We start from the raw sequence: 144,179 nt of genomic DNA on the forward strand, positions 1-144,179 counted from the left end.
TCTGACTTCTTATACCTAACTCCAGGATTATGTCTGTACCTGACTTCTGATATCTGGCGTCCTACACATAACTCTAGGACCATGTCTGCCTATATCTGGCGTCCTACACCTAACTCTAGGACCATGTCTGCCTATATCTGGCGTCCTATACCTAACTCTATGACCATGTCTGCCTATAGCTGGCGTCCTACACCTAATTCTATGACTATGTCTGCCTACATCTGGCGTCCTACACCTAATTCTATGACCATGTCTGCCTATATCTGGCGTCCTACACCTAATTCTATGACTATGTCTGCCTATATCTGGCGTCCTACACCTAATTCTATAACCATGTCTGCCTATAGCTGGCGTCCTACACCTACTTCTATGACTATGTCTGCCTATATCTGGCGTCCTACACCTAATTCTATGACCATGTCTGCCTATATCTGGCGTCCTACATCTAATTCTATGACTATGTCTGCCTACATCTGGCGTCCTACACCTAACTCTATGACCATGTCTGCCTTAATCTGGCGTCCTACACCTAACTCTAGGAATATGTCTGCCTATATCTGGCGTCCTACACCTAACTCTCGGACCATGTCTGCCTATATCTGGCGTCTTACACCTAACTCTCGGACCATGTCTGCCTATATCTGGCGTCTTACACCTAACTCTCGGACCATATCTGCCTATATCTGGCGTCCTATACCTAACTCTATGACCATGTCTGCCTATATCTGGCGTCCTATACCTAACTCTAGGACCATGTCTGCCTATATCTGGCGTCCTATACCTAACTCTAGGACCATGTCTACCTATATCTAGCGTCCTATACCTAACTCTAGGACCATGTCTGCCTATATCTGGCGTCCTATACCTAACTCTATGACCATGTCTGCCTATATCTGGCGTCCTACACCTAACTCTATGACCATGTCTGCCTATATCTGGCTTCCTATACCTAACTCTAGGACCATGTCTGCCTATATCTGTCGTCCTATACCTAACTCTATGACCATGTCTGCCTATAGCTGGCGTCCTACACCTAATTCTATGACTATGTCTGCCTATATCTGGCGTCCTACACCTAATTCTATGACTATGTCTGCCTATACCTGGCGTCCTACATCTAATTCTATGACCATGTCTGCCTTTATCTGGCGTCCTACACCTAATTCTATGACTATGTCTGCCTACATCTGGCGTCCTACACCTAACTCTATGACCATGTCTGCCTATAGCTGGCGTCCTACACCTAATTCTAGGACCATGTCTGCCTATATCTGGCGTCCTATACCTAACTCTATGACCATGTCTGCCTATATCTGGCGTCCTACACCTAACTCTAGGACCATATCTGCCTATATCTGGCGTCCTACACCTAACTCTAGGACCATGTCTGCCTATACCTGGCGTCCTACACATAACTCTAGGACCATGTCTGCCTATATCTGGCGTCCTACACCTAACTCTAGGAATATGTCTGCCTATATCTGGCGTCCTACACCTAACTCTAGGACCATGTCTGCCTATATCTGGCGTCTTACACCTAACTCTCGGACCATGTCTGCCTATATCTGGCGTCTTACACCTAACTCTCGGACCATATCTGCCTATATCTGGCGTCCTATACACAACTCTATGACCATGTCTGCCTATATCTGGCGTCCTATACCTAACTCTAGGACCATGTCTGCCTATATCTGGCGTCCTATACCTAACTCTAGGACCATGTCTACCTATATCTAGCGTCCTATACCTAACTCTAGGACCATGTCTGCCTATATCTGGCGTCCTATACCTAACTCTATGACCATGTCTGCCTATATCTGGCGTCCTACACCTAACTCTATGACCATGTCTGCCTATATCTGGCGTCCTATACCTAACTCTAGGACCATGTCTGCCTATATCTGGCGTCCTATACCTAACTCTATGACCATGTCTGCCTATAGCTGGCGTCCTACACCTAATTCTATGACTATGTCTGCCTATATCTGGCGTCCTACACCTAATTCTATGACCATGTCTGCCTATATCTGGCGTCCTATACCTAACTCTAGGACCATGTCTGCCTATATCTGGCGTCCTACACCTAACTCTATGACCATGTCTGCCTATATCTGGCGTCCTACACCTAACTCTAGGACCATGTCTGCTTATATCTGGCGTCCTACACATAACTCTAAGACCATGTCTGCCTATATCTGGCGTCCTACACCTAACCCTAGGACGTCTGCCTATATCTGGCGTCCTACACCTAACTCTAGGACCATGTCTGCCTATATCTGGCGTCCTATACCTAACTCTAGGACCATGTCTGCCTATATCTGGCGTCCTACACCTAACTCTCGGACCATGTCTGCCTATATCTGGCGTCCTACACCTAACTCTAGGACCATGTCTGCCTATATCTGGCGTCCTACACCTAACTCTAGGACCATGTCTGCCTATATCTGGCGTCCTACACCTAACTCTAGGACGTCTGCCTATATCTGGCTTCCTATACCTAACCCTAGGACCATGTCTGCCTATAGCTGGCGTCCTACACCTATTTCTATGATTATGTCTGCCTACATCTGGCGTCCTACACCTAATTCTATGACCATGTCTGCTTATATCTGGCGTCCTATACCTAACTCTATGACCAAGTCTGCCTATATCTGGCGTCCTACACCTAACTCTAGGACCATGTCTGCTTATATCTGGCGTCCTACACATAACTCTAGGACCATGTCTGCCTATATCTGGCGTCCTACACCTAACCCTAGGACGTCTGCCTATATCTGGCGTCCTACACCTAACTCTAGGACCATGTCTGCCTATATCTGGCGTCCTATACCTAACTCTAGGACCATGTCTGCCTATATCTGGCGTCCTATACCTAACTCTAGGACCATGTCTGCCTATATCTGGCGTCCTACACATAACTCTAGGATAATGTCTGCCTATATCTGGCGTCCTACACCTAACTCTAGGACCATGTCTGCCTATATCTGGCGTCCTATACCTAACTCTATGACCATGACTGCCTATATCTGGCGTCCTACACATAACTCTAGGACCATGTCTGCCTATATCTGGCGTCCTACACTTAACTCTAGGACCATGTCTGCCTATATCTGGCGTCCTACACCTAACTCTCGGACCATGTCTGCCTATATCTGGCGTCCTACACCTAACTCTCGGACCATGTCTGCCTATATCTGGCGTCCTACACCTAACTCTAGGACCATGTCTGCCTATATCTGGCGTCCTATACCTAACCCTAGGACCATGTCTGCCTATAGCTGGCGTCCTACACCTATTTCTATGACTATGTCTGCCTACATCTGGCGTCCTACACCTAATTCTATGACCATGTCTGCTTATATCTGGCGTCCTATACCTAACTCTATGACCAAGTCTGCCTATATCTGGCGTCCTACACCTAACTCTAGGACCATGTCTGCCTATATCTGGCGTCCTACACCTAACTCTAGGACCATGTCTGCCTATACCTGGCGTCCTACACATAACTCTAGGACCATGTCTGCCTATATCTGGCGTCCGACACATAACTCTAGGAATATGTCTGCCTATATCTGGCGTCCTACACATAACTCTCGGACGTCTGCCTTAATCTGGCGTCCTACACCTAACTCTAGGACCATATCTGCCTATATCTGGCGTCCTATACCTAACTATCGGACCATGTCTGCCTATATCTGGCGTCCTATACCTGACTCTAGGACCAAGTCTGCCTATATCTGGCGTCCTATACCTAACTCTAGGACCATGTCTGCCTATATCTAGCGTCCTATACCTAACTCTAGGACCATGTCTGCCTATATCTGGCGTCCTATACCTAACTCTATGACCATGTCTGCCTATATCTGGCGTCCTATACCTAACTCTAGGACCATGTCTGCCTATATCTGGCGTCCTATACCTAACTCTATGACCATGTCTGCCTATAGCTGGCGTCCTACACCTAATTCTATGACTATGTCTGCCTACATCTGGCGTCCTACACCTAATTCTATGACCATGTCTGCCGATATCTGGCGTCCTATACCTAACTCTAGGATAATGTCTGCCTATATCTGGCGTCCTACACCTAACTCTAGGACCATGTCTGCCTATATCTGGCGTCCTATACCTAACTCTATGACCATGACTGCCTATATCTGGCGTCCTACACATAACTCTAGGACCATGTCTGCCTATATCTGGCGTCCTACACTTAACTCTAGGACCATGTCTGCCTATATCTGGCGTCCTACACCTAACTCTCGGACCATGTCTGCCTATATCTGGCGTCCTACACCTAACTCTCGGACCATGTCTGCCTATATCTGGCGTCCTACACCTAACTCTAGGACCATGTCTGCCTATATCTGGCGTCCTATACCTAACCCTAGGACCATGTCTGCCTATAGCTGGCATCCTACACCTATTTCTATGACTATGTCTGCCTACATCTGGCGTCCTACACCTAATTCTATGACCATGTCTGCTTATATCTGGCGTCCTATACCTAACTCTATGACCAAGTCTGCCTATATCTGGCGTCCTACACCTAACTCTAGGACCATGTCTGCCTATATCTGGCGTCCTACACCTAACTCTCGGACCATGTCTGCCTATACCTGGCGTCCTACACATAACTCTAGGACCATGTCTGCCTATATCTGGCGTCCGACACATAACTCTAGGAATATGTCTGCCTATATCTGGCGTCCTACACATAACTCTCGGACGTCTGCCTTAATCTGGCGTCCTACACCTAACTCTAGGACCATATCTGCCTATATCTGGCGTCCTATACCTAACTATCGGACCATATCTGCCTATATCTGGCGTCCTATACCTAACTCTAGGACCATGTCTGCCTATATCTAGCGTCCTATACCTAACTCTAGGACCATGTCTGCCTATATCTGGCGTCCTACACCTAACTCTCGGACCATGTCTGCCTATATCTGGCGTCCTACACCTAACTCTCGGACCATGTCTGCCTATATCTGGCGTCCTACACCTAACTCTCGGACCATGTCTGCCTATATCTGGCGTCCTACACCTAACTCTCGGACCATGTCTGCCTATAATTGGCGTCCTACACCTAACTCTAGGACCATGTCTGCCTATATCTGGCGTCCTACACCTAACTCTAGGACGTCTGCCTATATCTGGCGTCCTATACCTAACTCTAGGACCATGTCTGCCTATATCTGGCGTCCTATACCTAACTCTATGACCATTTCTGCCTATATCTGGCGTCCTACACCTAACTCTAGGATAATGTCTGCCTATATCTGGCGTCCTACACATAACTCTAGGACCATGTCTGCCTATATCTGGCGTCCTACACCTAACTCTAGGACCATGTCTGCCTATATCTGGCGTCCTTTCCCTAACTCTATGACCATGTCTGCCTATATCTGGCGTCCTACACCTAACTCTAGGACCATGTCTGCCTATATCTGGCGTCCTATACCTAACTCTAGGACCATGTCTGCCTATATCTGGCGTCCTACACCTAACTCTAGGACCATGTCTGCCTATATCTGGCGTCCTATACCTAACTCTATGACCATGTCTGCCTATATCTGGCGTCCTACACCTAACTCTAGGACCATGTCTGCCTATATCTGGCGTCCTACACCTAACTCTAGGACCATGTCTGCCTATATCTGGCGTCCTACACCTAACTCTAGGACGTCTGCCTATATCTGGCGTCCTACACCTAACTCTAGGACCATGTCTGCCTATATCTGGCGTCCTATACCCACTAACTCTGTGACTATGTATGTCTGTCCCTTGTGTCTTATACCAGAATGTATGTCAGTTGTATAACGTCATAGAATATCCTGCATGCCATGAAGTCTGTCAGTTCTTAACGTCAAAATATCATGCATGCCACGTTGTATATAATTTATTTTAGTCATGTAATGTCAAGCATGCCACGACTTCTTACTCTAATTGGCGTCAATACTAACACATTACTTCAAAGAAAGGATTTCAGCACATTAAAAACGAGAAATAGACGTGGGTAATTTTCCAAGGATATTCACCCAGAAGTAAGTACAGCCACTTACAGTCCAACACCCAAATACTGAGGCAGTATCTAGACGTAAAGATCCTGTTATTGTACCTTTACAGTTCACTGGGTCCTTGAAACTTGGGAATCTAAGCTCCTTCTCGAGGAGTTACTTCAGGAGCAACGGGGTGAGATCGGTGTTCTTATGGGTTAACCCGGACCGTCTTATGTAACACCAACGGAGCTATTGTTTGCATTGGAGTTAGAGGCAAATTACCATGAACGTGATGGCGGTACTGACTACTGCCTGTGTTTGATAATGAAACGAAAACAGCTCCCTTACATTGACTGAACTCGGTACTGGAACATCAGCCTAGAAGGATACAACACACATTCCCGCGATACTGATTGTACTCGAGGCTGGAACACCAGCTTAGAACATTGCTCCACTCACTTTCCCGATACTGACTGTACTATATACTGGAACACCAGACTAGAAAGATACAACACACATTCCTGCGATACTGATTGTACTATATACTGGAACACCAGTCTAGAAAGGTACTACACACATTCACCCGATACTGACTGTGCTATATACTGGAACATCAGCCTAGAAAGATACAACACACATTCCTGCGATACTGATTGTACTATATACTGGAACACCAGTCTAGAAAGGTACTACACACATTCACCCGATACTGACTGTGCTATATACTGGAACATCAGCCTAGAAGGATACAACACACATTCCCGCGATACTGATTGTACTCGAGGCTGGAACACCAGCTTAGAACATTGCTCCACTCACTTTCCCGATACTGACTGTACTATATACTGGAACATCAGCCTAGAAAGATACAACACACATTCCTGCGATACTGACTGTACTATATACTGGAACATCAGCCTAGAAAGGTACTACACACATTCCTGCGAAACTGATTGTACTATATACTGGAACATCAGCCTAGAAAGGTACTACACACATTCTCCCGATATTGACTGTACTATATACTGGAACACTAGACTAGAAAGGTACTACACACATTCTCCCGATACTGACTTTAGTAGGCACTGGAACAGTAGACTAGAAAGGTACTACACACATTCTCCCGATACTGACTTACTATATACTGGATGGAACACCAGTCTAGAAAGGTACTACACATATTCCCCCGATATTGACTTTAGTAGGCACTGGAACACTAGACTAGAAAGGTACTACACATTCTCCCGATGTTGACTTTAGTAGGCACTGGAACACTAGACTAGAAAGGCACTACACACATTCTCCCGATACTGACTTTAGTAGACACTGGAACACTAGACTAGAAAGGTACTACACACATTCTCCCGATATTGACTTTAGTAGGCACTGGAACACTAGACTAGAAAGGCACTACACACATGCCCCCGATACTGACTGTAGTAGGCACTGGAACACTAGACTAGAAAGGTACTACACACATTCTCTCGATACTGACTGTAGTAGACACTGGAACACTAGACTAGAAAGGTACTACACACATTCCCCCGATACTGACTGTACCTTATACTGGAACACCAGTCTAGAACAGTGCTGCACACATTCGTCCGATATTGACATTCTGTATAAAACTGACAGAATGAAGTAAATAATGGGACGCCAATCGACAAAAGTGGTATACAAATTCTCCTTCAACTCCTGATCCCCTGTGTTAGGCGTGATATGTGTGATGTCATGTGTTATATGTGAATAATGTAATACCTTGCTTACTTGATCTCATGTGTTAGATGTTATCTGATGATCACCTAATGATGACAGATAATGAAGTGAGGGGAAATGGGGTTTAACGTCGCGTCCAAGATTATTGCACTTATATAGCGCGTGTTTGGCTGCACATACTAGTCGGGCCTGATGCCGATTTATAGTGCTAGCACACTGAGATACCATTTCGCAGTTTAACATGAATACCCCACTCAGACACAGTATCCTGACTCCGAGCCGACCGGTACTTGTTTTAGCCCCTTAAATGCCGAGCGCCAGACAGGGTAAGTACCATATTTTGACTTCTTTTGGTATGACGCGGCGGGGATGGAACCCCGGACCTTGCGCTCTTCGGGCGGACGCTCTACCACTAGACCACGGAGGCGGTCGACAGAGAAGGAACAACTAAAGTGTAATATTACTCAAATAAGGGTGTAAATCACAAATTGACGCCGATGTTAGATCCTTACGTCGAGCAATGGGTTATTTAAGCATCTTGCTCTTACCCAACGACCAGCGGATCCTTACAGATAAGGGACGCAACTCTGCATTGGTATAGTGTAATCACACAACTGCTGTAGCTATTTAGGCATGCTTGTACAATTCAAATGTGCTCTGGGTGTAACGTAACATAATGAATCAAGTATAGTTCGCGTCTTGTCGTTCTTAGGTTATGATCCGGGCTTTTAGGTATTATTTTGAGCGCGTCACATTCTTGCTTCATGCGAGATATGTGCGGGGCAGGGATTACAGGTATCTGGACACATGCCGAGATGAGGGTTCGATGCTGGCGCGGGGCAGATGGTGTCATGGCCGTGCCCAAGAGTGTGCCGTGTGCACACCGGCGCTCTCGGGAGATCACGTCACATCTCGGGAGATCACGTCACATCACATGTGGACACACAACATTGTATTCACACCGACTTGAGCTATGCGCATTTTTTTAACAACAGTAAATGGCACAAAGCTGCGAAATGATCATTTAATAATTACCACAAACATTGCAAGCTTCCCGAGTATGTTGGTTGTCATTGTTGACTGTAAACGGTAACTGTAGTCGGTGTAAGCCGACGATGAAAGTAGGTTGTGTCACCAGTACACAGAAACCAGCGGCTGGGCTGAGCTGTGTCCGTTCAAGGAAATTCTTTTGATATTAGTCAACAACCGAGAACGAAAACTTCATGTACCACATACTTGCATACAGCCTTAAAGCCTACACATACTTGCACAGTCACATCTATTCATACTTCACAGGAAAATCGAACCGATCAAAAAACCTAATATACCAAACAAAAACTAAATTAAGAATGATTTATATGTGCCACCTGAATGTGTTTTGCCTTGTTTGATTATCAAAGATGACGTCAATGTGCTCAACGTTTGGCTTAAATAACTCGAAATTCGACAAGCCCACATGCCGAGTATATTGACAATCAAGGATAAGTTTAGAACAGAGGCGTTAAACATGTACCATTGGCCTCTGATTTATGTAAACTAACTAACTAGGTCAAGAAGCATCTCCAGGTATTTTATCCCTGTAATGAGAACTGTCATCTTACATATGTTCACCTTAGAAAAATATACTTCCTCTGAGCAAAAATCGTGTACAATATCTTATTCAGTGGGTAAATGGTACACACACATTCTCCCGATAATGGCTGCGGTAGACACTGGAACACCAGACTGGAAAGGTACTACTGGTAAAAGAATTTTTTTTTTAAATAAACCTTATTAAAAATGATTCATCGGGGATATGACACATAAAATTCCTTGGAACGCTTCACGCCACAAAAGACCAACCAACCTATTGCACCAAAACATAGAAAAATGCAACTGAATATTTCCCTACTGATTATATCTAGATCTAAGAATAAACAGTTATATCAACAATCCGCCTTCCAAACGGCGGCGAAATATAAAAATAAAACACAAATTCCAAATGAGGCTTAATTTACAGTGTCGTGGGTGCCGCCTCCCGCTGTTTATTCTTTGGGTGTACTGTCGACTGTGCATTTTGGTGCCTTCAACACTCATAATGAATTATGTAACGGGACCCCAGTCGCCGTGTCTGTGACGTAACGAGTCGACAGCAACAACGTGAGAGAGACATGAACTGTATGCCGCGGCCCTCCTCGAGTGGTAACCCCTTCCTCTCATATTGTTTCCGAACGACTAGCATGACCCACCAACAACAACTTGCGCTACCCTCCCTATCAAAGGTAGACTGACCTTTAGTTTTCTGGTCGGGTTTTACGAGTGAAAGCAAACCTAACTTGGATGTAATCTTTTGTAAATGTCTCTCGGCCTCTTTTTTGTACATGAAAAAGGTCATGGCTATGTCTGTCATGTAAGTTTGACCACAAATGACTGCTAGGCGTTTAGCTTCGTTGAATGAAGTCTAAATATACTCTACTCTTTCCATAGCCTCGAGCAATGCTGATAGCAGAGAACATTGTGGGATTCCAACTATATCATGAGCATGTGCTTTTGAATTACTATCATCTAGTGATGATACCAGGTGTTCGCACAATAATAAGCTTATCCTGCCCCACCAGTGGCATCCGTCAAAAACACGTGCAAAGGCAAGTCAATTGTTCACCTGCAAAAAACGCATATGGGTCGTGTGAACATCTCATGAACATTTGTCGTTCTTACATCTAGTGTCACAGTGAATGTTAGCACATTTGCATCACACTAGAATGTGTATCCGAGTGTGTGTAAGCACATTTGCATCACACAACAATTTGTATCCTAGTGTGTGTAAGCACATTTGCATCACACAACAATTTGTATCCTAGTGTGTGTAAGCACATTTGCACCACACAACAATTTGTATCCTAGTGTGTGTAAGCACATTTTCACCACACAACAATTTGTATCCTAGTGTGTGTAAGCACATTTTCACCACACAACAATTTGTATCCTAGTGTGTGTAAGCACATTTGCACCACACAACAATATGTATCCAAGTGTGTGAGAACAGTTGCACCACAGGATAATATGTATCCGACTGCATGTAAGCACAACAATTTGCACTTTGTGTTATAGTGAATTTATCAATTCACTTGGTGTCAGTGTGTCCTTTGACCCTCGTAAAGTAGAGACAGGTTACCATTACACCAGGATATCATCACGACAATCGTAATCGTAAGTTAAAGTGTGAGAAGACGTGGTTTATCAATGGACCTGGTGCTACAACGGGATTGACAGTAGACGGGGTTATCAATGGACCTGGCATAACAACGAGATTGACAGCAGACGGGATTTATCAATGGACCTGGTGCTACAACGGGAATGACAGAAGACGGGGTTATCAATGGACCTGGTATAACAAAGAGATTGACTGTAGACACGGTTATCAAAGGAACTTGTGCTACACCGGGATTGACAGAAGACGGGGTTATCAATGGACCTGGTATAACAACGAGATTGACTGTAGACACGGTTATCAAAGGAACATGTGCTACACCGGGAATGACAGAAGACGGGGTTATCAATGGACCTGGTATAACAACGAGATTGACTGTAGACACGGTTTATCAAAGGACCTGGTGCTACAACGGGAATGACAGCAGTCTGGGTTCATCAGTGGAGGTATTGCTACAACGGGAATGACAGAAGACGGGGTTATCAATGGACCTGGTATAACAACGAGATTGACTGTAGAAACGGTTTATCAAAGGACCTGGTGCTACAACAGGAATGACAGAAGACGGTGTTATCAATGGACCTGGTATAACAACGAGATTGACTGTAGACACGGTTTATCAAAGGAACTTGTGCTACACCGGGAATGACAGAAGACGGGGTTATCAATGGACCTGGTATAACAACGAGATTGACAGTAGACACGGTTTATCAAAGGACTTGGTGCTTCAACGAGAATGACAGAAGACGGGGTTATCAGTGGACCTGGTATAACAACGAGATTGACTGTAGACACGGTTATCAAAGGAACGTGTGCTACACCGGGAATGACAGAAGACGGGGTTATCAATGGACCTGGAAAAACAACGAGATTGACAGTAGACACGGTTTATCAAAGGACCTGGTGCTACAACGGGAAAGACAGAAGACGGGGTTATCAATGGACCTGGTATAACAACGAGATTGACTGTAGACACGGTTTATCAAAGGACCTGGTGCTACAACGGGAATGACAGAAGACGGGGTTATCAATGGACCTGGTAAAACAACGAGATTGACTGTAGACACGGTTTATCAAAGGAACTTGTGCTACACCGGGAATGACAGAAGACTGGGTTATCAATGGACCTGGTATAACAACGAGATTGACAGTAGACAGGGTTTATCAAAGGACTTGGTGTTTCAACGAGAATGGCAGAAGTCGGGTTTATCAATGGACCTGGTGCTACAACGAGAATGACAGCAGTCTGGGTTCATCAGTGGAAGTAGTGCTACAACGGGAATGACAGAAGACGGGGTTATCAATGGACCTGGTATAACAACGAGATTGACTGTAGACACGGCTTATCAAAGGAACTTGTGCTACAACGGGAATGGCAGAAGACGGGGTTATCAATGGACCTGGTATAACAACGAGATTGACAGTAGACACGGCTTATCAAAGGAACTTGTGCTACAACGGGAATGACAGAAGACGGGGTTATCAGTGGAACTGGTATAACAACGAGATTGACTGTAGACACGGTTTATCAAAGGTCCTGGTGCTACAACGGGAATGACAGAAGACGGGGCTATCAAAGGACCTGGTGCTACAACGGGAATGACAGAAGACGGGGTTATCAATGGACCTGGTATAACAACGAGATTGACAGTAGACACGGCTTATCAAAGGAACTTGTGCTACAACGGGAATGACAGAAGACGGGGTTATCAGTGGACCTGGTATAACAACGAGATTGACTGTAGACACGGTTTATCAAAGGTCCTGGTGCTACAACGGGAATGACAGTAGACGGGGTTATCAAAGGACTTGGTGCTTCAACGAGAATGACAGAAGACGGGATTTATCAATGGATTAGGTGCTGCAACGAGAATGACAGAAGACGGGTTTATCAGTGGAAGTGGTGCTGCAACGGGAATGACAGCAGTCAATCAACGAGATTGACAGTAGACACGGTTTATCAAAGGACCTGGTGCTACAACGGGAATGACAGAAGACGGGGTTATCAATGGACCTGGTATAACAACGAGATTGACTGTAGACACGGTTTATCAAAGGAACTTGTGCTACAACAGGAATGACAGTAGACATGATTTATCAATGCACATGACACTCCAAGAGGAATGACAGTAGACGTGTTTATCAAAGTGCCTGGTGCTATACCGGCGATTTTTGTCCACAGTGCTTAGACTTCAAAGGTGATGACAGCAGTCATTGTTCATTAAAACTGTACACAATATGTTACAGCGGTGATGACGATATCTCGTGCTCATTTGACTACGAGGTGAGTGAGTGAGTGAGTTAACCACTTTGGTGAAGCCCACGAGCACGGGCATGGTTCTGACAAACCTAGAAAAATAATCGGGGCGAACCAGGATTCGAACCTACAATCATAGATTTCTGGCATAGCCAAGAGATGCAACTGCACATGGAATTGAGGCGCCTCAGACGACTGGGCCTTCCGTGCCCCAGGTGCCTAAATGGTGATGACAGTAGACAGTAGATTATAGATCTGATCACGAATCATACTATACAGCATTGTTGCGTATTGGCTACCAGCCTAGGTCCTGAAGTCATCACATTTCAACATCACATGGGGTTTGGGGGTCGTCGATGTCAAAGCGTAATTATGTGTATGTCGTTGTCTGCATTGGTAAGTAGCTTTGGAGTCTCCAGCTTAATTTAAATTCTTAATTAATACTTCCTAGAAAAACAGAGGATTAGCTCTTAAGCAGGTAGTATTTGTGAACGGCCCTTCTTCCACCAGTAATGCCCGCAACGCATGTTTAAGAATACAATTTGTGTAGACATGGTCATGACAACCAATGCATAATGACTTTGTAATTACGTTTTACAAATTCACATAAACATGCCTCACAACCTAGCTCTTCTCTATGTTTTTCTTTATTCGTATGAGTGAGTGAGGGGGTTAAGCCACTTGTGACAAAATTTCACTTATATCACGTTACGTCTGTTTAATGCGGGACTAAAGCTCGATGTGATGAGTGAGTGAGTGAGGTGGGTTTTAACGCCGCTTTTAACAGTATTCCAGTTATATCACGGCGTGTCAGCTGAGTGTGGGAGGAAAGCCCGAAGTGATGCAGGTCTCAGACGTTTACCACTTCGGTGAAACCCACGAGCACGGGTATGGTGCTTACAAACCTAGAAACATAATTTGGGCGAACCGGGAATCGAACCCACAAGGGACGCAACTCTGCACAGCGAATCGCGGCGCCTTAGACGACTGGGCCACCCGTGCACCCCTCGATGTGATGAAGGTCACAGGTTTACCACTTTGTGAAACCCACGCTCACGGATATGGTGTGACAAACCATACATTATTATCAGGGCGACTCTGGGATTCGAACCAATGATCGTTGGTAAGGTTTTGTTAAACGCTTAAGGGACGCAACTGTACGTGCTGAATTACGATTGGAACACACGTTGTCACTCATTATCCAACATAAGAATGATTCCACACAACACAACGCCAAACGAATCTCACGTTTAATATGTTCTACAAAGTTGTTGACGTAATGCAGACAGTTGTCGAAGTCATGCATATATAATTAATGACGCGATTTGTAATGACGTCAGAGTTTATTTTTGACACTGTAACCTACTTGACAATGTTTTCAGAGTATAACATGAGAGTCGAAGTCTTCTATACAGCTTATCTTGTAGTGAATGGATGAATGAATGAATGAATGAATAAATGAATGAATGAATGAATGATTTCCCCCAGAATTTACATCCGAAGATTAACAAAATCTCTGATACTCCCAGAGCAAATGGATTGTGCTAGTATTTACATTAATAGGTGCAATATTAACACACCAGACATGAATATATATTCATTATAAACTATGTACAGTGAGAACTATTGCGATACCATTTGGGTTTAATCTAATGCGGTTTTTTTCAAATTTAAGATACATTCACAGAGTATTAATAATATGCTTTCCAAAGTACGCTGGTTCATAATTCCAGATTGTATTTTAACTGAGCCCCAGAATAGTGCAAGCATTTCATTCTCTTCCAGTTCTTTGAACACAACTTCCAATATTCAATTTGTCAATGAGGGTGGAGAAGAATTGATTTCGATCATTTATAAAATAATTACAGTGTAGAAGTACATGTCGTTCATAATCAAAGGTATGTCTGCCCCATTTAGGACAAGCCAGAGAAGAACAAGTCTTGATTATCCCCCGAAACAGATTCCAGTTGGCGTAAAAAGCAAAATTATGTGAATGGATCACGGACACGAAGCGATGACGCAGGTGTTAGCAAAAACCTTGTGATACCAACACGGATGTAAATAAATAATTTATGTCCATGTTTGTAATACACCACTGTACAACATATATTCTTATCACAGTTAAAATACGCTTTTTATAATTGTTATGTACAAATAGCCAACAGAATCCAACCACTTAAACATAATTAACCAAAATGCACATATGCTCAGTTGTGAAGGTTGATTGGAAAGTACTTTTATTTTTTAACATTTTCAATTCAGCGACAAAGGTTGTTAAATGTTAAAAGTGCATTTCACTTGAAACGGTGGCCCATTTGCGGTTTTCTTGGTTCAAAGAAACGCTCGTTATCAGATCAACAGCTGATAACAGTTTCGATATGAGAAGTCAGTCAATTTACGTGTTTAAGTGTACGTTTGAAGTTGGATTGTCGCGCAATGCCTGACGCAGTTCCGCATATATGTGGTTATGATCTTATGATCTTTATGATCAGGACTGTGGTTTAAATCAAAGCATATTTTACTTCATGGTAAACCACACGTATCTGGAGATTTGCAAACATTGCTAGCACAGGACGTGACCATGGGCTTGATGATCGAAAAACTGACCACAGTTCCTTGAATGCCTTTGATAGAGAAGAAAAAACGTCTTTCTGGATACTGTGATGCGATGTGAGTTCGATACAATCATTCTAGCAATGTTATCAAGCTTGGTGTATCGATTTCACTCAACCATGTGGTTCCCGTGCCACGAAAGACACAAGCCCGGCAGAACATGTAACAATGTGAAAGAATCGAAAGAGACACTCCAGAAATGAATGACATTGTACATATCATTCAATATATAGATATGACTACTTACACCTTCAGCGTTGAATGTGTGTTGAATGTTCAGTGTTGAATGTTGGAGTATCCTGCCTCTATCCGAGCGTTGCCGAGGACGTATGTGTGTATGTGTGTGAGGACGCCGGCGCGGCGATTGTCTGAGATGACGCCGATTGGGCGAGTGTGGTCACAGACGACGTGTTCCAATGTGAGCCAGCTGCCCAATCCCCTTGCTACATGTACTAAGCGAGCCTGCCCTTGTCGGCGATGTCCTGGCGGCGATCACGATGTGGGAGGTAGACCAAGATGTATAGCACTGCCACCAGAGGAGGCGCTGGGACTCTGGACAGGGACACAAGTCAGTCACAAGTCAAGTATTCTGGGCTTTAAAGTCAATACTAGACTAATGTTTGCTTGAAATGCCGATTTCGCGGATTTTGTCAGAAATGTGGGGTTAAGTGTGGAGTGGGATGCTGAGTGTTGGCGAGCCGCTGTTTAGACAGGGGGGTTTGTTTTAGGTCATGACACACGGACGCCGAGAGAGTTATGTCTGTGAGATGTTTTGGCTTGCATTGACAACAGCTGTTGACAAACAAGAAAAGACGGTTTTTATGTCATGTGAAATGTTGTGAATCCGTCTGAGCTGAGGGGATAGTTGGAGGATAACGAAAGCCGTGTGTGCAGACCGATGTTTTAACAAGACGGTAACATGGCCACTGTTGTACAGACCAGGCCATGTGTACTGTCGTGACAAGAAAACCTCTTGGGGTACCTTGCAAAGTTATACAGGCCATATGACTCTACAGAATGGCCACTGCCGTAAAGCGCTTGTATGACCAGACCCTCTGTACACCCTGGTATCCGAACAACAAAACCTAATGTGACAACACCTGGTCATGTGTCTCGTGTCCTAAAAACAGAAACCCATGTGATCACTCTGGCTAGTGCCGTACAGTGCCTGTATAACCAGGCCGTGTTGACAGACTCGTGTCCTAACAACACAAACCCATGTGATCACTCTGGCTACTGCCGTACAGTGTCTGTATAACCAGGCCGTGTGTACAGACTCGTGTCCTAACAACAAAAACCCATGTGATCACTCTGGCTACTGCCGTACAGTGTCGATATAACCAGGCTGTGTGTACAGACTCGTGTCCTAACAACACAAACCCATGTGATCACTCTGGCTACTGCCGTACAGCGTCTGTATAATCAGGGCGTTTGTACAGACTCGCGTCCTTACAACACAAACCCATGTGATCACTCTGACTACTGTCGTACAGTGTCGATATAACCAGACCGTGTGTTCAGACTCGTGTCCTAACAATATAACCCCATGTGATCACTCTGGCTACTGCCGTACAGCGTCTGTATAACCAGGCCGTGTGTACAGACTCGTGTCCTAACAACATTACCCCGTGTGATCACTCTGGCTACTGCCGTACAGTGTCTGTATAACCAGGCCGTGTGTACAGACTCGTGTCCTAACAATATAACCCCATGTGATCACTCTGGCTACTGCCGTACAGTGTCTGTATAACCAGGCCGTGTGTACAGACTCGTGTCCTAACAACAAATACCCATGTGATCACTCTGGCTACCTCCGTACAGTGTCTGTATAACCAGATCGTGTGTACAGACTCGTGTCCTCACAACATAACCCATGTGATCACTCTGGCTACTGCCGTACAGTGTCTGTATAACCAGGCCGTCTGTACAGACTTGTGTCCTAACAACAGAAACCCATGTGATCACTCTGGCTACCTCCCTACAGTGCCTGTATAACCAGGCCGTATGTACAGACTCGTGTCCTAACAACACAAACCCATGTGATCACTCTGGCTACTGCCGTACAGCGTCTGTATAATCAGGCCGTGTGTACAGACTCGCGTCCTTACAACACAAACCCATGTGATCACTCTGACTACTGCCGTACAGTGTCGATATAACCAGGCCGTGTGTACAGACTCGTGTCCTAACAACATTACCCCGTGTGATCACTCTGGCTACTGCCGTACAGTGTCTGTATAACCAGGCCGTGTGTACAGACTCGTGTCCTAACAATATAACCCCATGTGATCACTCTGGCTACTGCCGTACAGTGTCTGTATAACCAGGCCGTGTGTACAGACTCGTGTCCTAACAACAAATACCCATGTGATCACTCTGGCTACCTCCGTACAGTGTCTGTATAACCAGATCGTGTGTACAGACTCGTGTCCTCACAACATAACCCATGTGATCACTCTGGCTACTGCCGTACAGTGTCTGTATAACCAGGCCGTCTGTACAGACTTGTGTCCTAACAACAGAAACCCATGTGATCACTCTGGCTACCTCCGTACAGTGCCTGTATAACCAGGCCGTATGTACAGACTCGTGTCCTAACAACACAAACCCATGTGATCACTCTGGCTACTGCCGTACAGCGTCTGTATAATCAGGCCGTGTGTACAGACTCGCGTCCTTACAACACAAACCCATGTGATCACTCTGACTACTGCCGTACAGTGTCTGTATAACCAGGTAATGTGTCTCGTGTCCTAACAACACAAACTCATGTGATCACTCTGACTACTGCCGTACAGTGTCGATATAACCAGGCCGTGTGTACAGACTCGTGTCCTAACAACATTACCCCGTGTTATCACTCTGGCTACTGCCGTACAGTGTCTGTATAACCAGGCCGTGTGTACAGACTCGTGTCCTAACAACATTACCCCGTGTGATCACTCTGGCTACTGCCGTACAGTGTCGATATAACCAGGCCGTGTGTACAGACTCGTGTCCTAACAACATTACCCCGTGTTATCACTCTGGCTACTGCCGTACAGTGTCGATATAACCAGGCCGTGTGTACAGACTTGTGTCCTAACAACACAAACCCATGTGATCACTCTGGCTACCTCCGTACAGTGTCTGTATAACCAGGCTGTGTGTACAGACTCGTGTCCTAACAACACAAACCCATGTGATCACTCTGACTACTGCCGTACAGTGTCTGTATTACCAGGCCGTGTGTACAAGACTCGTGTCCTAACAACACAAACCCATGTGATCACTCTTGCTACTGCCGTACAGCGTCTGTATAACCAGACCGTGTGTACAGACTCGTGTCCTAACAACACAAGCCCATGTGATTACTCTGGCTACTGCCGTACAGTGCCTTTATAACCAGGCCATGTGTACAGACTCGTGTCCTAACAACACAAACTCCCACGTGATCACTCTGGCTACTGCCGTACAGTGTCTGTATAACCAGACCGTGTGTACAGACTCGTGTCCCAACAACACAAACCCATGTGATCACTCTGGCTAGTGCCGTACAGTGTCTGTATAACCAGGCCGTGTGTACAGACTCGTGTCCTAACAACACAAACCCATGTGATCACTCTGGCTACTGCCGTACAGTGTCTGTATAACCAGGCCGTGTGTACAGACTTGTGTCCTAGCAACACAAACCCATGTGATCACTCTGGCTACTGCCGTACAGCGTCTGTATAACCAGGCCGTGTGTACAGACGTGTGTCCTAGCAACACAAACCCATGTGATCACTCTGACTACTGCCGTACAGTGTCTGTGTAACCAGGCCGCGTGTACAGACTCGTGTCCTAATAACAAAAACCCACGTGATCACTCTGGCTACTGCCGTACAGTGTCTGTATAACCAGGCCGTGTGTACAGACTCGTGTCCTAACAACACAAGCCCATGTGATCACTCTGGCTACTGCCGTACAGTGCCTTTATAACCAGGCCATGTGTACAGACTTGTGTCCTAACAACACAAACTCCCACGTGATCACTCTGGCTACTGCCGTACAGTGTCTGTATAACCAGACCGTGTGTACAGACTCGTGTCCTAACAACACAAACCCATGTGATCACTCTGGCTACTGCCGTACAGTGTCTGTATAACCAGGCCGTGTGTACAGACTCGTGTCCTAACAACACAAACCCATGTGATCACTCTGGCTACTGCCGTACAGTGTCTGTATAACCAGGCCGTGTGTACAGACTTGTGTCCTAGCAACACAAACCCATGTGATCACTCTGGCTACTGCCGTACAGCGTCTGTATAACCAGGCCGTGTGTACAGACGTGTGTCCTAGCAACACAAACCCATGTGATCACTCTGACTACTGCCGTACAGTGTCTGTGTAACCAGGCCGCGTGTACAGACTCGTGTCCTAATAACAAAAACCCCCGTGATCACTCTGGCTACTGCCGTACAGTGTCTGTATAACCAGGCCGTGTGTACAGACTCGTGTTCTAACAACATAACCCATGTGATCACTCTGGCTACTGCCGTACAGTGTCTGTATAACCAGGCCGTGTGTACAGACTCGTGTCCTAACAACATAACCCATGTGATCACTCTGGCTACTGCCGTACAGTGCCTGTATAACCAGGCCGTGTGTACAGACTCGTGTCCTAACAACAAAAACCCATGTGCTCACTCTGGCTACTGCCGTACAGTCCCTGAATATCTAGGTTGTGCGAGCAAACTAATGCCCTGAGACAACCAAGCATTTGCCCTGACGTAAAGTAGTTAAGTAACAACACCCAGTACAGATTAAAGTCTTAAAAAACGAGGAGTGCCTGTGAAAAAGGCCGTGTGTTGCGACGAATGTCCATGCAAGGCAATTACATGTTTTGTTTGTTTGTTTGTTCTTGTTTAACGCCGCACTCAGCTATATGACGGCGGTCTGTTGATGAGATCCACGCAATTGGGATACGATGACAAGCATCAACCAAGTCAGCGAGCCTGACCACCCAATCCCGTTAGTCGCCTCTTACGATAAGCATAGTCGCCTTTCAGAGCAAGCATGGGTTGCTGAAGAGCTATTCTACCCCGGATCTTCACGGGTCCAATAACATGTGACCATATGTTACATGTACAGTCTGTGTAACCACAGCTTTCGTACAGTCGATCACGCACGCACGCACACACACACATGATGACTACCACACAGTGCCTACATAACCACATCATTTGTACAGCTGAAGTCTCCAAGGGTCAACCGCACATGGCTCATTGTCGTTAGCGTTAGACCAGGCCTGGTCTGGAAAGTTATGGTCGAAGAAGACGAATTGTTATTTAATTCATGTTTAAAAAATATACAAAATACATACAAAAACAAAATCAGAGCAGCCACAAAATATTTTCCAATAAAATACAACCATTCCTCAGAAACAAATCGTCCTGAATTAAATACCCGATTGACACTTAACAAAATGTTAACAACAAATAATTTCTCTACAAATAAGAAATCATTTCTTCTATTACATCTAGATCCCTCCGTTCTCCTTTGTATACCTAAGACTAAACTGACAAGATCTGGCCAGAGGGTATCTGCCTTCAATGCCCCAGTTCTACTGAACTATCTCCCATTACATGAGGACCCGTGAAGATTCCGTGGTAGAAAAGGTCTTCAGCAACCCATGCTTGCCGTAAAAGGTGACTATGCTTGTCGTAAAAGGCGACTAACGGGATCGGGTGGTCAGGCTCGCTGACTTGGTTGATGCATGTCATCGATCCCAATTGCGTGGATCGATGCTCATGACATTATTCCCTGGATTGTCTGGTCCAGACTCGATTATTTACAGACCGCCGTCATATAGCTGGAATATTGCGGAGTGCGGCGTTAAACAACAAACAAACCAACCAACCAACCAACCAACCCATTACATGAGAAAGAAGCAGAACCTCTTACAATTTTTCCAGTCCCACCTCAAGACTTTCCTCTTCAAACTCTTTTATCAAATCTAAATTCACCACCAGCCTCATCTATTTGTCTTGTCTCTATGGCCTTGCATCAGTCGAGTTTTCCCCTATTTTATGTGGCGATGTGGGCACTCGCCTCGTGTATGGAGTTAAAAGCATAACAAATGAACTTGTTATTATTGTCTTCAACAGTCAGTGTCACCACATCCCCAAACCCACCAGTATACGCCTGGTAAAATGAAGGCCTGAACGTGTGGTCGGAGATGCAGCGAGTGTGAGATGACTTGCGGTGTGGAGGGAGGGGGCTGCGTACATGTATGCTGTATATAGTTTATCTGCACTCGTGCTGCATATCCCTGTGAAGGCAGTCGGTGTGTCCTAGTCACTCGTGGTCTCCATTGTACTACCCGGAAAAACAGACAAGGAACACCCTACCGACACGGCGGACCAGACAGAATTACAGGCGCGCCATCTGAAGCAAGGGAAATACGTCGGGCGTATCTGATGACATTCTTTGTTCAGGTTTTATAACATGTTATAATCCGACAGCGTTCACAGCCGAGCTATCCTGGTGTCTGGAAGATGACGAAGATCTGTAAATACCAGTGACACTGAAGGTATCACAGAGCGATGGTAGCGCTAAAATGATTGTAACTTACATACTGTAACATAGGCTTACGATAGCCGGAGCGCTAACATCTCTTTGTAGAATGGGACCCTGTATTGGTTACGTTTCTGGCTACAGTGTGACTCCGAGAATCCAAGTTAGTAATCCAAGATCAAGACTTAATAATATGTTCAATCTTGTAACGAACGGTTGGTTGGTTGGTTGTTTAACGCCGCACTCGGCAATATTCCAGCATTATGACGGCGGTCTGTAAATAATCGAGCCTGGACCAGACAATCAAGTGATTGATATCATGAACATCGATCCACGCAATTGGGAGCCTGACCACCCGACCCGTTAGTCGCCCTTTACGACAAGCATAGTCGCCTTTTACGGCAAGCTTAGTCTCCTTTTACGGCAAGCATGGGCTGCTGAAGACCTATTCTACCCCGGATCTAGTCGACGAATGGTACAAACATATCGGAAAACTTATTCAATTCTGAGGTTCCGACCCTGTTGAAGTACACGAGGGGTGTAAGGGGATCCGAATAATGTAAACATTCCTGTATTAGTGAGTCAGTGAGTTAAAGCTTTACGTCACATCGGCAATATTTCAGCCATATCGTGACGAGAAATTTCATTTATTAATACATATGTTTCAACTAAATGAAAACCTGTCATCGATGGACAGTATCCTGTATTAGAGGACGGTGGGGTAGCCTAGTGGTCAAGGCGTTCGCTCGTCACGCCGAAGACCCGGTTCGATTCCCCACATGGCTACAATGTGTGAAGCCCATTTCTGGTGTCCCCGCCGTGATATTGCAGGAATATTGCTATAAGCGGCGTAAAACTATACTATTTCACTCCAGTCAGGAAACAGGTGGTTCAAACGTGTCGAAACGATCTTTCAAACTTTGAATAACCTTTGAATAATGCAGGCATTTATGTAGCGGGTTATTGAACCGGTGTTAGATGGGTACAAGCGAATATGTGTGTTGTGCCATCACATGTGTTGAGTCCACGTTACGTTCGAGATATACATATACCCGTGAAGATGCATTTAATTGTATCCCAATTGCGTACATCGATGCTCATGATGTCAATCACTAGATTGTCTGGTCCAGACTGGATTACTTACATACCGCTGACACACAGATACACACAGAGAGAGACACAAACACATACACATACACACGCACGCACACACGCACACGCGCGCACGCACACATACACACACTGTCAGTATACCTAGAGGTTCAATCGTGTCCAGATAACGTAGTCTATTGTATGGTCTCTGCTTTGGTGTAACGGAGGTCTCTGTCTGTAGATGAAAATAGTCCTTGAGGAACCAGAAGATTGAATCCCACTCAAAGTTATGAGCTATCTTATTTGTTATTTAAAATAATCTGAATGAGGATATATCAAGTGATTCTCTCTTAAATTCAGTGAAACCATACGTTTTCGGAAGCCCGTCTACAGTCACTCGGCGGGCAGTTTCTGTCATCGCTATCAAAAGGGGCTACCTTTATTCATTAATAGAAAGACCTTGACCTGTCCAGCTGCTCATCACCATATTTTGATGTGGTAGAATATATTGAAAGTTTATTCATGATGTTTTTTGCTGGCAGCAAATTAAGCCGTTCGTAAATTAGAGTGACCTCCTCTAGTTGTTTACAATACAAGCTCCGTCCCAGAGCTTGACAACCTCGTTACCCTTTCGGTATGGAGAGCTTCACTGTAAGGAGCTCGTTACAGATCATTCACTTCCGGGACTGCCTTATTCGATATTTTTCAGGGGGTAAGAGTTTGGAAAAGGATGGCTGTACCTATATAAGAGCGAGAGGAGTGTGATTCTAGGCCGTCTAAGACCTGTCTTGCGACTTATGTACTTGCCCAGTGACGACGGGATAACTATATGAAAATGACAACCTTTCTGCATACTTCCAACACTGTTTCTTGAATTAAAAATAGGTGCAAAATCCCTCATTCAGATATTCAATAGTGGCAAATTCTGAGCATCCGTTCGTGCACTGACTTTTTTTATTTTAAACCTAATCCTTTGTGTGTTGAATATAATTTATTTGTTACCCATTGACCATGTGTGGTTGGTTATGTACTGATTTCACAATTTAGACTTTTACAGTACGTACCAATTCAACTTGAGTGAGAGGTTTAACGTCGCTTTGAAAAATATGTCAATTATATCTCGAGTCGATCCGTGTGAAGAATTTGAGAGATCTAGTTTTGCTGTAATTATGATATTGTCCAGATAGCTGCCGACTGCTGAAGAATTACTGATCATTACTCAACGACCAATAATTATATAATAATTATATTTTAATAACTTAAATTTAATAGTAATTATTGCAAATAGGGTTTGCTGAAGAGGTAAATCATCAAAGAAGAATGGAAGATGTCAGTGTTCCTGGAAGGTCTAATTAAGAGAGCTAGTGAGTTCCACACAGTAAGAGAAGCGACTGACAAAGATCTTTCATCTAAATGTGCTCTGGTGTATGGAACACTTAAATAGATCGGCAGATTACAAACTGGAGTGACGTACGGGGGTAAATAGCGTTTATGAATAAAGAATTCGAGTGTCCTCAGGTTTGATCCTCGTGAAGTGGTGTCATATGAAAATTAATGACCTTCTTTATTAAAGGTTTTCCTTCCCAAAGGGAGTGGAAAAAATGCGGGGTGGCATTTTGATTACTTGAAGCGCACATCTGTATTAATTTACAGCTACTACCCAAGTAGGTAGAGGACATCTTGATAATATCCCGACACTGGTCAACGTTTAATGTTGGAGATCTTTGTTATTATCAACCCAATGATATTCATGTTTCATATTTGAAGAGGGGGTTTATGAAACTTCATAAATATCCTACACAGGTTATGAAACGCGAACATCATTGGATTGGTAAAATAAAATGCTTCGTAGCGAAGAAAAGAAATATTCGACACATTCAACATTAAAGACAGCGGTCTGATTGTAGGGCGTCTGCCCGCAGAGCGGAAGGTTGGTAGTTCGATTCCCGGCCGCGTCATACCAAAAGACGTTAAAAGATTATTCGTGTTGTTACCCTGCATGGCTTTTTTCATTAAGAGGCTAAAACAAGGACTGATCTGCTCGGAGTCAGTATACTGCGTGTCTGAGAGGGATATTCATGTTAAACTGCGACATGGTATCTCAGTGGGAAACACTATAAACCTCGGCTAGTACAAGCACTCGTACACTCACTCGTGCATGCACGTTGCTATATAAGTAGACTACAATAATCTTGAACGCGACGTTAAACCCCATTTCACCTCACCTTAAAGATGTAAACTGTGAAGTGTGGGCGTCAACAGATAAATTGATATTTTGTCTTGGCAGGATTTGGGGCAGTTCATAAAATACAAATGCCGTACAATTTTCCAAATATGGATGCACATTGTGTCGAAGGAGACACATGACTTGATACATGGCCATACTCCATGGTATTATTGAGCATTGTATATCGTACCAAATGCTCTTATTCAACATTTCAAAACACAAAATCCATCCAAAGCAAGGTCACGGGTCCCGAAAGGTCCAGTTGACGATGTACCTCTAAATGCCACGGCTCGTCCACTCGGGGGCACTGTTGGAGAGAGTCACGCACGCGAGGTCACTTTCTCAGTGTTCACGTTCGGGGTCAGCTGTCGTAAAGAAGCGGTGATGTCCACGCCCGTTTCTGGTAAATGTCGTTAAACAAAAATATGAACAAACACTAACGTTGTCAAACAACCTTTGTTCCGAGGGATCGGCATGTGAGATTTTAGTCGGACCTGCGACCTGTGAGGAAAGAAAACCCGCAGGAATCCTTCCCGCTGCCCATCCCACACTCAAGCCACTTGTAGGTCCCTACACACGCCACTTCACCTCCTCACCCCATATCTACATCCACACACACTGCCTTACTCTCTCACCCACCTCATCACCCTCACCATCCATCGGAACTCTGTAAAAAAATTAATTAATTCCAAAACATACCGAGTTCTGAACTGTCCTCTCTTTTACTTTATACTTCGAGACAAATCTTTAGTGGAACTATAAACTAAAAACCAAATAAAAACTTTAACACGGGGAATATTGGATAAAATACACACAAAAAAACAATATAAGATCATGAGGGAATCCAACTGTCTATTAATGTTATTGTAAGGTTATTAGTAATAAGATATATGACACAGTGTTTGAAACTACACCAGTCATTTAAGGCACCGCTAATGTTGTACAACGTTGCGTTTCCCGTGTAAGACACGCAAGATACATATGATCGTGGGTTCGAATACTAGATTCGCGTTCATTATGTTTCTAGGTTTATCAGCACCACATAATCTTGATCGTGGATTTCACCAAAGAGGTGAAAGTCTAAAACCTGCATAAATTCGAGTTTACCTTCCAAATGAAGCAATCAAGCCTGGTTACAACTTAAAGACTGTTCAGCGTAGCTCCTGAACTCCAGTTCTGTAGAGGGGGCACGGGTGGCCCAGTCGGCTATGTCCCCGCGATTCGCTGTGCAGATTTGAGTCCCTTGGGCACGCCAGAAACCTATGATTGTTGGTTCGAATCCCGGTTCGCCCCGATTAGGTTTCTAGGTTTGTCAGCACCTTACCCGTGCTCATGGGTTTCACCGAAGTGGTAAACGTCTGAGACCTGCATCACTTCGGGCTCTCCTCCCACATTAAGCTGACACGCCGTGATATAACTGGAATACTGTTAAAAGCGGCGTTAAACCCAACTCACTCACTCACCCTCTTTGCGACAAGAGGAATAAATGAAGAGAATTTATGGATGTCAACTTCTTTATTATGAGGAACACAACGTTTCGGAGCATGAGTGAGTGAGTGAGTGAGTGAGTGAGTGAGTGAGTTGGGGTTAACGCCGCTTTTAACAGTATTCCAGTTATATCGCGGCGTGTCAGCTTAATGTGGGAGGAAAGCCCGAAGTGATGCAGGTCTCAGACGTTTACCACTTCGGTGAAACCCACGAGCACGGGTATGGTGCTGACAAACCTAGAAACATAATCGGGGCGAACCGTGATTCGAAGCCACAATCATAGGTTTCTGGCGTGCCCAAGGACGCAACTCTGCACAGCGAATCGCGGCGCCTTAGACGACTGGGCCACCCGTGCCCCCTTTTCGGAGCATGAAACAGAGAACATAAATTTATATGTGCCTGTAAGGACAAGAAACGTTATACAGGTACATATATATTTTCTCTGTTTCATAGCTGGAAGAAGTATATACTCCGAAACGTTGTGTTCCTCATAATAAAGACCTTGCCATCCATAAATTCTCTTCCTTATGTGTATCACGTCTAAATGCCATTCAAAGACCAGAGGAAAATATATGATGACAGAAATCTTGATAAGATTGTCTTGACTGAAGGACTGACTTTGGCTGCTGTAAGTGGAAAACACCCTATTATACAATCACAAAAAGAACGTTTTATTATTTAAAGAGATCTTAAATTTATCTATCTCATTATGTCAGATCTTCTACTCGTATACCTCTCTGGTGTATATTTGAGGACACCTCTTCAGAAGGGTGCGTCAGGTGAACTTTCTGATCAGGCAATCAGCGCCGAGGCTTCTGAATTCTCGGTACGAGTGCGCGAAATATTCAGACCAGCATATCTGACTTCTATACCTCGAAAATGAGTTCTAACGACCTTTCCCGAATGTACATGAAGCCCGCGCCATTATTTGGCCTTAGATATTTATACACGTTTGTAGTTTCTGAACTCTGAGGTATCTACACCCACAAGATACCATAAAGTCATATTTATGTCCCGTGTGGGTATTCTTTAGTTAAAATCCAAAGTTCCCAGTCAGGGTGGTAAACAAATGAAGTCAAAACGTTTAAGAAAACGGACATCTCATTGGCTCAAGAACGCACGCGTCCTAAAGTTAGATTGGGTTGCTAAAGTATATTCATGGGTTCACCTGACACGACCTTCTGTAGAGGTACCCTCAGATCTTAACGCAGAGATGTATCATATGAAAGTAAAAGATCAGAGTGTAATGAGATTTTACATTTACAAGCTGTGTTTTGAAACAAGGTACTTATTTCAACGATTAATACGATAGTGATAGTGATAATATGGTAGCAAGAAGCGAATGATCGTTACAATAATAATGAAACATCAATCTAAGTCATCTCTTCTGAATCAGTAGCTATTTATGTGTCGTCAGATATTCATGCACTAAAATGCACTCATGCGACCCGTGAAGATCTGGGATAGAATAGGTCTTCAGCAACCCATGCTTGCCGTAAAAGGCGACTATGCTTGTCGTAAAAAGCGACTAACGGGATCGGGTGGTCAGGCTCGCTGACTTGGTTCATGCATGTTATCGTATCCCAATTGCGTGGACCGATGCTCATGATATCAATCACTGGATTGTCTTGTCCAGACTTGATTATTTACAGACAGCAGTCATATAGCTGGAATATTGCTGAGTGCGGATTTAAATAACAAACCAACAAAGAAACAAAAGTATTACACTGCGCCTTTCACATAACAGTCAAGCCTTTAACATGACCGTGACATGCCTGGCTGTACATACACTGTTTTAGCAGGGGCGGGGTATGGACACCGTCATGGAATAAAGAATGAAATTATTTGCATGAGTGTAACCATAATTGGTCTAAAATTGTATACACTAATCAAAGGAGCTCTAAGGAATCTCCCAGGCCTGAGACCTGTTCCACCAATATTGAAACACAAATCAACGAGATTTTCATAGATAAAACTCGTAATGAATTAAATGTCTCGGACGATCGTTCAGTTATATCCTATTTTCAGGACAAATCCAAAATCCAATCACCAATAAGCGAATTCTTATCATCATTCCAAATAGGACCTCCGAAGATTAATTAATGTCAACGAGGCATATCAACTGACGATCAAAAGAAAGTACACATTATTGGATTGGAAAATACTTTGGCTAAAGGAAACGTCAGTTTGAAAACGATTGCCCCAAAACGCCAAATACCATCTAACTGTTAACAGTCCGTGCATTTTGAGAAACATTCCTTTTCTTAAACTTTGTACGGAATAGTTTTTTTTATGATAGCGCGACATGAAAATGCAAAAGAGGGTATACAAAGGTATCGGTTGGATCCTAAAACAATACAGGTCATAAGAGTACGTGACAAAAATGCCAAGGTTAACAGTAGAACCGATAGAGAAGCCGTTTGTCTACGCAGGTCCATATTTCAAGAACGCTCAGGTGCAACCGAATGATCATTTACACAGGCCACATACCCCACCGCGGAATGGCCTTGACCCGTCATCATCGGCGCAATAGACGTGGGAGTTGGCACTGACGTTATTGGTCATGAGTACTGTTCAGCGACGAGAACAGTTTCCAATGGTTCAATCCTGATGGTCGTATGCGGGTGTATCGACGGAGAGGTGAACGATTTGCTTGAGGATGAACCTATTAGGGGTGAACCCTTTTGGAGGCGATGGCGTCATGACGTGAAGTAGGATTTGTTATGAAAGTACGACACGCCTGGATATTTGATCGCTGAACGTTACAATAATGTCATTCTGCATCCACTTCCAACAACACGATGCCAAGCTCGAATAATCCAGGCCTCTCTCAACATTAATAAAGTACCGGTGTTGCCCTGGCCGTCAAACTCACCCGACCTCTTACAGATAGAGTCTCTCAGGGATCACCTTGGGCGGCAGATAAAACAATGTTTAACCCCGCAGAACAGCGTACAGTTGCTGGAACGTGCGTCATGGGTGGAATGGGACCACACACCTAACGTCATCCAGACCCTGACGTCCTCGGTGTGACGTCGTGTCCAGGCATGTCTGGACGCCCGAGTACGTCATACGAGGTATTAATGACATTTCCTAGGTGCCCTGGAAGCAGTTAGAAACTTTGTTATCAAACTTTCATCATCTGTACGATCAAGTGACGATCAAGACCCCAGATGTGTTTGATTGCTTTTTGTTGATTCATCTCAAGTACCACGAAATTAACTGTTGGCTTTTACCATAAATGATCAACTTAAATTACCTTCCAAATGAAACGTATACATTTTCTCGTTTTGTAATAAATTATTATAATCAGTCCTAGTCGATGTTTTTTTTCTTTTTATCAATAGCAACGTTTCAGGATTTGTGTACAGGTGTTCTATGGCATCACGACGAGACGGAGAAGTCTAACTTGACGCAGTTCGGTAACGTTAAGCAAGCTTGTTAAGCGTATAAGATGGGAATAAAACAGATCAATTTCACAAGAGAAAGATTAATTGATGGCAAACTCATTTCCACTGTCAATCTGTGGTACCGAAAGGTTGTATTTGATAAATTATCACATACCCTTTAACAAATTATTATATAAGCAGCATATAGAAATCTACAAACGATTTCAGATTATAGGTCCTTATTTTAATTCATGTCATAAACAGACTGAGAAACGACCACCTGCAATCAGTTTGTAACTTTTGCGTGTAGTTTTCCTAACCTTGTAACTTATTTGTTACACCAAATCTGGAAAGAAAAACTATTTTACGGAACTTCGTTCATTTTTGGCCCTTTATCCACGTCCAAAATAATGTGCTTCGGAAAACAGAGAAAAGCACGTGTGTCTTGTTTCAGTGAACAAACAATTCTCTCTAAAACAATCCCAGTCCAACCAAAGAATATATAATGGTCGTCCCTCTTCTGATTTACGTAGCTACAATGTATGCTTGTCGTAATTTTGCGACAACCAAATTCGGGTGGTCAGACTCGGTGACTTGCATGATGGCGTGTCGTTGCTCACGATATTAATCACAGGATTGTCTGGTCCAGAGTTGATTATTTACAGAACGACGTCATATAGCTGGACTATTGCTGAGTGCGACGTTAAATAACAAACAAACAAACTTTTCATTGCGTGCGTGTGTATAATACCACAAAACACCATCTTCCCGTCATCCACCTCTACCTGATTCAGTAGGTTCAAAAGCTGCCATTAAAGCAATCAGGAGTTATACAGTGATGGAGTGTACTGGTCTCATGGTCAGCTAACCTGCAACTACACAGAGGCCTTTTTGCACTGGAAATGTATAGGCCACTTTTGTTTTTTAAATATGTTTATTATTTCCTTTTGCGATTTGCGATACGGTTTTGAAGATACAATTTCATTTAAAGTTTTATTTAAAATCTGTTAAATAGTTCATAAATATCGATAACGGCTGTATAAGAGTTGGTTTAAAAAAGAAAAAGAAAGTATATTTATATCATGTCGGCGGAACAAAGTCCCTGTATTTCCTTTTATATTTCTTATTCATATGTTATTTTTTTATAGTCAGTGTATTCGTAAACCATGATATACAAAAAGCCTGGTCTTAATATCTCTATCAACTAGAAACATCTCCAGCGTATTTACATACAGCGTTTAAGCATCTGAATATTTTTGTGTGCAACTTATATATCGTTTTGGCATCTATGCGTGATTCCACTCAACTGAGTGTGAGAGGAGTTCCCTCCCTTGATGTGTAATGCATCATAAACGAAGAGTGGACGCTTCAGAACGGTGAACAAATGAAATGATTCGAAAAAAACATATCAAATGTTGAATGAGACATACAGTGGCAGATATATTGCTACTACTGTAATAAATATGATAAAAAAATCATCAAAACCAGAACCTCTATTCAATTTCAAGGCTGAGGTGAATTGTCTAATCACCCAATCAGTGTGGAGGCTTACATGTCTTCAGCAATTGCGAACGAAACCTTAGTAGGGGCAGCATATACCTCGGAAATGAACTTAGACGAGCAGTTCCGAATGGATAAAATTAATGAACGCACTACGTTGTGGACATTTTCGTTTCTGAGCGCCATGATATCAACAATTAAACTGGTATACTATCAACGGCACAAAGGCACATGTCCTGACTTCTGAATCGGGGGCAGAGGTTAAAAAGAAGCTCTGACTTAAAACTGATCGTGTGAGAAATCTTTAATGGAGTGGGTGGGTTTTGACGTTTGAGAGGTATAATGTGATGATGTGTTGAGTTGTGAAGAAGGTGTGGGGAGTTACGATGAAGAGGTTTTTGAGGTATAGTGAATTTTATGTGTTGAAGTGTTGAGTTGTGATGATCTGTTGAGTTGTGATGAAGTGTTGTGTTGTGATGAAGTGTTGAGTTGTGATGAAGTGTTGAGTTATGATGAAGTGTTGGGTTGTGATGAAGTGTTGTGTTGTCATGAAGTGTTGAGTTTTGATGAAGTGTTGAGTTGTGATGAAGTGTTGAGTTATGATGAAGTGTTGAGTTGTGATGAAGTGTTGTGTTGTCATGAAGTGTTGTGTTGTGATGAAGTGTTGAGTTGTGATGAAGTGTTGAGTTGTGATGAAGTGTTGAGTTGTGATGATGTGTTGTGTTGTGATGATGTGTTGTGGTGTGTTGTGATGATGTGTTGTGTTGTGATGAAGTGCTGAGTTGTGATGAAGAGGTATGTTGCGGTGTGGATGTGATGATATAAAAATGAGTGAGTGTGGTTTTTCGCCGCTTTTAGCAACATTCCAGCAATATCACGACGGAGGACACCACAAATGGGCTTCACACATTGTACTCATTGTACCCGGGTGTTCAGCGTGACGAGCGAACGCTTTAACCACTAGGCTACCCGACCGTCCGTAAAGTGTTGAGATGTGATGGAGTAGAGGGTTGCGGGTATTGTGGGTAGGATGAGATGAAGCGTTAAGTTGTGGTGAGGTGCAGGGTTACAGTGGAGATCTACACTGAGGTTCAGTTGGTGGGATGAGGTAAAGTGTTGAGTTGTGATGAATAGGGGTGTTGGGATGTAGCGGGTGGGATGTTAGTGATACGTGCAAACCCTGGTTCACACAGGACCAGATTTAATATCAGACAACACTGGAGTGATATTTCTACCACTATTGAGCATGCATTACACACTTACACACACACATGTCAATACTAGATATTACACATACAAAGTTTGATATCAACCACTATAGCCATTATGTGTCATTTGATGGCCACAGCGCAAATTTTAAATGTGATCCATTTTCAGGGCCACGTTTGAATGTCTCTCACATCAGTGAGTGAGTGAGTATGGTTTTACGCCGCTTTTAGCAATATTCCAGCAATATCACGGCGGGGGACTCCAGAAATGGGCTTCACACATTGTACCTATGTCGGGAATCGAACCCGGGTCTTCGGCGTGACGAGCGAACGCTTTAACCACTAGGCTACCCGACCGCCCCCTCTCACATCAGACGTATGCTGTGAAGACATACGTTGAATACAGAGATCTATTTGAATGAATTGTGAGTGTGATCTTCGAGAACGACTCGTTAACCCTGTTCTGTTTGTTTAACTGCGCACTCAGCAATATTCCAGCTGTTTGGCTGTCTGCTTTTGTAATCCCTGTGATGTTATAATGCCGTTGCGGAACTCACCAGGATAACTGTAGCAGGTGCGCCTGTCACCAACACTGGATGCAAAATTCACAGATCCAGAACACCGCACAGAGCGCTTGAGAACCACAGACCGGACACAACATACGTCAAGATATCCTGAAATCAGCCACCTTACAATCCTGCTGAAACTACAAGTAAATTGAAGTCTAACATGGCGCAATGTCTGATTGCCGCATATACTTCTGAACCGCATTAAAGCGTGTCCGTGGAGCTCTCATTGGGCACATGTTCTCAAGAATCTATAGGCGTTGGGCTATTGATAATTCTCAAAGCGTGTTTGTTATTGGTAATGTACATTGTATAGACGGTTACGCCAGTAGTATTGAGGGACATTTCTTGAAACTGTTAGCGTGAAACATTTCTTTGTATGCTTTGTCGCGAGCATATGATGCTGCAACAGTTCAGTGCAACTGTTGCCGCCATTATGTTCCAACTCGTCTTTTCATGATCGGCACGTAGGGACCTGCTAGGTCATTGCCCTTTGAAATGTCCCTGGATGTTCATTTGATATAGGCTTCCTCAACAAGTTCCCATAGTATGGCAGTGTCAACTAAAGGGATGTGTCTGCATACATCCCAAGTAGAGGTTAGGTCAGTGTAAAGTAGAGGGATATGTCTGTATACAAGCCAAGTCGAGGTTATGACAGTGTAAAGTAAAGGGATATATCTGTATACACGCCAAGTAGATGCTACGGCAGTATGAACAAGAGGGATATGTCTGTAAACACGCCCGTAGAGGTTACGATAGTGTAAAATAGAGGGTTATGTCTGTATACACGCCAAGTAGAAGTTATGACAGTCTAAAGTAGAGGGGGTGTCTGTGTACATGCTAGTGGAAGTTATGACAGTCTAAAGTAGAGGGGGTGTCTGTGTACATGCTAGTGTAAGTTATGACAGTGTGAATTAGAGGGCTATGCCTGTATACACGCCGTGTAGAGGCTATGGCAGGTTTGAGTAGAGGGATATGTCTGTATACACGCTAAGTAGATAGATAGATAGATAGATAAATAGATAGATAGATAGATAGATAGATAGATAGATAGATAGATAGATATTCTTTATTTCCTCCAATTGAATTGAGATTACAATATGCAGATATAATTATGTTACATGTTAAATATGAATTGGGGGTATATTTACACATGTGCATAAACATACAAGTTTTTTTTAGCAGGTATCGCCATTTCCTTATAAAGCGGCTTACATTAATTATTACTTACTATGACAGTGTGAAGTAGAGGGGGGTTGTCTCTATGCACCCCAGTAGAGGTTATGACAGTGTAAAGTAAAGGGGGTGTCTGTATACACGCCAGAAGAGGTTATGATAGTGTAAAGTAGAGGGATATGCCTGTATACACCCCAGTAGAGGTTATGACAGTGTAATGTAGAGAGGGGTGTCTGTATACACGCCAGTAGAGGTTATGACAGTGTAAAGTAAAGGGATATGTCTGTATACACGCAAGTAGAGGTTATGATAGTGTAAAGTAAAGGGATATGTCTTTATACACGCCAGTAGAGGTCATGACAGTGTAAAGTAGAGGGATATGCCTGCATACACGCAAGTAGAGGTTATGATAGTGTAAAGTAAAGGGAGATGTCTGTATACACGACAGAAGGGGTTATGACAGTGTAAAGTGGAGGGATATGTCTGTATACACGCAAGTAGAGGTTATGATCGTGTAAAGTAGAGGGGGTGTCTGTATACACCCAAGTAGAGGTTATGACAGTGTAAAGTAGAGGGATATGTCTGTATACACGCAAGTAGAGGTTATGATCGTGTAAAGTAGAGGGATATGTCTGTATACACGCAAATAGAGGTTATGATAGTGTGAAGTAGAGGGGGTGTCTGTATACACCCAAGTAGAGGTTATGACAGTGTAAAGTAGAGGGGGTGTCTGCATACACCCGAGTAGAGGTTATGATAGTGTAATGTAGAGGGGGGTGTCTGTATACACGCCAGTAGAGGTTATGATCTTGTAAAGTAGAGGGATATGTCTGTATACACGCAAATAGAGGGTATGATAGTGTGAAGTAGAGGGGGTGTCTGTATACACCCAAGTAGAGGTTATGATAGTGTGAAGTAGAGGGGGTGTCTGTATACACCCAAGTAGAGGTTATGACAGTGTAAAGTAGAGGGATATGTCTGTATACACCCCAGTAGAGGTTATGATAGTGTAAAGTAGAGGGATATGTCTGTATACACGTAAATAGAGGTTATGATAGCGTGAAGTAGAGGGGGTGTCTGTATACACCCAAGTAGAGGTTATGACAGTGTAAAGTAGAGGGGGTGTCTGTATACACCCAAGTAGAGGTAATGATAGTGTAAAGTAGAGGGGGGTGTCTGCATACACCCGAGTAGAGGTTATGATAGTGTGATGTAGAGGGATATGCCTGTATACACGCAAGTAGAGGTTATGATAGTGTAAAGTAGAGGGGGTGTCTGTATACACGCCAGTAGAGGTTATGATCGTGTAAAGTAGAGGGATATGCCTGTATACACGCAAGTAGAGGTTATGATAGTGTAAAGTAGAGGGGGTGTCTGTATACACGCAAGTAGAGGTTATGATAGTGTAATGTAGAGGGGGGTGTCTGTATACACGCCAGGAGAGGTTATGATAGTGTAAAGTAGAGGGATATGCCTGTATACACCCGAGTAGAGGTTATGATCGTGTAAAGTAGAGGGGGTGTCTGCATACACGCAAGTAGAGGTAATGATAGTGTAATGTAGAGGGGGGTGTCTGTATACACCCCAGTAGAGGTTATGATAGTGTAAAGTAGAGGGGGTGTCTGCATACACGCAAGTAGAGGTTATGATAGTGTTATAAAGAGGGGGGTGTCTGTATACACCCCAGTAGAGGTTATGATCGTGTAAAGTAGAGGGATATGTCTGTATACACGCAAATAGAGGTTATGATAGTGTGAAGTAGAGGGGGTGTCTGTATACACCCAAGTAGAGGTTATGACAGTGTAAAGTAGAGGGGGTGTCTGTATACACCCTAGTAGAGGTTATGATCATGTAAAGTAGAGGGGGTGTCTGTATACACCCTAGTAGAGGTTATGATAGTGTAAAGTAGAGGGATATGTCTGTATACACCCGAGTAGAGGTTATGATAGTGTAAAGTAGAGGGATATGTCTGTATACACCCGAGTAGAGGTTATTATAGTGTAATGTAGAGGGGGGTGTCTGTATACACGCCAGTAGAGGTTATGATCGTGTAAAGTAGAGGGATATGCCTGTATACACCCGAGTAGAGGTTATGATCGTGTAAAGTAGAGGGGGTGTCTGCATACACGCAAGTAGAGGTAATGATAGTGTAATGTAGAGGGGGGGTGTCTGTATACACCCCAGTAGAGGTTATGATAGTGTAAAGTAGAGGGGGTGTCTGCATACACGCAAGTAGAGGTTATGATAGTGTAATAAAGAGGGGGGTGTCTGTATACACCCCAGTAGAGGTTATGATAGTGTAAAGTAGAGGGGGTGTCTGCATACACGCAAGTAGAGGTTATGACAGTGTGAAGTAGAGGGATGTGTCTGTTCTCAAGCCAGTCGAGGTTATGATCGTGTAAAGTAAAGGGATGTGTCTGTATACAAGCCAAGTAGAGGTTATGGTAGTATAAACTAGAGGGATATGTCATTCGGCATGCCAGTAGAGGTTATTACAGCGTAAAGTAAGGAATATGTCAGAGGATATAGAATAGAGGGTATGGCAGTACATGGTGTCGGAGCTATGTTAGTAATGGGTTTGGGGGTATGTCAGTGCATTGTTTTGGAGCTTTGTTAGTTAATGGAATAGGTGTTATGTCAGTGCACTGTATAGGAGCTATGTCAGGGAATGGAATTAGGGTATGACAGTGCACTGTATAGGAGCTATGTCCGGGAATGGAATTAGGGTATGTCAGTGCACTCTATAGGAGCTATGTCAGGGAATGGAATTAGGGTATGACAGTGCACTGTATAGGAGCCATGTCAGGGAATGGAATTAGGGTATGTCAGTGCACTCTATAGGAGCTATGTCAGGGAATGGAATTAGGGTATGACAGTGCACTGTGTAGGAGCCATGTCAGAGAATGGAATTAGGGTATGTCAGTGCATTGTTTTGGAGCTTTGTTAGTTAATGGAATAGGTGTTATGTCAGTGCACTGTATAGGAGCTATGTCAGGGAATGGAATTAGGGTATGACAGTGCACTCTATAGGAGCTATGTCAGGGAATGGAATTAGGGTATGACAGTGCACTGTGTAGGAGCCATGTCAGAGAATGGAATTAGGGTATGTCAGTACACTGTATAGGAGCCATGTCAGAGAATGGAATTCGGTCATGACAGTGCACTGTATAGGAGCTATGCTATAAGTTCAAACTGGGAATTGCATCGGATATCATTTTTTCACTGATTCGTCAAATTTGGAAATGTCCTTCAAATGTCTTCCATAAATTATTTTGAAAGCTTTACTGGGGCCTTGAATGTTGTAACCTTGATAACAAATCTTCTGAGCAAGATTTTTATGACTCTCTCTGAATCGCTCGTTCCCCTTTGAAGCCCCATGTTCATGCATGTTGTGTTCACGTGAGCAAGCGCTGTACAGTGCAGGCCACTCAATGTCACCTCTAAACGCACGTCAGCTCAGATGTCAATAAACTTCTCTTGTTATTCAACTGATTTTATTGAACAAAGTCCCTTTTACCCAACAACAACACACACACTGACTATCAGAGAATGGACTGTCTGGGGATCTCTGAATCTTTCCTTTCACTCAGATTTTAATCTCTCGGTTAGCGCAAGAGAGCCAGTGTTTTGTTTATTAAACAAGCAAAACAGAAATTTGCTCCAGACACCCGACAATAATTTATCCACGTGACTGCTTCGTGTTGAGTGCGTGCGCTGTTCAATGAGGAAGGTTGATTGTCGTGATTCATAGCTTCTGTCTGAAACCTGCTCGTTACAGCTGGGTCATATATCCGGGTCACAGGTAGCTGCTCTTGCAAACAAAGCAAACTGAGACAGTCAACGCTCGAACTGGTGACATCGACGGGGACTGGTGACGTTTGTTTCTTGTTTATTGCCGGTATCTTCACTGTATGATTGGCTCTCGTCGTGAATTCAACTCCTGAACCGATCCGCTTAAATTATGACATGAATTCTAGTCCTTACTGTCCCTTCCCTTCACTACTCTAGTTTCAAGTACACAAACTTTATACATACATCCCACACTACATATACTTATAAACAGACCCGTGAAGATCCGGGACAGAGTAGGTCTTCAGCAACCCATGCTTGCCGTGAGAGGCGACTACGCTTGTCGTAAGAGGCGACTAATGGGATCGGGTGGTCAGGCTCACTGACTTGGTTGATGCACGTCATCGTATCCCAAATGCGTGGATCGATGCTCATGATGTCAATCACTGGATTGTCTGGTCCAGACTCGATTATTTACAGACCGCCGTTATATAGCTGGAATTTTGCTGAGTGCGGCGTTAAACAACATGAAACCGAAACTCTGGCCCATGGATACTAGTATTCCATAGATAGTCCCTTTAGACTCAGGGATATTCTATAAAATGTACCTCTGTCCAAGTGTCTTTTTGTAGACCCTCACCAAGGGTGAAACACAATTTACATAAAGACATGTGCGGAATGATGTCAACATCAACAACAAATGTTATCTTAATATATCAGTGGTTTCAGCTTGCAACAGACACACAGACAGACAGACACACAGACAGTTTATTCAATAATTTAGGCATCTAGGCCCATAGTACAATGCAGATTGGATATTAACATTTGTCACGTGATGTACATGATTAGATTTTAAAACTAATTACACATTCCTCATTTTAAAGACATGTTTTTATAATACAACAGCATGGATCATATCAGGATTTTCAGAGTTTAGCAGATTTATCATTAACTGACGGTCTTTAAAATACCTTGCAACATGGGGAGAAATTTATACCTGAAAAGGGAATACGTTTCACATATAATAAAGACATGGTATTGATCTAGATCTTCTACTTCTCGGATGAACAGATCGTACAAATAGAGCTCGCAATATCACCGTCTTTGGATCTGCGACATACATTTACATTAAAATTATGAAATGAAATTCTAAGTTTACAATAAGCTCTTGTTAAACTTTTTATCATTTAAACAAGTTAAATATCTTGTAACAATTATTTTACTTTGCTGTAATTGCAACCCTCGTATCTGTAGTCAAAAGGCGCTGATAAACCACAATGCTTTGAAGAATCCTCTTTTTCGGGTACTTGTACGCCTGCAGGAGATATAGTCGGTATAAAAGTAAGATAAAGCACTCCCCCTTGGGCTTTTATAAGATTTAAAACCCTCTCGTTGGAATCATACCTCGGGGCTGACGCATCCCGATGTTATCCCCCGGATGAGGGCTTCAAATCTCGAAACAATCAACGGACGTCCTTTCATAATGACAAATTTGTAGGCCAAATTTGTTGCGCAAAATAGTGGATAAAATGGGTAAGTGAGTGAGTTGGGTTAAACGCCGCTTTTAACAGTATTCCAGCTATATCACGGCGTGTCAGCGTAATGTGGGAGGAAAGCCCGAAGTGATGCAGGTCTCGGACGTTTACCACTTCGGTGAAACCCACGAGCACGGGTATGGTGCTGACACACCTAGTAACCTAATCGGGGCGAACCGTGATTCGAAGCCACAATCATAGGTTTCTGGCGTGCCCAAGGGACGCAACTATGCACAGCGTCCCTTAGACGATTGGGCCACCCGTGCCCCCGGATAAAAGGGGAATATAAATGGTTGTTATTATACATGTTGTTGTAAGTAATCTAAACAAATAGTAAACGGCCGGGTGAGCTGAAACAAAAAGTATGTATATAGGTAACGTCAATAGAATACGTTCCTCCTAAACAGATCGCGAACACCTAGTGTCATCACTGATTTCCACTGTTCCAATCATTTAATTTTCACCACTATTTTCCCTTTTACGCTTCATGGAATCTGGTAGATACTCAAGACTGAAAATAATCTGGCATTGACGTTTTATTCCCCATAAAATACTCAACAGATATGCTGGAGAAAAACAACTTTAAAATTGTATTTCAGTTGTCAACTACTGGGTCGGAGGCTCCATTAAACCATGTATCTGAACAAACGCTTTAACATCATCTTTATTTCGAAGTACAGTAAACTACGGTTATAACGAACTCGAAGGGAACACACATTTTAGTTCGTAATAACCGTAGTTCGTTATAACCATATATACAGCATTTATACAACAAATGGTCGGGACTAAACAATGAGTTCGTCATATCGGTCAGTTCGTTATAAGCGTGTTCGTTATAAACGCAGTTTACTGTAGTCCTATCTGCAGAAAACGTAATTGTATCCACTCCCGCATTGTAATGTGACCGGATTATTACACAACAGATATTTGCGAAAGTGAGTCATTTCAACAGCTGCCATCTGCAGGGGACCGGACGTTGACAGTACCCATTGTTCGGTGAATAGTTGGCAACTCGGCGAGGATATCCGTGTTAGAGTCGGTCCGAAGTACAACCAACACTGGTTGTGTGTCATTGTGTTCGACGGCGTGTGACGTTGCTAATAATATAACTGGTTTATCTGGCCTAATAATTATTTAAGAGTGAGTGAGTGAGTTGGGTTTAACGCCGCTTTTAACATTATTCCAGTTATATCGCGGCGTGTCAGCTTAATGTGGGAGGAAAGCCCGAAGTGATGCAGGTCTCAGACGTTTACCACTTCGGTGAAACCCACGAGCACGGGTATGGTGCTGACAAACCTAGAAACATAATCGGGGTGAACCGGAATTCGAACCCACAATCATAGGTTTCTGGCGTGTCCAGGGGACGCAACTCTGCACAACGAATCGCGGACGACTGGGGCACCCGTGCCCCCTTAATTATTTAAGAAGCAAAGTCTTGTAGTAGGATTATTGTTGAGTGTGGCTTTAAACATCAACAGGAAACGAATATGTGAACCGCCGTACATGCACAAGTGTTTCATGCATTTATTGTTGTTTTTTTAAAAACAATATGTCTAACTCTGTATTGTATTCAACGTAAATTTTTGAATGAATATTACACTATCCCGCCATGTCTCTTATGTTGGCGTTCACGTGGTATTAAAGTGCGCTAGGAAAAGTTAATTTGATATCTGCACTTGGGAGACAAACTCAAGTTGAAAAGTCCTTTGAAAATGGAAATCTTTGTATGTTGTCATAAGCAACGAGGAAACGTCGCCAGACAATGGGACCAACTACGCATTTTTTGGTGAAATATGCAGGATATTGAACTTAACTACCAGTATATCATAAACATAGCATGGACACTTACAACTGACAGGTATGCATCGCAGGGATAACTACTGGTATTTTGCGATGGTAGCACTGAAAAATGAATGGTGAAAATTGTTTAGCAGACATGGCTAGGTCAAATGTCACGTCGTACAAAGTTGCGCAATTAAATTCTTTAAACATCTATTTGTTGTTTTTTATTTGTTTGTATGTTTGTTGTTTAAGGCCGCACTCGGCAATAGTCCAGCTATATGACGGCGTTCTGCAACAGATCGAGTCTGGACCAGACAATCACTTGATTGACATCATGAGCATCGATCTACGCAACTGGGATACGATGACATGAATCAGCGAGCCGAACAACAAGCAAAGTCACCTTTTACTGCAAGCATGGGTTGCTGAGGGCATATTCTACCCCGCATCTTCACGGGTCGATATGTGTTGAACTTGCTCATTGATTGTATACCATCTGTCACAGATACCAGTTCCACAGGGCGTGAGGACTTCTCAAACTCTAGTTATTTAAAACTTCATTTTGAAAAAGATATTCGCCTCTTCGTCCATTGTAGAAAGGCAGCTTTTGAATATATGGTGTACAACTTTCCAAACTTAGGTGAGCTACAAGTCAGCGAAACATACATAAAATATTGTTCAGTCGTATTGTGAATCGCGGAAGCGGCTTGAGTTATTGGTGTCATGTGTTTGGGGTGAGGTGAAATGGGGTTTAACCACGCGTCCAAGATTATTGCACTTATATAGCCACGTGCATGCATGCATACGTGTGTGTGTGTGCGTGCGTGTGTGTGTGTGTGTGTGTGTGCGTGCGTGCGTGCGTGCGTGCGTGTGTGTGGCTGCTTGTACTAGTTCGGGCTGATGCCGATTTGTAGTGCTGAGATACAATGCCGCAGGTTAACATGAATACCCCACTCAGACACAGTATACTGACTTCGAGCAGACCAGTCTTTCTTATGGCCCATTAATACCGAGCGTTAGACAGGGTAACAACAAGTTCCATCTTGAAATGTCTTTTGTAATGACGCGGCCGGGGATCGAACACCGGACCTTCCCTCTCCGGGCGGGCGCTCTACCACTAGACAACGGAGGCGGTCATCATGTGTTTGAAGTATACTTTAAGGTTGAAATTACTTTTAATAAGTTAATTCATAATACGCCAAATTACATTCACCGAGTAAATACTCATGGTGCTACATTATTGTTACCCGCGGTGCTAGTGTGCACTCGATTTTCAGCTCTCAGCTCCCTGGGGAGTATAAAACCCAAGCTGCCTGTGAGGCGCTGGAAGGTTCGTAGTCATTTACCTCAGCACGATGCTTTTGCTTGTAGGTTTTACAAAAGTGGTGAACCTTTTAATCCTGCATCACGTCGTGCTTTCCTCCCACATGGAGCTGACACACCGTCATGAAACTCAAATGCTGTTCAAAGCTGCGTTCTGCCAAACTATTAAAGGGCAATATTAAACATAATCACCTTTTTTCCTGAATAGTGACACGTTGTAGTTAAGCGGTATTGTTTAAAGTGCAAGGTCGAAAGTCCGTAATCTCACTCGATTTCAAACATCTGATCGCGAGTGCCAGCGATGGGGCAGGATACCTTCACCTGGTACCATCACCATGTGATAGTGATACACACCTGTATTTGAAATAGTTGGAATGTACCATCGATTTTGCTTGTAGCAGATATTTTGTAATAAATGTGGAAAGGGTTATTATATTATTAGTAGGATTTACAGATAAAAATAAAGAATGCAGCAAAGAGGGTTTGGGTGATCCTGACACAGTCAGGCTGGTTAGGCTCATCATCAGCTCGAGGCCCTTGCCACCTCTACACGCAGCCCAGACAGCGAATGGGACTTCTCCCAGGAAGCGCTGCCTAGTCAAACCCACCCAGAACTTTTGGGAGAATGTGAAGACTCCCAAACACTGCAGCCGTCTGCATTACCCAGATTGTCACAAGGGATGTATTCCGTGAAGCAAACCCGGGTACTCTCCCAATGTCAGTCAACAGATTGGGAGGTACCAAACCTAAGGCACCGAGAACAATGGGGAGTCGGACAACATAGTACTCGGGATGCAAGCGTGACATTTCGAAAGCGAGGTCCGCATATTTGCAAAAAAATTCCTGAATCTTGTCAATCACATGGATGTCAAAAGGGACAGAAACTTCAATAATATAAATGATTTCATAGGATTTATCCAAAAGGACAAGATCAGGTTTGTTACGTCTGAGGCTGTATTCCAAAGAATTTTGTATTTATCATTTTCCATGACGCCCTCTACATATTCTGGGTCGTACTGTGGATTGACCTCTGTGACAAAACCACAAGCATGGCGAAGACGGTAATAAAATGATCGAGCCACTCCATCATGTCGCCTAAGATACTGTGTTTGTGACAAAGCTGGGCATCCACCGACAATGTGTTGGACAGTCTCATTAAATACATTACATAATCTACATTTCATATATACATTTTGATAGCAAAGTCACACATTGACGGTTTCGAGTGGGAAGTGACTGGCCCTGAGCAGCAAACAGAAAACCTTCTGTTTCACATTTCAGGCAAGCCGACCTCATCCAAGCGAAGGATATTATTATTATTAGTAGTAGTAGTAGTAGCAGTAGTAGTAGTAGTAGTAGTAGTAGTAGTAGTAGTAGTAGTATAGACCAAGGATAACAGTTATGAACATACATTTATTGAAATTAACAAAAGAATCCGTATTATGACATAGTTTATCGGTCCTTGCAATTGATGGAATATGGCTGAGAAAGTCCGAGTGAGTGTTGACGTCCGGAACATACGGAGTGTGATACAGTTAATCTTGGACTAATTGAAATGACGGAGTATGATAAGGGCCCTATATTCTCCAATTGAGCTTGAACCCAACTGAACTTAGGAAATGGCATTATGGTGAATTTGACATACGTTGTCGTTAGGAACAGTTCGCTTGCGACAGAGAAGTGTAAAACGTGATGCCCCCACTTATCAATGAGACAGTGCTGTCAGACAATAAAAGGTCAGTCTGCATACTCTATTACAAGTGACATATGGGGCACACAGTGGATTTCTCTATAGACGACCTGCGTAAACTGTATCATACCCCGTCCTTCCAATTACCTTCTAGGTAAACTGTATCATACCACGACCTTTCAATTAACTTCAAGGAAAAGTGTATCATACCAATACCTTTCAATTAACTTCAAGGTAAACTGTATCATACCCCGTCCTTCCAATTACCTTCAAGGTAAACTGTATCATACCCCGTCCTTCCAATTACCTTCTAGGTAACCTGTATCATACCACGACCTTTCAATTAACTTCAAGGTAAACTGTACCATACCCCGTCCTTCAATTACCTTCAAGGTAAACTGTATCATACCCCGTCCTTCCAATTACCTTCAAGGAAAACCGTATCATACCACGACCTTTCAATTAACTTCAAAGTAAACTGTATCATACCCCGTCCTTCCAATTACCTTCAAAGTAAACTGTATCATACCCCGTCCTTCCAATTACCTTCTAGGTAAACTGTATCATACCACGACCTTTCAATTAACTTCAGGGAAAAGTGTACCATACCACGACCTTTCAATTAACTTCAAAGTAAACTGTATCATACCCCGTCCTTCCAATTATCTTCAAGGTAAATTGTATCATACCCCGTCCTTCCAATTACCTTCTAGGTAAACTGTATCATACCACGACCTTTCAATTAACTTCAAGAAAACTGTATCATATTACGACCTTTCAATTAACTTCAAGGTAAACTGTACCATACCCCGTCCTTCACTTACCTTCAAGGTAAACTTTATCATACCCCGTCCTTCCAATTACCTTCAAGGTAAACTGTATCATACCCCGTCCTTCCAATTAACCTCAAAGTAAACTGTATCCTACCCTGTCCTTTCAATTACCTTTAAGATAAATTGTATCACACACCCTCCTTCAAAGAAAACTGTATCATACCCCGTCCTTCACTTACCTTCAAAGTAAACTGTATCCTACCCCGTCCTTCCAATTACCTTCAAAGTAAACTGTATCATACCCCGTCCTTCCAATTACCTTCTAGGTAAACTGTATCATACCACGACCTTTCAATTAACTTCAGGGAAAAGTGTACCATACCACGACCTTTCAATTAACTTCAAAGTAAACTGTATCATACCCCGTCCTTCCAATTATCTTCAAGGTAAATTGTATCATACCCCGTCCTTCCAATTACCTTCTAGGTAAACTGTATCATACCACGACCTTTCAATTAACTTCAAGAAAACTGTATCATATTACGACCTTTCAATTAACTTCAAGGTAAACTGTACCATACCCCGTCCTTCACTTACCTTCAAGGTAAACTTTATCATACCCCGTCCTTCCAATTACCTTCAAGGTAAACTGTATCATACCCCGTCCTTCCAATTAACCTCAAAGTAAACTGTATCCTACCCTGTCCTTTCAATTACCTTTAAGATAAATTGTATCACACACCCTCCTTCAAAGAAAACTGTATCATACCCCGTCCTTCACTTACCTTCAAAGTAAACTGTATCCTACCCCGTCCTTCCAATTAACTTCAAGAAAACTGTATCATATTACGACCTTTCAATTAACTTCAAGAAAACTGTATCATATTACGACCTTTCAATTAACTTCAAGGTAAACTGTACCATACCCCGTCCTTCACTTACCTTCAAGGTAAACTTTATCATACCCCGTCCTTCCAATTACCTTCAAGGTAAACTGTATCATACCCCGTCCTTCCAATTAACCTCAAAGTAAACTGTATCCTACCCTGTCCTTTCAATTACCTTTAAGATAAATTGTATCACACACCCTCCTTCAAAGAAAACTGTATCATACCCCGTCCTTCACTTACCTTCAAAGTAAACTGTATCCTACCCCGTCCTTCCAATTACCTTCAAGGTAAACTGTATCATACCCCATCCTTCCAATTACCTTCAGTGTAAACTGTATCCTACCCCGTCCTTCCAATTAACCTCAAAGTAAACTGTATCCTACCCCGTCCTTCCAATTACCTTCAGTGTAAACTGTATCCTACCCCGTCCTTCCAATTACCTTCAGTGTAAACTGTATCCTACCCCGTCCTTCCAATTACCTTCTAGGTAAACTGTATCATACCCCATCCTTCCAATTACCTTCAGTGTAAACTGTATCCTACCCCGTCCTTCCAATTACCTTCTAGGTAAACTGTATCCTACCCCGTCCTTCCAATTACCTTCAGTGTAAACTGTATCCTACCCCGTCCTTCCAATTACCTTCTAGGTAAACTGTATCATACCCCATCCTTCCAATTACCTTCAGTGTAAACTGTATCCTACCCCGTCCTTCCAATTACCTTCTAGGTAAACTGTATCCTACCCCGTCCTTCCAATTACCTTCAGTGTAAACTGTATCCTACCCCGTCCTTCCAATTACCTTCAGTGTAAACTGTATCCTACCCCGTCCTTCCAATTAACTTCAAGGTAAACTGTATCATACCCCATCCTTCCAATTACCTTCAGTGTAAACTGTATCCTACCCCGTCCTTCCAATTACCTTCAAGGTAAACTGTATCATACCCCATCCTTCCAATTACCTTCAGTGTAAACTGTATCCTACCCCGTCCTTCCAATTACCTTCAAGGTAAACTGTATCATACCCCGTCCTTCCAATTACCTTCAGTGTAAACTGTATCCTACCCCGTCCTTCCAATTACCTTCAGTGTAAACTGTATCCTACCCCGTCCTTCCAATTACCTTCAAGGTAAACTGTATCATACCCCGTCCTTCCAATTACCTTCAGTGTAAACTGTATCCTACCCCGTCCTTCCAATTACCTTCTAGGTAAACTGTATCATAACACGACCTTTCAAGTAACTTCAAGGAAAAGTGTATCATACCCCGTCCTTCCAATTACCTTCAAGGTAAACTGTATCATACCCCGTCCTTCCAATTACCTTCAAGGTAAACTGTATCATACCCCGTCCTTCCAATTAACTTCAAAGTAAACTGTATCATACCACGACCTTTCAATTACCTTCAAGGTAAACTGTATCCTACCCCGTCCTTTCAATTACCTTTAAGATAAACTGTATAATACCACGACCTTTCAATTACCTTTAAGATAAACTGTATCATACCCCGTCCTTCCAATTACCTTCAAGGAAAACTGTATCATACCCCGTCCTTCCAATTACCTTCAAGGTAAACTGTATCATACCCCGTCCTTCCAATTACCTTCAAGGAAAACCGTATCATACTACGACCTTTCAATTAACTTCAAAGTAAACTATATCATACCCCGTCCTTCCAATTACCTTTAAGATAAATTGTATCACACACCCTCCTTCAAAAAAAACTGTATCATATCCCGTCCTTCCAATTACCTTCAAAGTAAACTGTATCCTACCCCGTCCTTTCAATTACCTTTAAGATAAACTGTATCACACCACGACCATCAATTACCTTTAAGATAAACTGTATCGCACCACGACCTTACAATTACCTTCTAGGTAAACTGTATCATACCACGACCTTTCAATTAACTTCAAGGAAAACTGTATCATACTACGACCTTTAAATTAACTTCAAGGTAAACTGTATCATACCCCGTCCTTCACTTACCTTCAAAGTAAACTTTATCATACCCCGTCCTTCCAATTAACCTCAAAGTAAACTGTATCATACCACGACCTTTCAATTACCTTCAAGGTAAACTGTATCCTACCACGACCTTTCAATTACCTTTAAGATAAATTGAATCACACACCCTCCTTCAAAGAAAACTGTATCATACCCCGTCCTTCCAATTACCTTCAAGGAAAACTGTATCACACCCCGTCCTTCCAATTACCTTCAAGATAAACTGTATCATACCTCGACCTTTCAATTAACTTCAAGGAAAACTGTATCATACCCCGTCCTTCCAATTTACTTCAAAGTAAACTGTATCATACCACGACCTTTCAATTAACTTCAAGGTAAACTGTATCATACCCCGTCCTTCCAATTACCTTCAAGGTAAACTTTATCATACCCCGTCCTTCCAATTACCTTCTAGGTAAACTGTATCATACCACGACCTTTCAAGTAACTTCAAGGAAAAGTGTATCATACCACGACCTTTCAATTAACTTCAAGGTAAACTGTATCATACCCCGTCCTTCCAATTACCTTCAGGGTAAACTGTATCATACCCCGTCCTTCCAATTACCTTCAAGGTAAATTGTATCATACCCCGTCCTTCCAATTTACTTCAAGGTAAACTGTATCATACCACGACCTTTCAATTACCTTCAAGGTAAACTGTATCCTACCCCGTCCTTTCAATTACCTTTAAGATAAACTGTATCATACCACGACCTTTCAATTACCTTTAAGATAAACTGTATCATACCCCGTCCTTCCAATTACCTTCAAGGTAAACTGTATCATACCCCGTCCTTCCAATTATCTTCAAGGTAAACTGTATCATACCCCGTCCTTCCAATTACCTTCAAGGTAAACTGTATCATACCCCGTCCTTCCAATTTACTTCAAAGTAAACTGTATCATACCACGACCTTTCAATTACCTTCAAGGTAAACTGTATCCTACCCCGTCCTTTCAATTACCTTTAAGATAAATTGTATCACACACCCTCCTTCAAAGAAAACTGTATCATATCCCGTTCTTCCAATTACCTTCAAAGTAAACTGTATCCTACCCCGTCCTTTCAATTACCTTTAAGATAAACTGTATCACACCACGACCTTTCAATTACCTTTAAGATAAACTGTATCATACCACGACCTTTCAATTACCTTTAAGATAAATTGTATCACACACCCTCCTTCAATGTAAACTGTATCATTAACCTCCTCATTTCAATTCAGCTCTCGCATGACTGACAATTAGAAAGTCCGAAGTGATACAGAATCTGCCATTGTGTCTGCCAAAGTTCACCCTGCCCGGCTTTTATTAAAGCAATAGTTACAATATCACCCAGAAACACTAGTTTCTCCGGATCGTATTATTAGAAGTTGGTTGGTTGGTTTGTTGTTTAACGCCGCACTCAGCAATATTCCAGCTGTATGACGGCGGTCTGTAAATAATCGAGTCCGAACCAGACAATCCAGTGATTGATATCATGAGCATCGGTCCTTGCAATGTGGGATCTATTCAACCCCATCTTCCCGAGGCAAGAGAGTTAACTGACTTTAAAATTCCAGTTTCCACCCTTGCCGAACTAGGTTGGAATTCCTGGGCTCGATCGTAGCGCCACCAGTGGCTATTACGAGTTATGTCCTTTCTATGCCTCTCCTATTGACCAATCAGATTCCACCTCTCGTATCACTTGCCTTTGCTTCAAACAAAACGGTTGCGCCCAGTCAAGACGATCTGATTGAAAATCAAGATATATATTGTGATAAAACGAGTCTTACATAGCGAAGTGCATCAAATCACGTGAGCACCTTGATTAAAAACATGAAAAGATTTAGAAAATATCTGTTGACAACAAGTTAGCGGTGCACATGCTTTGCAAATCCTGCAGTCGACCGAAATATGCATGACACTTTACGAACCGGATTTCGATTTCGGTGCGCGATTTTGATTGGACTATGCTTAGACTCGCTAGTCCAGCCGAAATGTAACTCCACAATATCAGCCTTGTTCGGCAAGGGTGGAAACTGGACTTTTTTAGTCAGTTAACTCACTTACCTCGGGAAGATCTTCACGGGTGTATTATTAGAAGTACACAGAAGTATACATTATCATACATTGTACCTAGTCCTTACAATTACCTTCACGTTCAACTGTAACACATCCAGTCATTTCAATTAGATTTAAGTTAAACAGTATCATATCTCGTCCCTTTTATCAGCTTCGCCGTAAACAGTTTTAAAGGTAAACATTGAGTATTTGGCATAATCTACTACTACTTTGGCAGGCATAAAGGAAAGATTTAATCCACATCTCCACATAACAAATACCATTTTGAAAGAACTAATTCCTCTAAACGTAAATTCAAGATCGTTTCAAGATTATTTTTTATTATTTTCACGAGCTATAGGATATCAACTTCCAGTGCGACGATATGGTTGGCTGATCATGAATGCTCAAAATGCAATTATAAATGTATGGATCACCAAATCTTACCATAAAAATATATATATTCGTGATTCCTCCTACCATGTGCTGATGGCAGTTCAATACACGGAGTGTCTATTTATAGACACTGTTTCAAACGGAGATGCGCTGAAGGGAGTCACGGGGAATCCCCTTTGCGAAAGTAGTTCCGGTTTCTACGAGTTCTGCCTTGTTTACCGTTAATGAGTATAACAAGCCATTGTGATTCTACATACACCAATCAGAATCGCGGAAAATAAGATCATAGTCACAGTTAATTATAATATCAATAGTTAAGGGAGTGCTGACATGCCTGCACGTTGAGTAAATGCGTGTTTGATGTTCCGCGTTTCCGAAGTCGATAACCCGCCCGGGAGTGAACCGGAAGCAGTGTTCTGAGCAAACATATATAATCCTTTCAACACGGGATATTATTACGCACAATGTACCAGCTGTGTGTTTATTGAACAGCTATATCTGAAGCAGGTGAGTACTACAAGCATGTGTACCAGATGTAGATCGTGTAGTATGTATTTATCATACATAACGTATTGCTGTTTTGGCATATCTAGGTTATATTTATCATGCTACATATTTATGATAACCTGCTACAGTGACGAGAGAAGCCATGCACGACGGCGATACGCAGTGTAGCGTTGAGACTCCATGTTACATGCCCCCCTTGATTGAATACCTGGCAGGTCGCTATGAATAGATGTCACCTGTCACAGAGGGACCCGGGATGCATTGTGTATGGTAAAGGTATAGGAAAAGTGTTAATATAATAGGAAATGTATAATGAAAGGGACGTGTGTATTGTAATCCCGGTCGTTACTGTAATAGTAGTTCCATATGATCTAAGTATTTGCTTCTATATGAGATGGTATCGTGAGGTATGGACTCACTGGCTTTGCTGACCTAGATCAGTCGACGTCCATGTCAAAATCAAGGACATGTAAACACAACTAGAATTTAGGTTAACGCTTGACTGCGACAGGCGCAATAGCTGGAGAGGCCTTTCAGTGGCTAAGGTAACTGTTGGCGTATGTTTACTTTGAATTTGTCATGAGCGTTTAAACATGTAATGAGTGTATTTTAACATTCAACATTTCTAGAGTGTGTTGATGTGAACCCCGTAATGTATTTAAATGCTTTAAAATTATTTCGGAGTTTCGGAATTTTACCTTTTCATTTTTCGTTGGAGAATCATGTTGAACCATTATCTGCTCCGTCATTTATAACCTGTTTATATTATCTTCCAACATTTGACATTTTCTTATCTATGATATGCAAAACATCCACTATCGCGTTGATATTGTATCTCAACACGAGACGTATTCAGTATAGAAATACATGGTGTAGCTACTTTACTTTCTTACCGGACCGAGCAGCGAACTTTACACGTCGCAAGGCCTGTGCAATGAGAAAACTTAACAGTTTCTTGTAGAGAAGGAACTCCGTCACAATGACCAATTGATAGCGTATCTACTGTGATGTAGCTACGTTGACATTGCCGTTATACATCTAGTACATACAGTGCAGCAAGTACCAGACATCGTAAGGTGGACAGAGTGCTTATTGTAGATATCAAGGGTTGTCCAAGATTTGAGTTGCTCACCCACAGCTTCAGACTTCTTCATGCAAGGACATTCTAAATATATATTTAACCATCCCATCTTGATATAAATATAAACTGCTTGGCTTAAGAAAGTATACACCCATGTTTGATGGTGGCTAACACTGTAACAAACACAAATGGTTATTCCATGGCGATGTATCTGGTACGGTTATCAGAGTTGGGTTTTGGACCTGAAGTTTGCTGTGTTTCGGCGACTGTTTTCGGCTTAATAATGTTTTGATATCTTTTGCAATTTTTTATCAAATCCAATTTTCAAGTGTATACTTTCCATCGCCCAGTAGTTTAGTTTTGGGCTTATAACGCTTCTTCGCGGATATTATAAGCTCATTTTATACAGGTAATTCGGTGTCCACATTCCATTTCACTCAGTGTCACTTCTGGCATACACGGGTCGTGGCCTCAAGGGAAATACATGTAACCGTTGTTCGTTACACGGTGAAACACTGGTCGACCTACACCTGGGCCTTGTTAGTCATACTTAATCCTTGAATACGATTCTCTCTCTAAAGTCTTCGCTTGAGGGAACTACATGCCCTGGGCTACCATGACTAGTCCAACGTCGGTAAAATGCGTCGGATGACTTCATACGATCTTCCCACCTTCCTGTAGACGAGTGAGTTTGGTTTAACAACAGGACCCCAGTCACTTGTATATCCCGGCGTGTCGGCATTATGTGAGAGGAGTGAGTTTTGTTTTAGGCCGCTCCGTGTGTGGCCCATTATGACGGGTGACCCTGAGAACGTACATGTCCTGTGATCCTTCGCACTCGGTTTTAGACGACACTCTCGCGAACTTTCCAATCAAAGGCACGGCACTTCTCCGACCATTTCCTCGTTATGCTAACCAGGGTTAATTTTTCTAATTTTAAAGCAGCAAACGCTCTACAATTGTTAAAAGTAATCCATTACGAGCAATAGATTTACCCATATAAATTTGTATCTCATCTATTCCGAACAGCTGATTAAATAAACATTACCTTGATAAAATACTTGATAACTGGACCCTTAATATTCTCATCTCTGTTCTTTTGAACTTTCCTTCCATTTCAGTTGTCACAAAAATCATTCCTACCATGTCAGTATATCGCTATCGTGAGTGAGTGAGTGAGGATGGTTTTACTTCGCTTTTAGCAATATTCTAGCAAAGTCAAAACGGGGGACACCAGAAATGGGCTTTACATTGTACTCATATTGGGAAGCGAACCCATATCTTTGGCGTGACAAGCGAACGTTTTAACCATTAGGCTACCCTACCGCCCTATATCCCCATAGAAACCCGAGATCAAGTACAGACTGTTTGATAAGACGATCCTGTATTACATCCCCGCTTGTTATTTTAGTTTCTGCTCATTGTAGCTCCTTCACCCTAATGACCACAGGCATCCTAGTGACCATTTCAATGTGTCAGAGTTGTCACAGATACTGATTCCTGAGGACAAGAGCCTAAATTACATCCCTGATTTTACAGCAGGGTCATGACATGTGAGTGGTCTCTCTGTCCTGTTAAAACCTTACCAGTGTAACCAGTATTGTTATGTGGAAACGTTCACTCACCCTAAGGACTAAAATAAGCCATCCGTGTGACCAGATCATTGCGCCCGCATTGTTACGGACACGAATTCTTATCCCCATCCTTAGTTCATCCCTGTGATCACGTGACACCTATTGTCTTGTTTCCGTACGGAGATATAATATTATATATCAAGAATATAAATTGTATTATGCGAGCCTTGTGCGAGTAATATATATATATTGTTATATATATATATAGTTATATATATATATATGTGCTACGTGAGATATAGAAGGTGAGGTGAAATTGGGTTTAACGTCGCGTCCAAGATTATTGCACTTATATAGCGACGTGCATGCACGTGTATGTGTGTGTGTGGCTGCTTGTACCAGTCCGGACTGATGCCGATTTATAGTGCTAGCTCACTGAGATACCATGCCGCAGTTTAACATGAATACCTCACTCAGACACAGTATACTGACTCCGAGCCGACCAGTCCTTGTTTTAGCCCCTTAATGCCGAGCGCCAGACAGGGTAACAACAAGTACAATCTTTTAACGTCTTTTTGTATGACGCGGCCCGGGATCGAACCCTGGACCTTCCGCTCTCCGGGCGGACGCTCTACCACAAGACCACGGAGGCGGTCGAGATATAGAAACACACAAGGGTAAATATAAATAAATACCAATAACAATATATACGACAATCCAATAAACAATCTATGTAAGTTCACAATAAATAAATGTGAACTTACATAGACTGTTTATTGGGTGAGCGGGCACATCATTAATGTTAGGAGCTCGAACGCTATCCCTGCTAGATGTCCTAGTTTGCATATTTATCGGATCGTGATATCAAGTTTATCAGACTGGTGTATCGCATCTATACCACTATCTGTCGTATGATAACAACTTTTATCATACTAATATTTTCCTTCTCATGGGAGGTAGGGTAGCCTAGTTGTTACAGCGTTCGCTCGTCACCCGCTGCATACACCCAGACAAGAAGCAGATAACAAGTGTAATAGATAACACATTGAAATATCATCGTCGGCAATGGTTAACAACAATTGGAACAAATTATGTACAGTGTATATGCACCTTATTAAGCATAGCAGGAATCACTTATATAGTACATCCATTTGATAAACAACAACAAACTGTATATAACAGTCATCCAATCTGTGTCTTGCTGACACTGAATCGTGACACATGACCTTTAAGGTCGTCCCCGAAGAGCTTTGACGTATTTAATACGAACTCACATATAAGGTGAGGTGAATTTGGGTTTAAAGTCGCGTCCAAGATTATTGCACTTATATAGCGACGTGCATGTACGTGTATGTGTTTGTGTGGCTGCTTGTACTAGTCCGGACTGATGCCGATTTATAGTGCTCGCTCACTGAGATACCATGCCGCAGTTTAACGTGAATACCCCACTCAGACACAGTATACTGACTCCGAGCCGACCAGTCCTTGTTTTAGCCCCTTAATGCCGAGCGCCAGACAGGGTAACAACAAGTACCATATTTTAACGTCTTTTGGTATGACGCTGCCGGGGATCGAACCCCGGACCTCCCGCTCTCCGGGCGGACGCTCTACCGCTAGACCACGGAGGCGGTCTCACATATACGGTTTTAAAAATACTACAAATGATCCCATATCATTTGACTGGCTAACCAAGGAATTATTGTTAAGTTTATGCTTCATAAACCGAAAACATATTTGTCTGTTTCCTGATTGGCTGTAAATAAAGTGGGCGGAGCTTGTGATGCATTATTGAACTGAAGGATGTCACTGATTTCATAGCGTTGTCTGCAGTACTTTTGTTTTACTGATTCAATAAGCAGTCTGTGAAGTTGTTATTGTTGTCTATGGTATTACTGAGAATTGACTTTAATTTTATTTTTGCGTTTCCACGGATTTACACATTGTGCACACCGACTTTTACATTTGTAACTCAATAAATGAAAAAAATAAATCTTAATAAACGTGCAGAAAATGAATCCAATAGAATAGCCGACGATATGCATACTTTCATGTGAGATTGTGTATATATACTCTTTAAAAAAAGAAGCGCACAGGTAGTATGTTGGTGGCCTGATATTCGACAAACGGTGCGTCAAAACGCAGCCATTGTCGATTTGCAATGTCTTAAAAGGCATTGTTTTCACACTTGTTCAAAAATGTCATGGAGGAAAACATTAAAGCAAAATGTACGTGCACGTTATGGCATTCATAACTCGTGGTAGTGGCTATATAAAAGCAAGCATAAGTCAATAATTTGTCATTCAATTATCAACATTTTTCAAGCTCGAAAGTGTCGAGACTCAGCGCTGCCGATCGGAACATCGCCATAGGAGTATCCAAAGAGGGGAATCGCTGTCTTCTGTTGCACACCACTTCAACGTCTACCACAGCACCATTTGCCGCCTTTGTGACCGACACAAAGAGCTCAATTCCACTGCCGTCCGCGATTCGACCAAGAGTTACCACCCCGGTTCAGGATCGCTACATTCGACTGTTCTACCTACGTCATCGCAATGTCACAGACTGCAGGACGCATCCCTGGTTTGAGGAGGATATCGGACCAGATTGTCAGGAACCATCTTCGCGCGGCTGGAATCCGACCCAGAGGACCAGTTATCGTCCCTGTTTTGCAACAGTGACGCTTGCGTTGGTGCCATACCTTACAACCTTGGAATTTAAGAAACTGGAGACGAGTGTGGTTTAGCGATGAATCACGATTTCTTCTTCACCGGCGAGATGGAAGACAACGTGTTTATCGTCGTCGAAATTAACGTTTTGCCCCACATTGTGTACGTGAATTCGAAACATGGTGTGTGTGTGTGTGGGAGGGGGGGGGGGGGGGGGGGGGGGGGGGAGGCATATCCTTTACCACGAGATTTGACTTTGTTGTGGTCCAGGGAAATTTGACAGCAAACCGCTACATGAATCAAATTCTTCAACCTCACCTTCTTCCAACCATTGACCGCCAGAGGGAGTTGTTTCAACGGGACAACGCCCTACCGCACACAGCTCGTGTCACGCTAGACTAGCCTCATAATGCCAACATCAACGTTTTGCCCTAGCCGTCGAGATCTCCAGATCTCAAACCAATCGAACACCTGTGGGTTGAACTCGATCGACGTGTACGTCAACGTCAGATCACGCCGCAGACACACCCATAACTGGCCAACACGTTACAAGCGGAATGGCGCAGAATTCCATTGGACAGAATTCATACACTTATCAAGTCAGTGCCGAGGAGATGCAGAGCCGTGATTGCTGCCCGGGGTGGTCACACGAGACACTGAGTTCGGCGCAACCTTGTGGCCTTATGTGACATGACAATGAACAGTTGTCAAAGCCTTTGTACAACGACAATATGTGACTATCGAGCATCAAAATTCCATATTTGTATCTATGTATCTTGTGATATTAAATGAAATATATCGATTTTATTAGGTACAATAAATTTACTAAAAATCTACCTGTGCGTTTCGATTTTTGAAGAGTGTAAAATATACCTCAACGTTTGCTTTGTCGTGGTGCTATTCGTGATTATGCCAAGTGTTCCTACTTTAAAACCCTGGCAACCATTACCATGACTGTCTCTCATTTCGGTTCTATTGTGATTGTTGACAAATGAATGATAAATCAGTATTAAGAAACCCTCGACAGCGTTGACAAGATGGACAACAGCCAGTTGATAATTTTGAAATTGCAATGTTTCTATTGTGAACTGAAACACGAGGAGATGTGTCCATTCTTCAAATAGGTAAGGGTCACAAGTGACAGAGGCTTAAGGTTCGCTAAGTAGAGTTGAGTCCTTTGGGCGCACCAGAAACTTGTGACTATGGGTTTCAATCCCGGTTCGCCCCGATTATGTTTCTAGGTTTGTCAGCACCATACCCCTGCTTCACTTTGGGATTTCCTCCCACATTAAGCTGACATGCCATGATATAACTGGAATAATGTTAACAACGGCGTTAAACCCAACTCACTCACTCACTCACTCAAATGGGTTAATTAGCCATAGATCACCATGTTTAAAGATGTATCCTGCGTTAAATTCTATTACATCCAAACTAAAAGATGTACACAATCACCATTTAGCCATACTGATGTATTAGTTGAAACGCATAATCAATTGGTTGCCAGGTGACCACTTAACAGAAGTATGAGTTACGAGGACGATCCTGAGGGTTCTCGGTTAAAGTTCTGGACAAGAGACTTCAGGACTTCGCCTCTTCCAGCAGCTTGGAAGACAGAACGCCCCAAAGTTCCCCCTGGTCAGGAGTGGACAGACCCCAACTTCGATAAACCGGCGATAATAAAAGTTGATGCAAGTGCGCATCAAATCGAATGGAAGAGATCATACGTGAGTATTCCCTGCGCCATCTATCCATTAACCCGTACACCAGGATAACACCATCTCCATCATGTAGTATGGAGGGTGGGCGGGGTGAGCGGGGTGGGCGGGTGGATTGCAACAACAGACGCTTTAACCACTAGTCTCCGGAGACCATCTCTAGGCTTTGAAAACGCAAATATATACTATTTTAGCGCAATCATGTATTTTTATTTGATCTAGACACTGTTCATTGACATACAAAATTGGGTACAAGCTATGACAATGCCCGCTTCTAATAATATAGTTAAATACATATTTTACTATGGTATGTCTTCCAATAAAGGACATATAGGAGACTGGGAACAGAATAGGAAAAAAATTCATTTATACAAATCATGTACTTTAAGTGATATATATTGTCACAGAGAGACAAATGTGTTCGTTCATTATTAGCACGAGAATGGTTCCATATATAAGTAATTGTATGCTTAAAATGTCACCAACACTATTAGACAAGGCTGTAAGCATACATGTGGTTACATCGTTTTGATACAGAATGCTAGTCACAAAATGATAAAAGTACTTACTAAGCTATTCTGCTCCGAATGTCAGTATCACAAGTGAAGGCTTAAACACAGACTTAATTAATGCTTGTCTGACAGCTGAATCAATCTACTTGTTCCGTTTTATAATCGATATCAGGTGACATATATATATCAAGGATGTCCGCTATATAAACAGTGTAGCTGTCAGTTACTTTTCACAGAGTAATCAAGTGTTGTATGCCATTCTGACATTTCAACAACATATTATAACGGTATCATTTTCCTGTTTGGGTAACGCTCTGTGGCTAGAAAAACGTCGAATGTGACTTAAACATTTACTCACGTACATGTATAACCATTTGATGTTTCCGTGTTGTGTTCTACAAGGAGATTGTGGAGGACCCAGTGCTCTTTGCTGGGGGTGCTGACAAGGGAGATATCAACCAAGGAACTTTTGGAACATGCTGGTTCTTGTCAATGTTGACAAATCTTGCCGAAAGACCAAAACTTCTCAAAAAGGTATCTCGTGATGTTTACTTGCATTCTTGAGCACTTTATACACTATAAATAACCGATAGGAATACTTCAGAGAAACTTCGTTTTACCAAAGGTTATAGCAACTGCTGGCGAGTTATTCGGAGTCTAACACAAGTGTACTGATAATGTGCCATTGCGCCATGACCGTATTTAAAAAATAAACGAAGAGTGGGGGTTGTTTATCGTACAATAAACCAGTAGGGGCACAGCCCCGAGTGGTTTATTCACCCTGCAGTTTTTTATTGTACGATAAACAAAGACCACGATTCGTACATTTCTTATATGAGATATAAGCATCATGTACAGCATCTTTCAGGATGTTAGTGAAATGTACACGCTTTAAAAATAATTAGATGGTTTTTTTAATAATAATGACTCCCTGAATTTAATCCGACTTCGTCAATGTCGGACAAGTCCATTTTATGAACAGGTGGGTCAAGTTTTGAATTGTCCTGATCTTCTCACAATTTTCACGGCGATTATGTGTACCTTTTCCCCTAATACATATTGCTATATCTCGTCCACTTTCGGAAGCGATCGTTCGGCTATGGTACTTTTCTGTGTTGCCAAGCTACATCTATGGGCAGCAACTCACACTTCCCTCTCAAAAATAACGTCGTCCAATCTATAACGTCATCAAGTTGCGAGCGCATGTTCGCATCTCCAGAAATGACGTCAAAATAGCACAATGTTCTTCGTTTCTCATTGTTCTTTGCGATTATCGCGAAGCTCTCCTTTATATTCACATAACCCCAAACGACATATCGACATACTGGCGAGTACGAGGGTTCCCTGTATTGTGTTATATATGTGTTTTAATATATGATGTACATATCAGACAATACCTTGTTCTAAGATGAAAGTAAGATGTCATCAAAGTAAAAGGCCCCTGGCTGCCCCATCAACTATAGGCTTCTGTCAATTTTGGTTTTGGACATGTAGAGCAGTTCCAATTTTAAATTCAGATTTCTCATGGGTTTACGATAAGTATAATTACTTGATAAATTACTTATCTGTTTTATGATAATCAATCACCTTATTACTGATTAAAATTGGTCGATTCACTTATCTTCTATTCTGCGTTTTTAATGAAATGTGTCGAATAAAAGATTTGGGCAGGGCAACTTTAAGAATGAATGGCGTACAAAAGTTTTCAAAGTAAGAAATATGAGTGTCAAAATGTGTACACGACATCCAGAGAAAGTCTTTTTTCAAAGTAACGAGTGATGATTGCAAGTGATTACGTCTTTTAATCGGTGCTGTTTTGCATACAAATCACAGATGGCGACGACACAGTGACTGTATGTTAACGTCTAGATGTTTGACACTCTTGGTTATACATCTACATTTGGGACCGCCTCCGTGGTCTTGTGGTAGAGCGTTCGACAGGAGAGCGGAAAGTCCGGGAAAGTCCCCGGCCGCTTCATACCAAAAGACGTTAAAATATGGTACTTGTTGTTACCCTGTCTGGCGCTCAGCATTAAGGGCTAAAACAAGGACTTTTCAGCTCTGGGTCAATATACTGTGTCTGAGTGGGGTATTCATGTTAAACTGCGGTATGGTTTATCAGAAATGGCTAGCACTATAAATCGGCATCAGTCGCTATATAAGGGCAATAATCTTGGACGCGACGTTAAACCCAATTTCACCTCACCTCATCTCATCTACATTTGACTATTTGAAAACAAAATGTGTCATATATACTAACAGGTCGTTAATGTCATCCATTTTCAGGTGATTGACAATGACGCCTTCAAACCTAAGACGGACGGAATCTTTCACTGTCGGCTGTGGAGGTTCGGGGAATGGGTAGACGTTTATAATGATGACATCTTGCCAGTAGAAAAAGGAACAAATGAGTTGTTTGGAGCTCAATCAAAATCAGGAACTAATGAAATGTGGGTTTCACTTATGGAGAAGGCGCTAGCAGGGTAAGTTAAAGACTTGTATTATATCAATTGTATTTGAAGAAGTTGTTGATGGGCATTTAGGAGTTGGAAGAACATGAAGACATGGATATGGATAACAGTGAGTGAGTGGTGAGATTGTTTTTACGCCGCTTTTAGCAATATTCCAGCAATATCACGGCGGGGGTCACCAGAAATGGGCTTCACATATTGTACCCATGTCGGGAATCGAACCCGGGTCTTCGGCATGACGAGCGAACACTTTTAACCACTAGGCTACCCGGCCGCCCCGGATATGGATAACAATTTGTTTCTTGTTGTAACGATGTGTCAGGGCTACTTCTTGTTTCTCTATCAGTTGAATACTGAGTACGTATCTCTCTCTCTCTCTCTCTCTCTCTCTCTCTCTCTCTCTCTCTCTCTCTCTCTCTCTCTCTCTCTCTCTCTCAGTACAGTAAACTCCTAACTCTCAGGCACAATATAGTAATAATTAAATAAGTGGAGTAAGATTAAACACAGCTTTAATTGGCTAGCGCTTTCAAGTGTTACACTTGTGTGAACGGGCACTTCATGTCCTATATTCAGTTATGGCCTGATGAGACGAGTTATTTAAATATATATATATATACAATCTTCCACTTATTTAAATATTAATATATATATATATATATATATATATATATATATATATATATATATATATATATATATATATATAGTCAGTATTCAACTGATAAAGAAACACGAAGTATATATGTGTGTGTGTTAAACGAGGTGGGGTTGATGTACAAAGATAAAAATACAACGAGGAAGCCAATGGTATTAAGTTACCCTCGAAAGTCGTTTTCGCGACACCGGATGTCATCACTGAATTTCAGTGATCCATTCATAATGTTTCCGTCGCTGTTTTGCGCCCAATGGAATGTGTTTCGTCGGATAGTCGAGCATGACGTTTGTTCTCCAGCGTTAACGTTTCATTTCTACAAACAATAAACAAGTTGTTGTCGATAAAAGTTTCATGTCTCATGTATTTGAAGAATGTATAGCCAAAGCATGACCGTCAACGCCAAGCATTCCCATCCCACGATATGAAATGGAAGGTCCTTTGTTGTTTAACGCCGCACTCAGCAATATTCAAGCTATATGACGGCGGTCTGTAAATAATCGAGTCTGGACCAGACAATCCATTGATTAATATCATGATCATCGATCCACGTTATTGGGATCGATGACATGCACCAACCAAGTCAGCGAGCCTGACCACCCGATCCCTTTAGTCGCCTTTTACGACAAGCACAGTCACCCTTTACGGCAAGCATGGGTTGCTGAAGACCTATTCTACCCCGGAATCTTCACGGCACGATATAAAATTGAAGGTCCTTTACTGTTCACCGTCAAGGCCCTTTTCCCAGGACACAGATGCTCACCGTTCTGTGATTGGTGAAACAGCTGAATTTGCACGGCTGAATCCACGTGAAAAGATGTGTATTAAATATATGGAGGGTAAATTCACCCTTTATAGGCTCGCTTTAATTTGTGTGTCGCTTTAACTGGTCACATGTCTTTTGGAATAGATGTCACGACTCGTACAGCGTTGCTGAAGGGGGCATGCCAAGTGACGCCTACCTCGCCCTGACTGGCGGCGTGCCTGAGACAGTTATCATGGAGTACACCAGTAAAAACACACTGTTTAAACGAATTGTCAATGCGCTGAAGTGTGGAGCCTTTGTGACCTGTTCCTCGAAATCTGTAAGTTTGTTGTTTCTACGTGTTGACTTAATAAAGACAATATCCTTTTTGTATCCACTCGATTCGTATGGTTTAATTTCTGAAAGTCAAAATGGATGAATACCAACTTGTGATAATTTCCCCCAACGATGACTCGAAACATCAAAAATGTACATTTTAGAAATATATATATATATATACATATATATATATATACATATACATATATATATATATATACATACATACATACATATATATGTATATGTATATGTATATGTATATATATATATATATATATATATATATATATATATATATATATATTTATCGTGTACCAGCGAGTATATGTCAAGTGCAATCTTTAAATTTTCTTGCCTAATGTGAATGGTAAGATGTTTGCTGTTCAGCTGCTATAAGTATCTTTATTTTCATAAGTCATTTTTTCCAAAGAATCGAATCTTCACATTATGATTATTTGAGGAAATTATATATCTATTTATCGTGCATCAGCATGTATATGCCAAATGCAATCATAAAATACTCTTACTTAATGAGAACGATGAGGAGAAATCATAATCCCTAGGCATGATGCCTCCGTCGTAAAACGTGTTTTGATTATTTCAGGGCACGACACCACCCGACGGCATTATTCCGGGCCATGCCTACACCGTGATAAGAGCAAAAGAGGTAACTTCATCTGTAGCTGATTATTGACGTTGGTGATGTTGACATAAAACGTATTCTGAAGTGGTACTGAAAAACTTGATCCAGTGGTCTTTTGACTTGTCTGGTTGAATGTCATCGTACCCCGATGGCGTGGACCACTGTTCCTGCTCATACCCCTGGTTGTCTGGTCCAGACTTGATTACCGGCTGTCTTATATATACATGGCATAAAACAACACTCACTCGCTTTACTCTGTTGCCATGCCATCACTTTCATCTGTTCACCTTCTCCCAGTAAATGTGGTAGTATTTGTAATGGTCTACGTTCGTTTACAGTTCGTTTATTGTTTAGTCCTTTGGTTATTCGTGCCACTGATTTACCATAACTGGTGACTTAAATCCAACGGAGACCAAGTGTACATGTTCGTGTACAGCAGGGGGCACGGGTGGCCCAGTCGTCTAAGGCGCCGCGATTCGCTGTGCAGAGTTGCGTCCCTTGGGCACTACAGAAACCTATGATTGAGGGTTCGAATCCCGGTTCGCCCGAATTATGTTTCTAGGTTTGTCAGCACCATACCCGTGCTCATGGGTTTCAACGAAGTGGTAAACGTCTGAGACCTGCATCACTTCGGGCTTTCCTCCCACATTAAACTGACACGCCGTGATGTAACTGGAATATTGTTAAAAGCTGCGTTAAACCCAAATCCCTCACTCGTGTACAGCAACAGTCTCCCTATATTACCTAGTAGGCGAACGTAAAATATCTTGAAACTACTACAACCAGGCATTTGAGTGAGTGAGTGAGTGAGTGAGTATGGTTTTACGCCGCTTTTAGCAATATTCCAGCAATATCACGGCGGGGGACACCAGAAATGGGCTTCACACATTGTACCCATGTCGGGAATCGAACCCGGGTCTTCGGCGTGACGAGCGAACGCTTTAACCACTAGGCTACCCGACCGCCCCACCAGGCATTTGAAGCATACTCATTTTGTATTACTGGTCCCTCCGGACACATTGTGAGAAAGACTCTCTCTCTAACTTTGCTATTTTATTAAAGGTGACGAAAAAGAACGGGAAGCGGGCTTTCCTCTTGAGGATGAGAAACCCATGGGGATCCGATGAATGGACAGGAAAGTGGAGTGACAAGTTAGTATAATAATGATTTGATTGGACCGAATTCGAATTGGTACCTCGTCATATTCTTGTTTCTATTGAGCCCTGGAAATGCGATTAAATACAATAAATGGTTATGTTTCTGGGTTATGTCATCACGATTGTCGTGCTCGTGGGTTTCACTCAAGCGGTAAAAGTCTAAGACTTGCATCACTTCGGGCTACACTCACTCACTCACTCACTCACTCACTCACTCACTCACTCACTGAGATTACCCTTTCCGTTTAACATTTTAACGCTTTAGTCACAATAGGGGTGGTGGGGTAGCCTTGTGGATAAAGCGCTCGCTCGTCACGCCGTTGATGCCGGGTTCGATTCCCGACATGCGTACAATGTGTGAAGCCCATTTCTGGTGTCCCCCCGCCGTGATATTGTTGGAATATTGCTAAAAGTGACGTAAAACCATACTCACTCACTCACTCATTGTCACAGCTGGACACATGATTGGTTTTTATTAGTTTTATCAGTGACCATGTGCTGCAAGAATAACACAATTTGGTCAAAAGTATGAAAGTTAGACGATGTAAGGCACAAGACAAAGTTCTTTGGGGTATCCTTCTACTGTAACCAGAAACGGGCATGTATTTACATTGTTCTACAGTTTCCAACTGTCATACTGATCTTGATTCAAGTACCTATTATTTACACCTGGTTGCTATGGTTTCCAGGAGTCCTAATTGGAAGAAGTTAACGGATGAGGACAGGAACCAGCTCTTGGAGGACAAAGAAGATGGCGAGTTCTGGATGGCTCTGAGAGATTTCCAAGTGATTTTCTTCATAACAACAGTGTGTTCTCTCACTCCCGACTTCGACATAAATGGAGAAGCGGAGCAGTTAAGTAAGTTTTAGTGAGTGAGTGAGTGTGTGTGATTGTATAAGTGTGTAAGTTGGTTTTAACACCGCTTCATATGTTTCTGGTATGATCAAGGGTCGCAACTCTGCACAGTGAATGGCGGCGCCTTAGACGAGTCGATTGAAGTTCAAAGACAAGCAGATTGTTAAAATGTGTTTTAAGTTGTTCCTGGTATTTACTCATTATCATCCTGATCATTATCCTATTGCACTTCATTATCACATTGTTCATTGTCTATATTTTTATTACCGTCCTCTTTTTAAACGGGCGGTCGGGTAGCCTAGTGGTTAAAGCGTTCACTTGTCACGCCGAAGACCCGGGTTCGATTCCCGACAATGTGTAATGCCCATTTCTGGTGTCCCCCGCCGTGATATTGCTGGAATATTGCTAAGAGCGGCGTGAACCATATTCACCCACTCACTCACTCACTCTTTTTAAACTTTCAAAGACTACGTGTTGAGGACTTTCGGGGAGTGGAAAGGAAGCTCTAGAGAAAATCAACCTGAAGCCGAGATACTCAAAGACAATCCCAGACTGGCATTCACAGTTCCTCATGAAGATGGCATTCCAGGTATTGCAGGGGAAATATACCAGTAAAATTAACTAAGGGTTTTTAAGGCATATGAAAATTAGATGAACGTTACGACGATTATTCAACAATTTGTGCAAAACAAGCTAATGATGACAAATGTGGTTAACTATAAAACGCCAACTCAGAAAACAACCGGTCTCAATTATCTGCCGAAACAGATTCCGTTTGGTTTAAACGGTTAATAGAGGTGAGAATTATGTCAATGGGGCACTGAAAAATGTCACCAGGACCCACTTGCACAAAGCGATCTTAGCGTTAAGATGATCGTAACTCCCATACTTTAACATAGGCTTACAATAGTCTTAGCGCTAAGATCGCTTTGTGCAAGTGGGCCCAGGTGTTCGTGAAAAGGGTAGTCATGACCTGCCCTACCGGTAGCACCTGCCAATCACACATTTTGCAAAAAAAGGAATCTTTTAGAGTCGTGATGATGGTTAAGATTCAGCAGAGGGTACAACAAGGTGAAGGCCATCCTAGATGTTACCCACTGTGATATTACGTATGGGATAAATGTTCATAAATTCATGTCTCTGACTCAATCAACCCTAATAAATAACGTATTCCTTCATTTAAGGAACTGGATAAGACAATCAGCGAAATACAGTAAACTACGGTTATAACGAACACGCTTATAACGAACTGACGGATATAACGAACTTACTTTTTGGTCCCGACTACTTGCTGTAGTCATGCTGTATATGTACTTATAACGAATTACGGTTATAACGAACTAAAATTAGCAGTCCCTTTGAGTTCGTTATAACCGTAGTTTACTGTAGTTTGTTTAACAAAGAATGTATAGGTTGAGGATACATTTGTAATCTAAATATTAATGTTGAGGTCATCTCGTTGTTGGACATCAGTACTTTTAACCATGTCGAAATTGTGTGCACAAAAGTGAACCCAGGTTATGTTTGTTTGTTTGTTTGTTGTTGGTTAACTCAGCAATACTCCATCTAAATGACGGCGGTCTAAAAATAATCCAGTGATTGATATCACGAGCATAGATCAAGGCAATTGTGATACGATAATATCCGTCAACCTAGTCAGCAAGTCGACCACATGATCCCGTTAGTCGCATCTTACGGCATGCAGGTGAGGTGAGGTGAAATTGGGTTTAACGTCGCGTCCAAGATTATTGCACTTATATAGCGACGTGCATGCACGTGTATGTGTGTGTGTGGCTGCTTGTACTAGTCCGGACTGATGCCGATTTATAGTGCTAGCTCACTGAGATACCATGCCGCAGTTTAACATGAATACCCCACTCAGACACAGTATACTGACTCCGAGCCGACCAGTCCTTGTTTTAGCCCCTTAATGCCGAGCGCCAGACAGGGTAACAACAAGTACAATCTTTTAACGTCTTTTTGTATGACGCGGCCCGGGATCGAACCCTGGACCTTCCGCTCTCCGGGCGGACGCTCTACCACTAGACCACGGAGGCGGTCATTACGGCATGCAGCCAGGTTGGGACATTGTTTAGACCCGTGAAGATTCCGGGGTAGAATAAGTCTTCAGCAACCCCTCACTGGATTGTGTGGTCCAGGCTCGATTATTTTACAGACCGCCGTCATATAGCTGGAATATTGATGAGGGGCGTTTAACAACAAACCAACCAAAATATGACATTGTTTAATTATTTACAGTTTAATAGTTTAGTTATTTCTTCTGATTCACAGATCCCGTACCAGTCGTGGTACACATCATACAGCGAGCTGATCGCGGGGATGAAACGTATAACCTGAACTGCCATCTGTTCAAAGTAGGTGTACAATGATATTGGCAGCTTAAATAATAGAAGCGACAAAAAATTGTCCATATTGCCCCAATTATGTTTCTAGGTTTGTCAGCACCATACCCGTGCTCGTGGGTTTCAGCGAAGTGGTAAACGTCTGAGACCTGCATCACTTTGGGCTTTCCTCCCACATTAAGCTGATACGCCGCGATATAACTGGAATACTGTTAAAAGCGGCGTTAAACCCAACTCACTCACTCACTCACTCTAATGTTCCTGGACATCACACATGCGGAACATTGGGTACAACTTGTAAGTGGACTGGCATAGAGAGGAGCTAAAAAATCCAAGACTTCTGTCTCAAACAACGAATATTAGATGGTCAAAACGTAGATGCATTATAACTGTTTATTTACAGAGTAAGTGTCTTGACGACGAGTCGGTAGTCACCAGCATCAAGAGGGAGAAAGACGAGACACACTACGCTAGAATGAGGCAGCGCACGTTCCGTTTCGAACTCACGCCAGGTCGCTACATTTTGGTTCCATCGACAGGAGATCGCGAAGGAAACAGGGAGTTCCTGGCACGGCTGTATTCACCGTATCCACTGTCCGACTGCAGGTAACGTCATACAATAGGCTGTCCACATAGTATTGCTGCCCTTATGACTCCACGTTCTATCGATATCCTTATAACGTCACGTAGTATTGATGCCCTTATGACTCCACGTTCTATCGATATCCTTATAACGTCACGTAGTATTGCTGCCCTTATGACTCCACGTCCTATCGATATCCTTATAACGTCACGTAGTATTGCTGCCCTTATTACTCCAGTTCTTATGTCGTCACGTTGTATTGATGCCCCTATGTCTTCATGTTGTATTGATTCCCTTGTCTTCACGCTCTATTGATGCCCCTATGTCTTCACGTTGTATTGATGCCCCTATGTCTTCACGTTGTATTGACGCCCTTATGTATTCACGCTCTATTGATGCCCCTATGTCTTCACGTTGTATTGATGCCCCTATGTCTCCACGTTGTATTGACGCCCTTATGTCGTCACGTTGTATTGATGCCCTTATGTCTTCACGTTGTATTGATGCCCTTGTCTTCACGCTCTATTGATGCCCCTATGCCTTCACGTTGTATTGATGCCCCTATGTCTTCACGTTGTATTGACGCCCTTATGTCGAAACGTTGTATTGATGACCCTATGTCTTCACGTTGTATTGATGCCCTTGTCTTCACGCTGTATTGATGCCCCTGTGTCTTCACTTTGTATTGATGACCCTATGTCTTCACGTTGTATTGACGCCCTTATGTCGTCACGTTGTATTGATGCCCCTATGTCTTCACGTTGTATTGATGCCCTTGTCCTCACGCTGTATTTATGCCACTATGTCTTCACGTTGTATTGATGTCCTTGTCTTCACGCTCTATTGATGCCCCTGTGTCTTCACGTTGTATTGATGCCCCTATGTCTTCACGTTGTATTGACGCCCTTATGTCGTCACGTTGTATTGATGCCCCTATGTCTTCACGTTGTATTGATGCCCTTGTCTTCACGCTCTATTGAAGTCCCTATGTCTTCACGTTGTATTGATGCCCCCTGTCTTCACGTTGTATTGACGCCCTTATGTCGTCACGTTGTATTGATGCCCCTATGTCTTCACGTTGTAATTATGCCCTTGTCTTCACGCTGTATTGATGCCCCTATGTCTTCACGTTGTATTGACGCCCTTATGTCGTCACGTTGTATTGATGCCCCGATGTCTTCACGTTGTATTGATGCCGTTTTCTTCACGCTGTATTGATGCCCCTATGTCTTCACGTTGTATTGATGCCCTTGTCTACACGCTGTATTGATGCCCTTGTCTTCACGCTGTATTGATGCCCTTGTCTTCACGCTGTATTGATGCCCTTGTCTTCACGTTGTATTGATGCCTTTGTCTTCACGCTGTATTGATGCCCTTGTCTTCACGCTGTATTAATGCCCTTGTCTTCACGTTGTATTGATGCCCTTATGTCTTCATCTTATATTGAGGTCCTTATGTCTTCCCCTTATATTGATGCACTTATGTCTTCACCTTATATTGAGGTCCTTATGTCTTCACGTTGTATAGATGCCCTTATAACGTCACGTAGTATTGATGCCCTTATGACTCCACGTTCTATCGATATCCTTATAACGTCACGTAGTATTGCTGCCCTTATTACTCCAGTTCTTATGTCGTCACGTTGTATTGATGCCCCTATGTCTTCACGTTGTATTGATGCCCTTGTCTTCACGCTCTATTGATGCCCCTATGTCTTCACGTTGTATTGATGCCCCTATGTCTTCACGTTGTATTGACGCCCTTATGTCGTCACGTTGTATTGATGCCCCTATGTCTTCATGTTGTATTGATGCCCTTGTCTTCACGCTCTATTGATGCCCCTATGTCTTCACGTTGTATTGATGCCCCTATGTCTTCACGTTGTATTGACGCCCTTATGTCGTCACGTTGTATTGATGCCCCTATGTCTTCACGTTGTATTGATGCCCTTGTCTTCACGCTCTATTGATGCCCCTATGCCTTCACGTTGTATTGATGCCCCTATGTCTTCACGTTGTATTGATGCCCTTGTCTTCACGCTGTATTGATGCCCCTGTGTCTTCACGTTGTATTGACGCCCTTATGTCGTCACGTTGTATTGATGCCCCTATGTCTTCACGTTGTATTGATGCCGTTGTATTCACGCTGTATTGATGCCCCTATGTCTTCACGTTGTATTGATGCCCTTGTCTTCACGCTGTATTGATGCGTCTATGTCTTCACGTTGTACTGATGCCCCTATGTCTTCACGTTGTATTGATGCCCCTATGTCTTCACGTTGTATTGACGCCCTTATGTCGTCACGTTGTATTGATGCCCCTATGTCTTCACGTTGTATTGATGCCGTTGTCTTCACGCTGTATTGATGCCCCTATGTCTTCACGTTGTATTGACGCCCTTATGTCTTCACGTTGTATTGATGCCCTTGTCTACACGCTGTATTGATGCCCTTGTCTTCACGCTGTATTATTGCCTTGTCTTCACGCTGTATTGATGCCCTTGGCTTCACGTTGTATTGATGCCCTTGTCTTCACGCTGTATTGATGCCCTTGTCTTCACGCTGTATTGATGCCCTTGTCTTCACGTTGTATTGATGCCCTTATGTCTTCATCTTATATTGAGGTCCTTATGTCTTCCCCTTATATTGATGCACTTATGTCTTCACGTTGTATAGATGCCCTTATGTCTGTCAACCAGTTCAAATTATGTTGATAATACCACATATGTTTGATATGCTACTCATCTGAATACAAAAACTCGAAATTAGGTACTAATTCGTCTTAGCGTATTAAATAATAACAAAACTGTCTAACTTGTTGCTCACCTTTGACGAAAACCTGAATTTAGTACCACGTTTATGTCATGTCTTTACGTGTTCCTTTTCTGATACATTGTCGTAATCATATGTGTAGCCCATCATTTCCAACTGTGCCCACAATTAACCAAACAACTCGCAATCATCTTCTGTTCTTTCAGCCAAGTAGCGGACAACACAGACATAGTCGTGGAGCAGTAACAGCACCAACACTCATGGAGGAGGATGGATCTCACGTGTGTACATCTGACGTGGCTGCAGGAGATCCAGGAGGACAAGATGGCACAATGTCGCTAGGATGTTAGGGATCAACAAGTTGTTTTGGTCAAAAAGTATTTGTTCCAGTATACAGAAAATATAAGCTGCCTAAAGTTAGAGCAAAAAGATGAATTGTACGCTGGATGTCCTTAAAAATGTGTTAGAACTGAGATATGAGCAAGAACCATTTGGTATAGAAAACGCTCTGAAAGCGTGACATCTTTACTTTGTATTTGAACGAGCATGTCGCCTTCCGGCTGTTGGAATGATTTGTTTTTCACTTGTTTGTTTTTCTCTTTATTAATGCCATCGGCGATTTCATGCTTCAAATTGTATTAAGAAATACAGATATTACCACGCCACCGTAGCTATTAGCTAAACGAAGGTTTGCTGTCAACATAGATATAAGAATAGTGTATGGATAAATACTGAGGACTTAAAACTAATATATTCTAACGATCTCAACAACTTATGTCGTTGTATGGAAAAACGTACATGTCTAAGTCGTCTCCCTCTGTCTTGAAGTCCTAGAGTGGGAGAAGTGTATAAAGCTAAAGGTCAAATTTTTAAAATTAGGTGTAAAATTGTATAATATCGCAAAACATGGAATATATGTGTTAAGACCCACTGCCACAAACATAATGGCTATAAATAACTTTTTCATAATGGCTGCTTCAGTTGAGGTGAACCTCTTGTACAAATTCAGGCGACGTCATTCGCGGGCATAAACGTGTGTAGTTTTAGCGGTATTGGTCTAGTGGTTCCTCATGAGATGGTGTGTCATTGCCATAAAAAATCTCAATAAAACCATGAATGCACATGTTAAGAAATACTACGGTACCAAATGTCATTACATTTGAATACAATCGACAGTGGCGGAAATTGGACTGAATTTTGGATTCGAACCCCTTGAACCAAATTTATTCAGGTATTGGTGGGAACAATCGTTTGACACTTCAGTTTCACTGATCCAGTAGTAAACGAGAAGATGTTTATGACGAATGTTGCCTCGCACTACATATAGTGATCATTTCACCCCTCAACTGTCCGGTTTCTGGCTCTCTAAAGTTTTTGAGAAGATTTTTGAAACTATTTTCGTTAAATTACAAGGCCTTCTGGCAGTCATATTGAGATTCCAATTTTCTTAGTAACAAACATTTCAGCTGCAAAATGTGTCGACGTAAGAAATTAATACGTGTGTATATCCAATTATGGAACTGCTTCTATTTACTTTGCTTGCATAGGTTACCTTTATCTTAACATATTCCTTATGTTTGTATTTTTGTGGTATTCTTTCAGTTACGTTCGTGTGAGCGTCATCTGATATATGGATGTGCTGATTTGTCAATCTGCCAATTGTTATACAACAAACAAAATTCCATAAACAATTTCATTGAGTCCATTGTAGGATTCCGACTATATCATGAGCATGTGTTTATGAATCACTATCAAACAGTGATGATACCAGGTGTTTGCGAAAATGTAAAATGTTGACACCAAAGGCTGGAGCTACTGAACATTGCTCGACATTCAGATAAAGTTGACTTTTGTAACGATAAAGACATCCATCTTTTCTTACAATCTTAAGGAGCGTCTTAAGTCAGCAGATGCTCTATTATTATAAGCCCACCCCCATTGATATCATACTCCGCACAGTCCATTTCAATGAGCAATTGCAATAGATGTTAATTTGTGTAGCGGTGTAAAATGTCCAACGTCGTGTAGATATTCAGGTTGTCTTGTGTACCCCGAGCATGATGTGCCGCCCGGAGGACACGCCCGAAAGTTGACCATCGTTGTGTTTGTGATGTCAGAGCTGGTATTCCATGCCGTGTGTATTTGATGTTGTATTGTTTATATGCTGTGTATTTAAAGTTCCAGTTAACAGTGATGCCGATATTGTCCTTCCTTATCCCTAGCGCTGTTCCTTCAAGACACCACGGTCTCAAATATATGGAGAAATGAAAGGGTCACCCTTTAAGAAAATCAAGCGACCTTTGTAAGATTCCGTTCCTATTTAGAAAGCGCACACTACAATCATAATCATCTCATTGCATCATCGCTAGGAATTTGTGTGCATAAAAAAAACACTTCTAACTTGCCGAGAAGGCACGGGTGGCCTAAGGTTCAAAGTTGCGTCCCTTGGGCACACCAGGAACCAATACCAGTTCAGACAATACAGTTCAGTAGAAACATAATTGCTTGTCTGCTGACCTTCACCGCACTCGGCAACACTCTGGCCACACGAGGGCAGCCAGTAGACACTCCAGCGACAGACAATCCAGTGTGTGACACTGTAAGCAGCGACATCGAACTGACGCAGCTGGGGCAGTGATAGAACGGGTGTATGAAATCATATCTACGAAGGAATGTGATATTATTTTAATGTAATAACTATTCCCAAACAATTTCTTTCTTGAAACCGTTTTTACAAATTAAAGGCAATATATGCTCACAAGTTGTACAAGGTAAACGAATATTATGAACAACACGAAATGGCATTTGCCTAGGCTACATAAACAGTAATAACTAAAAATAGTCTAATTGGTAAGGAATATCATGAACAACATACATATTATTTTTGTTTGTTTTTTGTTTTGTTTAACGCCGCACTCAGCAATATTCCAGCTATATGACGGCGGTCTGTAAATAATCGAGTCTGGACCAGACAATCCAGTGATTAATATCATGAGCATCGATCCACGCAATTGGGACCGATGACATGCATCAACCAAGTCAGGGTGCCTGATAACCCGATCCCGTTAGTCGCCTCTTACGACAAGCATAGGGGCTTTTTACGGCTAACATGGGTTGTTGAAGACCTATTCTACCCCGGATCTTCACGGGTCACAGACACAGAAATAGCTACAAACGAGAATGATAAACTACACAAACTGTCATTGCAAAGGAATATAATGAACAATACACACTGAAATAGCTAAGCGAATATAATGCACTACAATTGTGTATTAAGATGATCATTTGACATGAAAAACACATAAACATTTCGTTGTTTTCCTCGGGGACAATAACATCAGTTATAAACATGTTCTGATCCTCCGGTTGTTCAATTGCGAGTATAAACGATTGGTTTGGCTGGTTTGTTGTTTAACGCCGCCGCACTCAGCAGTATGACGGCGGTCTGTAAATAATCGAGTCTGGACCAGACAAGACAGTGATTGATATCATGAGCATCGATCCGCGCAATTGGGATCGATGACATGCATCAACCAAGTCAGCGAGCCTGACCATCCGGTCCCGTTAGTGGCCTTTTACGACAAGCAGTCACCTTTTACGGCAAGCATGGGTTGCTGAAGACCTATTCTACCCCGGAATCTTCACGGGTCATGGCACCCAGGTCGTCCTAGGGGCAGGATGGGTACCTTGTGAACCTTGTCTACTTGCTGATTGTTTTCAAACGCAAAATAATCTACGAGTTATGTCCCTTTGTATTATTATTCACCACGACACCTACACACGTTATTTGTTAATGATATGGGGACAATATGACCAGCTGCTGAAATCTGACAACACGTCATTCCTTGAGACCTTGCATGTCGCCTGTAACGATAGAGACAACTTGACTGTAAAGATGTTTCAGTACACTGTAGAACGATTAAAATATGACAAAAACATTGAATTAATGCATTATTAAATTCATGATGTTAACTTTTGTTAATAAGTTTATAACAAATGTACCTGGTTGACCCAAACCTCACGACGTGTACATCCGAGCTGGAAACGGAAATGATTTCTCCGATGTTAAAAATAATTAATTTAAAATAGATCATATATTATGGATGATCTCTCTTCACGAATGTACAATGTAGCGGCACTTCGGTGTAGATTCTATTGGCAAGTGACTAATGATGTACAGATGGACACATTTTACTTGTTTGAAAAGACTGGACAGGGTGAGAACACCCGTACAAGGAACTCCCTGTTGGTTGCCACTCCAGTTGCGGAGGGCTGGAGAATGTACCTGCCTGGTGGCAGGGTGTACCGGAACACACGCTGGAGTTCAGCAGCGTGTGTCGGCTTTCGCTCAATGTCAGGAATACGTCTGCCATTCGCCTGTAATAAAGACCATGCTTTTGATTGTGACATATATTGGAACATCGTGTTTGTTGCGTTGATAATTTAGCAATATCCTAAGTTCAAAGCCAGAAAATCTGTCTTCAGTTTTATAACAGGTTTGTGCAATGTGATAAATTAATAATAAAGGTGATGTTTATGTTCATATACATATAGGGGCGGTCGGGTAAAACGTTCGTTTATCACGCCGAAGACCCGGGTTCGATTCCTGACATGGGTACAATGTGTGAAGCCCATTTCTGGTCCCCCCCCCCCCCCCCCCCCCCCCCCCCCGTGATATTGCTGGGATCTTGCTAGAAGCGGCGTAAAACCATACTCACTCATATACATATAGTGTTTGAGTCTAATATCAGTTTTACTCGACATTAAACGAGGACTATGTTAAGTTAATGAATCCATGTGCAAATCTTCGTCTGCCCAGTATTTTACGAAGGAGGAAAGCTCGTCTTAAACTTACGTCTGATAAGCTACAGCCGATGTCGCAGTAGAAGCTCCTGCGGACTTCTTTCTGCACGATTTGAACCACTATTGGGATGGATCCCGTCGGTGCTAGATCTGACAGTATATAACGTTCAAGGTAAAATAAACTGTTATCCATCCTCGAATAACAAACGCATTCTATCTCCACTCCATTCTGCTAAATACCCAGGACCCATTCGCCACCAAAGCTTTGACTCCAGTTCGAATGACATGACACTAGATTTAGCCATCCAGTGACATTACATCAGATTGGTTCTCGACTCGTGTTTTTATGTCAGTCTAAAATGCACATGGAAAATCTTAAGACTTTCCTCTCACTGGCTTAAGACTCAAGAATACATATCCAGCTAGAAGTTCATTCTGATTCGTAGTAAAATTCTTTGTTAACAAAAGCTCATTTAATCATGTATGGGAACACCCAGTTTTTACTATGGTACAAAAAAGGCAAATACTGATTTTGAAAGGATTAATCAAATGACGACCACATATGTGAAAATTAACCTAGATTATTGCCTTCAAGACCAGTAATGTAATTTTATAAAGTCACAAGAAGTGTGTCAATAACGTGTATGACGATTCCTGGAATGGACACAATCTCTGCACCGCTGTCTCACAGAGTAGTTAAAGTGGCAACGAGATGTTGCAGGTTGACAAGAGGGGGGTGATTTGCACGCAAACGTCGTCCCAGTACGTCCCTCAGGTGTTCTATCAGTGCCAGCTCTGGCGAATAGGCAGGCAACTGCGTTCTGGTGATCTCTGATGAAGCCATAAACCACACAGGCCCTGTAAGGCCAAGCATTATCATCAAGGTGTGTGGTACTAGGCCCAAAAGCAGTTAAAACAGGGAGAACAATTAACCTAAGAATCCCGTCCCTATAGTGTTTATCTGTCAGATTTCCATTGACATGATAAAGTGGGGTTCTGTGATTCGAAGCCTCCCGATGTCATCACTTAGCCACTACCAAACCGGTCCCGTTCCCTAACTGAAACCGATCTTCTCTATGGCGAAACACTCATCATTGAGCTGCATGTAAAAACGCGACTGGTCTGTAATAAAACCTGCGACCACTACTGCCTATTCGAGCGGAGATGAGCTCGACGCCATGCAAGACGTGAGCTTCTGTGACGTGCCAGTAGAGGTGGTCTTACACCTGGACGCCTAGAGGTGATACCAGCACCTCTGAGACGGTATCTGGTTGATTGTGTACTGACATTCGTATGCGTGGATGCTGTAACTTGAAGTCGCTATGCTCCTGCAGTTGTGATCCTTTGACGTAAAGATGTCAGAATGACAAAACGGACCTCAGTTCCAGTGGGTGAACTTGATCTGCCTGAATAAGGTCGTTAACATGGGTCTCGTTCCTGTGCCATGGACTATGGATAACAGATGGTGCCTTTTGGAACCGCCTGGCAACATTTCTGATAACTATTCCATCTTGTAGCCATGCAATAACCCTTATTCTGTCAACATGGCAAAATTGTCGTCTTAGTGCCACGGTGGTAAAACTAATACAATGACGAGATTCAGCAGTGTCATCCTTTATACCCTTGTGTGCAGCATACCCACAGACACCATTGAAATGATGTACATTGTTGCATTTTGGTGATGCTTTCCTCCTTATCCTGACACCTGTCTTTGATATTTGCCAAATTTGAACCAAAGCCTGTATTTGGCCAGTTTAAAATCATTTTGGATTATTAGGCACAGGATGTCCAGTGCTCGATATGTTACCTGCAAATGGTATGGTACAAATTTTGTATGGTACAAATATGTGAGTGTTCCCATACTTATATGTCGAGGGTTCGCTCGAACGACGTCACTATTTTGAATTTAGATTTATGCCAAACTCTTGTTAAGAAGAATCCTTTTGATTGGTTGTTCAGTTCAAGCTCACAAACGACAGAAATTCCATTTGGGTGATCATGACGTTACTCCCGCAAAGAAGGTGTGCAGGCGCAAGATCATGATTGAATATGTAACAAACACCGAGTAACCGGAAAAGCGCAATGTCATGAATATTATGGAAACAATAACAGTGTTATGTTTACGTTATTGTTTGATATAATCTGACCATACCATAATGTACATTAGTACTGATGGTTTTTTAAATGGTCACATTGCATGAAAACATTACATTCACTCAGAACAACGTTCATGATTTCAGCTGATAGGAAAATGATCAACAACCTCTATACTTCTCTGAAAACATCGGCTTCCGACAGGCCCCTGGAATGGTGATTTCCATTTTTTGTCCCCACTCTCCAAATATCCTCAGCACATAGTCTTAAACAAATACAAAGAACTTCGATATGATTGGCAATTTTAGGAAAGAGAACAATCCAAATATGTTGCGGATTCTAACCCACATGCGCCTGCGGCCTACAACTTCTACAATGAACACTAATGTTCAGAATTTCTGTTTTCTCTATTACGATTGAATTGTGATGTGTATTTGTCTGGATACAAATATTTACGTTATTCCCGGAATTATTGGAATAAACACTGGTAGGGCTACTCACTTAATGGGTCGGATTGTCCATCTTTGTCAAAATCAGGAGTAAGGGAACAAATTGTTGTTTGCGTGAAATTTGACATGAAGTCTTCCAAACTCATCCAGAACTCTCCATCGTCTCTGTCTCTGCGCAAGTTCCCTCCTTCGGGCAAAGTCTGCCACTCAGGGCTCCTGCAACACCAAAGTCGTATACTATACTAAGTGTGTTCAGAAACATAAAATAACACATTAATCATCAATGCCCTTTCTCTAACAAGTATACAAATAAAAAGCAATTTATATGGCATGCTACTCTCCACATTTGCAATGCGGGTGGAAGATGCAGCAAGTTAATAAACATTATTACGTATGAATAAATAACATAATCTTTGTCGGCTGAAGTGGAGTGAAGCTGTACCGGTAACTGTGGAGTTGACCATAGAATATATACATGAAGGCTTTTGCCGACTTTCTGATATTAAAATGCAGGTGTTGGGAAAATGGTTTACAGAAGTATTGCTGAGATGTTACGGCAGCGTGCAAACCAGTGACAGGCCAGTGACAAAGCATGACACCATGACACATGCAATCACAGAGCCTGAATATGTATTTAAGTCAGCTCATGCAATAATCATATGTTGTTTGGGACACTCCAGTGGCGTGTCTGCTTAATGTGGGAGGGAAGTCCGAAGTGCTAGTTAAGGCGTTTACCAGTCAAACCAAAGAGCACGGACACTGTGCTGACAAAACTAGAAACACAATCATTCAGGGCGAACCGGACTCGAATTCACGAGCATAGGTTATTGGGCCACCCGTGCCCAAAATGTTTAATGAACTACAAAATGCCCTATGAAAGATTGGCATCTGTATTAAACACGAAACAGACTTACCTGTCACTCCATTTTCCTTTCCACTCGTTTGTTCCATGTGGATTTCTTATTCTGATCAGACGGACAACTTTCCCGTTGAATCTCGTCACCTGCATTTCAGACTTACAGAACATCACCACAGAAACGCCACCCTTCGTCTGTTAACATCTTACCTGATCAAACATTATAAGTCCTGTCCTTATTCCTATCGTATCTGGTACTGGTGGTGATGAGGAAGACCAGCATAGTTTTACCTTTTGAGTTAGTTGGTTTGTTTGTTTGTTGTTTAACGCCGCACTCAGCAATTTTCAAGCTATGTGACGGCGGTCTGTAAATAATCGAGTCTGGAGCAGACAATCCAATGATTATTATCATGCGCATCGATCCACGCAATTGGGATCGATGACATGCATCAACCAAGTCAGCGAGCCTGACCACCCGATCCCGTTAATCGCCTCTTACGACACGGACAGTAGTCAAATGTATTGGGAGAAATCATCAGCTGTACCGTCTTGGTATTTTAAAACTCAGTACATAGAGCCGTGGGGATCAAGCATGAACGCCTAAACGTGTAGAATACGGGCCCTTACAGACAATAAAGGTTTCCGTTGCTTCATTTGATGTTAACAACGTTCATGACAAAAGAAAACAGAGAGTCACAGTTATAAACTCGGACCAAATAAGAAATGTGAAAATACCAAAATCGACCTATTTATGAATATCATAATGGTATACATATGTCATAATGGTGTACTCCAAAATAGGCTTTTCTTTACCGTGGCTGTTTGGTTCAGAGAATACGCATGTGCTCCAATTAGGCCACGATCACCGCTGTATTCTTCCTGAAACAGACAGATAGTCACTGGAGACATCTAACAGGATTGTTTGTTTGTTTGTTTGTTGTTTAACGCCGCACTCAGCAATATTCCAGCTATATGACGGCGGTCTGTAAATAATCGAGTCTGGACCAGACAATCCAGTGATTGACATCATGAGCATCGATCCACGCAATTGGGATCGATGACATGCATCAACCAAGTCAGCGAGCCTGACCACCCGATCCCGTTAGTCGCCTTTTATCGACAAGCATAGTCATCTTTTACGGCAAGCATGGGTTGCTGAAGACCTATTCTACCCCGGAATCTGTTTATTTGTATGTATAGTTTGCCTGCTGGGTATTATACAAACGATGTACACACGTCTTTGAACTGTCAATATCCCAGCTGTTTTGAGCTCATGGTTAGAATCGTTATAAGTTCTGAGCTTCTGATATAGAAGGAATTGCGAAATAGTGAAATCTTTTGCTATGCAAATTATTTGATGTTTATCCACAAAACGTTGTCAATCGGAACTTATCACTCATCTCTCGTACGTTGTCAGATTATGGCGTTTATGACACCAAAGAAAGGAGAAACCATGGGTCAATCTTCTTTTGATTTGATAAAACATAGAAGATACTACTTACAAGAATACAAGATGTCACCATTGCGCGTGTCTTTAGCGCCTTGTCAAGTCGCCGGAACAGACTGCGGGGATTGGATATGTAATCTGTGATCAGAACCGTCTCGGAAACACCTCCCGTCAGCGCCAGGTAGGCCTCGCTCGGCAAGCCACCTTCGTCGACAACACAGTACGACCCGTACATCCTAAACAATAAAATGTATATATTTCTTAGACGTACTCCGTCTTTTTGAAGAGACAAGATCTAGGTTAGAAGGGTGAAGATCCTGGTTAGAAATGGCCTAAAGACACCCATGCTTGTCGAAAGAGGAAACTAACGGGATCGGGTGGCCAGGCCAGCTGACTTGTCCGAAGCATATCATCGTATCCCAATTGCGTAGATCGATGCTCATGATATCAATCCGGATTATTTACACACCGCCGTCATTAGGCTGAATTTTCCCTGCGTTAACAACAGACAGAGAAACAACACCAAATCAGAATAATAATTGAAATTAATAATTAATCTTTAGCTTCATGTGAAGACAAAACTCTCGACTTCTATAGTTGGACGAGTGACAGGCATATTTGGCGTCAGGATAAAAAAATTAAAATGACTGTCAGTGCATTCGTCCATAAAGTTAGCAAATTAAATGTGGTAGAGTAATAGGTAATGGTTATCCTGTTCATTTCACATGTTCTACAATCTACAAGCAGGTGGCATTGGGTGTCTCATCTAGGACGTGCGTACTTCGCTAGAGCCTTTTCCAAGAAGGAGACCCACAATTCGTCAGAGTCTGTCCAGGACATGGCGCCATAAAACTGAAGGCCGCCTTTCACACGATACAGGGGCAGATAGTCATCGATATAAATGTCCTCCCATTCTCCAAACTTCCACAGCTTGCAGCAGCAGATTCCGTCAGTCCGAGGTTTGTATGATTCAGCATTGATCACCTTAAACGCAAGAATATTATGTACATAGACTCATCAGTCGGAATGGCTCAGTCTTTATTGATTTCTAGTTGAGTGATTTCAACGCAAGGACGTCTGATGAACCAGATTGTGTTATAAATGAATGATGCCTGTTTGACATGATAATAATTAACATTATTTTGACTATCCAAGACACCAAAGTGAGAGTATTGTAAATACATAATGGAAGATGTCTTTTTCAGCTGTACAAACTTCTCAATATTCATAAATCCTAAATGAGTGCAAAAAAGGAAATACGCCCGCAAATTATACATTCATATCCCATCAAGGATGTATAATTGTTGACTATTTAATGTGCCACGTATATGTATCATTAAAGATATATTACAGCGGTTTCAATCAGTACAACCAACGGATATTTTACGACTGACTCCCTTGATAAATTATAAGCTTCCTGAAAGCGAATCAACATCTTACGAGAATTATTACGGTATGTGAGTGAGTGAGTTAAAATTTAACGTCGCATCGGCATTATTTCAGCCACATAGGGACGAGACCAAGTTGATATATTCCAAAATGAGTCATAGATGCAAGGTTATAATTGAAAATATTTTTTCAAACATATTTGGGCATGACAATATTATTTATACAGTTTAAAACACAGGTTCATAGGCCACCAGTAACCAAAGCTAGGCCACCTCGCTGGGGATCGTGGGGACCTACAGTATCTCGGCTTCCTGCATGATACGCCAGCAGAAATTACGTCATCCCTTAAGCTACTGATGTTTGTGCACAATGCTAGCCAATATTAAAAATATACTCCGCAATGTGTTGGCTTAAAACACTGGTTGGTGAAAGTTACATCGATTATGATAGGGTTACGTGTCACACAGGGGGGACAACATATTTACTGTACTTCAACCTCCTGGAAAGATCCTTCAATAATGACAGTTGATAATAGCATCACACCAAATTTAAAAACAAGCAATTAATTTTTCACATACGTATTTGAATATTTATTTAAGAGACCAATTTCATTCAAGTAACTGAGAATCTGATGCCCGTTTACCTGGGAAAAGGGAGCTTTCAGATTTACGCTTGAATAAAGTGAATCCCTTGCGATTGCAAAGTCCGCACATACGCTCAGTGAACAGGTGTTTGTGAATAGAGACAGTTAGTTGAAAGTGACACGAGAAGATCCGGGGTACAATAGGTCTTCAGCAACCCTGGCTTGCCGTAAAAGGGACTACGCTTGTCGTAAAAGGCGACTAAGCTTGTCGTAAAAGGCGACTAACGGGATCGGGTGGTCAGGCTCGCTGACTTGGTTGATGCATGTCATCGATCCCAATTGCGTGGATCGATGCTCATGACATTAATCACTGGATTGTCTGGTCCAGACACGATTATTTACAGACCGCTGTCATATAGCTGGAATATTGCTGATTGCGGCGTAAAACAACCAACCAACATCACGGCGTGTTAGCTTCATGTGGGAGTAAAGCCCGAAGTGATGCAGGTCTCAGACGTTTACCACTTTGGTGAAACCAACGAGCACGGGAATGGTGCTGTTTGTGTGTACAGTTACACTACACATACCTTCTTTAACAGGCGCGGCTTGTCAGCAAGGTTTGCTAACATGGACAGGAACCAGCACGTCCCAAAGTGTTTTTGCTGAACGTCATACCGTTCAGCACCACCAACAAAAAGTTGCGGATTACGGAGAAATTCCTGAAATGATAAAACCAGCTTGGATACGTCACATAGTTTACGTGCCATTACTACCAATAGTTCAGTTTCCTCATGTTGGTAAATACTGAAACAACCATATTGTCTGCAACAATGACGTCCATGATTCACCCAATGTTATCCTATAGAAAACATGTTCCGACATATTGGTGATAGTGAGTGAGTGAGTGAGTATGGTTTTACGCCGCTTTTAGCAATATTCCAGCAACATCACGGCGGGGGACACCAGAAATGGGCTTCAGACATTGTACCCATGTCGGGAATCGAACCCGGGCCTTCGGCGTGACGTGCGAACGCTTTTACCACTAGGCTACCCGACCGCCCCTATTGGTGATAAGCCCCGCTTTTATAAACGGTTCTTCATATTCAATGCAAACATGTCTATGTGATGTAAGACCCGTAAATATACGGAGTAGAATAGGTCTGCAGCAATCCATGCTTGCTGTAAAAGGCGACGAAAAGGAATCGGGTGGTCAGGCTCGCTGACTTGGTTGATGCATGTCATCGTATCCCAATTGCGTGGATCGATGTTCATGATGTCAATCACTGGATTGTCTGGTCCAGACTATATTATTTGTAAACAAACCGCCGTCATACAGCTGGACTCCGCACAGCAATACTTTTGCCATGCGACTGCAGTCCGTGAAAAACATTCAACTATGTTTCCAAATAGCTGTCCCTTTACGCTGTACACGTTATACTAATGATACCATTTACGTACATTTGGCCTTCTCCAAACAATCTTCCGGGTAGCACAGTCTGTAACTGCTTCGCTTTGAAAAAATTCTTCATCTGTCCACATCTGTCCAGGGCTCATGGGTGGTCGACTTTGCCTAAAACGTTGCTGTTTGGTCCTCAAATCTGAAGTGGCGTACATCAACCCTGATCCTTCTGAGTCTTCAGAATAGCCGTCCTGAAATGCCATCCTCTCAAAGGCACAGGACATCTCTCTATGCGATGATGAATATGCCATCTTTCGTCAGATTGCGCACACTGTAATGAAATTATACAGCTAAGTCGACAGATACACACAAGAAAGCCAAGTTACGTATGACTGTGGATCGCAAATGTTAACAAAGGGGAATAGTGGTCATAACACAATGTCATAGAGAATACCAGGATTTCAGAAGTGTTTATCAAACGTACTGCAGGATGTGGTTAAAGCGTTCGCTCGTCGCGCCGAAGAGCTGGGTTCAGCACATGGGTACAATGTGTGAAACCATTTTCTGGAATATTATTTAGAGCTATGAAAAAACTCCTCACACATTCTTTGAAAACATTTCACTTTGCGACTAATGAAACAAACTTGGTTGGTTTGGTTGGTTTTTTGTTTAGCGCCGCACTCAGCTATATGACGGCGGTCTGTAAATAATCGAGTCTGGACCAGACATTCCAGTGATTAATTTCATGAGTTTGGATCCACGCAATTGGGATCGATGACATGCATCAACCAAGTCAGCGAGCCTGACCATTCGATCCCGTTAGTCGCCTCTTACGACAAGCATAGTCACCTTTTAGGGCAAGCATGGGTTGCTGAAGACCTAATGAAACAAACTACCCCTGTACATTGTCAAATGAAATCGGGACATGGTCTTGCCTTTGCATGTGTTCGTGACGGGGCCACAGGTAGGGCAGGACGCCCTCACTTTTAGCGAACACCTGGTGTCAACACTATTTGATAGTGATTCATAAACACATACTTATGATACATTCGGATTCGTAAATGATACAATCGGATTCGTACTCTTCAAGGGATAATTCATACCGTATATTTTTTTATTTTGCTATTATCATGATTGTTTCAGTGAAGATTTTACAGTAATACACTGAACTCAATAGGGGGCAAGGGTGGCCCGTCGTCTCAGGCGCCGCAATTCGCTGTGCACAGTTGATCCATTGGTCACGCCGGAAAATTTTGATCGTGGGTCCGATTCCCCGCCCCGATTATGTTTCCAGGTGTGTCAGCACCATACCCATGTTCGTGGGTTTCACCAAAGTGGTAGACGTCTGAGACCTGCATCAATTCGGAGTTTTCCTTCCCACATGTAGCTGACATGCTGCGATATAACTATATTCTATTAAATGCGGCTTTAAACCAATCTCACACACTGAACTCAATAAATCAAATACCTATTCATGCTTGCCGTAAAAGGCGACTATGCTTGTCCTAAAAGGCGACTAACGGGATCGGGTGTTTCGGGCTCGCTGACTTGGTTGATGCATGTCATCGATCCCAATTACGTGGATCGATGCTCATGATATCAATCACTGGATTGTCTGGTCCAGACTCGATTATTTACTGTAGACCATATAGCTGACAAACCAAACCAAAACCAAAAAAACTATTCATGCAAGTACCTCTGTCAAAAAGATAAACAAAAGATGGGACCGACCCTTTAACGCACCTAGAAAACGTAGAGATGACCTAACATTATTGTGAGGACACCAGGTGTTCTTGAAAAGGATAAGCATGTGTCACAAACCGGGTGAAGCAACGTCAGTCGCGGGGAGTCCTTGGATGAGTGACCGCGTTTCGGCAGTTTGGCTCCTGACAATTTCTTGGGCTTCGGTCCTGCCCCACACTAAAGCACATGTAACACATGAGGTGTCTCCTTGGGCAGGTAACTTTGTTCGAAATGTGCTTCTGTTCACCCAGCAGTGAATGGGTACACGGTAGGATGAGATGGGAATGTGACTGTTAACCTTCTAGCGCTTATCAGGCAGCTTGGGTTGTATATTCACCAGGGAACTGAGAATGATTGTTCAGTGCACACTGATCCAAGTGACGTGGGTAATAATAGCGCTTTGAGCATGCTCATATGTTGTGTGGAAATATGCGTAATATACATGGCTCATTATTATTGTTGTTGTTGTTGCGTAATATACATGTCTTATTATTATTGTTGTTTGTTGTTGTTGTTGTTGTTATAATTATTATTACCTGAGATGATTGAAACATTGAACGTCAACGCTAGGGAATAATCAGCCTCTATTATCTTCAGAAACAGATTTCATTGGGCATAAAAGGCAAATAGTGGTGACAATTATAAGGTTGGCTGGTTGGTTGGTTTGTTTGTTGTTTAACGCCGCACTCAGCAATATTTCATCTATATGACGGCGGTCTACCCCTATTCTACCCCGGAATCTTCACGGGTCCAATTATATGAATGGATCACTGAAAAACAGGCTGATTGTTCTTATATTCTCTGGCGTTGAACTTTTATTTAAGAACAGTTGCCCATGCACATTAGAATACTGAATGGCACATCCAGTGTCAATTGACTTGAAAATCTTTTCACGTCGTATTATCCCGGGACTCTACCTTTTCATCATATGATTTAATGGGTTTGGTGCTACTAACGAATGTCGTGTCACCGGTGGGGCAAGATACGCTCACTATTTGACAATGATTCATAAACACATGACCCATGAATTTCCGGGTGAGAATGGATCTTCAGCAACCCATGATTGTCGTGAGAGGCGGCTAACGGGTCAGACTCGCTGACTTGATTGATGCATGTCATCGAAGATCGATGCTCATGACGTCAATCACTGGATTGTCTGGTCCACACTCGATTATTTAGAGGCCGCCGTCACATAGCTGGGATATTGCTGAGTGCGGCCTTGACAACAAACAAACAATCATTATCAGTGAAATATGTTTGTCATGGTTGGATATCACTGACAAAGCACTTCAGGAGTGTATACTTCAATGTTTACGCTACCATTGTTGAGAATTTTACAGAATGTATTCGGACATATTTTGATAATTCAATGTGGAATATGGATTTCCCAGCAAACTATTCATAGCATTGTTGTTGACAGCAATCCCAGCCGTTCCTCGGTCAAATAACGTTTTAACGACTTTTCTCGATTTCGGTTTTCCAGGAATTTCCCAGGTGAACTATTTATAACAGATGGCCTTGACAGCAGTCCCTGTCGTTCATTGGTCAGACATGTAATATGTCGCCGTGGTCGGAAATAATGTTTTATGAGACACCCACTAACAAACCGAAACCGTTTTCGTGAAACTAAAACCGGTTCATGCAATTAAACAAATCAATTGTAAATGCCACGACACTCGTTGTAGAATATTGAAACCAGAATTAGATACCACAATAACTGAGTATGTAGATGTCTGCAGTAGATTACGGTTGAGGGAGAATGTAAAACGTTGGTGATAACTATCACGGAATAGGATTTGAAATATTTCTTTTATTTATTTAAACACCGCGATAATGAAATCAGTAAAACTAATAAACCTAACAAAACATTAACAAAACACTTCAGGAATTCGAAAAATAAGTTTATACTTCAATGATTACGCTATCATTGTTGATAATTGTACTGAATGTATTCGGAAATATTTTGACAATTCAATGTGGAATATGGATTCCCAGTAAACTATTCATAGCATTGTTGTTGACAGCAATCCAGGCCGTTCCTTGGTCAAATAACGTTTTAACGACTTTTCTCGATTTCGATTTTCCAGGAATTTCCCAGGTGAACTATTTATAACAGATGGCCTTGACAGCAGTCCCTGTCGTTCATTGGTCAGATATGTAATATGTCCCCGTGGTCGGAAATAATGTTTTATGAGAACCCACGAACAAACCGAAACCGTTTTCGTGAAACTAAACCGGTTCATGCATTAAGCAAATCCATTGTAAATGAGACGACACCCGTTGTAGAATATTGAAACCAGAATTAGTAACCACAATAACTGAATATGCAGAATTAGATACCACAATAACTGAATATATAGATGGCTGCAGTGGATTACGGTTGAGGGAGAATGTAAAACGTTGGTGATAACTATCACGGAATAGGATTTGGATTATTTCTTTTATTTATTTAAACACCGCGATAATGATATCAATAAAACTAATAAACCTAACCTTAAAAAACATGTTATCCATGATATAAGTACATAAATTACAACACAGTAAGTGTTTTGATCAAAATTTAAAATTAAGATTAAAAGTGCCTGCTTTCTCGAGGCCAGGCATGAGTGACCAAGTGAACTACGATATTTTACATATATGACGGACACTGATGTCACGTGATTACGCGTGTTTAGGAATAACACATATTGTAAACAATTTAACATTCGTACTGTCTCACCTTCCTTCGAGTTCCCTTCCAAAAGCAGCAAAGGCGTATCAAAGTGTTGATTTTCTATCAGTGAGGGTTTTGTGCTATAACTTTCGCTTCAACAGGAATTTCCCGGAAAACTATTTATAGCGCCAGCTGTCCGAGTTGTTCTTTTGTCAAACATGTCAGGTGCATTGGCTTACGTTATATAGGGGCATTGAAGTTCTGTCGGAAATGCTAGAAAACTGCTTTTTGCCTGTTAAAAAAGATATAATTTTTCACAGACTGTTCTTATTGAAATTTCGAGTAACTACTGATCGACCTACCTGGGGTTTGAAGTATTTCAGTCACAAGTAGTCTATCGACAAGTTTACAGGAGACAAATTCGAACGAAAACAGGAAGTTTATATTTATTCTAAGTCCAATGATGGCAGTCTGAAACGGACTATAGAAATATGCGCACTTGACTCCGTTATAATGATAATAATGTAGTCTTAGACTGAGTGGCAAATCCAGTGTCAATTGACTTGAAAATCTTTTCACGTCGTATTATCCCGGGACCCTACCTTTTCATGATGTGATTTTAATGGGTTTGGTGACATAAAAGAATGTCGTGTCACCGGTGGGGCAAGATACGCTCACTATTTGACAATGATTCATAAACACATGACCCATGAATTTCCGGGTGAGAATTGATCTTCAGCAATCCATACTTGTCGTGAGAGGCGGCTAACGGGTCAGACTCGCTGACTTGATTGATGCATGTCATCGCAGATCGATGCTCACGACGTCAATCACTGGATTGTCTGGTCCACACTCGATTATTTACAGACGCCGTCATATAGCTGGAATATTGCTGAGTGCGTCGTTGACAACAAACAAACAAACAAACAATCATTATCAGTGAAATATTTTTATCATGGTTGAAAATCATTGACAAAACACTTCAGGAATTCGAAAGTAAGTTTATACTTCAATGATTACGCTATCATTGTTGATAATTGTTCTGAATGTATTCGGACATATTTTGATAATGCAATGTGGAATATGGATTTCCCAGTAAACTATTCATAACATTGTTGTTGACAGGAATCCCAGCCGTTCCTTGGTCAAATAACGTTTTAACGACTTTTCTCGATTTCGATTTTCCAGGAATTTCCCAGGTGAACTATTTATAACAGATGGCCTTGACAGCAGTCCCTGTCGTTCATTGGTCAGATATGTAATATGTCCCCGTGGTCGGAAATAATGTTTTATGTGAACCCACGAACAAACCGAAACCGTTTTCGTGAAACTAAAACCGGTTCATGCATTAAGCAAATCAATTGTAAATGCTACAACACCCGTTGTAGAATATTGAAACCAGAATTAGATACCACAATAACTGAATATGCAGAATTAGATACCACAATAACTGAATATGCAGAATTAGATACCACAATAACTGAATATGCAGAATTAGATACCACAATAACTGAATATGTAGATGTCTGCAGTAGATTACGGTTGAGGGAGAATGTAAAACGTTGGTGATAACTATCACGGAATAGGATTTGAAATATTTCGTTTATTTATTTAAACACCGCGATAATGAAATCAATAAAACTGATAAACCTAACCTTAAATAACATTTTATCCATGATATAAGTACACACATTACAACACAGTAAGTGTTTTGATTAAAATTTAAAATTAAGATTAAAAGTGCCTGCTATCTCGAGGCCAGGCATGAGGGACCAAGTGAACTACGATATTTTACATATATCACGGACACTGGTGTCACGTGATTACGCGTGTTTAGGAAAAACAAATATTGTAAACAATTTAACATTCGTACTGTCTCACCTTCCTTCGAGTTTCCTTCCAAAAGCAGCAAAGGCGTATCAAAGTGTTGATGTTCTATCAGTGCGAATATTGTGCTATTGTCTTTCGTTTCAACAGGAATTTCCCGGAAAACTATTTATAGCGCCAGCTGTCCGAGTTGTTCTTTTGTCAAACATGTCAGGTGCATTGGCTTACGTTTTAGAGGGGGATTGAAGTACTGTCGGAAATGCTAGAAAACTGCTTTTTGCCTGTTAAAAAAGAATATAATTTTTCACCGACAGTTGTCATTGAACTATCGAGTAACTACTGATCGCTCTACCTGTGGTTTGAAGTATTTCAGTCACAAGGAGTCCTATCTACAAGTTTACAGGAGACAAATTCGAACGAAAACAGGAAGTTTATATTTATTCTAAGTCCAATGATGGTAGTCTGAAACGGACTATAGAAATATGCGCACTTGACTCCTTTATAATGATAACAATGTAACAAATGTTATATTTGGGATAACACTTTCTTAGTAAAGTACAGATTCTCGTATTTTTGGGGGGTTGAGTCCCGTCCGGGATTCGAACCCACTCTTGCCAGAGTGAAGCACCTAATCGCCAGCACTCAAAGTCAGCGATCTAACCCACTCAGACACTAAGACTTCCACAAAAATGAAAGTCCGACAACTGGTAGTCTGTTCTTTTCTAAGAAAGTGTTATCCCAAATATAACATTTGTTACATTTGACCACTTTCTAAATGGCATTGTGCATTCATAATAGTCCAGGAGCCAGGGGTCGTTTATTTGCATGAAATGAGAGAGTCTTTCATTGGTATTTCTGAAAGGGGTATCCCATCGGGTATCCAAAACAGAACTGCTTGAATGGCACAGCCGGGGCATTTAGCCAGAAATAACCCTTTTCTCTCATTTTTCTCTCAGTCCGGTATGGACTATCTGGCGAAAAAGTGGGGTAGGGCAACTTCAAAATTGAAATGCACTCTTATTAATGGACCTATAAAAGAGATCTAGGTGTCAAAATGAACATCGTGGTAAGCTCCATTGGATCAAATCAAGAAATATGCAAATTAAACTTTTAACAGGTCAGTAGGGGGTCAAAGGTCACGTGACGACCCTTGAGCTAATAATTCTGCCTTTTTTCTTATCCAAGCCCAGTTTAGTAGGAAAGACAACAAATATTTTTATAAAGCGAATATGTTTTATTAGATAAGATGCCAGGTAAGTTTGTAAAACCATTTTTGAAGCAATATCTTGAGGTTAGACTAGCCCACAGCACTGTAGATAATGTGCATTTTTAGCTCTCAGCCCATATATGTCTCAAGTTACGATTTTCACCACGAGATGGCACTTCTCACAAATAACTGATCTTCTGTCTTATGATGAAGGATTGTTTTGTATAACAATGTAACAAGTATAATGTTCTTGAAACAAATAATGTAGATTCCTGTTTTTACAGCATCATTTCAAATAGTGGAGATGTAGTCATCAGTTCTGGTAAGACCCTACACTATAATGTGTTGCCCTAAAATGAGAGTTAAGAAATTGACAAGCTGTAAGAGTCTAGTGAAAACGTGTAGGCCTATCCTCACCATGATTTGGATGGTTTGTTGTTGTATCCATACGAAGACACCGATGTGGCATGGCTGGAATTCGTTGGTGTGTCATGATCCACTGCCAAGACAGGTCATAGGCTACATGGAGAACATAGAGCTGCCCCCGACAAATTTGGATGTTGTAAGGGAAACGATGGCAAGATCACAGAAGGTTGCATCAGAATGCGGTGATAAGTATGCAGTTGTGACGTACGACGTAGCGATTGCAAAGCCAGCCCTGCAGATACAGGCTCAGGAATCTCTCCTCTTTGGTTATGTCTTTGTGTGCTTTGGAGCTTTCGATATCTTCATGACAAATTTTGCTTGGAATCATCTTGAGGATGGTTCAAAATGTGGTTCTGATGTGCTAGCTTCTGGTTCCATGCGTGGCTTCATTCGCGAGAAACACTTCAACAGGAGTAAGCGTCTGCATCCCCTGTTTGCGACAGCGTTGCAAATCATTCACTTCAAGCAATTCCTGGAGTCCCATGGACACATATCTGATGAATGCATGGCATTGCTGAATGCCTTTTCTGAAGCACCGAGCCCTGGATCGTTGTCTACTCTCATTGATTCCTCTGCCATTGTGAATTTGCTTGAGAGATATGTGCAATACTGCGACGAAACGAGAGCCGGACGTCATGGTCCTACTGCACAGTACTGGATGCTGTATATTGATCTAGTTCACCTGTACCTCCTCCTCGACCGTGCATGTCAAACTAATGACACAACTCTGTTCATATTTGCACTGGGTGAGATGATATTCATGTTCTTCGCCACACATCGTCCAAACTACGCAAGATGGATATCAAGCTATCCCCTCAACCTCATGAACATGGAGCATACTCATCCTGGTATTAGAGATGTGTTTGATGCTGGTACCCTATCCATCCGTCGAACCGGCAAGTCGTTTCCTAGAAGTGCGGTCGATTTAACCCTAGAGCAGACCGTCAATAAAGATGCTGCTTCAAGGCATGGGGATATTGCCGCATTTACGCAAAATGTAAGTGCACGCAAGCGCTGGACAGTTACACGTTCATTTTGAGGTTCAGTGGTGAGTTATCTGTTAGAAATGGCAGGATTAACAGCCCCAGAAGAAGTGTCCAGAGAATTAACGCCAGCCAGAATTGAGAAAGACAATTCTCATCTCCCAGACCTCATCAGAGAAATCTAAGGCACCCAGAACCCATTCATTCCTGGTGATGACAAACTGTATTGTCTCGCGACCGGAAAGGCTGCCTCTGACACTGTCAAGGATGATCTTCTGCAATTGCAAGAGAAAGGTTCAGAATGGCATCAGAAATTTGTCAATGAGTGCAAGGAAGACCCAGCCAGATTCGAGAAACCAATCAAACGCCAGAAGGTGAAGAACTTCGCTCAAGATGCAGTAAAGATGAAATTCCCCGCCAAAGATCAAAAGATCAGGGAGGTCGGCTGCACCAGAGATTTGTTCGGAAGACTCGCGTATCTTGCTGTGCCGCAGAAGATTGATTTGGGCACTGTCTTGTTGCACCCTCACCAGTTCCGTTCTCTCTTTGTCACATCACAGGGGATATTAATAAGACTGCAAAGAGTATGTTCATGGAAAAGCTTGAGGCACTGGGGACAGCTGCTAACAATGAGCCATATTCAGTCAATGCCTATCTGGTTGATGCCATGTTCTTCATACGTACTCTTCCTCCCTTGCCATCTTCCTTCGGCGGTGTAGCCAGGTCAATCCTTCAGCTCGTCTGTACCAATGCCAAAACAGTTCATCTCATCTGTGATACATATCCGGATGGACCATCAATCAAAGATCAGGAGCATGACAATCATGGTTGTTCGGTGATGCATTCTTACAAGATCACCGGTCCTCTACAGAAAAGACCAGCTGACTTCCAAAATGCCTTGAAATCTGCTGATTTCAAACGGGAATTGCTTTCCTTTTTGAAAGATGAGTGGCTCAGTTCAAGTAATGCAAGTATTCTGGAGGGCAACAAGCTGTATTATGCAACTGGACAGGAATCTTCCTCTTCACATCAAATGGTAGACAGGTAGAGAGGATAACAGTTAATGACCTCATGCCAGAAGTGGTGGTCCGCAGCATCGATACGGATGTATTCATTCTTCTGCTATACCACGCGAAATATATAAATGCGAAGTTGTGGATGAAGCACTGCCCAGCTTCCATGCCTTCACAGGCTGCGACGTCACTGCAGCATTCAGGAGGAAGGCGAAGTCGAAACCATATGAAATTATGGTGAAGAATGAATGATTTGTTAAGGCATTATCCATGCTAGGAACGTCGGATACGATTAATATGGATGTTGCGGCCACACTCAAGGAATACGTCTGCTGCATGTACGGGTTGAAGAATGCTCAAAGGACCAACGATGCAAGACTGCAACTCTTCCAAAAAATGTATGCACCCAAGAAGCAGGCAGACCCATTGGAGAAAATCAAGTCCTCTGATCCATGCTGCCTACCACCATGCAGAGCAGTTCTTGAAGAACTAAAGCGAACCAACCATGTGGCATTTATCTGGAAGAATGCATGCAGTGCAGAGCCAGTAGGATTTGGTCCCATCGGGCATGGTTGGAAAGTGGATGACAATAACAGATTGGCTATGGTGTGGTTTGAGTGCCCGCAGGTGCCTCGAAACTTGTCGGTGGATGATTTGGACTTGCATGATGAAGATGAAGATGACGGTACACTGACCCCAAGCCTTTCTTCAGATGAAGAGGAGTCTGATGACGAATAGTATCATTGAAGTCAACAATATGATAACTGCACGTCACTGCGGTTTTATAGTGTTGACTTATTATCTGGTAAATAAGTTTTAATACCGGAATATCAGATCCTCATATGGTGGCATTAGAGATGGCAAATGGGTAATTTGGGTGTACCAAGATTAACCTGATCTATCGTTGTTCTTGATCCTTTATTTAGGGCAGAAGACCATATATTGTCTTTCAAGTTGCCCTGGTTATGTAGGCCATATTTGTTCATTGCCTGCATAAATACATTACAAGTGGATGCAATTTTTTTGCATACTATCAGACCTTTGCACCCTTGTTGGACCCTTGACCCTTGAACCCAGGAATAGATTCCCAAAGGCCTACTTCGCAGTTTATCATAATATCATCCTGTATTCAAAATAACTTGGCTACAACATTTCCACTGCATGTGTGGATTCGTATGGAGGTGCCATCTCGTGGTGAAAATTGTAACTTTTGAGACATATATGGGCTGAGAGCTAAAAATGCACATTATCTACAGTGCTGTGGGCTAGCCTAACCTCAAGATATTGCTTCAAAAATGGTTTTAAAAACTTACCTGGCATCTTATCTAATAAAACATATTCACTTTATAAAAATATTTGTTGTCTTTCCTACTAAACTGGGCTTGGATAAGAAAAAAGGCAGAATTATTAGCTCAAGGGTCGTCACGTGACCTTTGACCCCCTACTTTGCAAATTTGCATATTTCATGATTTGATCCAATGGAGCTTACCACGATGTTCATTTTGACACCTAGATCTCTTTTATAGGTCCATTAATAAGAGTGCATTTCAATTTTGAAGTTGCCCAACCCCACTTTTTCGCCAGATAGTCCATACCGGCAAAATGAGAGAAAAGGGTTATTTCTGGCTAAATGCCCTGGGGGTGCCATTCAAGCAGTTCTGTTTTGGATACCCCATGGGATACCCCTTTCAGAAATACCAATGAAAGACTCTCTCATTTCATGCAGATAAATGACCCCTGGCTCCTGGACTATATGGACCAATCAGATTCCACATCTCGTATCACTTGCATATGTTTCAAACAAAACGGCGGCGCCCAGTCAAGACGATCTGATCGAAAATCAAGATCTATATTGTGATAAAACGGGTCTTACATCGCAAAATGCATCAAATCACGTGAGCACCTTGATTAAAAACATGAACAGATTTAGAAAATATCTGTTGACAACGAGTTAGCGGTGCACATGCTTTGCAAATCCTGCAATCGACCGAAATCTGCTTGACAGTTTACGAACCGGATTTCTATTTCGGTGCGCGATTTCGATTGGACTATGCATAGACTCGTTAGTCCAGCCAAAATGTAACTCCATAATACCAGCCTTAATTCGGCAAGGGTTGAAACTGGTCTTTTATAGTCAGTTAACTCCCTTGCCTCGGGAAGATGCACTGCGCCTGGCGATGACCCAGCACTTTTCAGGGGAAAATATTCCATCCTGTCTATCATTATCTCCGAACTATTCATAACTATCACAGTCAGGGCTTCCAGATAATTTACCTTGATGAATCATTCCACTGACTACATGTGGTTATCGGCAGATATCGGCAAAAAACATCCATAGACCATCAGGTAGAGGTAATCGTGTCATTGCTGTGCACGCTGCAACCCATGATATGCATATGGGGCTTATTGATGGATGTGTGTTAGTTTTCGAGGCGAAAAAGAAAACTGGTGAATTTCATAAGGAAATTATAGGAGGTGATGTGTTCATAGACAGGTTGGAACTTCAGCTATTGCCCATTTTAAACAACGTCAGTGTCATTGTCATAGATAATGCCAGTTAATATAACGTCCGGAAATCAGATACTGTCGCCCAAACCATGAGTAGTCTTAAGGCGACCATACAGGAATATATGACATTGTCGACTTGAGACCATATGAAACGAAAGTTCAACTCATTGAGAAAATTCGGCTGAATAAGAACCCTGTAAAGTACAGGACATATGTGCTGGCGGTACAACACGGTCACGTTGTCTTATGTACGCCAGTCAGACATTGTGAGCTCAACCCTGTTGTACCTAAGTGTAAAGGGTTCGTGGCAAGACATAACACAACACTCAAATGTACAAATTCATATACGTCATCAGCGGAGATAAATGCTACCTCAAGAAATCATCTGAAGAACAACAAATACTTCTGGATTCAAAAACCGCAACCTACCATTACTCTCCCCGTTTCATAGCTCTTAACTATTCCATCATGTTTCAAAGCAAATATAATGCAGTACATATCCTTAATTGCTACCTGTCAATTAAATACAATAACAGCAATATTTAGAGACAAACTCGGTGACATTTGCACCTGTGCGAGTGCACGCGACGGTGTGAGGACATCACCTTGGGACAGGTGTTAGGTAATAACCTCAGGTTATAGGCCATTTCATACATGCATGACAACACACGCATATTGTCTAAGTTGATCATCATTTTATCTGTAAAAGTACATTTTAAGGGTAATCACAGTGTCAGTTAGGACAGGCCAGATTATGGGAATTTGCGTTATTTGGATACATGCTCTTTTTATAGTCCTATGACTCGTATTTATTAAAAGAAGCCAGTAAAAGCAGTTTTCTAACATTTCCGATAGTACTATAATCTCTGGCTTCTTCTCGACTGTCTAACACTGCCCACTAGGGCTCACTAGCTGCCGTGAGTCGATTTGCTCGCTAACGCAAATGAGACTGAGACTGGGCTACCGTCTGCAAGGACAGCTAAATAAACTTGGAGGCAATATTTGTTTTACGCATTTTTGAACACTAATTGGTTGCCCGTGACCTATGGAGACTTCGGCAAAGGGTGGATGTTAATTCCTAAAAAACAAACAGACAAAACGAACGGTGGATTCTCATCGGATGTCCATATTTGGAAACACCGATGATAGTTTAATGATTAAAAAATATCTCTAGACTGAAAGCATTTTCGGATTGCGTGGATAATACGATTACTACTCCCTTGTTGTCGTCCATGTTTTCTGGTATAACCGTACACTTGTGTATTTGTCGTCATTCGCTTGATGCTCAGTTAATGAATTTATTACAGGTTTAAATAGTGGAAGCACCACTCAGATTACCCGATTTGGTTCCCATTTGGCATTTATTGTGTCTGGGGTAATTATTCAATCTAAATACAGGTTTGAAGTGGGGTGAAATGTGTGTTATGTAATATGCACGTGGCAGCCCAGCAAGAGATGAATGATCAGTTGATTGACTTTTTTGTAATCAACGGATCATTCCTAGCCATCAAAGGATCAACAGAAAATACGTTGATTGATTAATCACTGTTATCCTGCACAGTGGATATGTCAAAAGTAAGTGTTTACATGAGTAGGTTTACTTAAGCTAATACACTCATATCATGGCGTGAAGTGCCGATGTAAAAACATTTGTTCAAAGGGTTAACCGATAATACGTTGATTGATTGCTCATTGTTATCTTACTCAATGGATTTTTTTAAAGAACCTTTGAGACTTGACACCTATGTGAAACAACTGAAATAAACTAAGTGATCAGTTGAGAAACGAACACGGGTTATAATATCCCGAAACGCTAAATATATTTTATGTTACAGTGACACATGACATCGAATAAATTTCTTTGTAGAGCTGCAGACGTGTGGGATATTTTTCCTTTATGTGGATATTCACGGATACATTCCTCGAACAAGGTAGCTGCCTAAAATTATACATATTACTTTGGTAGATTGTAATTATGATATTTGCATTTTGTTTTCATTCATTTGCTGTAACATTTAACAGAATCACTCTTGTTCCTCTACGTCTTTGTTGGGATGTTCTTCGATGCGCGATAGACGTTGTTTTCACAAATCGGTTTACCCACACTTTGCCAGCATCTTGATGTTTACAGAGGTAACCTCCCAAAACCCCTACATCCCATTTCCACTACAGCTTAAGACAACAAAGTTCACGGTCCATGGCACTGCTAATCCCTAGCCTGTTACCTATTTCATACAATGGAACAACCCAAGAAACTCGAATAGATTGAGATAAATATTTAATTACGATTACGATATTATTCAAAATTCATAATCCATTATAATAAAATGTTCATTTTTCAAAATTCATAATTATACATTATAATAAAATGTTCATTTTTCAAAATTCATAATACATTATAACAAAATGTTCATTTTTCATCAACTGTAAATCGTCTCATCTCAGTTTCTCAGTGTCATAATCTTTTCTTCCTATCGTTATTTTTGTAATTTCTAAAAATTGTCTTCTCATCATACAGGCATCTTTCATTACACTTACATTAAATTTATTTTTTTTAACTTTCCTTTAAGTCCCCTAATCCCCTAAAGCTCTACCCCTTTCCTTTCTACTACCTCTACTCCAGACCTTAATCTCTCCTTTAGGTGAGTTCATAATGCCAGACAGGTAAATGCCGCGTGTTGTTTTAACTAATTGTAGGGGAACTGGGTTGTAGGGGAAATGGGATGTAGGGGTTTTGGGAGATAACCTTTACAGAAGGGATTAGAGGTTACACCTGACTGACCGTGCAGGTCCAATTTATTCCCCGTGTAATTCTATCCGGGGTGTACAACCATGAACTATATCTAGCCTAAGAAGGTCAGGTTCAAGTATTATTTGCAACACATTCAACAGTCATTAAATATGTTGGGGTGACAAGCAGCAAGTTTGGACAACTTCGAATGCCATCCTTCTACATGGTTTGTTGTCCTTGGACCTACATGTCGAAATGATTCCACATGAATCTCTCTCCACCCTCCACCCACTGCTCAGTCACATTTATTGCATTTCGCGGACGGGGTAGGTGGGGAAATAAAGATAAATATTTTAAATATGAAAATCACCATACCCAAAAAACTGTAACTAATTTCATTAAATGAACACTATTCATATTTATCTGTGATTACTGGTCAACATGTATGTCTTATACTGGTGAACATGGTTCATGATCGGGGGCAACTCATTTGGTGTAGCACCTGTTGTTTTAAGGGATTACCATGCTCCAGTGACCTGGAACCTGTAACAATAGGAACTGGCAAAGTGAGAACACCCCCACAAATCTTTTCCTTTGTAAGCGTGTGTATGTTACGGTCAATTTGTAAAATGTAATTCTCTCAGTATAAAATGTCTAAATATTTTAGTCATTTTACAACTGACTGAAAAATCCATTATTTAACAGATTGACGTTAAAAAGGGCTTAAAAACATCACATTAGATTAATTATTATAGGATTAGAAGCCAAACAATATAGAAATGTGCTTTAAATTATTACATTTTCAGTCACTTGGTGATGATATTAACCATAAAATTGTTAGGAATTCGTTGTCATATTAATACAGATGGACATATTTTTCAGTCAATTGGTAAAATTACTGAATATTTAGGCGTTTAATTAATTTAGTTACTTTTGTTACGTAGATGTTGTATGTTTAGTTAAATAACATGCGCCTAAGTAAACATTTGCTAAGTCAAATACAAAAGAAATGTTTGGACGGAGAACATAATTGAAATAACGAGAAAATGATCAAAGTAACGAGAAATAACTAAAACTTTCGAGTTTCTGAAATAAACTTGAAATAACGAGCAAATAATCGATGTAACAGAAAAAAGTCGTGGCAACGAGAAAAAAACTTTAAGCAACGATTGTTGCAAAACTTATTTCTAAAACGTTTATCTTTACTTTAAACCACAGAATTTCTGCACATGTATACATCAGATGTATTTCGAAATTAACGGGGGCGGTCGGGTAGCCTAGTGGTTGAAGCGTTCGCTCGTCACGCCGAAGACCCGGGTTCGATTACCGACATGGGTACAATGTGTGAAGCCCATTTCTGGCGTCCCCTGCCATGATATTGCTGGAATATTGCTAAAAAGAGGCGTAAAACCATACTCACTCACTCACTCGAAATTAACGGCGATTTTAGTTTCAACAAAGTCAATAATTGGTGAAAGTTTCTTAAAGAACTTCATCCGTCATGGGTCTTAAATTAAACAAAATTCAGATTTTGTTGGGTACAGGGTATTCATGGTCAAGTACCGTATTGATGTTTCATACACTTTTCTGGATTTCGAGTTATTTTGCAATTCATCGTTCTCATTTGGAGTCAAACGGACTGTACTTATTAACATGACTTATTAACAATAAACTCGATAACAAGTTTCGTTTTCATTCATGAAAATACATGTTGGAAACATGTATGACCTATATGAGGTCCTCTCAGAATTTACCCCAAACCAGTTGTTTCACTAGAATCGATGAGTTATCTCCCTTGTAGTTCATTTGTGGAAATCCAGTGCAGCCACCAAATACCAATATTTGAATATAAATCTGAAAACGTTTGATCCACTGCTTTTTCCGTTACATGAAATGTTGTGTGATTCATGAACATCATCAGCTTGTACAATGGCATTCCCCGCACACAACACTTAAATGAGACCATATTTATGGTAAGTGCTTGTTCTTGTTTTACAGGGGGGCAGGGGTGGCCCAGTCGTCTGAGGCGCCGCGATTCGCTGTGCAGAGTTGCGTACTTTGGGCGTGCCAGAAACCTATGATTGTGGGTTCGAATCCCGGTTCGCCCCGATTATGTTTCTAGGTTTGTCAGCACCATACCCGTGCTCGTGGGTTTCACCGAAGTGGTAAACGTCTAAGACCTGCATCACTTCGGGCTTTCCTCCCACATTAAGCTGACACGCCGCGATATAACTGGAATAGTGTTAAAAGCGGCGTTAAACCCAACTCACTCACTCACTCTTGTTTTACAGTCCCATTTGCAATTACAGCAGATGATGTCCAGGACTGCTGAAAGTGTTGAAGTCTGATCTGTCTGTATTAGTAAGCAACGTCCATCTATCCTGTGTCATCCTGTGCCTTAAGCTATCCAGTCCTTCCTCCTAACATCAAATAAAGGCACAAGTTAATGTTCGCCTGTTTTGTATGTACAGAAGTGCACCCAGACGTGCAATAAAGTGCTGTTTGTTTTTTGCGTTGTTCATGAATGCTTCCTTCTTCGATCGAATGACCATTTCCTGTGAAATAAACTGTCACTCCACTACAGTACTGTTCTTACTTGAACTACCAGCACTGTTCAAGTAAGAACTCTGTAGTCACCCGCCAGCATTGTTTGAATTATCTGCAGGCCAGGAAGGCAACCCTTGCTGATGCTATCTGGAAAACCCTCCAAGTTAAACAACAAAAACCTGGAAATGTGGCTTGGGAAAGGGTCTAGCAGTAAAGACAATCATGAATGATGCCTTGTTCTGCCATCAGGCTAAACATTTCAGCCAAACAGGGAAACTGGGGATGAAAAAGTCATCACCGAAGCAGGTGAACATATGTCTTTATTTGGCGGATATGGCGGATATAAGGTGGAAGGACTGCATAGCTTATGATACAAGCGATGCTATGGAGAAGGTGGCGAATAACTGATCACATGCAGAGCCATACACTCTGCCAGCAACCTCTGCAGTCGCAAGATACCACAGCCCCCATGTCAACTACCTGATAAAGGAGTGGAAAGGGTCCAATGTGAATCCATTTGAGCGGGGATGGCACAGGACAGATGGACGTGGCTTATCAACACAGTCAGATCAGACTGCAGCACCTTCAGCGCAACTTGATATTATCTGCTGTAATTTCAAAGAAAGACTGTAACACGCGAAGATGCACTTGTCGGAAATATGGTCTCACTTGCAAATTTTGTGTGCAGGTAATACCATGGTACAAGCTGTACCAATAAACAGTTACCAGACTTCTTGGGGGATGACAAACCTGTTGAGACTTTCGAGGTACATGTATATAATGAACCTGCAACGTCAAGTTGCAGCACTCACTGTGACATTTTTTCCACTGTTCATCACGTAATAATGTTCCTGGATCACACAATCATGTGACGGAATGCGCAGTGGATATGAAGTTTCAGATTTATATTCAAATATTGGTATTTGGTGGTTATATTGAATTTCAGCAAATGAACTACAAGGGAGATAACTCATCGACTTCTTGTGAAACAACTGGTTTGGGGTAAATTCTGAGAGGACCTCATATAGGTCATCCTTGTTTCCAACAAGTATTAACAGGAATGAAAACGAAACTTGTTATAGCCTTTATTGTCATGTTAATAAGTAGATTCAGACAACAACAGTCAAACATTGATATCTAAACTCGCCACAACATGTCATTTAAGAGATAAATATTGATATTTGGTGATCATATTGGATTTATTCAAATGATTGAGTATTCTACATACATCCTTGGGTCTGTTCACCCCAATGTAGAAGTTCAAATCACTCAAATATGTCATCAGAGACCAACAGTGTCTTGACATTGTATGTCTAGCCATCAAACTCTTGGCGGCCATCTTGGAATGTTGGGCCACCAGGGGGCTCTGGTGACGGTATTTCTTATCTAAAAGTGTTAACTATACTTCAGCGAGTTAGTGTGCCAAGTTATATGCATAAAAGTCCTAGCACACTGTTTTAGAGATAAACGATTCAACAGTGTAAACACACATTTAGGAAACGTGGCGGCCATCTTGAAATTGGCGGCCATCTTGAATTTTTGCAGATTTGTCAATAATCGAAAACGTTCAGGAGTTGTGAATATCATTTTAGAAACATAACATGGATATTTCGCAAGACAACACATGCTTTTTTTCATCAAAACATTGACCCTCATCTGACATATTGAATATATATTGTAATTGGTGGCCATATTGGATTATGCAAATTAGACATATTTCCCAAACTGGGATTGCTTGGGACTTTTAGTATGTTGTTTTCGGGACCTTGTAGAAATGCATTATGGTAAAATAAATTCTGTTGCTATTTGTTCCAAGTTTAGTGAAAAAATGGCCTAGATTCCCCGGACTATAAGGCATTTTAGTCGTTAAGTGTTTGGTATTCATCATCCAGGCCAATGGCATTGCTGAATATTTTAAGGAGGAATGTTGTAAGCCAGACGGGGTTGGGAAAGGTTTGGGACGTGACTGTGCATCCCATTTCATGATCACCCATACGTCCGTGACACCTGCGTGATAAAATTGCTAAGATATCATGTCTGCATGAACCCTGAAAGGCAAAAGGTTAGTTTTTTTTCTGGTGTGAATGCTTGTCTGAATCTAACTGTACAGAAAGCGGTCAGATAACATACAGTAGACAATCATCTTTATAATGACAGTTTTATATTTAAAATAACCATTACGTGATCGAATCCCGGTTCGCCCCGATTATGTTTCTAGCTTTGTCAGCACCATACCCGTGCACGTGGGCTTCACCGAAGTGGTAAACGTCTGAGACCTGCATCACTTCGGGCTTACCTCCCATATTAAGCTAACACGCCGTGATTTAACTGGAATACTGTTAAAAGCGGTGGTAAACCCAACTCACTCACAAAAGCAGGCAACTGATTTGTATTGTGATGCAAGTCCAGCTAAAAGACGAAGCTAGGATTATAGTAGATTAACAACTTGTTGTCAACATTATCAATTGTTATTTGTTTCCAACGGTAAATTGTGATATAACCATTGACTACTATTGGCTATAAGAGATGGTGATCACCTCCCTGCAAAATATGTCTTTACTTGCAGCTAACGCAAAACAAACAAAGGTGAAGCAAACATCAAGAGTGTGCGACGTTCAGATCATTTATCTATCATGTCTTCAAAGTTACTCACGTCAACGGTAAATGCATCGACATCTGCAAGATATAATCCAACTAGCCCCAAAGCGTCCATTTATATTCCTTTTGGACAAAGTGGATCTGGAAGCTATGGATCAACTCTTGGAAAACTGCATGCTGGATATACAGAGCCAATACAATCCAAAGTCTTCAAATTAGCATTGTCCATTCCTTGTCAAAGTGGTTCAGTGTTCAACATAGGAGACTATGGCACAGCAGATGGTGGCACTTCTATGGTCTTTCTGGGGCAACTGATAACACTTCTGAAACAACAACATGGTCCTGACGCCCAATTCCAGGTTATTTATGAAGATCAGGGCGAAAATGACTTCAAATCGCTGTTCAAGCGATTGGCTGGAATTATCCCCGATCCGCCTTCCTACCTTATTGAAATGGATAACGTTTATGCTCTTGCTTGCGGGACAGACTTCTACAAACAATGTGTACCTTCACATTCCATGCATTTCATCATGTGCATGATGTCTGTACAATGTCTTTCCAAACTGCCAACAGTATATAAGGATTCCGTCTACATTTGTCACGAGAGCCCCGAGGACGAAAAGGAAGCTTTGAGGAAACAGGCCCAGTTGGATTGGGAGAGATTCTTGCTGATGAGGAGTAGGGAAATGAAAGAAGGGGGTGTACTTTTTGTTGGTGCTCCTGCTGAATATGTGCATCAAAAGACTGGTCAAAAAAGATTTTGCAACGACACGTTAGTGACTCTCATGACTGACGTATGGAAATCATTCACAATCTCTGGTAAAATCACAACACAAGAGTTCATTGATACAAATATATCATGCTGTGTGAGGAACTTGGACCAGATGAGAGAACCATTTGTGACGGAGAAGTCTCAAGTCGTTGAATCGGGATTGCGTCTCTTGTCTTCAGAATTGATTTTCAACAAAAACATCTTCTACTCTTCCTGGAAGCAGAAGAAAAACGACGAGGGAATTGACGACAGGGATGGATTTGCCAGGGCGATGGTATCAGCCCACAGGAACTGGAGCAACCACAGCTTCATGGACGGTCTCGCAGAGTCCCGCTCACTGGAAGACAAGGCGAAGATTGTAAACACCATGTATGCTAATGTCACCACGGAAATTGCAAAAATGGATCCTGAACTGTTTAAGGATGATATTTGTACCATACATGTTTTGATCAAGAAGGTATAAGTATGAGTAAAGGCTCTTGAATATGTTTCTATTTGTCTATCCAGAGATTGTGAAAGGACCTGCAATTTTGTCCGTTGACTTTATGTCGAGATAAACTTGCTGGAGAATGGTTTGTCTAGTTATAATTTTTCTGTACAGTGGAAGTACTCATCATATATATTGATATAAATTAAAATTTTCGAGGACTTGGAAGAACAAAAAATTAATTGAATCATGTAAAGAGAACGATTGCTACATTAATGATGATCGAAATAGCATTCAATGTGGTAATTTATTGTGTGGTACATATCGATATTGCTGGAAATGTGACATGTAATGTTAAAATAAATAAACAATATAAAAAACAACTGTATATGTGAAAGACTTGTTCTTAAGATATTTTGTTGAAAGCTTTTGAGATAAAATTCTTAATTACTGGCAATTGAAAGCAACCTAAAGGGAGATAACTCTACAACGTTTTGATAGGTTATTCAGGTCATTGATACGAGTTGATACGAACTTTTAAAGCGAGCTAGACGTGGGTAATATTCACAGTCCATACCGCCGCAGCATGACAAATAAAAGGAAGAGTGGGGAATCTTGAGGACAAGGAGGGCAGGACGAAAATAGGCAAGGCTTGACAGTGACCGGGACCGCAGACATCTGAGCAGGCCACCGCCGCAGACATCCAGTGCCAACCGCTCCGTCCAAGATGGCGCCATATCGGGTGAGGTTATTCGTAACATAATTCCAATTACTCCTCCTGAAATCCTAGATATGTCTCACCCTCAGCTAGGCCCATCTAACAACCCTCAGAACGTTCCTATATCTTTCGAAAGCATGGTAGATACCACTGGCTCTTCCGTCCCGGGCTCGTCAAACGACACGTCCAATGCAGCACATGTATGTTATGCTCCCCCGTCCATGGCGACATCCACACAGCACACTGTCGCCGATATCAGCCAAATGTGTATTCCACTAGCTGGGGATGATTTGGGGGATATTGTCCCACAGCATATTAAAGATTTGGAATCATGAGTATGTGGATTTAGCCATAATGTTCGAAACAATTAAGGAGTCATTATGTTCTGATAGCGGTTTAGTAGGTTAATGGGCCTAAATAACAGAGGCAATCTGGAGATAGTAAACCGCCTGCAGTCAGAAACTGCAAACACGAAAACGTCGTTTATTTTCCGTATACTCTGGGATAAGTCAGTGAGTTTGATTGCATGCCCGTTCAAGATACCCTCGGTACAACACACCTAGAGAAAAAACAACGAAAAAAACCCAATCTACAGCTATCTATGAATTTACTTTAGTATCTATTTGACATATCTTTACAATCACCTTTCAATGATCGGCCAATTGATCAGTGATGACAAAGGCTTGAGATAGCCACAGGTTAATAAACAACTTCGGAAATATCTCCCGCCACGTTTATCATGTCGGCCATTTTGACGTCTTGTACTTGTTGTAAATGTATCACGACGCTCTGTCATTGTGATTGACTTACTGAGGTAGTTCTTAACAGACCTCAACTAATGAGGATATGTTTTGTAATACATTTCTTGTGAACAAACTAAAACAGATGTTCCTTGCTTTTGGGGGAACTATTTTATTCCGGGATGGCCTATTAAAGCTAGTAGTGAGTCAAGGCACCATGCGTGTATATGATCTGTTATTGTATGTGTTTAGCAAATACGGTTTTATGCGTTAATAAAATACACTGACGCAAGTATATACTGATCAAATCAATTGGATAATTGAATATGCTTGATTTTACATATTACATAACATCACTACACAAAATTTGGACTGTTGCATTAACACACTACGGTGATCGCATTGAACACCACTTTGAACAGTATTTCAGTTATATCATGGCGTATCAAACTGATGTGGGATAAAAATCCGAACTGGTTCAGGCCATCCAACGGGTGTTCGCGAAAAGATGAGCAAATCCTGAAACACAGATGGAACCCGTCAGAAACACATGCAAGGACAAGTCAATTGTTCACCTGAACAAAGCACGGAAACACAAAATGATGCCCGTCTTCTCTATTACCGAGCATGTAAATTATATTGTCCGTCAAAAACATGGACGTGTATAAACAATATGTTCCTACAGGTAATACATGTCATACAGAGATGTAGTGACAGTAGTGACTGGTATCTGATGGGTGCAAACAGGTGTCGAGTCGCTGTCTCAGATGGCTCAAATTTCGTAGCTCTAAAGATCACGACGGCGATACAGACCGTGAAGTAGTTTGTCGCACAGTCCCTGAACCATATTATTTTCCCTTCCGCCCAGGCCTTAGTGTAATGCTATAGCCCAAAATAAAACAAACCTGGATGTTCAACAGGTTCAGGCTGAAATTTCGATCCCACTGGGACTCCTTTTAAATTTAAATATAGTTTCTCGTTTTAATCAAAATAATGTATTTTCAGAGACTAAGCGTTAGTCTAACCACGAAGTACAACTATCCAAAAGTTCCCATGCATGTCTATATTTCTTCAGACAGACTCTCCATGTTCCTATCGATATATTGTCTAAAGACAAATGAATTAAATATTACAGCACTGGTGAATAGGTTTTATGCGCATGTCAGCGTCGACCCTACAATATCCTTTTGCGCAAAATGAAGATACACTGATGAACTAACGTAGTAATACGACGCAAATATATGTCCAGATGTATACATCAGTTTCATCTCGTGTTCTTAACTAGATCTTTTTCTACAGGAGATTATGGAGTGTAACATCACACCAGAAAGCCAGGTCCAAATTCAAGTCATAATTTCATGGTCCGTCTTGTATGCTGGAAACCAATATCGCAATATGGCTGAATATTGCTGAAAGTGGTATTAACCCGAGTACTCACATAATTATTCCATTTTCTTCATACACGTTCTACAATCATCTACGATCATAATCTATAAGGAGGTATATCTGTATTCATCCAAATGTCCATACATATATGTCCACATATACATGTATTATATGTCAGGGGAGCAAGCCATTCACGTTGTTTTGTTGAAGAGAATCCTGAACAAGTCAGGCCGGGCGTTGTCATGTTGAAAGGTAATGCCTGGGCATTGACGACGCAAAAACGATAGAACAACAGGGCCGATGACCTCGTCGCGGTAGCGCTGTCCATTGAGATTTCCCTCTTCCACTATCAAGGGGTCGTCTGTCTTGCTGTAATCCCACCCCATACCATAACGCTGCTGCCCCCGAACCGATCTTTTTCCATAACACAATGATTGGCGTAACGTTCACCTCGACGCCGGTTCACTCGAATCCGTCCATCGCTGTGGTTGAGGTGAAAACGAGACTCGTCAGTGAATAGAACTTGTCTCCACTGCATGGCCGTCCAGCGTAAACGCTGTCTGCACCACTGTAGACGTGCTTGACGGTGGTTTCCTGTCAAAATGGGACGTCTGGTGGGTCTTCTGGCGACAATCCCTGCACATCTGAGGCGACGACGTACGGTTTGTGAAGATATTCGTCGAAGGCCAGGGATGCTTCTTGTAGTCACTGTTGCTGGCTGGAATCTATTCGTAGTTGTGTTGTTCGAATCCAGTTGTCTTGTCGATTATTGGTTACGCGTGGCCTGCCACTCCGAGGATGGTCTCTGACTGCATTCGTCTGTTGCCGACGTCGCCATAAACACCAAATGGTGTTTCTGTGGACGTTAAATTGTCTTGCAACATCTCGTTGCCTCGATCCTGCTTCAAGCATACCAATGGCTCGCAGACGCTCATTTTCGGACAGGCGTGGCATGTCGTGATGTTGAATGATTGCGTCATGTTGTTTTTTTTCTGAGTGTTTGTTGACAGCACGATGCTAAACAGTGCACATGGAATCCCGTTAACGCACATGTTTTTATACCAATTCTTGGGTAGTAAAATGCATGGGGCTTGCATAAAAGTCAACTTTTGCATGGAATAAGCTTTTCTGCAGCAGTTGCGTTTTTGTGACTTGATTCCATACATGTACAACAATATTGAAAACTGTTGAGTATGTGTTTGTGATTCACCCACCCTTGAAAAATATTGAAAGATGAGTGGTAACTATTATGTCATTACTTCAAATTAGAATGAGTAGACGGCATTTCCAGGTTTTATGTATCAATGACCAAAATGATGTCTGATGCAAGTCTCTATTTTGACTTGTACCGTGTGTTCCTGTGTCTTTTCGGATGAACAATTGGCTTGCCTTTGCATGTGTTTGTGGCGGGTGCGACCAGTGGACTAGGATGAGCTCGCCTCTTTGCGAGCAACCAGTGTCATCATTTTTCATGGTGAAACATGACGCATGCTCCTGGTTTTGACGGAGTCGTGCAGTTGGCGCTACTTTTGGCAAGGGTTTCTTATGATAATGGAAAGGCTTATGTCGCTTTTCTAAACATGACATATAACGTCAGTGTATATGGTCATGCAATTAAGAAACAAACGGCGAGTGGGAGTTGTTTATTGTACGATAAACAACGACCATGACTCGTTTATTTCTTATATGAAATATCAACATTACACAGCAACGCATTACGCATTAAACAACAAACGAATCATAATATCTTTACCTCTTTCTCCATGTTTAATATGAAAACATAATACCTTTTTTTATAATCTGAAGGAATAATAATGACAGTAATATCATAATAATATCATCATTGTTTATGTTACTTATCCTCAACTTAAGTAGTCCTCAACTCTATACATTCAGTGAAGAAGCCCATGAACATATTAACTATGTAACATATATTAATGGAAATTAGATGAACAGTTGAAGTTAGCAAATGATATTATTCGGTCGAACGTCTATCAGCCAAAACTACATGATTGAATTGTCTACAGTGATTTTTGCAAGGCTACTCTCATAAATGCCATGACGCATTTTAGGCCAGGGCTCGATACTCGTATAAATGTGCTAACTTATTATTGCCTTAGTTTCATGATTTACAGTATTCAATAAGATGAATACGTGTTATAAAGTTGTAAGCTTCTTCACAACCGTGTAACTATAAAATGACTTTATTGGGTAATAAAAAAAGAGATGGGGACCTAAAATAGCCACATATCACACGATTTCGCGGGTCCACCTTCTTGGATGCAAGGCGAAAACATTTGAACGCGTTTGAAGCCACTGGGAATGCCCCCTGCAGGGTTGGACGAACATTTTGCGGTAACGCGGCGGTGTTGACCAAAGGCTATCAGCTGTATTTCCTGTCTAGGTTATTTCGGTCCGTTGTGTGTGTGCGTGCGTGCGTGCATGTGCGTGCGTGTGTGTGTGTGTGTGTGTGTGTGTGTGTGTGCGTTAGGGAGGGGGGGGGGGGGGGGAGGAATGAGAGTGGGGTGATAGGTCACCTTGATTCTCTTTAGGTAGAAAATAAGGATCCACGATGTTCGACCTGGTAGAAGTGTGTAATCAAACAGCACAGCATTGGTCTTTGACTGATTGTGGCGTCAAAACAAACTCATTCATTTACTTGAACTGAATGTTCATCTTATTTGTTATGGATACTCACGGAGCCGTGATCCAGAGAACAGGATTACCAGAAAAGTGGGGTATAACACACAAGCCAATAACCTATGTGAAAACAAAGTTATTAAAGAGCAAAACTGCTTAAAGTTACCAATAAACGTGTATAATTGTCATATCGTCACTGCACACATAATGAGTGTTTGTCTTTAGTATTAACATTCAAATACGTGATATCTGTATTAGCGATATTGTCTACGTTCCACCGGTGAGTAAACGTTAGCCTTACTATCTCGTAGTACAAATATTGCAAGAAATTGTATTTCTGAAGACATCACGATGCAGTTTTTACGATGCATCATGTCTGCACTAGCGCTTGACAAAAGCCTTGTGTTTGGGTGTTTCGGTAGTTTAAATGACTGCTCTTGATATTGTTGATTAAACTTTGATACTATGAAGAATATAAGGTTATATGAGAGTATGACTTTAGAACTTTAGAACTAAACACTGCTTATAAAGCTTAAGTGTCATGTACAAATGGGAAAGTGGAATTCCGTCAATTAGGCGGACGAATCTTAAAACTATTGATTAACATTAAAAATAAGCAATATCGGAAACATATATATGCATATAATACCTGGCAATATACACCAAATTCACCTTCTACAAAAAATAAATTTTAAAAGTCGGTTGATATTCGTTTGCGTATTTGACGATTATATAACTTGCGAAAGTATAAATCCTTTTCCTATACTCAGACATTCCTGAGCCTTGCACTTTCCTAATTATTTTGACTAAAATTATTACCGTTATCATTGTACTAGTTTATGGGAAATACGTGCCGATCAAGTACGTGCCATAACTTTATTCGACAATGTACAATTCCGAACTTATCACGAAACTGTTTATGAACCATTGTCAAATAGTGGTGACATTAAATCTAGGAAACAATACGCGAAATCGCACATGCACAGAACGGAAAATTTGGACAAGGCATTAAACAAGCCGCATGTGCAGAACGATTGATTTCAGTACTTCCTCTAAGCGCTTCGAGTACAGCCTCAAACTCGGGCCTGTAATCTAACACGCGAGAACTGACCAATGAAATCTGAGAAGTAGAAATACCGGCAGACGCTGCTGCTTGATTGACAATGTCAATCAAGAAAGGGAGGAGTTTGATGATATCGTTCTCTCCCAGTAAATTCCGATGTCAACTAACGACGTTATTTGGACGGAAAAACGATGGTTTTGAAAGCGTCCAAATAACGTCGTTTTTCCATCCAATGACCATATACGGAAAAAACGACGTTTTCGTGTTTGCAGTGTTAACAATGTATTGGTTTTTACCAGCATTTATATTGAGACATTTCCTGCTAGAGCTCAACAGTTCTTGAAATACATGGATGGCATGCGCACAGCATATCACAGGCTAAAGGGGGATGGCTGGAAACACTATGATCAGCAATTAAGACTGCGTCCCTCGCGTTACCCACTGACGCCTTGGTCTAAAATTAACCAGGAATTATGTTTGTTATTTATGACCCCACAATCGTACAATCCAGGCATGCCATATGGGCGTCATTCAGCTTACAAACCAAGATCTTCTGCCATGTTGTACACACCGGCATTTGGCACACGTCAAACTGTTACCCGCTTTGACTTCAATCGTACACAGCGAACACATCGATTTTTGCAAGTAAGTTCATATTTGTACACTTTTGTACACAATTGTGACAGCAAGCAAAAATGAAATCCCCAAACTGATTGAACTAGTAACTATCCAAGATAAAGAGACTTCTCCAATACATTTGCAAGTGTAAAAGTCCTATTTATCAGAATATCCAAGGCATAAGGAGGCATCCTACCTTTTGCAAGATTTTAATGCTTGATTTAGCAGAGGCTATACTGTAGACAAAGAGATCAGTTTAGGCAGGACCCTATCTTAAAGCGCTATTGCAAGAATGTAGAATATCTCCCATGGGATTGCACTGTGTTTGAAAAGTTTTCAACATTTTTGCAATGAGCCACACAACGCACACACCCAAAAGCCGTACTTTTCTGGGCATAGAAATAGACACAGAGGCAATGGAAACAAGAATCCCTCGTGGGAAAATCATAGAATGTCAGCAAGCAATATCAGATTTACTTCAGCAAATCAAAGACCTACTCAAACAAATACAATCACAACTGGGTTTACTGAATTTTATCTGCAGGGCCATACCAATAGGCCGTCCTTTCTCTCGCAGGCTAATTGATGCGATTCGACATGCAAAATAAACCAATCATCATATTTGCTTGACGCGAGGAGTCAAAAAGGATTTACAAGTGTGGCAGGAATTCCTGCATCAGCACAATGGAGTCTCATTGTTTCTTGATAAAGAATGGTAATCAAATACAGAGCTTCACCTTAATACCGATAGCGCTGGAGGTGAGGGGAGAGGTTTTGGCCTATATTTTGAGTATCAGTGGTTCTCTGGTACCTGGGCAACCAAGCGGAGAAAGCTGGTTTTACAGAGGACATAACCCTTTTGGAGTTCTTTCCAATTCTGGCCGCAGTAAACAAGAAAATTATGTTTCATTCAGACAACCAATCAGCTGTGACGAGTCTAAACAAATTGACGTCTAAGTCTGCATGTGTCAGGGTCCTAGTTAGGTCTTTTGTGCTTCACTGTTTACAGCGCAACATGTTCGTAAGGGCACAGTATGTCCCAGGTAGTAAGAATGTCATCGCAGATGCTATCTCTGGTTTTCAGTTTCATCACCTACCAACAGACCAACAGACATACCAAGCACAACAGGTTGAGTTAAATATTAGGCAGTCCAAGACTGATCAAACAGGCAGGCAAACGCAGCTCATAGTTGGACCTCATTCTAAATATGAAGTATGTCCCGTACAAGCTATTTATTTCGATTTGGCAATCCGGCCACGCACGCCTCCATCTCATGCTCTGTTCATTCACATCAACCATTCTCATGTTACAAGAGCACAGTTTTCAGCTTTACTGCTCAAGGTCCTCAAGTTCAGTCAACTACCAGAGGCTGCATTTAAATCTCATTCCTTCCGAATCGGGGCAGCAACAATGGCAGCCATTCAAGGCATACCACAGGAGACAATAAGGCTGTGGGGCAGATGGAAGTCAGATTGATTTAAGCGCTATATCAGAATCGGTCTGATTACTTCAATTTAAGTAGCAATGCAGAAGAGACCGAGGTTTGGGCCCTGATTCTTGCATTTCATGGCTGGGGAAGAGGGGACTCCATTGACATGAGTTGCTGCCATGTATCAAAGCAAAGCTCCATCACTACCATCCGCCAGGTACTATCCTACTACATGTTGGCTCAAATGACCTTATAGACCTTAAGGGTAAAGAGATGTGTAATCTCATGGATGGAGACATGGTTTAAATACATAAAATCCTGCCAAAAACTCGCATTATCTGGTTGGAAATGTTGTGCGCAGGAGATGGGATGCAGCTGACTCGCCAGTGGCAATTGATGGAAAACGTAAACAAGTAAACCGGTTCATGACTCCTAAGGGAAATCTTAATTTGGATAGGGCTAGGTAGCTGGGGGCAATGTTTGTTGATTAGTTACCTTCACAAGCATCCCTTTGCTATGTGTTTATGTATATGGTTGGGGGTTGGTCCAGTGGCCTGCTGGAGGGGATGTTCTGACGGCTTGTTGGGTTTTTGCTTGATTTAGCATGGCGGCTTGCTGAGTGTTAGTCGACGGCTTGTCAAAAGTGACAGGGAAGGGAGTTGATCATTGATGGTTACCCTCGTTAGTTATCTCCTCTGGGTTCTGAGCTACTCGGGTGTAATGTTTTGGCGCTCAGATATTTTATTTGCTAGGTTGCTTCGGCGGCTTGTCGACAGGGGCAGGGAGGGGAGCTGCTCATCGATTGTTCCCCTCGTGGGTTGTCTCCCCTGGGTTTTGAGCTGCTCGGGTGTTTCATAATGGCGATAGGATATTATTTGTGATAGGTATCTCCCCCAGGGTACCGCCAACAATACTGAATAAACTGCGCCCATATTTTGCCACAGACAAGTGTTTTGTTTTGTTTTCATGTTTGATGTTTTATTTGTTTTGTTTTCACGATTGGACGTCACAATAGTTGTGTACTGTCCAAATCCGCATTAAACCTAATGACTAATTGTCGGGAGGCTTGGTTATGGCATCTTCCCGAGGCAAGAGAGTAAACTGACTTTAAAAGTCCAGTTTCCACCCATGCCGAACTAGGCTGGTATTATGGAGTTACATTTTGGCTGGACTAACGAGTCTATGCATAGTCCAATCAAAATCGCGCACTGAAATCGAAATCCGGTTCGTAGAGTGTCATGCAGATTTCGGTCGACTGCAGGATTTGCAAAGCATGTTCACCGCTAACTCGTTATCAACAGATATTTTCTTAATCTTTTCATGCTTTTAATCAAGGTGCTCACGTGATTTGATGCACTTCACGATGTAAGACTCGTTTTATCACAATATATATCTTGATTTTCAATCAGATCGTCTTGACTGGGCGCAACCGTTTTGTTTGAAGCAAAGGCGAGTGATACGAGATGTGGAATCTGATTGGTCAATAGGAGGGGCATAGAAATGACATAACTCGTAATAGCCACTGGTGGCACTACGATCGAGCCCAGGAATTCCAACCTAGTTCGGCAAGGGTGGAAACTGGACTTTTATAGTCAGTTAACTCACTTGCCTCGGGAAGATGGGTTATGGGGACATGATCAGTTCTACTCTGGAAACGTATGAGGAACAGTAAAACCGTCTTAGACTAATCTACATAATGATATTTTTGGGTGGTATCCCTAATACTGACACTTGTGAAAAATTACAACTCCCCCCCCCCCCCCCCTGTTCTTCATGGTGGAACATGTGGATCCCTTGTTATTTTCACAATACCAAAATGTATCTTTTCGGTCAACTGGACCATCGTATGCATGATTATTTGTGATAGGGCTATGTTCAAATTTTCCAAATGGAGTTGTACGACTCGGACGAAGCTAGCATATGGCAGTGCTAGAGAGAATAGTGAGTTGGAGTTGGGAAAGATTGGGACGTGTCTGTACATTACACTGAATGATCATCTTTAAGTCCGTGACACCTGCTCGGCATGCATTCATAAATCTTCTTTTTTCGAAGTGGCTGCGTGACTACATGAACCCGCAAAATCAAACTGTGAGTGATTTCTTCTAATTTAGTTCAAGCCATAATACTATCAAGTCAGGGAGAATCGGTCTGAATATGATACCATCAGATGCTATATCAAACATGTGATTGTTTAATACATGAGCCGTGTGTCATGACCACACACATACATGATAATTCCCGTAAGAAGGTTAATGGTGTTAATAATATCTCTGAGTTTATATGCTTATTATGTTCTTTATTGATGAGAATGTAGGCCATCGGCCCGTGGGAGAGTGTGGCCAGTCCATAAAGGATAGAACTATCATTGCTATAGACCTTAACTATATACATGTCTGATGCACATGATAAACAAACATTGCAAGATTACACCACAGGATGCTGTAAGCATAAAAAAAACGTTTGTTGTGTTGCATGTACAAAGAATTTTCCAGGCAAATATTTATCACATAGAGCCTTATACTTCACACAGATCATATGCAATAAAATAAAATATAATCATACCAAATTCTTCTTCAAATACCCTCCTCACATACTGGACATAATGTTTGATTTCTAGCAATATTACAATATCTGTCGGTTTGTATTTAACGATTAGAACTATAACAAAATTGTGACGATGCAATACGAAATTTTGGAAGTATCATATACTTTAAATATTCTAAATCTGTTTCGAATACAAATTTATAAAAATGTTTAATGTTTTACTTTCTTTTGAGCCATTAAAAAGTGAATAGTGCCAATTATGCTCAAATGAACAATTCAGCCTTAACATCAATTTTCCAATAAAAAATTGGTATAAAATGCATTGGTAGGCGATGGTGACTTACCTGTGACTAAACATTTATTTACTTTCAGCTTATGAAAAAATAACATAGGTGAAGCATTCTTAACACTAAGAGTGTTAGCAGCTCAGTTCCTCTATCGGCCATGTCTTCAAGGTTATTCAGTTCAACTGTAAATACATCAACATCTGCAAGATATATCCCAACTAACGCCAAAGATTCAATGTATACCCATTATGGACAAAGTGGATCTGGAAGCTATGGATCAACTCTTGGAAAAGTGCATGCTGGATATATAGAGCCAATACAACATAAAGTTTTCAAATTAGCGGTGTCAATTCCTTGTCCAAGTGGTTCAGTGTTCAACATAGGAGACTATGGCACAGCAGATGGTGGCACTTCTATGGTCTTTCTGAGGCAACTGATAACACTTCTGAAACAACAACATGGCCCTGACGCCCAATTCCAGATCATTTATGAAGATCAGGGCGAAAACGACTTCAACTCGCTGTTCAGGCGATTGACTGGAATTATCCCCGATCCGCCTTCCTACCTTATTGAAATGGATAACGTTTATGCTCTTGCTTGCGGGACAGACTTCTACAAACAATGTGTACCTTCACATTCCATGCATTTCATCATGTGCATGATGTCTGTACACTGGCTATCTAAACTGCCAACAGTTTATAGGGATTCTGTCTACATATCTCACGAAAGCCTTGAGAAAGAAAAGGAAGCTTTGAGAAAACAGGCCCAGTTGGATTGGGAGAGATTCTTGCTGATGAGGAGTAGGGAAATGAAAGAAGGAGGTGTAGTTTGTGTAAGTGCTCCTGCTGAATATGTGCATCAAAAGACTGGTCGTATAAGATTCTCTGCAGAAACTTTAGTGACTCTGATGACAGACGTATGGAAATCTTTCACAGTCTCTGGCAAAATCACAAGACAGGAGTTCATTAATACAAATATCTCATTTTGTTTGCGAAACATGGACCAGATACGAGAACCATTTAAAACAGAGAAGTCCCAAGTCGTTGAATCGGGACTGCGTCTCTTGTCATCAGAATTGATTTTCAACAAAAACATCTTCTACTATTCCTGGAAGCAGAAGAAAGACGAGGAGGGAATTGATGACAGGGAGGGATTTGCCAGGGCGATGGTATCAGCCCACAGGAACTGGAGCAACCACAGCTTTATTGCAGGTCTCTCAGAGTCCCGCTTACTGGAAGACAAGGAGAAGATTGTTGATGACTTGTACGCTAATGTCACCACGGAAATTGCAAAAATGGATCCTGAAATGTTTAAGGATGATTTTTGTACCATATATGTTTTGATCAAGAAGGTATAAGAAAATGCTCATGAATATGTTTCTATTTGTCTTTCAGTAAATGTAATACTGTCGTAAATTTTGGAAGGAGTTTTAGCTCCAGAGATTTTGAAAGAATCCGCAATTTTGTCCGTTGACTTTATGTCAAACATCAAAGAAGTTTATATGTTTATATCCAGGAGAATGGTTTGTTTATTTATACTTTTTCTGGATCCTGAAATGTTTAAGGATGATCTTTGTACCATATATGTTTTGATGAAGAAGGTGTAAGAAAATACACATATGCATGTTTGTTGTTGTAAATTAGGACACTGAATTAATTTTGCAGGATTTCTGTCTAACTCACTCAACTAACAACAACATAACTACTAATGACCACATTTAGATAAAATGAAAGAGTTGAGGTTACATGTAACCATTGCCTCCTGATACAATATGTTGTCTTTGGGGTTTGGCTAGGGGTCGATCGTTTATTAAGCTGAAGTAGGCCTTGGATTTGGTTTAGAGACAGGATAGTACTTCAATCCTCTAAAACATGAAATGTTTGCCCGGAATGAAGGCGTTCAAGCGATTTTGTTTACATCACATTGTTTCGGCATATCCAGCATGTCCAACGATCAATTAAAGTTTTGTACAACCAGAGTCAATGTATGTAGAACAATTGATACACGCAAAGATTGGAGGTATTATTTCAGGTGCAGTCGCCCAAACTGATCTTAACTAATGAGGATGTCAATATGAAACTGGACGTCAAGTCGGACTGATCTGATATCAGCTGACATCACTCGTTGTCCGCAAAGTGTGTTATTTATTATACAGATAAATAAAAATATGTATATGTGGATGACCTATTATTCATGACTAATTTTATTGTTCTTGTGGGACGGAAGAATGTGTGGTTAAAACGCTCCCCCTTAAGGTAAGGTATCAATTTCTGATAAGATTAATAACAACTCAGCCTGAGACAGAAGGAGTCTGTGGAAGACATGTACAGTTAACGAGAGACGTCTTTTGACATCGGTCAGCACCAGGAACAGTAAGTGTGTAGGGTGCACGAATGGTCAAGTCGTCTAAGGAGACTCAGTTCAATTTGAAGGCTTGCATCAGTGATCCATACATATATTTTGTACCACTATTTTACCTTTATAGCCCATTTTATAGAACATGTTTCAGCAGATACTCGAGACGGATCATTCTCTGGCGTTGATGTTTTGTATTTACTGATGCCAGCATTTGCTGATCGAGGATTCCAATTCCAAATTAGCTCTTCATGGTCTTGGGGATGTCGGCGCTAACCCGTATGCGTGGGTTCCTACACAGCGTCTCCGAACTGAGTCACATTTCTTTTTTTGACATTCTGCTGCCATCATGAAATGCATGACAAATTGTTTAAAGCTGCATCTCACTCACCCGACTGGAATCGCCCAGGATAAGAGCACGTCTTTGCGAACACCTGGCATCATCAATATGTGGTAGTGAGTCATAAACGCGGGCATATTGAATCGTCGTAATTGTACCATAGACTGTTTTGTTATGATTATGGAAAAAGATGCAATGACATGCATCAGCCAAATCAGCGAGCCTGACCACCCGATCCCGTCTGTGTTGCTGAAGACCCCCGGATCTTCACAGGTGCAATACATATTGACAGCCTGGATGTACAAATGCAAATTTAAAGCCAGATTAACGCGTGCATTGAAAGGTTACCGTGTCGCGAAATACAGTGATACTATATATCGTTTCCTCATTTCAATGATTACACTGATTTCTTGACAAGACTTCTTTGACCAAAAGAGGTACCCACCTACACCGTACAGTATGTATGTTGGTAGTAATTCAACGTGGGTGGTGGTGTGGGACAGGGTATTTTTGGGCCGTACTACGTAAGTTACCTTTAATGTCACGTTTATTGAGATCCGATAATGTCGTACAGGTGATCTGACTATTAGAGTGAGTGAGTTGGGTTTAACGCCACTTTTAACAGTATTCAAGTTATATCACGGCGTGTCAGCTTAATGGGGGAGGAAAGCCCGAAGTGATGCAGGTCTAAGACGTTTACCACTTCGGTGAAACCCACGAGCACGGGTATGGTGCTGACAAACCTAGAAACATAATCGGGGCGAACCGGGATTCGAACCCACAATCATAGGTTTCTGGCGTGCCCAAGGGACGCAACTCTGCACAGCGAATCGCGGCGCCTTAGACGACTGGGCCACCCGTGCCCCCTCTGACTATTAGAATCCAAACGAGGCAGGAGTAGGGTAATTGTCTCATTATCGCCTTAATATGATGTATTCTTTGAGTAGGGCAGCCTGTGTTACGACACACGTACAGAAACACACACATACACGTACAGAAACACACACATACACGTACAGACGCACATACATACACGTACACACTGACGTAATCTAGGGAGGGACAATTTATTCTATAGGTTGTTTGTTGTGTAGACCGGCGGTCATTAGTATCCCACCTATTTGACGGAGGGTTAAATATCTGACTCAATTATGTCACTAGTTGTTATCTAGTTCTAGTGGCCTATAGTCAGCCATTAAATGTAAGGAAGGTAATATCTGAATGTGTTTTGATATCTCTCTTGAATATTTTAAATTAATTCTTGATATTCTTTTGTACTGCCCGTTGTTGACATAATGTTTAATGGATGACAATGTTTTCTCACGATATCGTCTCAAGAAACCTACAGCGGTAATATTTGAATGTGGTTTTTTTGGGTGATACTGCTCTACAAATAAACATGTGCAAAAAGTTGATGTATTTAGGGCGTGTTAGATACATCAACACATTTGCATACAGGTATGAGAAAGGTCTATTAAGCAGAAGCCATTAACATATCTGAATGAATGGTCACAAGCTGTTATGTGTCAGCGTTTTTTACCTAAATATGAAGACGACAATTGTATGGTAGACATGTGGAGGACATTTCCAAATTTGAAGCAACAGTGATAAAAGTGATGTCCGATGCAATTCCCTATTTTCACATGTACCATATGTTTCCGAATTGTTTAGATGAAAAATTGACTTGCCTTTGCATGTGTTTGTTACGGGTGCCACCGTAGGGGTAGGATACGCTGCCCTTTTCGCGAAAACCTGATATCATCACAATTTCATAGTGATACATAAACACTTGCTGATGATATAGCACAATCGTACAATCGACTCAGCTTTTAGCAGAGATTTCTTATGAATATGGAAAGGGTTTTGTCGCTTTTATTTATGTGTTTGTAAGGCCAGTCCTACTCATGTGTTGGATCGAATACTAGAATTTGCAAGATCAGGCACAGGGAGCTGTGCAGCACCCAAAACTATACAGCTCGGGATTAAATTCCAAAACATATGCTCATTTAGACGGAATGGTACAATGGGCCTCTGCTATGAGTAGAGATTGCTTATGATTATGGAAATGGTTGTCGCTTTAGTTTGCATACAATAACTACTTCACGGATATTGGTCAACGACCATACGATTATTGGCCAAATTTGTATAAAAATAACAAACTGTTACCAACTGATGTAACGCGATACATACACATATGAGAAATGGTAACTTTGTATTGAAGCGAGCACCTTTGCTAAGACACCTAATACTCTCATGGACCCGTGAAAATCCAGGCTAGAATAGGTCTTCAGCAACCAATGCTGGCCGTAAAAGGCGACTTTGCTTGTCGTAAGAGGCGACCAACGGGATCGGGTGGTCAGTCTCGCTGACGTGGATGATGAATGTCATCGATCCCAATTGCGTGGATCGATGCTCATGATATTAATCACTGGATTGCCTGGTCCATTCTCGATTATTTACACCGCCGTCATATAGCTGGAATATTGCTGAGCGCGGCGTTAAACATCAAACAACAAAATGAAAGTAATGCTCTCATGATACAGTTTTATCATGTTCTTAAGAGAACTCTCAATATGCAAACTAATTTTTGTTTATAACATTTGCTATACACGTAAATTATTAAACGAAATTGCTTCATGTAATATGAGTTTGTGTCATTACCGTAGCAGTCATATACAGTTAGAAACTAACACATTTGGACATATGTTGCCCACTTAAAGTTGATGACTGCTAACTGGGGGTCCTCGAACCCGGGTCTTCGGCGTGACGAGCTAACGCCTTAACCACTAGGCTACCCGACCGCCCCCGAAAGGAAGTACTGTTGTTGAAAGGTACATGTTGTTTGAGTTTACAGCTGTGGTCAGTTCTTGTATACTGGCTTGTCTTTTATTGGTGTGTAGGTTTAGGCATTTCTATAAGGATCATGCGGTTGGAAGGTGAACTGAACCCAACCGACAGACCTGTATTTTATGTCACCTTGATGAAATTAGGAATGTATACCATGCTGCCTCACATTGTATTCATTTCAATTACTATAAGAGAGCGTATATATCCTGTCAGAATCGCAAATTCGTAATCTGAAAAGCTAGCGTCTTAAGAAAATGCAGCGACAAAACAATTTCCTTAGTGAAAAGAGTCGATTGTACGATTCCGACTGTTTCATGAGCATGTGTTCATACCACTAGACGACGGATGCTGCCTAATGCGGCGTAAAACCAAACACAGTCAATTGCACCCTACTCATTGACATATGAAAATTAGATGGTAAAAACATTGAAAAGCGCAGTATGTATGGAAGCGTATTCAAACATGTACATATTACATATTAATTATTTCACTTGGATACACATATGTACATATATATGCAAATTCAATCAAATATAGATTCCATCTGGCTGGACGTGCGTGTATCGAATTATAACTGGCATAATTTATGTGCATATATATATATATAAAGAATATTAATCTGATTAAATGTTCGCGTATATCATGGTAATTGTGTGAATTCATCCACAGCTGCTAGGACATTACGTTCGTTTCCAACATGTTTTCCACAGCTGCTAGGACATTACCGTTCGTGTCCAACAGGTTTTCCACAGCTGCTAGGACGTTACCGTTCGTGTCCAACAGGTTTTCCACAGCTGCTTGGACGTTACCGTTAGTGACTAACAGGTTTTCCACAGCTGCTAGGACATTTACGTTCGTGTCCAAATGGGTTCTGGACAGAGCTTTCGTCATGTCTGAGAACAGGAGGAGTGATTCAGGAGAATCAGGCTGGTGCTGAAGGAGTCACACTCGTGGATTGTTGCCATGGGAGATTTGTCCACCATGATGACACGCTCGACATCCCAAAGCAAGGAGGCCATCAAGTTCCAGCTGATTGGACAGTCTTTGCCTTTTTTGGGGGGTGACGTCAATGTCAATGCATTCAATGTTTTGACTGTTGTTTGGATTCAGGATGGAAGTGATGAATCCAGGTGCCATCCATTATCACAAACAGGAAGACCCTTTCCGGTCAGGTTCAGACAGCTAGATTACCATGAGAACTGTTGAGCCTAGTATGTTTTGTATCAGATGTCGGACGGTTTGGAACCCAACGAACTCATACTGTCCTTGATAAATGCAATAATCTTGGACGCGACGTTAAACCCAATTTCACCTCACCTCACCTCATACTACAAGTCATGGGTGAAAATTGAATATAACGCTTCTGTGGAGTTAAATTCGGAGAGCCGTGGTCCCGCAGTTGATACGATTATTATATCAGTGCACGGTATTCTCTGACATGTTCTCAACACAAATTATTCATTTTTAAACTGACGCACCAGATGCCCTACAATTATCAACAAGCAAGCAACAAGTAAGAAACATTAATGTGTTACAATTAATCTTTATATTTATATTTAAGATATAACGTCGCCTGTGTGTTATTTAACGTACAAGAAAACACTGCACAGGGAATAGTGAGTGAGTGAGTTGGGTTTAACGCCGCTTTTAATATTATTCCAGTTATATCGCGGCGTGTCAGCTTAATGTGGGAGGAAAGCCCGAAGTGATGCGGGTCTCAGACGCTTACCACTTCGGTGAAACCCACGAGCACGGGTATGATGCTGACAAACCTAGAAACATAATTGGGGCGAACCGGGATTCGAACCCACAATCATAGGTTTCTGGCGTGCCCAAGGGACGCAACTCTGCACAGCGAATCGCGACGCCTTAGACGACAGGGCCACCCGTCCCCCCGCACAGGGAATAAACTATGCAGTGGTTTTATACACAAGTCGTTTATTTCTAATATGAGATATCAACATTAGGTACAGCCTCTTTAAGGATGTTGGTAAAAAGTACACGCTTTAAAAATATTTTCCGTATTTAAATAATGATGACTCCGTGAATAGATTCCAACCGCGGAAATGTCGGACAAGTCCATTTCACGAATAGGTGGGTTAAATTGTTTTTTCCCGCATATTCTCACAACCCTCCTGTCCATTATCTGTACCTTTGTGAGAAATCAACATTATGTGTAGCCGCAATAAGAATATTCACCAAATGTTGACTCCTGAATAGGCGCTCAGCATTAAGGGGCTAAAACAACGACTGGTCGGCTCGGAGTCAATATACTGTGTCTAAGTGGGGTACGCATGTTAAACTGCGGCATGGTTTCTCAGTGAGCTAGCACTATAAATCAGCATTAGTCCGGACTAGTACAAGCAGCCACACATACACGTGCATGCACGTCGCTATATAAGTGCAATAATCTTGTCGCGACGTTAAACCCCATTTCACCTCACCTCACCTGTTTCTTTAAGATTTTCTTTGGATTTTGTGGCTAGCAGCTCCAAAGTAGGGTGAGAGGTTGATCACAAAGGGTACAGATTGATGGAGGGAAAATTGCTGGTGACAACAGTGAAAACGTGTTTCAGATGATTTAGTTCAGTGGCAAGATGTTGCTTGGTAGAACAGATGTAGTGAGCTCGTCTTGCTGAGGTTGAGATAACTCCTTTCTTGACTTGAGGTTGGTGGTTGGAGACAGAGTGAAGATACTGACCTGTTCGGTGGTTTCCGGCAAACAGTGGTCTGGAGCTTGTTATTGTCTTTCTTTTCAATTATAACAGTTTTTTTACTATATAATTGTAATAATGAAGTTGTTCATCCATCCATACATACTCATCGCCAAAAGAAACGAGAACATCATACATGTTGGTTAATAAACCGACGTCCAAAAGAAACTTTACCAACTGAAAATATAAATTTCAGACAAAGTATAATCTATTTTTCGATGAAGTCTATGTAAAACACATAACCTAAATACAACAATAGTGTATGCAGAAAATGTTAATCGTCTCTTACATGTTTGCGAGATAACACGCGAAAAAGTGAAAAACACGTGCACCACGGACAACTGCAAATGCACGTGCGGGTAAGGGTATAAAACGATTGCAACGGCAAGTCAGACATCCAAAGTGATAAAAAACACAAAAGAAATGCCACGACTCACAATTGAACAACGTGAACGAGCCTTGGGTATGGTACAGATGCGAGCCAGCTAAGCCCATATTGCACGAACCTTCGGTTGATCCCGTGTTGCCGTTACCAACTTGATGCAACGTTACAGACAGACAGGACGGACCGATGACAGGCCAAGAACAGGGTGACCAGGCCCCATGATGACCGGTACTTGCGACAAATGCCTTAGGTCGCAGGGTTAGTCGACAGACAGTGGCCAGGAGACTCCGGGCTCATGGAATCAGGGCTTTTAGACCATACAGGGGAAAGCTATTGGACTGCGATTGGTTTCAAACTCTGGTAAAGTTTCTTTTGGACGTCAGTTTATATGAAGAATTATTCAAATTCAAGATAATCGTTTCCATGCACAAACGAACATGCTGATATGTTGTGTGGACCGATGCTCATAAACGCATCACATGTGACGTCAGAGATCCACGACCCGAAATGCACCGTTTGTCTCGTACAAATTAGACTGCAAAGTTTGGAAATCACGTGCAGCATATCGAGAAAAGAATAAAGACACTTGAATGATCTCTTCGTAACGTACATAATTCTCTATATGTTTCTATGGTTTGCGTTTCTTTTTGCTGTGAGTATATCTTATCCTTACTTGAATGTCATGCCCATCTCGAACCAAACCTCCGGTCTCATAATATAATTGGTTCCTTCATATAAACAACCGCGGAGGGTGGAGGGTGGAGGGTGATTAAACTTGAACGTCTATCAACTCGCGACAATCGTGTCAACGCGGGGTTCCCGTAGCAATGAACCCGTATCTAAACTCACTGCTCTACTTACAGTTGTCACAAAGGCCTGGTGGATGCATTCAAGCATTTAGTCGAACAAACTCAGAATGAAGAAGGCCATTCAGATCCAGGCCTCAATGCAAGGGCGAACAGGTTCATTTCAAGCTCGTCTATACCCATTTCAACCCTTGAAGGCTGCGTGCCCAGCCAGCCATCATTTGCAGTGCCTTATCAAGCCAAGGAACATATTTGAAGGTCTGTTTTACTTTAAATGTTTTAGTAATTCGTTCATTGTCTCCATGGTTAATTTGAATCAACCAAGCAATGCATGTTCACATGAGCGACAACTTGACCCATGACATAGGGAGCAAGCATTTGATTTTCCGTTGTATGTGTGTGTGTGTGTGGGGGGGGGGGGGGGGGGGGGGGATTGCAGACGAGTGATCAAAGGATGCGGTTTATTTTAATGTACTTCACCTTTTCATGCAGGCGAGTGATCAAAGGATGCGGTTTATTTTAATGTACTTCAAAGAAAAAACAGTTGAGCTGTTTATGTTGCAGAAAATAATTGCGCAATATATAATGAATGTGGGATCTCAACCGCCCACTTCGGAAAGGATATTCATTTAAAGATAACTGCCTTATCATGGACCCACATCGTCACATTCTGTGAAGCCTGTTTACAGACATAGGTTGAGTTCAAAAATGGGGAAAATGTTATAATCAGTTCATGGGGATGATACAGCTTGTATCCGACGTAACAACGTCATGTCTAATATCCAGATATTATCCACATGCTTTTGCAATAACAAAAAAAAACCGTGTGTTTCTGCTCGGATTGGCAAAGTCAAAACAAGGTTATTTGGTCAACCAAGAAGTTTTACTTAAGTTTAAGTCATACAGATGATCTGATATCGTTCAAAATTATTCAAATAGACGATTCTCTGCCACTGATTTACCCACCTGAACTACGAGTAGAGTAGACAAATGGCCAGTGAAGCAGCCTCATCTGTTTTATTTTAGATCTATGAATGAACCTTTAGAGTGACCATAAATACCCATAAGACTGGGTGACAAAGGGATGACTTCAGTCTTCCGTTTAGTTCCAGAAATATTACAGCAGCTCCAGCATTTGGAGTTTACGTTACACAATTTGTAAGGTACAATCGAGCATGCTCTTTCTCGAATATTTCAAAAGAAGTTATACGATTCTTGCTCTGAAGTTGTTTGATGAGAGTGTCAATACCAAAGGCCGTAGTTCAACTTTCAAAACGTTTGTTGGTGGACATGTAGACGACATTTCTAAATATGACGCATCAGTGACAAACATTATGTCCAATGCAATGCCTTATTTTGACTTCGTGTGAACATTTGACTTGCCTTTGCTTGTGTTTGTGACGGATTCCACCAATGAGGCAGGATACGCTTTCCTTTGAGGCAACGCGGGGCATCATCACTATGTGATGGTGATTCATACACATATGCTTATAATATGGTCGGAATTGTACAGTGGGCAAAGGGGTTTTGTTACGATTTTGGAAAGTGTTGTGTCGTTTTTATTTACGAACATGCCTAAAACACCATCCCTATAAAATAGGTGTCACCATCCTGGCAACAGGGTCGGATCAGATCCATTTATCAACTTTCGAATAAACGCCAAGTTATTAACGTTATTATTAACAAGTTATTGTTCCCCAGCAAATGTATCAAGTGAGCGGTTGACTTGATTGATTGCATGGCAATGAACAACGCATGCAGATTTTTATAGGGTATTTATAATGTTTTGACATTTCTACAGATTGTTGTTCTGAAAAACCAAGTCGGCTGAAAAACAATGACATTTTTGCATTGTGTTGTAATACATGTGCCCTATCATTGATAGACAGGACAATTGCTGTTTTCACAACAAGAACGCATAACAGTTTTAGAGTTAATGGTTAGATTTCTTGGTTTTCTTTCTCGTTTGCTTTTTTTCATGTTTTTCACAAAATTCAAATTTCAGCATATAATGAAAATGAGGTCACCACGCAGGAATGACTAATCAAGTAAGGATAGGATATATGGATGAACAACTTCTTTATTACAATTAGGAGCGGCGTGTCGGTGCAGGTTCTAACACCGTTATGAAGCAAGTGATGTACAGAGTATGGTTGACAAGTATATATACAGGGTAGGAGGCATTGTTTGTACAGTTCAGTAGTTATAAGATGCAGTTACACTGGAATGGAGAAGCCTGTTAAGTACAAAGAAGTGAGTCATCAAGGTACCTACCATAAAATGAACCCCTGCCGGGACTTAATAAGATAATCAGAGCTCACTCGCCCCTGAAGTATTACCACTTATATGACAATATTTTGTTTGAAACATATAAATTGAAACTGCATTGGCATATAAGCCACAGACTTATGTGACTGCCTCTCCAGAAAATATGATACAATTATCAAAATCTCTCTCCTGTTAAACAGTATACATTCATAAACGGGAGATAGATGTGTAACCATACAGTTACAGACCCATGGACTGACTGAGCGAGGTTAAGTTCATGTCATAAAATTGACCTCTTCCCGGGACATAATAGGACAATCAAGGCTCACTCGCCCATGAAATTATTACCACTTGTATGACAAAAGTTTGTTTGAAACATGGTGATTTGGGTATGTTGTAGCATGTACGTGTTTTAGTATGAAGTGTATATAACATGTGACACTACAATAAAATCTCTCTCTCTCTCTCTCGCTCTCTCTCTCTCTCTCTCCCTCCCTCCCTCCCTCCCTCCCTCCCTCTCTCTCTCTCTCTCTGAATCTCTATCTATCTCTCTCTAGCTCTCTCTCTCTCTCTCTGATAGACAATACCGCAGTTTAATATGGATGCAGACACATTGTACAGACTCCGAGCCGACCAGCTTTCTCTGGCTTTATCATTGGATTGAATGGAATAAAACACATGCATAGTATTAAGTGTATGTGTCTGTTTGTGTGTGTCATACTGATTGCGTGAAGCTTATGTCAGTAGATTTGTTTGAAAGAGTATACTTTCTATAAACCATATAAAACACAGTTACACGTTCCTTTAACACTACATCATCAGGACAATCGCTCATTATACAAGAGCATACGCATATTTGAAAAAGAAAAAATGTCACTTGCACGATGGTTCAAACGACTGACACTATCGGTTCGATAACACGTTTTCACACCTCTTAACACTCTCTTAACATTGCATATGAAACTATCTTTTTGTAGAATAGCCTCCCCGGGTGTACCCACATGTAAACTATCAATAGACAACTGGACATGCACATGCTGTTGCTACCTTTTAGTCATATTTAGAAATAAAACGACAGTTGTTTGTCTACTATTTCAAGCTTTCAAATTGTTAATTTGTGAAGTGATTAAGTAAAAACAGTAAAGTACGGTTATAACGAACTCAAAGGGACTACTAATTTTTGTTCGTTATAACCGTAATTCGTTATAAGCATATATACAGCATAACTTTAGCATATAGTCGGGACTAAAAAGTTAGTTCGTTATATCCGTTAGTTCGTTATAAGCGTGTTCGTTATAACCGTAGTTTACTGTATTCCACTTCAATATTAACTTGAATATGTAAGTGAAATATATATTTAAATCTACATGTATTTTGTCGAAGCGCGTGTATGGATTTCAAGGCTAATTTGTCTATCCCTACCCACACACTGTAGGAGATGAGTGGGGCAGGACTACAAAAGCACGGTTCGTTTGAGCCCTAATCAACCACGTTTCTTCCGGATTGCCCCCAGCCATTGATACTGCGAAAACATTTACATAATTTGTCCATGATAGACTTTATACAAAGTTTAACTATTTAATTTTGGTGTTTTTTGTTTGTTTGTTTTTGTTTAACGCCGCACTCAGCAATATTCCAGCTATATGACGGCGGTCTGCAAATAATCGATTCTGGACCAGGCAATCCAGTGATTTACATCATGAACATCGATCCACGCAATTGGGATACGATGACATGCATCAACCAAGTCAGCGAGCCCGACCACCCGATCCCGTTAGTCGCCTTTTACGACAAGCATAGTCGCCTTTTACGGCAAGCATGGGTTGCTGAAGACCTATTCTACCCTGGGTCTTCACGGGTCTAACTATTTAATGTAAAGGGGCAATAATGTCACTCTGGATAACTGGGTATAATGAAGCATCGACTTTTTGTTTGGGTTACATGGCTGATTTGGCTATTCATATCCTATATTTCGATTTAGCCTTTAACAAGCATGTTTCGGACATGGCACCAGTTAATAGCTATGTGAATATGTTGCATAATTTGCATAAATGGGCAATTAACATTTTATTTTAAATCGGATGCTGTGCTATGTTAAAATGATAACAGTCGTCAGATAAGTGTGAGTCGCCTTCGTTACATGCTTCAAGGAATCTTAACTGCAAGCTTTGCTTCCATGAACCTGACTTGGAGTAGGGGCGGTTATACCAAATGTTTCATTGTGCATTCATGGACTAACATTGTTTGTATCCGTGTATATATCAATATCAATATACTATGAACATTGTTGTTTAACGCCGCACCCACCAATAGTCCAGCAATATGACGGTGGTCTGTACATAATCGTGCCTGGACCAGACAATCCAGTGATCGATGTATGCATTTCGGATACGATGTCAACCATGTCAGCGAGCCTGACCACCTGATCCCGTCAGCTGCTTCTTACAACAAGTTGGTTGCTGAAGACCAATTCTAACCCGGATCTTCACAGGTCTACTTTTGTGTACATAATATTAATTAAGTAATATTTTTTGTCTTATCCATTTTGCACGGAGAAGCAATGTTTAAAAGTTTTGTTAGGTAAACTGGTGATTTTCCTGATGGTCACACATGTGCATGTCACTACCACAGGATACATTGTCTCGTTTGACTCTCGCCGTATATAAGTAGCTACGAAGGAACGTACGTATAATTAATTCTATGTTTTACTGACTCACTCTACTGCAGATCTGATAACCACGCTGGAATAAACCTATCACAGAACTATGCCTGGAAAGGTCATCATAGATGGAGAGGTTGGTATGGAAATGATACAAGACGTTTCTGAAGATGCTGCCCCCAGAGACGGTACAGAAGGCAGAGGAAAGTGGAGCAGACATCTTGATTATATTCTGTCGATGGTGGGCTTCTGTGTTGGGTTCGGCAACTTGTGGAGGTTCCCGTACGTCTGTAACAGGAATGGCGGAGGTGAGTAGTTATGCCATTTTCTGTTCAGCTTTGAATTGTTCTAGATTTAAAGTGTGACTGAGTGAGTGGTGAATTTACTTCGCATCTGTTTACAAAAGTCCGTCAATCCCAACCCAGTTACGATGCTTTTATGACACGTTCATATCAACAAAAGCGCCATGGATGCTATACCCATATCAGCATTAGACAACGCATTCTTCATGTTAACCATGTTCTACAACTTCAGTGTATTGCAGCATCACCATCATAAACTGTTACCTTTATCTGATCGTTGTGTAACATTATCGTAAATACGTTGATTCATATATGCCATTAGACCCGTGACGATCCGGGGCAGAATAGGTCTTCAGCAGCCCATGCTTGCCGTAAAATGCGACTATGCTTGTCGAAAGAGGCGAGGATCGGGTGGTCAGACTCGCAGACTTGGTTGATGCATGTCATCGGTCCCAATTGCGGGGTCGATCCCAGTAGCATGGATCGATGCTCGTGATATTAATCACTGGATTGTCTGGTCCAGAATCAATTATTTACAGACCGCCGTCATATAGCTGGAATATTGCTGAGTGCGGCGTTAAACAACAAACAAACAAACATATATGCTATTAAAATTTAGGACGTAACATATTCACCCAGAACCGGAAGGAAACAATGGGAACATTATCACATGGTGAAGGCATGAATTAAAAATGTCAATATTACCATCAAGTCCCTTTTCATTTTGTACACACTTGGTTTAGAATATTTGGTCGAATGGGCACAACTGGCATTGAGGGCACGTGCCCTCCTTATTTGCAGAGATCAACAAATTGTGTCTTCGAAGCATGGACTGAGGCTTATAATGACATGCAGGACCTGGGTCTCACGAGAGTTGTGATCATATGTTTGACATGAAATGTCCGCAGTGCTCTTACATTGTGTTGTTAAGTCCCAAATCACACACATCATTCCTTCATTACAGGAGCCTTCCTCATCCCATATGTGCTGTTTCTCATCATCACTGCTTTCCCAATGTTCTTCCTGGAGGCATCCATCTCTCAGTTCTCAGGAAAGGGAACGGTTCATGTGTGGAGCTTTTGTCCAATGTTAAAAGGTATGGTGTATCAAAATGTTTTCGAGATGTGGACATTTCAACTTTCCCCATTTCCAAATTTGCCGCATCAGTGATCAAACTGATATATCACCCTACTTTGTCTTGTACCATGTGTTTCCGCGTTTTTCAGGTGAACACTTTATTTGATTGAATTTGCGTGTTTCTTATGGGTGCCATTGGTAGGTCAGGATGCGCTCACTTTTTGCGATCACCTGGTAAATCATAGAACATGTCAGTATTGTTACAATTTCCTTGCGAGATTTGTGGATGTACAATAAGATCAAATCAAATTATATTATGCGCTTCATATTTAGGTCTTCAGCAACCCATGCTTGCCGTAAATGGCGACTAACGGGATCGGGAGGTCAGGATCGCTGACTTGGTTTATGTATGTCATCGTATCCCAATTGCGTGGATCGATGCGCATGATGTCAATCACTGGATTGTCTGGTCCAGACTCTATTATTTACAGATCGCCGTCATATAGCTGGAATATTGCTGCGGCGTTAAACAAGAAACAAATCATATTTAGGACAACAATATACAGATGTATGCTTACTTCAATCTATCTTACTTCAACACATTGTATAAACCTGAAGGACGAAACGACCGACCAAAAATAGTTCTGGAGCTGCTTAACATACATAGCCTGACCATCAACAAGTTAACGCTGAACTACTTTCCATTTCCCTGTTCAAACATGCCATTTCAACAGTATTATACTACATAATTATATTGTATTATAATGTATATGTATTGTAACATTTACATCCTTTCTAATGCTATGTAATTCTAAACAAAGACAAATCAAGTCTGGAACAATAGGTTTGTGACAGGAAGTCAAATGTGACTTGAATTATTGCTATTCAAACTATTATTCGCTTCAAAAATATTATTATCATCATAATAATATTATTTGACTGTGGGTGAGATGAACTTCACTACTTCAATTAAAGTCTTTGAAAAACATGATTCTGGTGAACAGTGCTTTACAGAAGTATATGCTTCTGATCACGTAACCTACAAGGCAACATATAGTCCACACGAGAAAATTGGATTTGACCAAAATATTGCAAACGTTACTAGACTGAAAACATTCACAGAAACACTTCAAACTTGATATACAACACAACTGTGATAACCGTATCAAATGCACCACCATCCAATAACCATTTCGTGTCTGTTTCATATTTAGCTTCAGTAAACTACGGTTATAACGAACTCAAAGGGACTTTTAGGGACATATTTTAGTTCGTTATAACCGTAGTTCGTTATAAGTACATATACAGCATGACTACAGCAAGTAATCGGGACTGAAAAGTAAGTTCGTTATATCCGCCAGTTCGTTATAAGGGTGTTCGTTATAACCGTAGTTTACTGTTCTTCCAAACATGGGTGTAAAGTTTCTTTTGCTCGGGAGTCTATGTTTATCGACAAAGATCACGATGGTAGGTTGAGTACTGAATGAAAATAGGTTGGTTGCCGTCGCTTCCTCTTTCATGTCATGTCTCATTACTCTTTTACAGGGGTCGGTGTTGGTGCCACATTAGTTACAGCGTTCGCGATACCATATTACAACATCCTCCTGGCCTGGCCCATCTACTACATGGTGAAGTCCTGCTCTAGCGTCCTGCCCTGGACGACTTGTGGCAACAGTTGGAACACTGATCTGTGTGTTGAAGATGCGAGGAACAGCACCTATAACATTACAGTACTGACAGGCAATGCATCTGATCCAAGGACTGTAGCAGAGATGTGGGACAATGCCACGCTAGCTCACACAGCGACTGAAGAGTTTTGGCAGTAAGAAATTATCCATAAATAATAAATAATAATAAATAATCAGCATAAGAAAGGGTCCGCTGTACGATTCTGACCACAGTAAACTACGGTTATAACAAACTCAACGGGACTTCTAATTTTAGTTCGTTATAACCGTAGTTCGTTATATGTACATATACAGCATGACTACAGCAAGTAGTCGGGACCAAAAAGTAAGTTCGTTATATCCGTCAATTCGTTATAAGCGTGTTCGTTATAACCGTAGTTTACTGTATATCGTTAGCATGTGTTTATTAATCAATATCAATTGGTCGTAATATTGATTGTTTGTGAAATGGTGAGCGTATCCTGCCCCACCGGTGGCATGGACTCATCGAGACCAGATGGCGTGGATCGATGGTCATATTTTCAGTCACTGCTTTGCCTGGGCCAAACTCGATATATGATAAGCTGTAATATAGCTGACTTCAGCATTAAACAACATTCAATGACTCACTCCACAAAATGAATCAATAGAAAATTCGTCATTACTTCTCCGTTATTCACTCAACACTATAACTTTGTGTCATCATCTAGTTTTCACTTCAAGAAAAGCCACAGTTCTATCTATCGCTATTGCACCTTAAACAGGCCCATTTGTTGTTTGTGATATAATGAAAAGGATTAACTCCATGGATTTTGGATACAACGAAAGATCAATACATGCCTGTGTGATGCTTTATAGTCATTCCAATACTAAAATTCATTATCATCCTAATTGTTCCTAGTTATAGACACTGTAACAATGGTTCGTGTAGGTACAACGTGCTGAAGGTGTCAAGTGGCTTGGAGGAGGTTGGGAATGTCCAGTGGCCCATCGTAGGGTGCCTGTTTGCCTCCTATGTTATTATGTTCCTCTGTTTGTGTCGTGGAGTCAAGTCTGTGGGCAAGGTATGTATGATATGGACTTGGACTGGTTGTAGATCGTAGTATTTTACAAATGCTTACGTCTGGCAAGGCCATAATGCAAAAAATGACAATGTTTTTGTCCTAACAAAATTCATAATTTGACCGAACCTTTTCGGGACATTTTCTATTGTTTGGTCAGCATTGAATTTTATTGTTTTGTCACGTGATAAATAATAAATAATTAAGTTCAAAGATTCTTAATACTGGTAAACAATTTCTCGTGATTTGGCAAAGCGGGCGATAACTGGTAGGCCACAACGTGTTTGTTTTCCGATCGCTTGTTGTCATCGTCATTACGTTACTGTTCGTCTTCGTGGTCCAGTGGACAGAGCGTCCGCTCGGAAAGCGGAAGGTCGTGGGTCTTATTTCAGGCCGCGCCATACCAAAAGACGTTAAAAGATTGTACTAGTTGTAACCCTGTCTGGCGCTAGGCTTTAAGGGGGCTAAAACAAGGACTGGTCGGCTCGGAGTCTGTTGAGTGGGGTAGTGCATGCACGTCGCTACATAAGTGCAATAATCTTGAACGCGACATTAAACCCCATTTCACCTCACCTCACCTCACCTCACCTCACCTCACCTCATAATGTTGAAATTATGTGTTAGTTTCTGCTTCATAAACTTGCTAAGCAGGACTTTGCTTTCTTTGTGAGGGTGATGAGTACCTCTTAAACATTACCACCTTAATTTATTATTCAGTAAAGCAAAAGAAACATCCATCTGGGACAGCAATGCTTTACCTTTTGGAATCATATTTTATTTCGTGTTGTCATCTGCTGATACGTTGACTGCAATCATACAGTAAGTCGTTTGTCTAAGAGTGTACATGTTCTATTGTAGGTTGTATATGTGACAGCACTGTTGCCCTATGTACTCCTGACCATTATCTTTATACGGACACTCATGCTGCCTGGCAGTGGGGCTGGGGTTTTATATTACCTCGTACCAGACTTCAGTAAATTGCTACACATTCAGGTATGTCACATTAAAAAATATATAACTCCATGTTGCTACCTACAACGTACACATATTACGAATTAAGAACACCAACATCATGATATGAGTAAATAATACTGTTGATGATATGTTTAATTTTATTTGTCAAATCCAATTTTCAAGTGCACACTTTCTTTTGCCTGGCTGTTTCTGTTGCAAGCAATTCTTGTTTGTACATCAATGGAATCTTTTCTATTTCAATTTTCCACCGGTAATAATTACACACGAGTCATCATTCTTTAACAAATGACATTTACTAAATTTACTGACATTTGTGGGTACATGTTCTGTAACGTGATAAAATTATCCATCAGAATAAATATAAACTGTGAACCATAATTAACGTACAAGTTCCGGGTGAAGGAGATATATGAGCTGGCTACATATGACACAGACATTCATATACCTTGATGGACAGCTCCTATAGATTTGCATGAGTTGAACTTTGCCAATATGAATTTATCTTTAAAAGACAAATGGCACATTTTTTCTGTTGGATAAGTAATTTCAGTGATCCATTCATATAGTTTCCACTCTGTGTTGCCTTTTACACCCAATGTAATCTGTTTCGTTGGATAGTTGAGGCTTGCTTTTGTCTGGCGTTGACGTAATATATTCATAAAACCACATGTTCTGTACAGGTATGGTTGGAGGCGTGTCTTCAGGTGTTTTATTCTCTGGGACCAGGTTGGGGTATGATTGGCACTCCTGCCAGCTACAACAAGTTCCACGAACCCTGTCTGAGGTAACTACATCACAAGATGAATGGTATGGATCTCGAGTACATCGAGAAGATAACAGTGCCATCATTTACCAACGTGAACTTGATTTCAACAATAATGTTGAATGGTATCTTTGTTTCTCCGCTATATGTTAATGTGTTAACATACTGGCGACCCGTGAACATCCGGGGTAGAATAGGTCTTCAGCAACCCATGCTTGCCGTAAAAGGCGACTATGCGTGTCGTAAAAGGCGACTAACGGGATCGGGTGGTCAGGCTCGCTGACTTGGTTGATACATGTCATCGATCCCAAGTGCGTGGATTGATGCTCATGATATTAATCACTGGATTGTCTGTTCCAGGCTCGATTATTTTACAGACCGCTGTCATATAGCTGGAATATTGCTGAGTGCGGCGTTAAACAACAAACCAACCAACCAACCAACCTTCTCATACAATTCCATGCTTCTAGGGATTCCATGATACTGAGTGCAATATCAGAAGGAACAAGTATGTTTTCTGGTTTGGTAACGTTCGCAGTCCTTGGAGTGATGTCAGAGAAAACCGGAGTTCCAATTGCCGGAGTAGTTTCCAGTGGTGAGGATGGCTATAATCTTTATTTTGGAATATGTGTTACGCTAAAGTTTCCTGTCTGCCACTGAATCATACACACTAATCAGTTGTTTTTGTCAGATGGCTCTCTTTTTCTTGTGAGGTGCACTCAATGCATACGTATGGGATTTTGTAACAATAGTTGTTTATGTTTGTCTTGACTATTTCACCATGTCGCTACATATTAGGGTTAAATTTGTCAAATCACTGTTAACGCTACCACGACTGATGTAACTATGGTACCTAAACATTGGTTTACAGTAGCCGTTGCACTACGACAGCATTGTGGAGCAAGATACTGGATGCTTGCAACAGAGAATTACATGCGCTCTTTTTACTCTAAAGATCAAAATTTCTAGGGGCGGTCGGGTAGCCAGGTGGTTAAAGCGTTCACTCGTCACGCCGAAGACCCGGGTTCGATTCCCGACATGGGTACAATGTGTGAAGCCCATTTCTGGTGTACCCCGCCGTGGTATTGCTGGAATATTGGTAAAAGCGGCGTAAAATCAAACTCACTCACTCACTCAAAATTTCTAGTGGTTGATTGTAAGAATTATATTATTATGGCCTCTTTGTCATGGTGACACTCGGATCATGCACCAAGAGTAAGAATCATGCGTTTGCACATGCATTTCTTTTCACAAAAGGTCCAGGATTGGGATATGTAACCTACCCCGAGGCTCTCAGTCAACTTCCATTTCCTCAACTGTGGTCATTCATGTTTTTCCTGATGTTGTTAACCGTTGGACTAGATTCCCAGGTAGGATCCTGCAAACTGTTCATTATAATAAAACGTCAAAAGCATGAAACTCTTATGAGTTGATATAAGGAACTACCTCCTGATCCAGGGGCGGTCGGTAGTCAAGTGGTTAAAGCGTTCGCTCATCACGCCGAAGACCCGGGTTCGATTCCCGATATGGATACAATGTGTGAAGCCCATATCTGGTGTCCCCCGCCGTGATATTGATGGAATATTGCTAAAAGAGGCGTAAAACCATATCCTGATCTGATATTAGGAAACATCTCCTCATCTGATATAGGAAATTATCTCCTGATCTGATATAATGATATACTTTCTGATCAAATATAAGCAATTTCCTTCTGATCTCACATAAATCAACAAAACATCACCGCCAGAAAAAGAATCATTGATACAAATTACATGAATTAATCAGTACTGACTCCATGTCTTCAACATAAGGAGTTCCCTACTGGAGTCAGATGACTTACCTCCTGATCTCTCGTAAAGACGTACCCCCTGATTCGTTGTAAAAACGTACCTCCTGATCTGTTGTAAAGACGTACCTCCTTATCTCTTCTAAAGACGTGCCTCCTGATATGTTGTAAAGACGTACCTCCTGATCTGTTGTAAAGACGTACCTCCTGATCTGTCGTAAAGACGTACCTCCTGATCTGTTGTAAAGACGTACCTCCTGATCTCTTGTAAAGGCGTACCTCCTGATCTCTAATAAAGACGTACCTCCTGATCTCTTGTAAAGACGTACCTCCTGATCTCTTGTAAAGGCGTACGTCCTGATCTCTTGTATAGACGTACCTCCTGATCTCTTGTAAAGACGTACCTCCTCATCTGTTGTAAAGACGTACCTCCTGATCTCTTGTAAAGACGTACGTCCTGATCTCTTGTAGAGAGCCTCCTGATCTCTTGTAAAGACGTACCTCCTGATCTCTTGTAAAGACGTACCACCTGATCTCTTGTAAAGACGTACCTCCTGATCTCTTGTAAAGACGTACCTCCTGATCTGTTGTAAAGACGTTCCACCTGATCTGTTGTAAAGACGTGCCTCCTGATCTGTTGTAAAGACGTACCTCCTGATCTCTTGTAAAGACGTACCTCCTGATCTGTTGTAAAGACGTACCTCCTGATCTGTTGTAAAGACGTACCTCCTGATCTGTTGTAAAGACGTACCTCCTGATCTGTTGTAAAGACGTACCTCCTGATCTGTTGTAAAGACGTATCTCCTGATCTGTTGTAAAGACGTACTCCCTGATCCGTTGTAAAAACGTACCTCCTTATCTCTTGAAAAGACGTGCCTCCTGATCTGTCGTAAAGACGTACCTCCTGATCTCTTGTAAAGACGTACCTCCTGATCTCTTGTTAAGACGTACCTCCTGAGCTGTTGTAAAGACGTACCTCCTGATCAGCAGCAAGCTTTATGTACAGTCACACATCAATGTTTTCAGCAAGCTTTATGTACAGTCACACGTCAATGTTTTCAGCAAGTTTTATGTACAGTCACACGTCAATGTTTTCAGCAAGCTTTATGTACAGTCACACATCAATGTTTTCAGCAAGTTTTATGTACAGTCACACGTCAATGTTTTCAGCAAGCTTTATGTACAGTCACACATCAATGTTTTCAGCAAGTTTTATGTACAGTCACACGTCAATGTTTACAGCAAGTTTTATGTACAGTCACACGTCAATGTTTTCAGCAAGCTTTATGTACAGTCACACATCAATGTTTTCAGCAAGTTTTATGTACAGTCACACGTCAATGTTTACAGCAAGTTTTATGTACAGTCACACATCAATGTTTTCAGCAAGTTTTATGTGCAGTCACACATCAATGTTTTCAGCAAGCTTTATGTACAGTCACACATCAATGTTTTCAGCAAGTTTTATGTACAGTCACACATCCATGTTTTCAGCAAGTTTTATGTACAGTCACACATCAATGTTTTCAGCAAGCTTTATGTACAGTCACACATCAATGTTTTCAGCAAGTTTTATGTCCAGTCACACATCCATGTTTTCAGCAAGTTTTATGTACAGTCACACATCAATGTTTTCAGCAAGTTTTATGTCCAGTCACACATCCATGTTTTCAGCAAGTTTTATGTACAGTCACACATCAATGTTTTCAGCAAGCTTTATGTACAGTCACACATCAATGTTTTCAGCAAGTTTTATGTACAGTCACACATCAATGTTTTCAGCAAGTTTTATGTACAGTCACACATCAATGTTTTCAGCATGTTTTATGTACAGTCACACATCCATGTTTTCAGCAAGTTTTATGTACAGTCACACATCAATGTTTTCAGCAAGCTTTATGTACAGTCACACATCAATGTTTTCAGCAAGTTTTATGTACAGTCACACATCCATGTTTTCAGCAAGTTTTATGTACAGTCACACATCAATGTTTTCAGCAAGTTTTATGTACAGTCACACATCAATGTTTTCAGCAAGTTTTATGTACAGTCACACATCAATGTTTACAGCAAGTTTTATGTACAGTCACACATCAATGTTTTCAGCAAGTTTTATGTACAGTCACACATCAATGTTTTCAGCAAGTTTTATGTACAGTCACACATCCATGTTTTCAGCAAGTTTTATGTACAGTCACACATCAATGTTTTCAGCAAGCTTTATGTACAGTCACACATCAATGTTTTCAGCAAGTTTTATGTACAGTCACACATCAATGTTTTCAGCAAGTTTTATGTACAGTCACACATCAATGTTTTCAGCAAGCTTTATGTACAGTCACACATCAATGTTTTCAGCAAGTTTTATGTACAGTCACACATCAATGTTTTCAGCAAGTTTTATGTACAGTCACACATCAATGTTTTCAGCAAGTTTTATGTACAGTCACACATCAATGTTTTCAGCAAGTTTTATGTACAGTCACACATCCATGTTTTCAGCAAGTTTTATGTACAGTCACACATCAATGTTTTCAGCAAGTTTTATGTACAGTCACACATCAATGTTTTCAGCAAGCTTTATGTACAGTCACACATCAATGTTTTCAGCAAGTTTTATGTAACGCTTCACATCAATGTTTTCAGCAAGTCTTATATAAAACCATCCGTCCATGTTTTTAGTTTATGGGGCTGGAGGTCGTCACCACTGCCATTGTGGACCAGTTTCCTCGAATGCTTGTCAACAAGCGGTACCTGGTGACTGGCGCTGTATGTCTGCTGGACTTTCTGTTTGGAATTTTGCTTTGCACTCAGGTAATTTGTAAATTTGCTAATATGAACGTATCTACGTAGGTTCATTGAAAAATCAAGGTATCACATCATATCTTTAAACGGTAAAACCTACACAAGAAAATATCATTCTACAAACCTGTTGTTTTCAATTCTCTTGTTTTATAGGGAGGACCATACATCTTCCAGCTATTGGACTGGTACATCAGTGCCTTTTCTGTGTTTGTGTTCTGTACTCTGGAGTGTGTTGCAGTTGTGTGGATATACGGTGAGTTGGCTGGTTGGTTGGTTGGTTGGTTGGTTGTTTAACGCCGCACTCGGCAATATTCCAGCTATATGACGGCTGTCTGTAAAAAATCGAGTCTGGACCAGACAATCAAGGGATTAATATCATGAGCATCGATCCACGCAATTGGGATCGATGACATGCTTCAATCAAGTCAGCGAGCCTGACCACCCGATCCGTTAATCGCCTTTTACGACAAGCATAGTCACCTTTTACGGCAAGTATGGGTTGCTGAAGACCTATTCTACCTATTCTACCCCGGATTCCACTGTTGCTATGAGCAAGCTCTGAAAGGACTTTCAACTATAACATATAGAATTGCAATGCAACTAACCATCATGCCACGTGCAAATGGCAGGAAGTTGCTATGATATGAGAAAAGGTGCATATAGTTGGGTTTTTTATGAAATTGATATACAAGTACACATTACGAATAACACGGCAAACAATAAAAAGGTGCAAAAGAAGGAAACTTGTTCTCTGTTTAACGCAAATGAGCTGACGCGTCATCTCTTGCTACTTTTAACATTCAACTGGACGGAATTGGTCATATGTAAAAATGTATTTCTTTGTGTTATTTTAGGCATTAAGCAAATCAGTACGGATATTGAAATGATGCTTGGAAAACCCCTGGCAAGACCAATGCGGATCCTTTGGGCTTTTGTGACACCAGCAGTGCTGATTGTAAGTAATGCAAGGCTATAGTCAGTATAGTGAGTAAGTGAGTTGGGTTTAACGCCGCTTTTAACAGTATTCCAGTCATATAACGGCGTGTCAGCTTAATGTGGGAGGAAAGCCCGAAGTGATGCAGGTGTCAGACGTTTACCACTTCGGTGAAACCCACGAGCACGGGTATGGTGCTGACAAACCTAGAAACATAATCGGGGCGAACCGGGATTCGAATCCACAATCCTCGGTTTCTGGCGTGCCCAGGGGACGCAACTCTGCACAGCGAATCGCGGCGCCTTAGACGACTTGGCCACCCGTGCCCCCTATAGTCAGTATAGAGGCAGTATGTTTGGTTTTTCGCCTTTTTGAACAGTATCTAAAACTATCACGGGGTGACGCCTTGGACGAAAACACCGACGAGACGCAGACCAAAATAGTTTGGTCTTTATAGCAGAACCAACAAGCAATGTTACGATGCAAACGGGCCAAGAATAATAATGGAGGTAATATGGAATTCGAAACTATAACCAACGGATCCTGAAGAATTGTTTCCTTGTCTTAATGTACTTAATAAATAAATTTTGCTCTACCTTCATGTGTAGTGTAATAAAAAAAAGTTTGTCCCTGATTCTTGCGTCCGAGTGATGGGAACATAGACGAAGTACTGTGTCGCTGGTTGTGGTGAGTTTTGTCTTAAAAGCTGCAACCTTGT

At 41.6% G+C, this 144,179-nt stretch overlaps 5 protein-coding genes across 9 annotated transcripts in view; 4 read left to right on the forward strand and 1 right to left on the reverse strand.

Annotated features, from left to right (window-relative positions):
* Window positions 1-51,488: 51,488 nt before the first annotated feature.
* On the forward strand, window positions 51,489-74,030 carry LOC124115873 (calpain-2 catalytic subunit-like). 3 transcript variants are annotated; one of them, XM_046477020.2, is made up of 12 exons: window positions 51,489-51,703; window positions 58,532-58,751; window positions 59,657-59,788; window positions 61,541-61,737; window positions 63,288-63,462; window positions 64,069-64,131; window positions 65,170-65,258; window positions 65,954-66,123; window positions 66,587-66,709; window positions 68,413-68,495; window positions 68,887-69,089; window positions 72,043-74,030. In XM_046477020.2, the coding sequence occupies exons 2-12, from the start codon at window positions 58,551-58,553 to the stop codon at window positions 72,080-72,082; spliced, it is 1,476 nt and encodes a 491-aa protein (XP_046332976.2). In that variant the 5' UTR covers window positions 51,489-51,703; window positions 58,532-58,550; the 3' UTR covers window positions 72,083-74,030. The 3 variants fall into 3 exon arrangements, with proteins under 3 accessions (XP_046332976.2, XP_046332978.2, XP_046332977.2); XM_046477022.2 differs by lacking the exon at window positions 51,489-51,703 and adding an exon at window positions 51,854-51,973; XM_046477021.2 differs by lacking the exon at window positions 51,489-51,703 and adding an exon at window positions 52,138-52,248.
* A 916-nt stretch (window positions 74,031-74,946) lies between these two features.
* LOC124115874 (calpain-A-like) lies at window positions 74,947-91,224 on the reverse strand. 3 transcript variants are annotated; one of them, XM_046477027.2, is made up of 12 exons: window positions 89,319-89,429; window positions 84,916-85,187; window positions 84,045-84,176; window positions 82,267-82,469; window positions 81,541-81,721; window positions 80,852-80,917; window positions 80,097-80,185; window positions 79,235-79,398; window positions 78,903-78,998; window positions 76,692-76,789; window positions 76,126-76,213; window positions 74,947-75,700 (listed from the first exon to the last, which is right to left on the reverse strand). In XM_046477027.2, exons 2-12 carry the CDS (start codon window positions 85,165-85,167, stop codon window positions 75,675-75,677), a joined length of 1,395 nt encoding a protein of 464 aa, XP_046332983.2. In that variant the 5' UTR covers window positions 85,168-85,187; window positions 89,319-89,429; the 3' UTR covers window positions 74,947-75,674. The 3 variants fall into 3 exon arrangements, with proteins under 3 accessions (XP_046332983.2, XP_046332980.2, XP_046332979.2); XM_046477024.2 differs by lacking the exon at window positions 89,319-89,429 and adding an exon at window positions 91,134-91,224 and having other exon boundaries at window positions 75,424-76,213; XM_046477023.2 differs by having other exon boundaries at window positions 75,424-76,213.
* A 13,259-nt stretch (window positions 91,225-104,483) lies between these two features.
* Window positions 104,484-106,632, forward strand: LOC124115894 (gibberellic acid methyltransferase 1-like). The gene is made up of 2 exons (XM_046477054.2): window positions 104,484-104,556; window positions 105,061-106,632. The coding sequence occupies exon 2, from the start codon at window positions 105,128-105,130 to the stop codon at window positions 106,325-106,327; it is 1,200 nt and encodes a 399-aa protein (XP_046333010.2). The 5' UTR covers window positions 104,484-104,556; window positions 105,061-105,127; the 3' UTR covers window positions 106,328-106,632.
* Window positions 106,633-116,923: 10,291 nt separating this feature from the next.
* Window positions 116,924-119,889, forward strand: LOC124115895 (gibberellic acid methyltransferase 1-like). Its single transcript, XM_046477055.2, has 2 exons — window positions 116,924-116,974; window positions 117,803-119,889. The coding sequence occupies exon 2, from the start codon at window positions 117,875-117,877 to the stop codon at window positions 119,072-119,074; it is 1,200 nt and encodes a 399-aa protein (XP_046333011.2). The 5' UTR covers window positions 116,924-116,974; window positions 117,803-117,874; the 3' UTR covers window positions 119,075-119,889.
* A 7,263-nt stretch (window positions 119,890-127,152) lies between these two features.
* Window positions 127,153-144,179, forward strand: part of LOC124115896 (sodium- and chloride-dependent glycine transporter 1-like) — a 20,103-nt gene continuing 3,076 nt past the window's right edge. The window contains exons 1-12 of the mRNA XM_046477056.2: window positions 127,153-127,422; window positions 132,160-132,399; window positions 133,358-133,489; window positions 135,016-135,292; window positions 136,069-136,201; window positions 137,057-137,191; window positions 137,854-137,957; window positions 138,407-138,531; window positions 139,194-139,306; window positions 142,405-142,536; window positions 142,681-142,780; window positions 143,382-143,482. Of these exons, the coding sequence (XP_046333012.2) occupies window positions 132,198-132,399; window positions 133,358-133,489; window positions 135,016-135,292; window positions 136,069-136,201; window positions 137,057-137,191; window positions 137,854-137,957; window positions 138,407-138,531; window positions 139,194-139,306; window positions 142,405-142,536; window positions 142,681-142,780; window positions 143,382-143,482 (1,554 nt within the window). The 5' untranslated portion in view covers window positions 127,153-127,422; window positions 132,160-132,197. The remainder of the gene's footprint in view (window positions 127,423-132,159; window positions 132,400-133,357; window positions 133,490-135,015; window positions 135,293-136,068; window positions 136,202-137,056; window positions 137,192-137,853; window positions 137,958-138,406; window positions 138,532-139,193; window positions 139,307-142,404; window positions 142,537-142,680; window positions 142,781-143,381; window positions 143,483-144,179) is intronic.

This window comes from Haliotis rufescens, unplaced genomic scaffold (genome assembly GCF_023055435.1).
Source record: "Haliotis rufescens isolate VD_foot unplaced genomic scaffold, xgHalRufe1.0.p SCAF_10, whole genome shotgun sequence".
Taxonomy (NCBI): domain Eukaryota; kingdom Metazoa; phylum Mollusca; class Gastropoda; order Lepetellida; family Haliotidae; genus Haliotis; species Haliotis rufescens.

Coding starts and splice junctions, on each gene's coding strand:
- LOC124115873 (XM_046477020.2), top strand. CDS start 58,551: ATGAGTTACGAGGACGATCCTGAGGGTTCTCGGTTAAAGTTCTGGACA. Junction 58,752..59,656: donor TCGAATGGAAGAGATCATAC/GTGAGTATTCCC, acceptor GTGTTCTACAAG/GAGATTGTGGAGGACCCAGT. Junction 65,259..65,953: donor ACAGGAAAGTGGAGTGACAA/GTTAGTATAATA, acceptor TATGGTTTCCAG/GAGTCCTAATTGGAAGAAGT.
- LOC124115874 (XM_046477024.2), bottom strand. CDS start 85,167: ATGGCATATTCATCATCGCATAGAGAGATGTCCTGTGCCTTTGAGAGG. Junction 82,470..84,044: donor AGCCGCGCCTGTTAAAGAAG/GTATGTGTAGTG, acceptor CTTGCGTTTAAG/GTGATCAATGCTGAATCATA. Junction 80,186..80,851: donor CTCTGAACCAAACAGCCACG/GTAAAGAAAAGC, acceptor TCTGAAATGCAG/GTGACGAGATTCAACGGGAA.
- LOC124115894 (XM_046477054.2), top strand. CDS start 105,128: ATGTCTTCAAAGTTACTCACGTCAACGGTAAATGCATCGACATCTGCA.
- LOC124115895 (XM_046477055.2), top strand. CDS start 117,875: ATGTCTTCAAGGTTATTCAGTTCAACTGTAAATACATCAACATCTGCA.